The 135,787-nt window shown below is 49.5% G+C and overlaps 6 protein-coding genes across 11 annotated transcripts; 4 read left to right on the top strand and 2 right to left on the bottom strand.

The window, feature by feature from the left end:
- Nucleotides 1-2,548: 2,548 nt before the first annotated feature.
- Nucleotides 2,549-9,274, bottom strand: ARL2 (ARF like GTPase 2). The gene is made up of 5 exons (XM_084761930.1): nucleotides 9,120-9,274; nucleotides 5,862-5,972; nucleotides 5,611-5,773; nucleotides 4,111-4,191; nucleotides 2,549-2,973 (listed from the first exon to the last, which is right to left on the bottom strand). The coding sequence occupies exons 1-5, from the start codon at nucleotides 9,182-9,184 to the stop codon at nucleotides 2,839-2,841; spliced, it is 555 nt and encodes a 184-aa protein (XP_084618056.1). The 5' UTR covers nucleotides 9,185-9,274; the 3' UTR covers nucleotides 2,549-2,838.
- Nucleotides 9,275-32,821: 23,547 nt separating this feature from the next.
- BATF2 (basic leucine zipper ATF-like transcription factor 2) lies at nucleotides 32,822-41,619 on the top strand. Of its 3 annotated transcripts, XM_084761607.1 has the most exons (4): nucleotides 32,829-33,490; nucleotides 36,065-36,169; nucleotides 40,423-40,856; nucleotides 40,911-41,619. In XM_084761607.1, the coding sequence occupies exons 1-4, from the start codon at nucleotides 33,452-33,454 to the stop codon at nucleotides 41,161-41,163; spliced, it is 831 nt and encodes a 276-aa protein (XP_084617733.1). In that variant the 5' UTR covers nucleotides 32,829-33,451; the 3' UTR covers nucleotides 41,164-41,619. The 3 variants fall into 3 exon arrangements, with proteins under 3 accessions (XP_084617732.1, XP_084617733.1, XP_084617731.1); XM_084761606.1 differs by having other exon boundaries at nucleotides 32,822-33,490; nucleotides 40,426-41,619; XM_084761605.1 differs by having other exon boundaries at nucleotides 32,830-33,490; nucleotides 40,423-41,619.
- A 12,144-nt stretch (nucleotides 41,620-53,763) lies between these two features.
- Nucleotides 53,764-91,965, top strand: MAJIN (membrane anchored junction protein). Of its 3 annotated transcripts, none has more exons than XM_084761731.1 (11): nucleotides 53,764-53,927; nucleotides 65,078-65,195; nucleotides 74,653-74,698; nucleotides 78,131-78,206; nucleotides 78,690-78,815; nucleotides 80,053-80,084; nucleotides 80,376-80,467; nucleotides 82,171-82,234; nucleotides 88,085-88,157; nucleotides 89,223-89,331; nucleotides 91,856-91,965. In XM_084761731.1, exons 2-11 carry the CDS (start codon nucleotides 65,095-65,097, stop codon nucleotides 91,884-91,886), a joined length of 750 nt encoding a protein of 249 aa, XP_084617857.1. In that variant the 5' UTR covers nucleotides 53,764-53,927; nucleotides 65,078-65,094; the 3' UTR covers nucleotides 91,887-91,965. The 3 variants fall into 3 exon arrangements, with proteins under 3 accessions (XP_084617857.1, XP_084617856.1, XP_084617855.1); XM_084761730.1 differs by lacking the exon at nucleotides 91,856-91,965 and adding an exon at nucleotides 90,162-91,092 and having other exon boundaries at nucleotides 88,088-88,157; XM_084761729.1 differs by lacking the exon at nucleotides 91,856-91,965 and adding an exon at nucleotides 90,162-91,092.
- A 1,199-nt stretch (nucleotides 91,966-93,164) lies between these two features.
- GPHA2 (glycoprotein hormone subunit alpha 2) lies at nucleotides 93,165-94,404 on the top strand. Its single transcript, XM_084762023.1, has 4 exons — nucleotides 93,165-93,288; nucleotides 93,622-93,721; nucleotides 93,849-94,033; nucleotides 94,120-94,404. Exons 2-4 carry the CDS (start codon nucleotides 93,622-93,624, stop codon nucleotides 94,219-94,221), a joined length of 387 nt encoding a protein of 128 aa, XP_084618149.1. The 5' UTR covers nucleotides 93,165-93,288; the 3' UTR covers nucleotides 94,222-94,404.
- Nucleotides 94,400-102,111, bottom strand: PPP2R5B (protein phosphatase 2 regulatory subunit B'beta). The gene is made up of 14 exons (XM_084761121.1): nucleotides 101,778-102,111; nucleotides 100,876-101,449; nucleotides 100,006-100,202; nucleotides 99,243-99,344; nucleotides 98,979-99,071; nucleotides 98,712-98,842; nucleotides 97,858-97,917; nucleotides 97,649-97,757; nucleotides 97,253-97,306; nucleotides 97,137-97,187; nucleotides 96,906-97,025; nucleotides 95,828-95,955; nucleotides 95,594-95,695; nucleotides 94,400-95,201 (listed from the first exon to the last, which is right to left on the bottom strand). The coding sequence occupies exons 2-14, from the start codon at nucleotides 101,072-101,074 to the stop codon at nucleotides 95,054-95,056; spliced, it is 1,494 nt and encodes a 497-aa protein (XP_084617247.1). The 5' UTR covers nucleotides 101,075-101,449; nucleotides 101,778-102,111; the 3' UTR covers nucleotides 94,400-95,053.
- Nucleotides 102,112-109,140: 7,029 nt separating this feature from the next.
- ATG2A (autophagy related 2A) lies at nucleotides 109,141-130,275 on the top strand. Of its 2 annotated transcripts, none has more exons than XM_084760287.1 (40): nucleotides 109,141-109,417; nucleotides 112,008-112,170; nucleotides 112,269-112,421; nucleotides 112,549-112,648; nucleotides 113,114-113,348; nucleotides 113,678-113,774; nucleotides 113,859-114,020; nucleotides 114,117-114,257; nucleotides 116,010-116,247; nucleotides 116,340-116,487; nucleotides 116,566-116,658; nucleotides 117,153-117,308; nucleotides 117,385-117,628; nucleotides 117,777-117,873; nucleotides 117,961-118,117; nucleotides 118,667-118,809; nucleotides 118,890-119,005; nucleotides 119,354-119,511; nucleotides 119,842-119,992; nucleotides 120,108-120,301; nucleotides 120,414-120,494; nucleotides 120,769-120,875; nucleotides 120,962-121,054; nucleotides 122,075-122,145; nucleotides 122,341-122,417; nucleotides 122,866-123,030; nucleotides 123,174-123,303; nucleotides 123,384-123,598; nucleotides 124,010-124,218; nucleotides 124,449-124,584; nucleotides 125,298-125,501; nucleotides 125,690-125,791; nucleotides 125,880-125,961; nucleotides 126,054-126,186; nucleotides 126,279-126,351; nucleotides 126,472-126,554; nucleotides 126,816-126,937; nucleotides 128,144-128,298; nucleotides 129,386-129,538; nucleotides 129,607-130,275. In XM_084760287.1, the coding sequence occupies exons 1-40, from the start codon at nucleotides 109,247-109,249 to the stop codon at nucleotides 129,841-129,843; spliced, it is 5,745 nt and encodes a 1,914-aa protein (XP_084616413.1). In that variant the 5' UTR covers nucleotides 109,141-109,246; the 3' UTR covers nucleotides 129,844-130,275. The 2 variants fall into 2 exon arrangements, with proteins under 2 accessions (XP_084616413.1, XP_084616412.1); XM_084760286.1 differs by having other exon boundaries at nucleotides 122,866-123,036.
- Nucleotides 130,276-135,787: the final 5,512 nt, after the last annotated feature.

Genomic DNA, 135,787 nt, shown 5'->3' with positions numbered 1-135,787 from the left:
GCTGGAGAGTGACAGAGGCTCTGAAGTCACAACGCTTTACAACTGTTTGAATTCAGCCGGGCAGATGTGGTGGCGCACGCCTTTAATCCCAGCACTCAGGCCGAGGCCAGCCTGGTCTACAAAGCGAGTCCAGGACAGCCAAGACTACACAGAGAAACCCTGTCTCGAAAAACCAAACCAACAAACAAAAACCCCAGCTGTTTGAATTCCCCTTAAAATTTGGGGAGGTGAGACACTGAGATGATCTCATGTAGCCCAGGTTGGCCTCAGACTTACTATCGAGGCTAGCCTTAAATTTTTCTTCTGTTTAAAATTTACTTATTCTGCAATATTTTGTCTGCATGTGTGCCTGCTCACCAGAAGAGGGCACCAGATCTCATTATAGATGGTTGTGAGCCACCGTGTGGTTGGTTGTAGGAATTGAACTCAGGACCTTTGGAAGAACAAACAATGCTCTTAACCTCTATGTAGTCTTTGAACTCCTTGTCCTCTTGCCTCCACTCCCACATGCTGGGATTACAGCTGTGTACCACTATGCCTAGCTTCCTGGTTCGCTTTCCTTCTCTCTGTCCTTGCTAAGCTCTTTGTCTAGAGCAGTGTAGTTCCTGGCGTGGCACAGATCTCCAGGTCTACCAGAAGCCAGCAGAAGCAACAGGGGAAGGGGGCAGCTGCTCTATTGCCCATGTTTTCTGCCCATTGCATGAAGTGAGGGCTGCACCTCAGCACTCGCTCTCTCCTCAGTCCTGTGATGACCATAACCTTGCTGTTTTCCAGTCTTTGTGCTTAATTCACTTCTCCCCGCTTGCTCAAGGCACAGGAGCACTGGCGCTGGGGTGACTCCATTGTACTGACGCCTGAACGCTTAAGCTCCCATTGTTTCAAATCACAATCATAGCTGACACCTGAAGCTCAAGATGCCTCTGACACCAGCTTGTTCCTATCTTAGCAGGGGTTAACATTATTTTTCGCCAGATGGACAGAAGCCCAGGTGGGTCAGGCAGTTCTGTCAGCATTAGCAAGTGTGCAGCAGAGCTATGGGTGTCTCCGGGGCCTGGATTCATGATGGGACTGAGAGCAGATCTCAGGTAGTGAAGGAAAGTGCAGCTGCCTCCGCCACCCGATAGAGCTGCTGACTGGAGATCTTACCTCAGTACACACACACAGTGCAGGGGTTGGGGGCAAAGTGGTTGTTGTTGGTTTATCTTGTTTTGGTTTGGTTTTTGGAGACAGGGTTTCTCTGCGTACCCTTGGCTGTCATGGAACTCACTCTCAGGCTGGCCTAGGACTCGGAGATTCACTGTGTCTGCCTCCCAAGTGGGGGGATTAAAGGCGTACACCACCACCTGGCTAGCAGACGTTTGTTGTTGTTTTAAATAACAAGCTATCTTGGAAGATGAGGGCTTAGTGCCATCTTTTATAAACTTAAGCCTCTTCTAGGATTTTTGACATGAGTTGATGAGGTTTTCAGAAGTTGCTCTGGCTAAAGACAGTATGACACTAACCTAAAACAGCTGATCCAAACAAGGCTGTTGGTTTGTATCTAGTTTTATCTTATTTTGGTTTTTTCTTTTATTTTCTTTTTGGTTTTTCAAGACAGGGTTTCTCTGTGTAGCCTTGGCTGTCCTGGACCATGTAGACCAGGCTGGCCTCGAACTCACATCGATCCACCTGCCTCTGCCTCCTGAGTGCTGGGATTAAAGGTGTGCGCCGCCGCCGCCGCCGCCGCCGCCGCCGCCACCACCACCTGGCTTATTTTGGTTTTTTCAAGAAAGGATTTCTGTGTGTAGCCTTGGCTATCTTGGACTTGCTTTGTAGACCAAGCTGGCCAGCACTCGGGAGGCAGAGGAGGTGGATGTCTGTGAGTTCAAGGCCAGCCTGGTCTACAGTGCGAGTCTAAGACAGCCAAGGCTACAAGAGAGAAATCCTATCTTGGAAAACCAAAATCGAGCTGGGCAGTGATGGCACATGCCTTTAATCCCAGCACTTGGGAAGCAGAAGCAGGCAGATCTTGTGAGCTCACGGCCAGCCTGGTCTACAAAGCAAGTCTAAGACAGCCAAGGTACATAGAGAAACCCTGTCTGGGTGGGGAGGGGGGGAGGAAGAGAAAAAAAAAAGGGAGGCGGGGCTGGGAGAAGTCTGGGGTTTTTGTTAATTCGTACTGATGAAGGAAGGTGTTCCTACAGGAACCGGCAGCCCCTTCTCAGAAACTTTTCTCTCCTTGAGTCTGTGTTTTACTGTCACCTCCTCTGGGTAGCCTGCTTGGTCTCTTGTAGATGGAAGCCACCCGCCCAGTCCTGAGCTTCCATGGGTTCTATACATTTCTTTGACAAAACTGCAGTTACAGGCTGGGGCTGAGGTTGGGGCTCCCTGGTAGAACACTTGCTTAGCATGTACAAGGTCCTGGGTTCAATCCCCAGCACTGAAAACACACACAAAAAAACAACAGACAGACAGAACGGCAGTTAGTCCTCCGCTCTGATCTGTGCCCTCTGGACTCTGCATCCCAGGTGAGCGCTACAGTCAATGACTCACAAGTGGCTCAGCCAGGAACTGGGCAAGGAGTACTTTATTCTTACTGCTGGACAGAGGCGACACCCAGGACCGTGGTAGCAGCACATAGTCCCTCCCAGCCCAGCCTTTCCTTTTGGCATGACAGCTGCAGGCCACTTTGAGAGCCAGGGTGACAGCCCTCGCCTGGGGGGAGCAGCAGTGGGCAACAGCAGCAGCAGCAGGTCAGGGTGGGGTGGGAGTGTTAGTCTGGCCGGCTGGTGCTGGTCCCTCCCGGCTGGTGTCTGATGAGGACGGGCTGGACAGTGAGCTGGAGGACACTGAAGCAGCTCAGTCAGCAGTAAAGATACGACTGGAAATGTCATCGAGGAGCCAGTCGATGCCAGGCAGCAGGTCCTCCCCGGTGACAGCACTGCAGCCCTGGATGCGCCAGTGGTGGCTGCGGATGGAGGCCAGCTCCAGGGCCTGGGGACATAAAGGATTGGTGGAACCAGCAGGTCTCAGCCTGTCCTTCCTGTCACCCAGGGGGTGACTCTAGCTACACACCAGTGCCACTCTCAGGGACATAAAGCCAGCGTGGGCGGCTGAGTGTGTGCTAGGAGCCAGGCATCGTGCAGTGGCTAGAGAAATTATTTTGTGTCTTGGTAAGGCCTCCTGATCCAGGGATGATGTGGTCCATTTAGCCAAGGAGGGAATCCAACTGAGAGGCTCTGCAACCTTCCTATGACACAGCTAGTTCAAAGGCGACAGCAAGACTCTAAAGCCAGGTGTGGTGGAGCACACCTATAATACAGTACAAGGGGGTGGGGGCAGGAGGGTGACATGAAGCCAGCTGGGGTCACAGTTAAGGAACTGCACTGTGCCTCTAGGGCTGGGTCAGCATGGCCACGATCCTGGCTTGTTTACCTACTATGTGACACTGGACAGGTTACTTAACCTGTGTCTACTGCACCCTCTGTAAGGTGACAGTCTCTCCCTCACGAGTCCACACAGAGAACACTGCAATGGAAGCACTCGGTGAGGTCTGGCTGCTAGAATCCTGTGAAATCACCTACTTACGGCCCACACTGGGCCACTCTACCTTATTAATCGTCACATTCCCGGTGCCCTGCCTAGGACTTGCCACACAGCAGGAGCTAATAATTGCTTTTAATACCAATTATTAGCCAGGCATGGAGGTGTATGCTTGAAGTTCCAGGCAGGAGGACTGCTAATGAGTTTGAGGCCAGCCTGGGCTACATAGGGTGTTCTAGGCCAACTTGCTGCAGAAATCCTGTCTCATAAATAAATGAAAAAAAAAAAGACTGGGCCTGGGGATGTAGCTCAGTTAGTAGGTGTTTGCCTAGATGTGCAAGGCTATGGGAACAGCCTCCAGCACTGCAGACACTGGACAGGGCAACACACTCGGGTAATCCCAAGTACCCTGGAGGCAGAGGGAGGAGGACGAGCAGTTCAGGGTCGTCCTCAGCTTCCTAGGTCTGCAGCCTGCTAGGGTTGCTGAAACCCCGTTTCAAAAAGCCAAAAGTAGGTAAGGTTAAAAAATATAAAGTTCTAAAGACCCTTCAGCTTTACTCAGCGAGCCTGCACCAGGGCCTGACTCACCTCCTGAATAGCATTAGAGGACAGTGCTCCAGGCAGGTCCTGCTTGTTGGCAAAGATGAGGAGGGTTGCTCCAGCCAGGCGCTGGGGAAAGAGAAGACGGGTTGGGGGGGGGGGTGTGGCTTAGAGTATAGCTTGACCCCTCCTTTACAAGCCATAGTCAGTGGTCAGCAGGTAGGTCAGGAACACAGCTCCAGGTTGTGGGGAGGTCCGGGTGGGGTGGGCAAAGTGGACAGAGCGGAGGCATCTCTCCCCTCCATGTCTCAGTCTCCTCTTCTGCAACCAGGGAAGGGTGTGGCCCACAAAGATCTCCTGCCTCCTGTAGCTCTGGCCAGGCACAGGAAGCATAAGCCTGCTGGGGCTGCCCTGGGGACGCTGGGACACAACCACCTGCCCCTCCTCCAAGTCCTCAGAGTCTTTAACTTGTACTTCCAGTAGACTGCCCTCCTGACTGTTTTCTCTACTTATCTCCTTGGTGTGCTGTGGAACCTCTCCCTGTGCAAAGAGAAATGTAACTTCTAGGCCTAGGCCCAGCCTCTGGCAACAGTGACCTCTCTAGACCTGTCCAATACTCCAGCAGGGGCTACAGTCATACCAGTGGCATGCGTCTCTGTGAGCCTGACAGTCCTGCACAGCCAGGAGCAATGCCCTCGGACCCTCTCAAACGTGCCCTGACCCTCAAGCAAGTGAAATGTGGCAACAGGATTCAAGTCCTGGGATGGACACAGCACATTAATGGAGAAGTGGCAGTTCCAAATAGAAGCTGTAGCTTCAGATATGTAATTCCTGGCATGGCATAGTGGTGCCCAACTGTAATCTTAGCACTAAGGAGGCTAAGGCAGGGGGATGGACAATTTGGAGCCGGCCTGGACTACATCGGAAAACTTGATCTCAAACACCCACTCCACCTCCCATTGCCAAAAACAAACAAAACAAAACAAAAACAATCCAAACCTGCCAAGATAAACAATAATGAAGGAGTATGGTGGTATTCACATTTGGGAAGTAGAGGCAAGTGCATCAGGAGTTCAAGGCCAGCCTTAGCCAGTCAAGGCCAGCCTTAGCCAGTCAAGGCCAGCCTTAGCCAGTCAAGGCCAGCCTGAAATACAGAGTAAAAGCCCTGTGCCCTGTGTCAGCAAGACAAGAAAAAATAAAAATAAAAATGGGCCTTTAGTCAAAACAACGAATGGCAAAGCCAGCCTAATTATAATGTCAGGACGTGACGCTGAGGCTCAGGGAGGTTGTGTGTCTCCCTGAAGCCGCACAACAAAGTCAGATCCCTGTGCAGGCTTCGCTGCCTCTCTGAGCTCTGCCTTCGTCCTGGCCCTGAGGCAGCAGCTGCAGTGATGGGGCTGAAACTCAGGGTCAATCAGTAAAACCAGAGAGATGTGAGTCCAGATCTCATCCCAGGGCCCAGGGAACCCTCTCCCTCCCCACGTGTCCCGGTAGATGGCACATGCGGCAGCTATCTGTCCTGGCTCCAGGTGGAAGCCCGGGGCACACCTCCTCCACCAGCAGACTCTGCAGCTCGCGCTGGCAGTCCTGCATGCGCTGGCGGTCAGCACTGTCCACCACCCAGATGAGCCCATCCGTGCTCTCAAAGTAGTTCCGCCAATAGGAGCGCAGAGACTTCTGGCCACCCACATCCCAGATGTTCAGTTTGAATCTGAGAAGGAAGAGGCGGTGAAGGTCAGGCTGGTCCTGCCCTCCCTGCCCTCCCCAGCCCCACAGCGGCCCTCAGTGACCCTACTCACCCCCGGTGCTCCAGGGTCTTGATGTTGAAGCCCAGTGTTGGGGAGATGGTGTCCACATCTTCCCCGTTGAACTTCTTGAGGATGGTTGTTTTGCCAGCATTGTCCAAGCCACTGGGGCACACAGGCTAAGGAGAAGTCCCTGTGCTCTGCTGGAGGACATGGCATCACACTACCACTTCTTAGGCACTAGAATTTCCCACTGTATATTGAAGCGAGTTGAGCACTTGCCATAATTGGCTTGAGATAAATGTGGAAGTATGAAAATAGAATTTTATCATGTTGGCCAACTCAAAGTAACTTATGCAACCGATATTGAGTGCCTGTTATGAACCAGGCCCCCTCAGGTGTTGGTGGACAAAGTCTCCACCCTTATGAAACTTAAACACTAGCAAAAGACTAAATCATGGGGCTGGAGAGATGGCTCAGCAGTAAAGAGCACATGCTGTTCTTACAGAGGACCTGGTTCCGTTCCCAGCACCCACATGATGGTTCACAGCCAAGTTCTGACTTCTGTGGGCACCAGGCACTCAACATGGTGCATACACATACATAAATACAGGTAAAGTACTCACATTCATAAACAAGCCTAAAAAAAGATTAAAATAATGCAGAAGAGAAAGCTGAGTACCTGAAACCACTAAGGGACATTCCTGGAGGGGGTGGCTTTCAGGTGAGGGACCAGAGAAGCCTCTGTGGGGTCTTGAGGCCCAGTCTTTTGGGGGGCTGAGTAGAGTGCGGACATCTAGAGGGACAGCCACCTGCACCTGGAATGCTCTACATCCCTTGCTGCAGAGAACAGACCACTGGTGAGCTCAACAGCACAATGGGACAGCCGAAGCCTGAGTTGAGAGGTGACAGGGAAGGGACAGGTTCTGTGTTTAGGACCTCTTACTTCTCACCTGACCCACCTGCGAGAGAGCAGCGAGCAGAATACATCTCAGTGGCTGCAGGCCACCTTTAGCCTTGCAAAGCCAGCCCTGACTACCCCATCCTTCCAGTGCCACCCAGCGCTCCCAGCTCACGGGCAGCAGCAGCCCATCCTATCTCCACCCCCTCCCGACCATCTGCGTCCTGGAACAGCTGTTTAAACTCAGCTGCACAGACCTCCATCTTTTTGCTTTTATTTTTATTTTTTACACAGGACTTTTTTTTATCTGGCCCAGAACTCCATGTAGAGCAGACTGGCCTCAAATTTCTGGAGATTCTCCAGACTCAGCCTCCTGAGTGGTACAACTACAGGCATGTAGCAATGTGTTAGACCTTTCCTGCACTTTTGTATTTAAAGACAAGGTCTACATAGCCCTGGCTGTCCTGGAACTCACTTTGTAGCCCAGGCTGGACTTGAGCCCATAGATTCACCTGCTTCTGTCTCCCAAGTGCAGGGATTAAAGGTGCGGATATCATGCCTGGTTTTCTTTCTTTCTTTTTTCTTTTTTTGTTTTGTTTTGTATCTGCTTTGCATATGTTATGAGTGTTTTGCCTAGATGTATGTGCAACAAATGAGGACAGAGCCCACTGAATCACAAAGAGGACATCAGGACTCCAGGACTGGAGTTACCCAGGGCTGTGAGGCAGCAAATGGATCCTGGGTACTGAACCAGTCTTCTGTAAGAACAAGTGCTCTTAGCCACTGAGCCATCTTTACTTAACCTCTTGTTTTATTGTTTGTTTTGTTTCCTTGAGACAGGATTTCTCTGTGCAGCCTGGGCTGTCCTGGACTCGCTTCATAGACCAGGCTGGCCTTGAACTCACAGTGATCTGCCTGCCTCTGCCTCCTGAGTACTGGGACTAAAGGTGTCTGCCAAACCTGTCTTGAAAAACCAAAATAAATAAATAAATAAGGCGCCACCACAGCCCGGCTTCCTCTTGCTTTCTTAAATCTACTCTTATCAGAGTGGGTCTTGATGCTTCCTGGGTCTACTTTGCCAGGTAGGTCTCTAAAGACCTCCTCACTGCTCTCTTTCCGACAGGTGGCGGCTCATCTATGCTCCACTCCAACACTGCCACTCTTATTTGGTCCTCTCCCAGATTCCTGTGGACAAGTGTCGGTAGACACCTGGGTCTCACCATTCCCCAGCTGGGTCATCCTATAGTCAAGTCTAGGCTGATGGCTGCCACCTACCCCAAACAGTCAGGGTTGGTAGCTTCCCAGGAACTTCTCCCTCTTCTAGAACTGCCTCTCTTATCTCAGCAAATGGGTCCCTGTTCTTCTTACACTCGCCAGACACCAGGAGTTCAGCCTTGGCTTCACCCCGTCCCATCACTGCTGCCATAATATCCTCCCATCGTGGTCCAAGCCACCATCCTGTGTTGTTTCCATAGTACAGTTGCCTAACCGGTCCCAGCCCACGGGGCTTGCCCTCTCCTCGTTACTCCTCGACTTTACTTGGTCATGCGTTTGCACTTGCAGGTCCTCTGCTTCTTAAGTTTTCTCAGATCTCTCTACCTCCCTCAAGTCTGTCCAACAGTTACTATCTCTCTACCCACATTACACATTTTATTTGCTTATAACTTTTTCCTCCTTTCCCATTACAGCATACCCACAATGAAGGCGTTTTCATGCCCCCGTTTTATCACATTCCCTAACACAGGTGCTCAATAAACAGTCATCTAACGCTTGTCTTTCTCAGAATTGTCTAAAACAGACACGAGTGGCCAAGTTCTAAGTACACATTAATTTCCCTCTTCTCCCCCTGCCAGTGTGTGGATCGCAGATATCCAGGCAGCCAGGCACAGCGCAAGGCGGGTGGGTGGGTGATGCAGGTACCAGGTAATGCAATGGAAGGTCGGGTGGGGCGCTGAGTGACAGTTGGACCTGTGGCCAATAGAGTCCACGCGTAGCCGCAGGGGCCTAGGCGGTCCTCACGCCCCCAGGATTCCGACCTTAAGGGAACCGCCAAGGCGGACAACGGGGAAGGATGGGGAGGGAGTCAGCGCCGGTTAGGAGCGGGGCCCACGCTTGCGGCAGCCGGAGGGACCGTGACGTCCGAGTCATCACCACCGCGTCGCGCCTCCCAGTGATATGGAGTCCCCCGGTCCAGGCCTGGCCTTGAGACCACCGGGCTGGCTTCTGAACGCCACCCCCTACCCAGCAGAGTGGTACGGCCCGCCCCGGCCCGGAGCCAAGCAGTGGTAGCGCCGCGTGCGTGACGCCACCACCGGCAGCTGGTACCCACGGCGGCCGCGCCCCCGCGCCCGGCTCCGCCCACCCGGCGGACCCCCGCTACCCTCGCGGCCGCTCGGGCGCTCGGAGGATACAGCATGAGCAGCCGCAGCTCTCGTTCTTTCTGCTTCATCTTCTTCAGAATGGTCAGAAGCCCCATGATCCCGTAGCCCCCTCCCGGCCGCCGTTTCTTCTAGTCCCGGGACCCCGCTCCCGATTCCTATTGGCCAGTCTGGCGCTTGGTCCCGCCCTCGCCATCACGTGACCACCGGGTTTGCAGGGCGTCGCCCCCTAGCGGCGCGGCGGCTAATTTGCGGCCTGCTACGTTAACCCTTCGCCTCCGGAGGGCTCAGGGTTGGTGCACTTGTCTCCCAGGCCTCCCGACTCCCAGGCCTCGGTCTGCGATGCGAAGCTGACGTTCTCGTTTAGCTGAATCTCGTTTAGGTAGAGCGTACCCGCGATGAGATTCTGGGCCAGGAGTCCGAACCTAGTTCCACAAAGGGCTGAGGAATCATTCGGGGACTGTAATATGGCCCGGTTCCCGCGCATCTTGTGACTTGCATTATCCACATTTGCTAGTGACGGAGAACAGGTAGATCCTGGTTCCGGGCTCTGTCGGAAATGGCTCCGTGCTTTCAGTTGAGGGTGATGATGCCCCCTAGGGGCCACTTTAGCAAGTAGGGACGCCTTTGGGTTGTTTCAGTGTCACGATGGTCGTTTAGAGCAAGTTCCCCGCATTGCAGGGGTCAGACCCGCACGAAGGATTGTTTGCCTCAGCTACGACGCTATCAAGTTGGGAAGCTTGATTCCAACTGTCAGAACAAAACTGGCTGGGCGGCGCAGCCTTTAATCCCAGCACTAGGGAAACATAGACAGGTGGATTTCTGAATTCAAGGCCACCCTGGTCTGCATAAATTTCAAGACAGCCAGGGCTAGTAGTAGACAGACAGTAGAGCGACCCTGTCTCAAAGAGAAGAAAAGAAAACCGTGTAAGACCGCCTGGTGCTTAGTCTCATGGAGCTGGCGTATAGTAGGTGTTCAATCAGAGTATGTTCAAGAAATGACTTTTTTTTAAAAAATGATTTTATTTATTTATTTTATGTACATGAATGGTCTATCTGCACGTGCACCTGCACGCCAGAAGAGGGCATGAGAGGGTATAGATGGTTGTGAGCCACTATTTACTCTTAACAGCTGAGCCATCTCTCCAACCCCGAGTTCTTTTTAAAAACATTTTTTTACTTTGTTGGTCGTGCTGGTACACAACTTTAATCCTCCAGGGGATAGAGGTGGGTGGATCTCTGTAAGTTTGAGGCCAGCCTGGCCTATATATTGAGTTCCAGGGCAGCCAGGGCTACATATACTGAGACCCTATCTCAAAAAAAAAAAATTATTATTTTGTGTATGTAGTTAGAATTTTGGAATTTTGGTTTCTTTAGAAAAACACAGCAAGCCGGGTGTGGTGGCGCATGCCTGTAATCCCAGCACTTGGGAGGCAGAGGCAGACAGATCTCTGAGTTGAGTCCAAGACAGCCAGGACTACTACTGTTTTGTTTTGTTTTGTCAGGTTTTTCGAGATAGGGTTTCTCTGTGTAGACTCGCTTGTGGACTAGGCTGGTCTCGAACTCAGTGATCCACCTGCTTCTGCCTCCCGAGTGCTGGGATTAAAGGCTTGCGCCACCACTGCCTGGCTGAGAAACACTGTTTTGTTTTGGGTGGTGTTTTTTTTTAATATTTTATTTTTAATTTTAATTTTTATGTGCCTTAGTATAAGAGTGTCAGATTTTGGAGTTACAGACAGTTGTGAGCTGCCATGTGGGTGCTGGGAATTGAACTCAGGACCTTTGGAAGAGCAGGCAGTGCTCTTAACCACTGAGCCATCTCTCCAGCCCGAGAAACACTGTTTTGAAAAACCAAAATAAGTAAATAAAATAAAATAAATTAAAAAAAGAAAAAGAAAAGCACAGCAAGTCAGGCATGGTAGCGCATGTCTTTATTCCCAGCACTCAGGGAGGCAGAGGCAGGCAGATCTCTTTAAGTTCGATGCCAGCCTGGTCTACAAAAAGAGTTCTAGGACAGCCAGAGCTACACAGAGAAACACTGTCATGGAAAAACCAAACCAACAGCAAAAACCAAAACAAAGCAAAAAAGACCCACAACAATTTTCTTTTTTTTCTGAGACAGGGTTTCTCAGTGTCACCATGGTTGTCCTGGATTCACTTTGTAGACCAGGCTGGCCTTGAACTCACTCAGATCTTCCTGCCTCTACCTCTTTGAGCACTGGGATTACAGGTGTGCACCACCACACTCAGCTCCCCTACAGCAATATTATAAGAATATATTTTTGGGACTGGTGAGATGGCTCAGAGGTTAAGAACACTGTTCTTCCAGAGGTCTTGAGTTCAAGTCCCAGCAACATATGGTAGCTCACAACCATCTATAATGTGATATGATGCCCTCTTCCAGCATGCAGGTGTACATATAAGCAGAATACTGTATACATAATAATAAATAAATCTTTTTTTTAAAAAGACTATATTTTTGTTTTAATCCTAGGGGTGTGGATATGGGGCTGCTTCAGAGCGGCTGTGATTTGCCTCATGCTCTAGCAGAGGTATGTTTTTGCCAATTTCAGATAATTTCTGCTATTGTGTTGTGGCTAGCGTTACCGTCTCGCCAGCAAGAACGACGCTGCACACACAAACAGGATCCTTCTGCAGTAAAGCTTTAATGCCTCTTGAGAGGGAGAGCATAAGCTTACAACACGTAAAATGGAGACAGAGAGAGAGCAAACAGCAGAAACCCCTCCCTTATATAGGAAACTGTCCTCCGCTTAGGATGTGTCAGTCCCTGATTGGCTGTTGCTCATCGGGCGAGATGATGCCACGGGAGAGGCAGAGCACAACGAGTGGAAAATCCCTTCGCACCTGCGCAGATTAGTTGTTTGTCAGCATGGGACACAGGATGTCAGCGCCATCTTGTAATGGCGAATGTGAGCGCGGCTTCCCACATCTCCCCCTTTTCTTATTATTAAGAAGCAATAAGACACCCAACAGGGAGAGTGGAGACAGAGGTCAAATCCCCAAGCAAAATATCAGGCCTGCATACACAACTCTCCCCTAAGCTCTTCACCCGGAGAGGTCATAGCCTGGCCCTGTGCCGTTTTTTCTGGGGGAAGGACACTGGGGCACGCAACCTTCATGCAAGATGACATGCCTCCCTAGAATTAGCTCATATATGCCGCAGAGCCATTCTACTGCAATGCTTCGCTATGCAACTCTCCAGGGCTGCTGAAGCTTACTCACTCTACCTCGTGCAATGAGATGAGACTCTGAGGGTGCAAGAGCTGAGCAGCCAGCGACTTATTGCTTAAACATGGTTAACCATATATCAGGGGAGGTCCCAGACTCTAAAGCAGCAAGTGCTTGGGTGATAACCACCTTGTCTCTTTTTGTTTGAGCCCTGAGTTTACAGACCAACCATAGGGTCAACACTAATCCACAGCAGATTACAGCTCCAAACAATCCAACCCCAACCCATTCTTTAAAGAAGGAGAAGGCTGAGGATATCCACGACGAGAATCCCTCAGTAAGTGACAGATCCAGCCATGTGGAATTGACTTGAATGATCGTTATGACGAGATGAATCCACGTCCTCATTGTCCGTTCCTTTAGTTGTTTCCACAATTCTCCTAGTAAGTCTTTCAGGTACCCAAAATGGATTGTCTTCATCCTGTGGAAAAACACAAACAGCTCCCCTGGATCTTATAAAAATAGGATCCGGTCCTTTCCATGTGTTACTCAGAACATCTTTCCATTTAACCATTTCTTTTGGTCTATTAGGTTCTGAATAATGTCTTTCTGCCGCAGTATGGCCTTTGTCATCCAGATTTAAAAAAATTAGGGTAAAGAGTGCCATAGAAACGGCCACTCTTGGTACTGAGGGGAGGACACTCTCTACTCCCCCTTTTTGTTTTATTAAATAAGATTTAAGTGTGCGGTGTGCACGTTCTACAATCCCTTGTCCTTGAGGGTTGTAGGGAAGGCCAGTCAGATGAGTCACACTCATCTGACGACAGAACTGTTGAAATTTTTGTGAAGTATATGCAGGTCCGTTATCTGTCTTGAGAGTCTTAGGTATTCCCCAAGCACTCCATGCTTCAAGGCAATGCTGTATCACATGAGAGGCCTTTTCACCTGTTAGCGGTGTGGCAAATATAACGCCTGAACAGGTATCAATAGAAACATGTAGGTATTGAAGTCTACCAAAGGAGGAAACATGTGTAACATCCATTTGCCAGATCTGTAAAGGTCTTATGCCCCATGGGTTTATCCCTACATGGGGTACGGGCAGAAACTCACAACAATTTTTACATTGAGTCACAATTTCTCTGGCTTCCTTTCTAGTTATCAAAAAGCGGTGGCGGAGAGTTTCAGCCGTCACATGGAAGTGCCGATGAAATTCTCTTGCTGCATCTGCCTGTGAGGACAGTGCAATAGCTACAAATCGAGTAGCTTTATCTGCCAAATCATTGCCCCGGGACATTGGACCTGGCAGGCCCGAATGTGCCCTGACATGAGTAATATATATGGGTGTATTTCTATTTTGTAAGATCAATTGTATTTGTTGAAAAATAGAGGCAACTTTACTAGAGGGTTTAATGACTCCCGCGGCCTCCAATAAATTAACTGCATTAACCACATAATAGGAATCTGATACAATATTTAAAGGCTCGGAAAAAGTTTTTAGAACTTCTAAAACTACCAAACATTCCACCACTTGAGGTGAGGTCTCTTTATAATCTTTAGACACTATCTTATTATCAATCACATAAGCACCAACTCCGGTTTTTGAACCATCTGTATATACTATTATTCCATCCTTAAGTGGAGACTTAACTGTCATTCGTGGAAATACCACGGCCTGATTTAATGCAAATTGTAAAATAGGATGTTTCTGATAATGATTATCAATTTGTCCTGCAAAGGAGGTAATCAGAACAGCCCAATCATTGGAAGTAGCCGCCAGGGTTTGAACCTGTGTGGCAGTATATGGAATGATTAGGGACTTGGGCTCATATCCAAAATGGATGAGTGCTGCTTTTAATCCTTTGAGGGCTAGTTGTGCAACTGCATCGGGGTACCAGTCTATAATCTTAGCAGGAGAGGCATTTGGATGGATCCATAACAGCGGTCCATCTTGCCATAACACAGCAGTTGGCAGTTGAGATGTCTTAAAAACACACAAAATAAAAGACTGCGCATTATCAATGCGTTGCAATTGTGCATTTTGTAAAGCTATTTCCACCTTTTGTAGGGCTTGGTTAGCTGCAGGAGTAAGACTCCTGGGAGAGGAGATATGAGAGTCTCCCTCCAGAATATCAAACAAAGGCTTCAATTCAGCAGTAGGAATCTTTAAAAAGGGTCGAAGCCAATTAACATGTCCTAGTAATTTTTGAAAATCATTTAAGGTGTGGAGATGATCTCTTCTTATTTCTACCTTTTGAGGGACAATCTTCGTGGGGGATACTATAGACCCTAGAAATTGTCCCGTGTCTGTAATTTGTACCTTTTCAATAGCCACATGCAAACCCCATTGTTCCAAACATTTTAATAAAGAAGAGTAGGCCTCTTGGAGTTTTGCTGTATCTTTATGGCACAAAAGAATATCGTCCATATAGTGAAGCATAATTAAGGAAGGATAGTACTGCCTTAAGGGCAATAATGCCTCTTGGACATAAAGCTGACACATAGTGGGACTGTTAGTCATCCCCTGGGGCAAAACTTTCCATTGATAGCGTTTATCAGGCTCTGCATGATTAGTAGAGGGGATGGTGAAAGCAAATCTGGGCCTGTCTCCAGAAAATAAAGGTATAGAGAAAAAGCAATCTTTTATGTCCACAATAATTAGGTTCCAGCCCTTGGGCAGGGCCGAAAGCAAAGGAAGGCCTCTCTGTACGGGGCCAAACATATTCATTTGTTCATTAATGGCTCTCAGATCATGTAACAGTCTCCATTTACCCGATTTTTTCTTAATCACAAAAATTGGGGTATTCCATGGAGATGTAGATGGTTCAATGTGACCCAAATCCAATTGTTCTTTTACCAGCTGAGTCACTGCTTCTAACTTTTTAGAGGATAGTGGCCATTGAGGAACCCACACAGGGTCCTCTGTTTTCCAAGGTATGGGTCGTGCTACCTCAATGGCCCCTAGGAAAAACCCAACCCTTGTCTGGTCTGGTTTCCTGTGGGTGAAATGGGTTCAACCCTTCCTTGGTCTTGTTTGCCCAATCCTTTTCCTATTTTGTATCCCATTTTTGACATAATGCCTTTTGCTTAATGAATATCTTTCAGAAGAGGCATATTCATTAGATAGGGTCAAGCCCATATGTTGCATAATGTCTCTTCCCCAAAGATTAACTGGGAGAGGGAGCACATATGGTATAAATTTTCCTTGTTGACCTTCTGAAGTTTCCCATTTTAGAGTAGTGGAACTAATTGAGGGGCAAGATTGATACCCCAAGCCTTGCAGAGAATGGGATGATTGGGTGATGGGCCAGGCCTTAGGCCACCAATAAGAGGAAATTATGCTCTTATCTGCCCCTGTGTCTAATATGCCTTCAAATGTTTTACCATTAATTTTTAAATGAAGCTTGCGTCTCTCATATAGAGGGACCATCAAATAAGCCGAATCATTGCCTGAAGAGCCCATTCCGGCAATATTTGGTCCAGGGGATCCTCCTCCTATATCAGGGAGGAGTAACAATTGAGCAATTCTGTCCCCTTTTGAAATTGAAAAAACTCCTTTTGGACTAGAACATAAAATTTGAATTTCTGTAGAATGTTGATTGTCTACAATTCCAGGATATACTATTAAACCTTGTAAAGTAAGCGCGCCCCGACCCAGTATGAGGCCAACAGTCCCCAGAGGCAAAGGTGTTATGGCCTCCGCAGGAATTGGTTGAACACTCATCTGTGGCATCAGTAAGAAGTCGGAGGCGGCACGCAGGTCCACTCTTGTAGGGTGTCCTGAGTTGTGTCTTTGTTGTCCTCTTGGGCTCTGATAAACGGGTTTCCATATTTTTGAGGGCCCTGGGACCGAGGGCCCGACGGCCCATTTTTTGGCGCGTCAGCAGCCGGGTCATTATTGGCGGTTTGATTGTTAATAGGTGGGAGGAGCCTCCCTTGCACATCCCTCACCGAGCGGCATAGACTAGCATTATGATATCCTTTGCCACAACGGTTGCAGAGGGTTGGCGTTTTCTTTTGTTTATTGGAATTTTTACAATCTTTTTTAAAATGTCCGGGCTTGCCACAGTTATAGCAAGTTCTCGGATTGGTTTTACCGACAGGGCGTTTCTGAGACTGGAGGATAGCAGCTGCTAGGCCCGCATTAGTAAGCGGTCCTCCGAGATCTCTGCAGACTCTGAGCCAATCTTGTAACCCTTTATCTTTTCTGGAGGCTATGGCGGCTCTACACTCTTGAGTTGCCTGCTCAAATATTAGTTGTTCAATAAAAGGCTCGACCTGTTCAATGTCTCTAAAAATGCGCCCTGCCGCTTCTGTCATTCTGGCCACAAAATCGGAGAACGACTCCTCAGGGCCCTGAATAATCTTTGTGAGGCGCCTATTACCTTCCCCTTTTTTAGAGAGTGCTTTCCAGGCCTTAATTGCAGTCTGTGAAATCTGAGCATAAGCTCCCCAATGGTAATTTACCTGATTTGCAGTAAATTGACCTTGACCTGTTAGCAAATCAAAGGTCCAATCCCTCTGTTCAGGGGTAAGTGCAAGGGCATTGGCCCGAGCCTGTGTTTGAGCGGCCTCAAACCACAGGGCTCTCCATTCCATATATTGGTCCATATCTGGAAGTGCGGCCTTGGCCACCATCTGCCAATCAGAAGGAGTTAGGGCACTAGTGCCAATTCTTTCTAACATTACCAGGGTGAAATTTGCATTAGCCCCATATTTGCGAACAGATTCAGCCAAGTCCTTTATTAGATTGAACTCCACTGGAGCATGGACTCGACCCCCGTTCTCTGTTTCAAACACAGGAAAAAAATTATGTAATTTTTTATGAATCTTTTCCGGCCAGAAGGAAAATCCAGACTGCAGTTCATAGGGTGGAGGAGCAGTGGGTACCACCCTGCGAGATAAATTGAGGGAGGGTTTTTTATTACCCTCTCGTTCGTCTAGGTGGTATCTCTCTTCCTCATACCTGACTGCCTCTTCCTCTAATTCGGCTTCTTCCTCCGAATCAAGAGTCTCATTGTCAGAGGTAGAGCTATCAATATTCAATGCCTCAAGATCCTTTAAAGGATAAAACCTTTGCGATATTTTTCCTGGCGGTGAACTAGGTCCTGAGGGGGGTTGCACTCCTTTTACAGGAGGGTCCTGAGCTTTTTTCTTTTTATGGGCATCCTTTTTCCTGCCCGCACCCAACCTCTCACTATGTTCGGTTTCTGACATGCTATCCTGAACTTCTAGGGCGACCTGTCCTTCATCTACTGCCCTCTTGAAACAAATGAACAAGGGAAGGGCAATTACGGCAGTAAATATTACAGTTAGAATCAGCCCAAGAATTTCAAAAATATGCATACCTCTCCGAACTTATCAACCCTGCAGTTCTGAATCCTCCCTGTAGTCAGGGGCTCTCCGAAGGTGCTGACGATGGTGTGGTCTTCCCGGGTTTCGGCACCAGATGTGGCCAGCGTTACCGTCTCGCCAGCAAGAACGACGCTGCACACACAAACAGGATCCTTCTGCAGTAAAGCTTTAATGCCTCTTGAGAGGGAGAGCATAAGCTTACAACACGAAAAATGGAGACAGAGAGAGAGCAAACAGTAGAAACCCCTCCCTTATATAGGAAACTGTCCTCCGCTTAGGATGTGTCAGTCCCTGATTGGCTGTTGCTCATCGGGCGAGATGATGCCACGGGAGAGGCAGAGCACAACGAGTGGAAAATCCCTTCGCACCTGCGCAGATTAGTTGTTTGTCAGCATGGGACACAGGATGTCAGCGCCATCTTGTAATGGCGAATGTGAGCGCGGCTTCCCACATTGTGTGATGTTTGGAATTCTGGGGGACTTTTCAGAGAGTATATACATGCTAGAGCCCCAGTTTGGAGGGGGGTTGTCAGTTGTTGTTGGTTGCGGTTTGTTAAGTAGTCATGGGAAAAGAAGAAATAAGAAGAAACTAGATATCCCAACAGCAAAGCACACGCTTGCCCCAAGAAGCTTGACGTCCCTAGTCAGCAGGAAGTAGTCCAATGATGCGGTCACTTCTGCTCCTCTCTATCCTTTTTTCTCTTCTATCTAGTGTTAGGGGGCTGACAGGGAAGAAAAAGAGGGGTGTAAGAAAGGCCGCTCCATGTGTGGACTGTGAGCGTGCGCCTGCACACACCACTGGAGGTCAGAGGGCAACTTTGGAGCTGATTCTCTCCTCACACCTTTATGTGGGTTCTGGGCAGTGAGCGCAGGGCGTCAGACTTGCTCAGCCACTGCATTTACCAGCAGAGACTTCTCACCGGCCCAAAGAGTTAGTTTCTCTTCTCAGTGCTCCCCTGCCCCCTTATCGTTTTGATTTGTTGAAACAGAGACTCAGGCAGCCAAGGCTGGCCGCGCTGTGTAGCTGACGGTAACTTTGAACTCTTGGTCTCCCTCTCACTTCCCAAGTGAGTCCGAGGCTAGCTTAATCTACAGAGTGAGTTCCAGGACAGCCAAGGCTCTAAATCCTATAGCCAAGTGGAGTGTGCCAATGCATGCCTCCAGTCCCAGCACTCTGGAGGTGGGCGCACAGTCAGGAGACTTGGAGGTGGGCGCACAGTCAGGAGAACTCCAGGGTCCACGCTCAGCTGCTTAGAGAATGAAGAGCTACCCTAGGCTATTTGAGACCGTCTCAAAACAGAAAACAAAACAGTCTAACTAAACCCCCACAGCTGTGAGAGCTGCTGAGATCAGAGGGCAGTGAGCTAAGGGTCCTGTGAGGGCTCAGTTTGCCCAAAGAAGGAAGCAGCTTAGCTCGACTTCTGCTGTTTGCTGGGAGAGTGTCTTGAACTGGCAGTTCAAGGGCTTGCTGAGGCTGAGGTGGCTTGAACAGGGTTTCAGGACTATCTGGACGACTAGAGTGAGACTTCCCAAAACTTTAAGTCAGTAAAGCAGGGGTCACATTTCAAAGAGCTGCTCTACTCCCCTGTCATCTTTGAAGTCAGAAGTGAACATAACCAACCTTTTATTCTGGAACAAAAATGAGAACTACGGGGGCTGCAGAGATGCCTCAGAGATTAAGAGCACTGTCTGCTCTTCCAAAGGTCCTGAGTTCAAGTCCCAGCAGCCACATGGTGGTTCACAGCCATCTATACTGAGATCTGGTGCCCTCTTCTGGCCTGCACCCGTACATGCAGGCCAAACATTGTATACATAATAAATAAATCTTTTTTTAAAAAATGAAAACTACGAGGATACAAGACCCCTGTTTAAATGAAAATTGCTAATTACTAAGTGTTAGAAATATATTGAAATATTTTTCTCTTTTTTTTTTTTTTTGGTTTTTTTTTGAGACAGGGTTTCTCTATGTATCCTAGGCTGTCCTGGACTCACTTTTGTAGACCAGGCTGGCCTCAAACTCACAGCGATCAGCCTGCCTCTGCCTCCCGGGTGCTGGGATTAAAGGCATGCGCCACCACGCCCAGCTTATTTTTCTCATTTTTTTAAATATCTAAATATTAGGTCCAGGCGTGGTGGCACATGCCTTTAATCCCAGCACTTGAGAGGCAGAGGTGGGTGGATCATTGTGAGTTCAAGGCCATCCTGGTCTACAAATCAAGTCCAGGACAGCCAAGGCTACACAGACAGACCCTGTCTCGAAAAACCCCAAAGAACCCCCAAAAAACTAAACATTTATTTTTAAGGTGACCTTAGCCAAGTTTTCTATTTCATTCTTCTTAGAACTGTAATGCTGTCTATAGCCACACCACATTGAATGCCTGATCTCATCTGAATTTGGAAGCTAAGCATGGTCAGGCCTGGTTAGTTCTTGGGTGGGAGAACTGTGATGCACATATTAGCATATTTAAACCTTCGGGGGCTGGGGGCAGGCTTGCACAGTGGCGGAGTTCCTAGATTAAGGCCTCTGTTCAGCCACCAGCTGAAATAATAAGTAAGGGAGTGAAAAGAAGAAAAACCTGGTTTTCACTCTGGTAAGACATGTGAGCATGTCTTATTTTTCATGTCACACGCCCATAGTAGCGGCACCAACCAGCACCTGGTGGCAGCATACTCAAATACAGATTTTTTGTTCTGTTAAATAACAAGGAACAGGAAAGTGGAATGTGCAACCTGAATATTGAACCAGTGAGCTGTGTACAGAGCAGTCCTGGCCTGGCCTGCTTGACGACTCCCACCCTTCATCTCCCAAGGAGCCTCCAGTGTCCGAGAGCAAACCCTGCCCCCAGTGTTGGTTCCTGACTTCAGTGGGTGTGCGCACCACGCAGGGCTCTGTCAAACACCTCCGAAGACAGGTCAGAGCACTCGGACATCTTCATCATAGGCCTCAGTCCAGCTGCCTCAGGTGGGCGGCAGGAGCAGCATCCTGTCCAGCTTGCAGGTGAGGAAAGGAGCGATTACTCACCCTCAGCAGAACCCTGGCAAGCATATGCCAGCCTCAGGCCTCACCGAAGCCTCAGGAGTTGGGAAGTACTCAAAACTTAGCCTTGCCAGCAGACACTTCCGCGCCCCCTTCATCTGTTGCCTGTGCATATATGTAATCCCAGCACTCAGGAGGCTGAGGCAGGAGGATTGACACCAGTTGGAGGCCAGCTTGAGCTACATAGTGAGTTCCAACCCAGTCTGGGCTATAGAGTGAGACCCTGCTTCAAAACAAACAAAGCGAAGCACGTGGGCATGGTAGCACTTTTAGGTCCAGCACTTGGGAGGCAGAGGCAGGTGGATCTCTGTGAGTTCGAGGTTAGTCTGGTCTACATAGGGAGTTCCAGGACAGCCAGGACTACATAACCCCCACCCCCCACTTGTCTTAAAAAAGAAGCAAGGTAAATCCAAACCCCAACAACAGAGAAAGCTATTGAAGAAATGAACAACCAGAGCACCTCCCCCAAGCCAAAGCTATCAACCACAGAGTCACTGTCAGCTGTTGCTCACGATGCCTAAGGGCCAGATGATGCCTGCCAGTGGGAATGGCTCCGTGTTTCCAGGTGTCCCCCCTTGCTGGGCCTCACTTGGCAGCCTGAGAGGAAAGCAGCTCTTGTCTCTACCCACACAGCCACCAGTCACCTGGAAAGCTGGGGCTGCTCTGCTCCTGTTTCTTTGAGACAGGATCTTGCCTGTAGTCCAGGCTGTCCTCAGACTTACAGCTGTCCATCTTCTTGCCTTGGTCTCCTGGGAGCCAGGATTACAGGAGTGCCCACCGTGCCTGGCTCCACAGGGTCCTTTTAACCTTGTCGGTTTGTGTCTCCAGACCTTAAGCCTGTCTTCTAGAGCTTGGATGTTTGGCCTCTTAGATCAGTCCTTGCCGCCTACCCCCCCCCCCCCGCCTTAATTCCACCTGGGCCTTGACTGCACTACACTGCCCTCCTCCACCCGCCACCCGATGCCTCCCCCTTCTTTCTTTGCTCAAATGTCCAATGTCTTAAGATACACGTTCTTGTGCAGACATTGGCTGGGACTTTAGCTCCATGGTCTAGCTAGTGCTTACCTGGCATGCATAAAACCCAGGGTTAAGTCTCCAGCATCCCAGTCAGTCAGTCAGTCAGTCAGTCAGTCAGTCAGTCTCTTCATTAAAATAGTCGGGAATGTTAGTATAAACTTGTCCTCATAGAGAAACTCTGTCTCGAAAAACCAACCAACCAACCAACCAACCAAACAAACAAATAAATAAACTTGTAGTCCACCAGGTGGTGGTGATGCCCACCTTTAATCCCAGCACTCGGGAGGCAGAGGCAGGCAGATTTCTGTGAGTTCGAGGCCCAGGCTAGTCTACAACGTGAGTTCCAAGACAGTCAGAGCCACATAGCGAGACCCTGTCTCAAAAAACCAAAGTAAATAATCATTTAAATGTATTTTTATTTTATTTTACGCGTATGGATATTTTGCCAGTATGTATGTCTGTGTGCCATGTGTGTGCCTGATGCTGTGGAAGCCGAAGGAGGGCACTGAGCTTCTGAAACAGGAGTCACAGGCAGGTGTGCGCTGCCCCACGTGGGTGCTCGGAGCTAAACTCAAGTCCTCTGGAAGGCAGCAGTGCTCTAAACTGCTGAGGCATCGCTCCAGCCCCTACTGGGTTTTGTTTTGTTTTTCTGAGACAGGGTTTCTCTGTGTAGTGTTGGCAGTCTTGGACTCACTTTGTAGACCAGGCTGACCTACTTGAACTCACAGCAATCTGCCTGCCTCTGCCTCTGTGAGTGCTGAGATTACAGGCGTGTGCCCAGCTCCTGGTTTTTTGTTTGTTTTGTTTTGTTTTGTTTTTGTTTTTAAACAAAAGAGAATTTATTAGGCAAATATACTTGCAGAGAGATTCCAATAGCTGTAATGAGTTACCAGCGAGAACCATATTTTTCTGCGGGACAGAAGATGCAATCACAAACTCTAGTTCTGGGCTCTGCACCATCACGAGGGGGGCCCTGCCTGTGTCTTCGTGAGGGGCTAGAGTGCGGGTTCGTTGCTGCTTGCCTTTTGGTCTTTATAGTCCTTTATGCTGGCCTCAAACTTGACAGGCACACGCTGGCAGATATTCAACAGCTCATGTGGGCCTTTCTGAAACAGCCGGAAGTGCACCCCAAATGCTCTCGGAAGGATAGGTCATAGTGTAACCACAAAATTCCACTTCCTGGTTCTTCATGATTATGTACTGCAGAGCATTTCCTAGGGTGTGGTCCTCCTCATGCAAGGTCAGGAGGCTCCGAGGCTAGGAGTGTTGACTGCACCCACACAGCACCTGAGTTCGGTTCCCAATACCCACGCTGGGTGCCTCACAACCACCTGTACTTCCAACTCTGGGACATCTGACCCCTCCCTCTTCTGGTCATATTAAACATATGCACATACATGGCACATAGGTACACAGTGGGGGAAGGGAGGAATAAAATAAGCTGACCAAGGTAAAGAGGACTAAGGAAGACATTGAGAATTGAGAATGACCTGTGACCTCCACATTCATGCATATACAGGAGCATTTACAAACACACACACACACACACACACACACACACACACACACACACACCTCGCTGAGAGTGGCTTTCCTACTTTGGTCTGCTGGTCTCCCTGTTAGGATTCTGCTTCCGTCTGCCTACCTGTGATGTCACTGCTTACCTGCCACAGGGGCATATAAAAAACAGACCCTCCACATGGTCTCTCTCTCTCTCTCTCTCTCCCTTTTCTCTTCCTCTACTCCCCCTCTTTACTTTCTCTGTCTCTCTTCTCTCTCTCTCTCTGGGGTACCCTTTACCCCCTTTCCCCTTTCACCCCATGCTCTTCTAATAAACTCTGTATAACATAATATCTGCCTGGTACCTTGTATTCTATCATCCGCCTTTAAGTTTTTGTTTTGTTTTGTTTTTGGTTTTTTGAGACAGGGTTTCTCTGTGTAGCCTTGACTGTCCTGGACTCACTTTGTAGACCAGGCTGGTCTCGAACTCATAGCGATCCGCCTGCCTCTGCCTCCCAAGTGCAGGGATTAAAGGCGTGCAGCACCACCGTCTGGCCCTCCTTTTAAGTTTTATATATAACACCCCCTCCTCTCACTGAGCCTCAATTCCTCCAGTTATAAAGCCGGGGAGACTGAATAGACAATTTTTCGATCCTCTGGTTGTGACCACCTGGCTGCCTGCCTAGCCCAGGTGCTCCCCATCCATCCCTGCCCTCTTAGCACTGGCTGAGGTGCTGGGTTGGCCAAAGGCAGCCTCTTGTGTTGGGGCCTGTGAGGTGCTGGCCTTCCTGGAATGGGCAGGCTGCGTTCTGCTCCAACCCAGCAAGGTCTCTGGGTGCGTGCTCCTTGACCCTTGCTGGCTTCTCGCAAAGGCCAAGAACAGGGGCCTCGCTCTTCCTGAGCTCCCTGGTGACCTTCAGTCATGACGATAGCGCTGGCAAGGAGAGGGATTTTCACTTCCTTTATTTATTTATTCATTCCTCTGTTTGTATTTATATTTTGGTTTTTTGAGACAGTCTTTCTCTGTGGAGCCCTGGCTCTGCTGGAACTCACTCTGTAGATCAGGCTGGCCTCCAACTCACAGAGATCTGGCTGCCTCTGCTTCCCTGAGTGCTGGGATTAAAGATGTGCACTGCCACCACCACCCAGTGGGGTTTTCATTTAAAAAAAAAATTAATTATTTTGCCTCACATGGTGGCGCACGCCTTTAATCCCAGCACTCGGGAGGCAGAGGCAGGTGGATCGCTGTGAGTTCGAGGCCAGCCTGGTCTACAAAGTGAGTCCAAGACAGCCAAGACTACACAGAGAGACCCTGTCTCGAAAAAAAACAAAACAAAACAACAACAAAAAAGAAAGAAAATTTAATTATTTTATTTTATTTATTGGTGTTCTGCCTCCATGTCTGTCTGTGTGAGGGTGTCAGATCCCCTGGATCTAGAATTACAGAGAGTTTGCAAACTGCCATGTGGGTGCGGGGATTTGAACCTGAGTCCTTTAGAAGAGCAGCCAGTGCTCTAAACTGCTGAGCCATCTCTCCAGCCTGGGATTTTCCTTTTCTAGACAAGAGAACTGCAGCCCAGAGAAACCAGGCTTTGACTCAGGTCACAAAGGTAACAGAGACTCTAGGAGCTGGGGTCCCAGCTGCCGCCTGTGCAGCTCCACTCTTTACTACTTATACTTCCTCCAGAAGTTCCAGTGAGCTTCCTGGAAACACGCGTGATTTAAGGAATGCGCAGCAAAGCACAGGCAATGCTTCCCCAGGCAGCAGAGGGCTCTGCAGAGAGCTGAGAGCTTGGGGCTTGGGACGTGTGTCATCTCCCACTTCCTCTCCTCTGGCACCGCCCACCACCAGGGAAGGACTGATGACAGGGGTGACTTCATAGAGCTGCAGGTGCAGTTATCCACCCCTTGGGAGGCCCTTGCATTAGCCATCCTTGACTGCTGTGCTGAAACCGAAACTGGTCCTTCCTGGGTTATGTCCCCAAGAGTGGCTTCCCCAGGCCCTTGGCCAGCAGTCCCCTGCCTGGGATGGTCCCCTTCGGCAAGCCTTTGCCTACTTGTGCATAGACTACTCGCCCCCCCCCCCCCCAGACAGGGTTTCTCTGTGTAGCCTTCACTGTCCTGGACTCACTTTGTTGTTCAGGCTGGCCTCGAACTCACAGCGATTCACCTGCCTCTGCCTCCTGAGTGCTGGGATTAAAGGCGTGCTCCACCACCGCCTGGTTTGCATGACTACTCTTAAGAACCTTTTTCCTAACTCTAGCTGTGGGCAAGGAATGGGAAGAAATGGGTAAGGATAAAAGTCTCTGCAGGGACAGGCGACACATGCACTTGGGAGGAAGATCAAGAATTCAAGGGCTGGGGGCTGGAGAGGTGGCTCAGTGCTGGAGAGCACCAGCTGCTCCTCCAGAGGACCTGGGTTCAAGTCCCAGTACCCATATGGTGGCTTGCAACCATCTCTAACTCGAGTTTCAGAGAGTCTTCTTCTGGCTTTCTTGGGCAGCAGATGTGCAAGGGGTACACACGAATGCACACGGGCAAAACAGGAATGCACACAAAATAACAAAAATGGTAAAAAAAAGAATTCAGGGTCATCCTTAGCTGCATAGATAATGTGAGGTCACTCTAGGGGTATATGAGTTTCAGCCAACAGAGAGAGTGTGTCCTGCCCTGGCAAGGTGGCTGGGGAAAAGAGACTGTCCTGTGAGTGAACCTACCTAGACTCTCATGTCTGACTGTTCTGAGCCCAGCAGCTTTCCAGCGGACCCACTCATCCCCTTCCCCTTCTGTCAGCAGCATCCTGACGGCCTTGGGAGTTGCCAGGACCTGCGGCTTAGCTAAGGCTGACCCTAGCCCCTGCCAGAGAGTGAGCCTGAAACCCTGGCTTTGCCCAGCTCATGGACATCAGAAATGCACGTGAGGCTTAAGCCGACCAAGGAGAGAAAAGCCTGGGGGCGTTTGTCCTACCTATTGGGAAAGTGTGGGCGGACTGTCCCTTCCCAGGGCAGCTAAGCTGCTGCTTCCTGTGGACAGCGTGTTACAGGGGCCTGCTTGAGAGTGTAGCCAGGCCGCCATGTGTGCTGGAGGGCTTTTTCTGCTCCTCCCAACCTTCTCTTCTGAGATAGGGTTTCTTTGTGTAGCTCTGCCTGTCCTGGATGGAACTCACTCTGTAGACCAGGCTGGCACTGAATTCAGATGCCTCTGCCTCCTGAGTGCTGGGACTAAAGGCATGCGCTGCCGCCACCACGGGGGGGGGGGGCATTTTCATTAAACATGTATATTCCCTCTGTTCTTGCACCCTGGAAAAACTGGGGGAGAGGGTAGGATCTTGCTGTGTAGCCCAGGCTAGCTTTAAACTTGAGACTATCTTCTAAAGGCAGGCTAGAAAGAGATCATTATGGGGACATGAAAAAGAACAGCACACTTTACCCTGGCTTCTGGCTGAAGCGTCGTGCCTGCTGAGACGCAGGCAGAACACAAGCATTAGCTGTGGGCCTGGAGAAATGGGTCAGCAGTTCAGAGCGCTTACTGCTCTTGCAGAGGGTGAGTCGGTTCCCAGCGCCCACGTCAGGTGACTCACAACTGCCTGGGATTGCAGTTCATCGAGCTTTGGAGGGCACCTGGGCACCTGTGGCGCACATAAACTCATGCAGGCACACCTCTCAATAAAATCCTGTTACATATATGGATTGTTGTGTGTATGGATGTCTGTGGCTAGGATGCATATGCCTGGCACATTATGCATGAGTGGAGGTCCAAGAACAGCTTTGTGGAATTGGTTCTCTCCTACCATGTGGGTCTGGGAGCTTAACTTTAGGCCATAGGCTTGGCAGCGAGTGCCTTTGCCCGCGGAGCCATCTCGCTGGCCGTAAGCTACCGTTAATAAACTCCAACTCTGCTTTATACTGCCTTGTCCTGAACCGGTTTTCTGTTTTGAAACCTGTAATCTGGTTTTACCCGCATGGAGGTCGCTAAAAGATGAAAGGAACCTATCAGGCTGCAGAGGCAGTGGTTGGGAGCTGTGCCTGTGTCCTTGTTACCGATGATCCTTCTGCCTCAGCACCCTGAAGTGTCACCCATGCTTGGCTATTGATGGTGGCGTTGGCAAAGAGGACCAATCTAAGCCTGGGATGATGTGAACAAAAAGACAGCTATCCACTGAGCCCTTTATTAAAAGTGCAATAGGCTCCTTTAGTGGCAGGGTGAGGTGACCTGCAAAAGTGGCTCACTGTTCTTTTCACCAGAAGACCCACAAAACCGTGCAAATCAAGAGGGGCAGCCATCCTTCTCCAGGGTCTAGCCCAGTAAGTGTGGTCCACATCCATCACCAAGAGGACGCTTTGCACCAGATGGAGGACACACCAACTGGTTCCTCAATTCCTAGGGGTCAACAACATTATACAGAATCATCAGGCTTTATATATATATATATATATATATATATATATATATATATATGTGCATAACAACAATTTTTTAAAATGAGGTCATAAATTTGAAAGAGAGCAAGGGGGATATATATGTAGGGGGTGTTTGAAGGAAAGAGGGAAATGATATAATTATATATATGTATATATATGTGCATATTTATATATATATTTTTTGGCTTTTTGAGTCAAGGTTTCTCTGTGTAGCCTTGGCTGTCCTGGACTCACTTTGTAGACCAGGCTGGCCTGTAACTCACAGTGATCCACCTGCCTCTGCCTCTCAAGTGCTGAGATTAAAGGTGTGCACCATGCCCAGCTCCATATATATATCTCCCAGCACTTGAGAGGCAGAGGCAGGCGGATCTCTGTGAGTTCAAGGCCAGCCTGGTCTACAGAGTGAGTTCCATGCTACATAGTGAGGGCCTGTCTCAAAACTTAAGGAATAGCTGAAAAGATAGAAGCAGGAAGATCACCCACAAATTCTAACCAGTGGGTTCCAGGCTGGTGAGGGTCAGGCACACATGGTAGTCGGGGAGAGAATGAAAATTCTTTTTATTTTTATTTTGGTTTTTCAGAACAGGGTTTTTCTTGTGTAGCCTTGACTGTCCTGAACTTACTTTGTAGACCAGGCTGGCCTCGAACTCACAGAGATCCCCCTATGTCTGCCTCCCGAGTGCTGGGGTTAAAGGTGTGCGCCACCACTGCCCGGCTGAAAATTATTTTTAAAATTAAAAACAAAGGCTGGGTGTGGTGGTACACACCTTTAATCCCAGCACTCGGGAAGCAGAGGCAAGTGGATCTTTGTGAGTTCGAGGCCAGCCTGGTCTACAAAGAGAGTCCAGGACAACCAAGGCTACACAAGAGAAACTTTGTCTCAAAAAACCAGAGAGAGACAGAGACAGAGACAAAGAGAGGAGAAACCCTGTTTCTTCCCCAAATGTTTGACTAAATGTCTGCTCTGCAGCATTCTAGCCCTTTACGTTTCCTGCTTCATCAAATCCTTTTTTTTTTTTTTTTTTTTTGGTTTAGTGTCAGGGTGACTCTCTATGTAGCCTTGGTTGTCCTAGAGTCACTTTGTAGACCAGGCTGGCCTCGAACTCACAGCAATCTGCCTGCATCAAATCCTTATTAACCTATTTTCTGAGGAGACATGGAAGTTAGTCCAGTGGGTCCCAGACAGAATCCAGGCCTGGCACAGAGGCTGCTGATTCTCTTAATATCCTCTCAAAGAGCTGTGTCCCTGGAAAGCTTTCCAGGAAGTGGCCTCCCGGACAGGAAGTGACCCACATACCTTTGAGTTACAGACTGTGAGCAGCTAAGGCTTAATTATCAGCAGGCCCTTCGTTCTACCTGCGAAGTTGGGCCCAGCCTCAGCCCCATTTTCTTCTGTGCACTCCAAGGGCAGAGAAGGCCAGCCCTAAAACAAGGGATGCACTTCAGGGGACGATTTAAAGGAGATATCCTTGTCCCTGCGCAGCTGGAGGCCTGAGCATCTGTTCCAACCGAGCAGGTGTGGCAGGGCCTCGGGACCAAGCACCAACATATCCTGGATCACCGAATGATCCTTCCCCGTGCCTCAGGTTCCTCAGTGGCAAACTGACGAGTTTGCCTAGAAGAGGCTTCTAGATATGTAGGCCCTATAAAAGTTAGTCTTCTAGAAGTTTCTTCTTCTCCTTCTTCTTTTTATTTTTATTTTGTTTTTGTTTTTTGAGACATGGTTTCTCTCTGTAGCCTTAACTGTCCTGGACTTGCTTTGAAGACCAGGCTGGCCTCGAACCCACAGCAATCCACCTGCCTCTGCCTCCCAAGTGTTGGGATTAAAGGTGTGTGCCCCCCTCAGAAGTTTCTTTTCTCAGGGAAATGTTGGGGATCCTGGATGTGCAGAGGCCCCACATTAAAGCTGGCTGCTTCTTTTGGTTATTGTTGTTTTTTATTTTTTGTTTTGAGACAGGGTTTCTCTGTGTCTCCTTGGCTGTCCTGGACTCACTTTGTAGGCCAGGCTGGCCTTGAACTCACAGAGATCCTCTTGCCTCTGCCTCCCAGAGTGTTAGGATTACAGGCTCCCAGCTTAAATTCATTCATTTGCTGATTGAGCATCTGTTGGGTAAAGTGTTTGAGACATAGCATCACTTCAGAGAGCGAGACTTGCTTTGGAGCACTTGCTTTGGACCTCAGGTACTGGGGAGCCTCCAGTTGCCACCCACCAGGAGCTTGGAGGAGAGATTCTGTTTCCCTTCCTGCTCTGCCTCCCTGGGGTGAGTGACCTTAACTCTCTGGGCATTACAGCCCTCTCCTTCAGGAACGTTCTGAATGCCTAATTCACGTTTCAAACACCAAGCCCTCAGTTAGGCATGGCGTCACACACCTGTAGTTGCACCCCCCTCAGGAGGCCTGCCTGGGCTGCATAGTTAAGACCCTGTCTCCAAAAAAGAAAGGAGGAGGAGGTGGAGGAGCCGCCAGGCACTGTAGCAGAGGCAGAGGCAGAGGCAGTAGGGTTTAAGGCCAGCCTGGTCTACACAGAGTTCTAAGCCAGCCAGAGTTACCTAATGAGATCCTGTCCTAGAAAACAAAAACAAAAGGACTGTCACAGACCACCGAACTTGGTGCCACAGCCTGTAGTCCCATTGCTCTAGAGGCTAAGACCAAAGCATCTCTAAATGTAAGGCTAGCCTGAGCTAAAAATGAGGCCCTCCCTGATAGACCTTGGCAGGAGCTGAATCTGTTGTCATTTTTGTTTTGGGGCTTTTCTGCCCTCAAAGCTTTGGAAAATAAATGTCGTTTCAGCTCTCCAGGCTCCAGTGTTGTGCTGGTGTGCGGTGAAAAGGGCACCGTGTGGCTGAGGGGTCAGGGTGTGTGGTCCCGTCTCCCTCTCAGGGAAGCCTTGCAGAATCATTTAAGTTAAATATTACCCCAAACCGACCCTGCCTGCCTCTCCCTCCTCCTTCTGAAGATCAAGCCATAAACACCGCCCCCCCTTTCCCTTCCTCTGGGCCTGTGCTCTTCCAAAAGGAGGCGCTCCTGAGGACTGTCCACCTTTTGCTGGAAGCCACTGCTCTAGAAGCTCCAGGAAGAGCTACCAGCTGAAGAAGGGGCACCAGGCCCTAGCCTCCCCCATAGGCATTTTTTTGGGTGACATCATGCCCACGCCTCCTCCCCTGTGGAGTTTACAGGCTGGCTTAGTGAACCCCTCAAGTTCCTGTCTCAAGCCAGCGGCCCTACCTCATGACTGGGAAACAAAAATAATTCCAGGATAGGTATTACAGAGGCGTGCGCCACCACCACCTGTCTCTTACAAAAGTTTGAAGTAAGCCAGGCATGGTGGCGCATGCCTTTAATCCCAGCACTCGGGAGGCAGAGGCAGGAGGATCCCTGTGAGTTCGAGGCCAGCCTGGTCTATAAAGGAAGTCCAGAACAGCTAAGGCTACACAGAGAAATCTTGCCTCGAAAAACAAAAGCAAAACAAAACAAAAAATAATAACATATAATTATTAATTATTTATATTTATGAACAAATAATACGTAATTATTGTTTATTTATTAATATTATTTATTACTTTATTAATAGTATAATAATAATTATTATTATCCCAGGAAATGGGCAGCCTCATTGTACTAGCTCATCCCATTTCAGCCTCTGCCCCCAGGGCTGTCAGAAGCAAGGTGACAGGGTCCAGCTGTCATGTCCAATTTTACCTGCCCAGACAGTTTTTACAGTTTTACAGATGGTTGTGAGCCACCATGTGGGCGCTGGGAATTGAACTCAGGACCTTTAGAAGAGCAGCCAGTGCCCTTAACCTCTGAGCCATCTCGCCAGCCCCCAGCAGTTTTTAGCTATGAACATACACCAGTGGTCCTAGATCCAGATTCACTACAAGTCTCAGAAGAGGGGCTGCACCTTGCCTGGCAGCACTTTCTAATAGGGGAAGGGCTTTCTCCTCATCCCACTCTTTTCCTTCAAGCAGCGCTGTAAACCAGGACTGATCTTATTATCCGCAGCAAAAGGATGAGCGCACTGGAGCTATAGGCCATTAACCTAGTGGGCAGAGTACCAGTGCTCAGTCAGATCTTCCAACTCCTGACCCAGCTGGCTTCAGGATCAGTTCTAGAGATGGCAAAGGATGGCTGTGCTCCATAATTCTGGTCATTACAGGCATCAATAATCAATCAACAAAACATAGCATAGCAGACACTACTAATCAATTGCAATTTCTTTTATTTTTGTTCATTTTACTTATTTATTAAGGGACACTGTCTTAGCCGGGCCTAGTGGGACATGCCTTTAATCTCAGCACTCTGGTGGCAGAGGCAGGCAGATCGCTGTGAATTCAAGGCCAGCCTGGTCTACAAAGCAAGTCCAGGACAGCCAAGGTTACACAAGGAAGCCCCCCCAAAAAAGAGGCATTGTTTTTTATAGCCCAGGATAGACCCCGACTCTCTGGGTCTCTTAATAAATAGCTTTGAAATTCAGATCCTCTTGCCTCCATTTTCCAAGTGGTGGGGTTATAGGCATTTGCCCCTGTGCCCAGATTTAGCACTTTAAAAAAATATGTAAACTTGGACTTAAGGACTCTTTAAAATGTTTTATTTTGGGAGTTGAGAGATGGCTCCGTGGTTATTCTTCCAGAAGACCCAGACTCAATTCCCAACACCCACATGGCTGCTTATAAATATCTGAAACTCCACTTCACTTACAGGGAATCTAACTCCCTGTTTTGGCTTCTGAGGACACTGGGCATGTAAGTAGTGTGCAGACATACATGCAGGCAAAACACTCATGTGTATAAAATTAAATTTTAAAAAGTTTAAATTCTTCTTCTTCTTCTTCTTCATCATCATCATCATCATCATCATCATTGAGACAGGGTTTCATCGTTTAGCACTGGCTGCCCTGTAACTCTTCTGTAGACCAGGCTGGCCTTGAACTCACAGATACATGCCTGGCTCTGCTGGAATTTCAAAGCGTGTGCCCCAGGCCAGCTCTGATTGCTTATGTTAGCACTCATGCCTCCCATGTTGCTCTCAGAGCGGTTGTATCCCTTTGTCTGGCCTGGGGACATTTTTATTTTTTATTATTTTGGGTTTTTCGAGACAGGGTTTCTCTGTGTAATAGCCCTGATTGTCCTGAAATTCTCTTTGTAGACCAGGCTGGCCTTGAACTCACAGGTATCCGCCTGCCTCCTCCTCCCGAGTGCTGGGATTAAAGGCGTGTGCCACCACGCCCAGTTTATCGTGAGGATTTTTAGTTCTTACTATGTAGCCCAGGTTGGCCTTAAACTCATGCAGGACTCGCCTACATCGGCTTCTCCTGGGCAAGCACTGTGCCAGGCACACCGAGTCCCAGGCCTGGGCGTTCACTCCATCCTACCCACATCCTTCATAGAGAAGGGAACCAAAGTTCAGAGAAGACGAGGATTCCGTGTGGACTGTGAACCTGGCCTCCCCAAGAGATTACAGGGGCTCCTTCCTGCCCCCTCTACCCTGCTTCTCCTCCATGTTATGTCCCTGGCAGCCTGCCAGCTCTCCCCAGGATACCTTTTTCTTTTCTTTCTGTTCCTCCTGTCTACCCTCCACCATCCTTCTTCCAGAGAAAGGGCCCAACCGGAAGGCAGGAAGGCAGCTCATGTTAGGAAGTTCCAGCCACGTGAGCAAGCAAGAGCCAGGGATTCTGGGCAGCCCAAGGCTTTAGGAGAAACCGAAACTGGGTGTTCCGGGGGCGGAGTGGTCACTGGGGATTTAAAGAGCCACCACTTCCTTGGGCCTCCAGAGGTCACTGGGAGGGGACAGCTGCTGAGGGGACAGACACCCAGGCCTGGATTGAACCTCTCTGTTCCCCCTGCCTAAACCATGCAACTCTGTGGGAGTGGTGCGCTGCTGCCTGGGACAGTGAGTACAGGGGACTAAGAGGCGTCATGGAGAGAAAGCAGCTGAGGGCCCCAGGGCCCAGGCAAGGGAGCATGCAGGGAGGAGCTCTGGTCCCAGCGCCACACCACGGTCTGTGTGACCTGGGACTGGGTCCCACGGGCTCATCTGGGTTCAGTTCCTCCTGGGCTTTGGGCTGAAGCCTTCCCAGCTGTCACACGGCAGAGCAGCCTCCGGCTTTGTACTTGGACTCTGCACACCTGCTGACTCTGGATCCATTTGTTCTCACCTTGCTGCCTTTTCCAGACCCTTCTCTTCTCTCCTCAATCCCTCCAATGACAGCTTCCGTCTTTCCTCACCGACTCTTTCCCCAGCCTCTATGCTGGTCCTCTGGGGTCTGAAGTTTGCCCTGGGGAGAATGTAGCCACCTGGTAGCCACAGACCAAGGACCATGCGGAGTCCTCAGCAGAGTCTCTGGGGGCTTGCCTGAGGTAGAGTGACAGAGGCAGGATCCAGCTCTGGGCATTTGGCTTCAAGGTTCCATTTAAGTTTTGCAGTCCCCAGGGTTAGAAGGCTCACAGTCCCTTCTCTGTCAGATGGACTCCACTAATCCTAGGCAGCTACCCCACTTCTCTGTGCGCATGGAGCTTTACTCACCTTGTCTAAGCCAGGCAAATACTCTTCCCCTAAGCTACATTCCTCCTTTGTTTGTGAAAAGATCTTGTGTGTCCCATGCTGGCCACAAGCTCACTATGTAGCCAAGCCTGGCCTTGAACTAATTCTTTCATTGGGATTACAGGCAAGCACCACCACATCTGGCCACTTTGCCTGTTTTCTTCTTCTCTTTCTTTCTTTTTATTTTTTATTTTTTGGCTTTTCAAGACAGGGTTTCTCTGTGTAGCCTTGGTTGTCCTGGACCCACTTTGTAGACCAGGCTGGCCTCGAACTCACAGCGATCCACCTGCCTCTGCCTCCCGAGTGCTGGGATTATAGGCGTGCGCCACCATGCCCGGCTCTTCTTCTCTTTCTTTCTCCTCCTCTTCCTCCTCCTCCTCTTCTTCCTCCTCCTCCTCCTCCTCTTTCTCCTCCTCCTCCTTCCCACTTCTGTGCCCTCCTTGCTTAGGGCCTGGTATATAGTAGGTGCATGGTAGATGTCTGTTAAGGGATGAGGAGATATCATAGTCAATGCAGTATTTGCTCTGTAAGCATGAAGACCGGCGTTTGGTCCCTAGCATCCCTTTAAAAAGCTTGGTGGGTGTCAAGCACATGTAATCCTAGGACAAACAAACAGGTCTCTGCTTGCTGACCAGGTAACCTAGCTTTATTGGTGAGCCCCAGACCGATGAGCAACTATGTCTCAAAATATAAGGTGGGGGCTGGAGAGACAGTCCCTTGGTTAGGAGCATTTACTGTTCTTGGAGAGAACCTGGGTTTGCTTCTCAGCACCTTCACGGGGCAGCTCACAACCAAACATGGGATTAACACCCTCTTCTGGTCTCCAAGGGTGCTTACACTCATATGCACATCCATGTCACCACACACCACACACATGATTTAAAACATTTAAAATGCCAGGCATGGCATTTATCCCAGCACTCAGGGAGGCAGAGGCAGGCAGATCGCTGTGAGTTCAAGGACAGCCTGGTTTACAAAGTGAGTCCAGCATAGTCAAGGCTACATACACAAAGAAACCCTGTCTCAAAAAACAAAAACAAACAAACAAAATTTAAAATAAGGTGGATGACTTCTGAGCATGAATGATGCCTAAGGCTGCCCTCTTTGCCTCTATACATGTGTCTGTCTACACACATACACAACACACACACTAAAAATTAAATGTCTCTGAGTAAGTGAATACCAGCGCTTTGAGACTGAGTTGGGCATGAGTACACAGAACCACAGCAGGCCTCACCTTGTTTCTGTGGAGTTCTAGGCTAGGAAGATCATCAGCGTCTCACTGTGGGGTGTATACTCTCAGCTTCTCACTGTGGGGTGTATACTCTCAGCTTCTCACTGTGGGGTGTATACTCTCAGCGTCTCACTGTGGGTGTATACTCTCAGCATCTCACTGTGGGGTGTATACTCTCAGCGTCTCACTGTCGGGGGTATACTCTCAGCGTCTCACTGTGGGGTGTATACTCAGCGTCTCACTGTGGGGGGTATACTCTCAGCGTCTCACTGTGGGGTGTATACTCTCAGCGTCTCACTGTGGGGTGTATACTCTCAGCTTCTCTCCCCCGCCGCTGCGGATGGCTAGGAAAGTGCCATGTGCCTTCTCTTCTACCATTGAGATTCCTGTAGTCAGAAAAAAGTCAGCGCTGGCTTTTGAGAACGTGTGTTTGAGGTTGCTACTGGTCTGGGTTCGAATCCCAGCCTCCCTACTTATGTAAGCTGGGAGCTGGGCACTGGGGCAGGCCTGGCTTTACAGTGAGGAGTGCGGTGTCTTCAGGAGGATTGTGAATGCCATGGGAGGAGACAGACTTTGGGAGGACAGGAGTTCTCAGGTCTAGACTTGAGAAAGAGCTTTCCAAATAGCTGATCAGGGCAGAGGGGCAAGCCACTGCCAGGACCCCAGAACCCTCTGCCTCGTGCCCACAGGACCCTGAAGAGTCTCAGAAGCAGCTGAAGAAGCAGCAGAAGAACCGGCTGGCTGCCCAGCGCAGCCGCCAGAAGCACACCGACAAGGCAGATGCTCTGCACCAGGTAGGGATGCTCTTGCTTTTTTGTTCCAAAGACTGAGTAACTTATAGAGAAAAAGAGTTCTTCTCTTTCTTTTTAAAGTTTATTTTACGTTTATGGGTATTGGTATGTGGCCTGCATAAATGTCTGTACACAGCATGTGTGCCATGCTCACAGAGGCCAGAAGAGGGCAGTAGATCCCCCTGGGACTTGAGTTCCAGATGTTTGTGAGCCCCTATGTGGGTGCTGAGAATAGAGCCTGGCTCCTCTGGAAGAGCAACCAGTGCTCTTAAGCAAAGAGCCATCTCTCTAGACCTGGAAAAGTTTCATTTAGCTCATGGTTTCCTGGGCTGGGAAGTCCAGAGCATGACCCAGCATCTGCCCAGCCCCTAGTGGGGGCCTCCTGGGGAGGCATGCCGTGGTGAGAAAGGAATGTGCCAGAAACAAAACCCACCAATCCATGAGTGGATCAGCCTACCCTTCACAGTGGCCTTCTCTTGCACTGCCCACATTGCCTCTCTCCTGAGATGCCAGGTGCCATGAGGGCAGGGGACTGTCCCATTCCGTTCTGTTTGCAGTCCCCTACAACAGGGCCTGGCAGAAAAGAGGAGGCCCCTCATGACAGCATCAGGGTAAAGAGCTCTGGAAGCACATGTCCTTGACACAAAGGGGGAGAGTGGGGGGGGGGACACTCACCCACTGAGGCTGCCATGCCGAGCACCACGATGGCTTCAGCTATGCGTGTCTCAGCATCTGTCTGGTGTCAGGATGCTACAAATCACAGCTCCAGATCAACGTCATGGTGCTGGACAGATGCTCTCTATCACTGCGCTCCATCTCCAGCCCCTGTTTTTATTTGATTGTTTGTTTGTTTATTAGATTTTAATTGGTTGTTAATGTAGGGGGCGGCTATGTACCATATTACGCACGTGGAGACCAGAGGACACCTTTGTAGAGTCAGCTTTCTCCTTTCATGTTAGCTGGGTGCAGGGATCAGGGTTGAGTCACCAGGCTTGTGTGGTAAAGTGCCTGCTAAGCCACCTCATTAGACTGGTGTGTTCTCTCTTTCTCTCTGTCTCTCTGTCTGTCTGTCTCTGTCTCTGTCTCTCTCTCTTTGTCTCTGTCTCTTTGTCTCTCTGTCTCTGTCTCTGTCTCTCTGTCTCTCTGTCTCTCTCTGTCTCTGTCTCTCTGTCTCTCTAAGACAGGCTTTCTCTGTGTAGCTCTGGCTGTCCTAGAATTCACTATGTAGACCGGGCTGGCCTGGAACTCTGAGATATGTCTGCCTCTGCCTACTGAGTGCTGGGATTAAAGACTTGCCTTACCATGCCTGGCTTTTTTGCACTGTTGTTGTTGTTATGTATATGTGTGTGTCTACGTGCAGTGCCCACAGGGGCCAGAGATGTCAGATCCCCTGGAACCGGAGTTACAGGTGGTTGTGAGCTGCCTGACATGGATGCTGGGAGATGAACTTGGATCCTCTGGAAGGACCAGTTCACTATCCTAACCACTGAGGCCTCTGCCTCTGCCTCTTTGATGCTAGAGTTACAGGTGTTTGCTGCTTCCATGCGCAGCTTCTGTGCTGCTAGGAGTTGATCTGAGGACTCCATTTATGCTAGGGGAGTCCTCTAGCCACTGAGCTGTGTCCCCAGCCACAGTGCTGTAGAAAGGGCCCTTCTGGGGCTGCAGAGAGGGCTCAGCATGTAAGAGCACTTGCTGCCAAGCCCGAGGACCTGAGTCAAACCTCTAAGATTCACACAGTGGAAGAAGAGAACAGAGTTCCAAAATTGTCCTCCGACCCCCAGCCTTACACTATGGTATGGATATGCCCACATGCATACACACACACTAAATATTCACATAAATAAAATATACTTTAAACTTTTTTTTCTGGTTTTTCGAGACAGGGTTTCTCTGTGTAGCCTTGGCTGCCCTGGACTCACTTTGTAGAACAGTTGCTGGCCTCGAACTCACAGAAATCCTCCTGCCTCTGCCTCCCGAGTGCTGGGATTAAAGGCGTTGGCCACCATGCCCGGCTGACTTCAAACTTTTGTAAGAGACAGGTGGTGGTGGCGCACGCCTTTAATCCCAGCACTTGGGAGGCAGAGGCAAGCAGATTTCTGTGAGTTCGAGGTCAGCCTGGTCTATAAATCAAGTCCAAGACAGTTAAGGCTACATAGAAAAACTCTGTCTTGAAAAACAAAACAAAACAAAAATCTGTAAAGAAAAAAGAAACGGCCTTTCCATCTGCAGAAACTGTTGTGCAAATGGGGACCGCTAATGGCTCTGAGGCCTTCAGAAGCAAGCCCAGGGCCTATACCACATTTATGCAAAATGCCCTTGAAATGTCTCCTCTTAAAGTGCTCCCACCAAGGGGACTGAAGGAAGTTGTTTGAGCTATTCAGACTTACAAGATATGGAAATAAAATCCTCTCTGCATCTTTTCCATTACTGTCACCATAGATGGTATTCAGAAGTGCAAGTGTGGAACGGAGGGAGGCAAGGTGTCCCAGAGGACAAAAAGCCCAGAGTTCACATGGTGGGGGGAAAGCACTTACTGCCACTAGTTACCCTCTGATCTTCACACATGACACTTACTCAAAAGTGTTTTGAAAAAAAAAATATACACACACACACACACACATACACATACACAACCCTTGCTTGGTGGCACATGCTCAGATAGGCTCTACTCCAAGAGGATCAACAGCCTTACCAAGAGAAGAGAGGTGGATGAGCAGGTTGGCATGTGTCCAAGGTCTGGGAGTTAGAGTCTGGAGGGTCAAGAGTTCAAAGCCAAGCTGGGTGTAGTGGTGCAAGTCTTTAATCCCAGCACTCAGGAGGCAGAGGCAGGTGGATCACTGTGAGTTTGAGGCCAGCCAGCTTGGGCTATATGCTGTTCTCCCCAAAACAAAGCAAAGTTGCATGTTGATGATTGTTCAGTGCTCAGCAGAACAGAGCTTAGAAAGTGCTGACTCAGGGGTACCTGCCAGCTTATACAGCAGCATCCTGAGTCCCTTCTAGTGTCTTATTGGTGCCTTCCGGGGACCCAGGGGCTGAGCACCATGGTAGGCATGGCGGTGCGTGCCTACCACCCCAGAATTTGGGAGGCTGGGGCAAGGAGGGAGGGCTGCAGCAAGTTTGAGGTTAGCCTGGGATATGGAGGAAAACCTGGATACTAGAGAGATGCTTTAGCAGGTGAGAGCATTTGCTGTGCAAGCATGAGGACCAGATTTCAAATCTCTAATACAAGCCAGGCATGGTGGCGCACAACTTTAATCCCAGAACTTGGGAGGCAGAGGCAGGTAGATTGCTGTGAGTTCGAGGCCAGCCTGGTCTACAAAGCCAGTCCAGGACAGCCAAGGCTACACAGAGAAACCCTGTCTCAAAAAACCAGAAGTAAATAATAAATAAATAAATAAAATAAATAAGGGGGCTGGAGAGATGGCTCAGTGGTTAAGAGCACTGCCTATTCTTCCAAAGGACCTGGGTTCAATTCCCAGCCACCACATGGCAGCTCACAACTGTCTGTAACTCCAAGATCTGACACTCCTACACCAATGCACATAAATTAAAATTAAAACTAAAACTAAAATTAAATAAATAAAAGGGGCTGGAGAGATGGCTCAGAGGTTAAGAGCACTGTCTGCTCTTCCAGAGGTCCTGAGTTCAGTTCCTGGCAACCACAGGGTGGCTCACGGCCATCTGTAATGAGATCCAGTGCCTTCCTGTGGCGGGAAGGTGCACATGCAGGCAGAATACTGTATAAATTAAAAAAATATATATATAAATAAATAAATAAATAAAAGGTGGAGCGTGGCCACCTGTGCCCTCTAACTGCCGCGCTACTGACACATCCCAAGAGCTTGCTGGCCAAAATGTGAGAGATCCAGGCTCAAGGGCCTGTAAGTCAGAGAGCGAGAGAGGAAGATAGCACTTGCCTTCCTATTTCCTCCTCATTTGTGTACAGTGGCCCCCTCAGTCCAAATCCGTCAAAGTCCAGTCACTGAAGGGACCAGTGAAGTGACGGGTGGGGTGGGGGACAAGGCAGTCAGAAGCTAGAGGGAGATCCTGGGTGCTAAGTGGTGCTTCTCAGAGGAGCCGTAGGGAGCAGAGAGCCAAGTGCCAGCTCTGTGGAGGGCAGGGTAGGGGACCGTGACAAGTCTGCCAGAGAGTAGGCAAGAGGTACTATCTGGACATGCATCTCCTACAGCAGTGAGGTACCCTGGACAGGGTCTTGATGCTGAAGTCCCTCTCTGTCACCCGCTTTCCCCACCCAGCAGCACGAGTCCCTGGAGAAACACAACCACGCCCTGCGGAAGGAGATCCAGGCTTTGAAGGCCGAGCTGGCACAGTGGGGTCAGACACTGCATCTGCACGAACGCCTGTGCGGAGTGGACTGTGCATCCTGTCCTGCTCTGCTGCCCTCTGGATGCCCAGGCCAGGCCAAGCAACTCTCAGGACAGCCTGCCCCCCATGGATACCATGGCTGCCAACAACAGCTGGGCCTGTTCCAGACTCTTGGCACCTCTCCCCAAGCCCAGCAACTCTCTCCAGGACCACACTATCACGAGTCTCCTGGCCTCCTCCCTTCCACCGTGCCCTCACTGTCCCTTGACCCTCTCATGGTGAGGACACCTGTAGCCCAGCTGTCACCCAGCCCTGTCCTGTCTGCATCGACCTCTGGCTCCAGCGTGTTAGAGTCTTTCTCTAGGCTGGATTCCCTACCGCCCAGCCCTGTCTTGTCTGCATTGACCTCTGGCTCCAGGCTCGATTCCCTACCTCCCAGCCCCGCAGACCAGCTGGTCCCTCCGCAGCCCCTTAGGCTGGAGCAGCCCACCAGCGCGAGGCTCGAACCCTCCAACTCTCCAGCTGCTCTGGGATCAGAGTGTCAACACAACAGCGAGCGCTTGCCTGCGCTGTCTGACTCCTCAGCACACTGGCAGAAGCTGCCTGCGGCCTCTAGCCGGCATGCTCTCACGGCCTTTCCACTGCTGTCTTCTGCAAAGGTCCGCTTCTAGCCTGTGTTGGGGGGGGGGGAGGCTGCCTCCCCTGGGTTCCCGAGGGAGCCTGAGCACCCAGGCTTCTCCACTTCTGCTCTTCTAGAGTCACTGAGTGCTGGCCGCTGTGTAAAGGCGTGCGACACCACCGCCCAGCTGTCTGTGTCCTTCTTGGTAGCACGCCCAGCAGCCCTGCACAGTACCTGCACACTATTTTCACACTCCCCCAAAAGTGGCTTCTTCATGGCTCTTGGTACTGGGGCCATGACAGCTAAGAGAGAAGGTGGGAGCTCTGCAGCGTTATCAGCTCTGAACGGGTGTCATTTGCACTGAGTACCCCCAAGTGCCTTGAGTTCTTGGCCAGGTTTTCACACATGGAACTGAGTGAGATGGTGTGTCAGTGTGGACTCACTCCTGGATCAGAACACACATATCTTGCCACATATGATAGTAAATAAAGTGTTTCCTGGGCCTCTTTGCTTTGTCGTGTTGATGAAAAACTGTTTTACAGCCTGGTCCAGGACAGCCTGGGCTACATAGTGAGTTCCAGCACAGCCTGGTCTATATAGGGACAACCTGGTCTACATAGTGAGTTCCAAGACAGCCAGGGTGGGGTGGAGAGACTCTCTCAAAAAACAGAAACAAAAACCCCAACATTATGTGTATGAGTGCATTTGCCTACATGTATGTATGAGCACCACGTGCACACTGGACATAGGTCTTCTGCAGGAACAACAGTTGGTGTTTGCTGCTGAGAGAACTCGCCAACGATACACTCTGTTGGAACCATAGGGTCTTTCGGAAAAGAAAGAGCAGGCCTGGCGATGGCTCAGTGGATAAACTGCCTTCCATGCAAGCCTGCAATCTACGTTCGAGCCCTGGACCCCGTACAGTGGGAGGGAGAGCTGACTCCACAAAGTTATCCTTCCAGCAGCCAAGACACATGTGTCTTCCCCCAACGCCTCCCCCAATAATTAATTTTTAAAAGAAAAAAGAGATGTAGAATTTTCAGAGAGGCATTCCTCATGGACTGCCTCGCCCAGCCTACTTCCAGCAGCAGCAGCGGCGGTGAGGGAGTAGCCTGGAGCCGGGCTGGGGCTGGGGAGATGCTTTGTGGGTAAAGCACCTGTACAGCTTAGGGACTGAGCTCAGGTCTCCAGAGCCTGAGTAAAGCCAAGCACAGGAGCAAGCGCCTGTCGTCCTCTGCAGGATGTCAAGTGGAGACAGGAGACTCCATGGACACTCCTTACAGTGCCAGCTAGCCTGTGCAGGAGAGAGCAAGAGACCCTGCCTTGAACAAGGCAGAAGGTGAGGACCAACACCCAAGGTTGTCTTCTGACTTCCACACATGAACACACACACACACATACCACACACATACACACACACACACAGAGACACACATCACACATACACACATACACCATACAGAAACACACACATACACACTCACACATATACTCTCACACATACCACACACCCACACTCACACCACACAGACACACTCACACCACACACATAACACACACACACACACACACTCACACCACACACACATACACACACCACACAGACACACACACATAACACACAGACACACACACACCACACACATACATACACACCTTATTCAGACACACACCCCACACACAGACACAAAGTTTAAAAGCAAAAACAGAACAGCAAAGTAGAGCGAGATGGAGATGGATTTGCTCAGGCGCATTAGCCATCAGGGTTCTCGCTGTGTGGCCCAGACTTGCCCATGAACTCACTATGTAGCCCAGGCTAGCCTTAAACTTGGCATTAGTCCTCCAGCCTCAGCATCCCAAATGCTAGGCTGCAGACACGAACCACATTGCACTCTGATTGCACACCCGTGTTACTAGACAGGGACTGGACCAAGAGGACAACCCGCAATCTCCCGCTCAACCATGAAGGGCTCTGCTTAGATCACTGCTCATTTGACAACCACTGAGGAGCTTCCAAGAATAAAGAATATTTTGGAGGGCCAGCCAGATGGCAAAAGCACGCTCTTGCCATTTAAGGCAGATGATCTAAGTGCCACATGAACGTAGAAAAGTTGTCCTCAGGTCTCTACAGGTGTGCCGTGGTGCACCCCCACCCCCACACATTGTACCTGCACACAATAAAAAACCAGAGTGCTTTGGGGATTGCTAAATGAGAGGAGATGACATTGGCAACGTCTTAAGCAGAAAAATTAGAATCTAGCGCTAGAATTGTCACTGTACTTTGATCCTTTGTTTTCTTAAAAAACGTAAACAGCATGAAAGCAGTGGGAGGAATGCTGGGATCTGAGTGGGCATGTGAGAGCAGCAGGCACTCTATCTGTGCATCTCCAAATGTGTAAACACAGCTCGCTGGCTAGCACAAGCCTTCCAAGAGGCTCAACACATCCTGAAGTCTGCACGGGGCATGCTAGTGATCTGTTGTTATGTGACAAACGGCTCCCAAACTTAGTAGCTTAAGCACCACACAGTTCTTTTCTTTGTTTTTAAAGACACAGTCTCGGACTGTAGTCATGCAGGCCTCGAGTCCAAGGCAGTCTTTCTGTTTCTGCCTCCCAGGTGCTTGGGGTTCACACAAGCTAAGCAGGGACTCTACCACTGAGCTCTATCACCAGCTCACTTCATATTGTGTGTGTGCGTGCGTGTTTATGTGTGTGGATGTGGAGTGTGCACAAAGGTGCACGCATTTGTGTGCTCATGCTTGTGGGAGTCAGAGGACAATCTTCTGTAGTGGATGTAAACATGCTTTTGTTTGATCCCAAGTATGGGATGGGGAACAGACTTGTGAGACAAATAGGTGGGCGAAATAAAAACGTGATGAACCTGAGTTCAGTCTCCAGATTCGGAGGTGGACCAAGTACTGACCCATTAAAAGCTGTCCTCTGAGCCGGGCGTGGTGGCGCACTCCTTTAATCCCAGCACTCGGGAGGCAGAGGCAGGGTGGTTCGAGGCCAGCCTGGTCTACAAAGCAAGTCCAGGACAGCCAGGGCTGTTACCCAGAGAAACTCTGTCTCGGAAAAAACAAAAAAACAAAACAAAACAAAACAAAAAACCCAAAGAAAAAAAGAAAGAAAGAAAGAAAGAAAGAAAGAAAGAAAGCTGTCCTCTGACCTCCACATGTGATTGGTGCCACATGGCCACCAGCCCGCTCACACGTTCTCTTTGTCTTAGTGTGCACATGTCACACATGTATATGCTCTCTCGCTCTTTCTCTCTCTCTCCGAAACAGTTCCATGTTGATGCTGCTCTATGCCAAGCCCCAAAAAACTAGAAGTAAGAGAATAAAACACCTCCCCCCCCACCCACCTGGGTCTTGCATGTTAGTGGGGCGAGGGCAGAGGTGAGGGGAAGGAGAGGAGGGTCAGGAGTGTCAGCGTAGGGGGTTTGTAATTTAAAATAAGGTGATTGATCCAGCCCTAGTGGACTGGAGAGATGGCTCAGAGGTTAAGAGCACTGGCTGCTCTTCCAAAGGTCCTGAGTTCAATTCCCAGCAGCCACATGGTGGCTCATAACCATCTATAATGAGATCTGGTGCCCTCTTCTGTTCTGCAGGCTGAATACTATATAAATAAGTAAATAAATCATTAAAAAAAATCCAGCCCTGGTGGCTCACGGCTGTAATCCCAAACCCAGGAAGACTAGGATTTCTTAGTCCAGTCACCAGCATCTATGGCTTTCCTTCCTTCATGTCACCTCGTTTTCCCATCTTCTTGTCTCCAGCTATGATAGCAACAAGTTTGGTATCCCACAAACACTCGTGTGTGTGTGTGTGTGTGTGTGTGTGTGTGTGTGTGTGTGTGTGTGTGTTGACCAGGGCCTTGCATATGCTAGCTACATCTCAGGCCCCAAGGCTACACCATAATCACTGGAGAGCTCAGGTTCCCAAGATAAATAGGAGTTGGGTCTTGGCTTGACTGTTTCCTGGTTTATTGTGTGAATTTGTATCACTCTCCACCTTTCTCTTGAGAGGGTCTCTCACTGAACTAGTTCCCATGCTCCGCCCCCTGATGCTGGGGTTGTAGGCATAAAGCACTGCTCTAAGCTTCTAACATGGGTTCTGAGGCTCCAAACTTAGCTCCCAATGCTTCTGGTTCAACTCAATCAATAGTCAGGTGTTTTGGTTTTGTTTGCTTGTTTGTTTCTTTGTTTTTTGAAACAGGGTTTCTCTGTGTAGCCCTGGCTGTCCTGGACCCACTTTGTAGATCAGGCTGGCCTCAAATTCACAGAGATCCACCTACCTCTGCCTCCCTGAGTGCTGGGATTAAAGACATGCACCACCATACCTGGCTTGTTTTTTTTTTTTTTTTTAATCTGTAAAAATATAAGCGAAAGGAAAAAGTATCCACCTACAACCATTTTGTTTATTTGTATATAACATACATATATATTTGTATTTGTAAAATAGATATGTATAAGGTGGAAACATACGTTCACCACCACCCCCCCAAAAAAGTGGAGGTAGATGTGGTGGTGCCTGCCTGTCCTCCCTGCAGTCCTAGGTACATCCTAGCACTCAGAAGCTGGAATAGGGGGATCAGGAGTTCAAAGCGTGATTTATTTCCACAGAAATAAAAATAACCAAACCATCAAAAGTTCTTATATCAGCAATATTCATAATGGGAGAACTCTGAAACAACCCAACACCTGTCAACTAAAAATAGGCCAGCTGGGATGTTTTACGTGGGCAGTGCTACACAGCAGCGGGAATGAACAGACACACAGCTGCCTGGGACGGTGTGGGTGAAATCACACATGTCAACATGAGCAGGGGCAGTCAGGCCGCTCCAGGTTTTCACCTACCAGCCCGAGGAGTCCCCTTATTTTTTTTTGGAGACCGCAACACAGGGAAAACTGGAGCCTTGGCTCCTCTGTGGAAAAGAACTTCAGGACTAGCCAGAGTGAAGCGTGGCTGAGGTTTATCAAAGATATTTTAATAAAGACTTTACGGGTGAGGGCTAAGGGGAAGGGAGGCACTCAGAAAGACAGACACGCCCCAGAGCATGGGTACAAGCTTCTGAAAGGAGTGACTCATTTTACTGTCTGCATAAAACCCATACACACTGCTTTGGTTGTGTTTGCAGCTATTATCTTCAAAGAGTTGTTTAGGAACCTAAACGAAATCCCAGGTGGTTCCCAGGGTTTCTGACAGGACTACCATGGGTACCGTTTACAAAGACAACGAAATGCCTGGAGAGATGGTTCCAGAGGACTCAGGTTCTAATCCCAGCACCCCCATGGTGGTTCACATCCATCTGTCACTTCAGTCCCAGAAGACCTGACACCCTCTTCTGACCTCCAGGGCTGTTAGGCATGCACAGACGGACACACAGGCAAACATCCGTACAAATAACAAAAATTGAAGGGGCCAAAATAGAAGGTAATCATGACTGTAAACCAAGCTTTCCCTCGCACGCACTTTGGCTTTACAATTAAGCCAAAGGGAAAAGTCTTTGTTGTGGAAACATCTCTTTGTTTTCATGAAAATCAGTCAGTTTTGATATAAGTTATGTTCATGTGTTTTTGCCAAGTCATCAAAATGAAATAAAGTCATTTCTATATATGCCCCATAAAAACAAAGCAAGCGATCTGCCTGCCTCTGCCTCCTGAGTGCTGGGATCAAGGGTGTGCGCCACCACCACCCAGCTCACTCAGTTTTTACTAGGGTAGTTCCCCTGAACTTCAAGAAACGGAGCATGCAAGTTTTTTGCCTCTTTGTGTCCTGCCTCTGTAGTCCAACATGATGTTTCTTGAAACAGGACAGCAAGCTGAGGAAAACTGGGGGCAGGAAAGGAGCCCTCATTCCCAGAGTCTGGGCGAAGCTTCTCAGCAGCTGACGCGCAAAGACTGCAGAGCAATCAGCATTACTGTAAGAGCTGCAGGCACAAAGATACTATCCCCTTGCATATAGATGCTGTATATTAAGAAAGCAAAGAGCCAGGCTTATGTAGGAGTAACCCCTGATTGAACTGGTGTCTAGGAGGCTTACTGCTAACATCCTCCATTTTCCTGATTTCTTTCTGATGACAAATACAGGAGAATTCCAAGGGCTGTTGGACTCTTCCGTGTGTTGAGCCTCCAGTTGTTCTTGGACTAAGTTTCCTAGTACCTGTAATTTGTCTTCAGTCATAGGCCACTGTTCAATCCAAATCGGATGGTCAGTCAACCATTTGAGGGGCAAGGCGGTAGGTGTTTTATTTACAGTGGTTTCCTGATATAATTTAGAAGAGTCAGCCTCTTTTGTATCTTGTTTTTGGACAACCTGTAACTGTCTTTGATAACCCCTTTTTATAGTTTTAATTTTTTTTTATCAGGAATATCACCTGTTTTATTGCTTGCTACTGAAACTGGAGGGATGTTAACTTGGGTTTTTTTCATTGTTCTCTTCCCCATAAATTTATGGCTATATCAGCCACATATGGCCTTAGTTTTCCCATTTAACCTTCTGGCCCTGTACATTGCAGCCATCTGACACTTTGTCTTGTTTGAGATAATGTTCCAATTCCTATGAACTGGGTAGATACCTTTTGAAGGGGCCAAATTGGATGCCAGGAATCTTGGGAAATTATACTGACATCTGTATCAGTATCTAGTAACCCCTCAATCTCTGTGCCATTTAATTGTAATTTTAACCTTGGTCTCTTATCATTAATTGTAGTTTGCAAAAATATTTGTTTTTTAGTATCTTCACTACCTTTTATCTTATCTCTAGGGGCATTATTATCTCCATTAATTGGGTTTTCTAAGTCTTCAGTAGCCCTATCTGTTTTTATCAGACCTTGAATTTTCTTGTTGTCTTTTAGAATAATCCCTTTTTGGTGAATAGGAAATGTATGGCTCCTGCTCTTTTTTGTGGGGCCTTGAGCTCAGCCCCTTAGTCAGTTTTCCGAAATCAGGGAAATGCCTTGGGTATCCGTGGATGACCTACGTTCCTGAGCCACATGACCATTCCTTCCACATCCTCTACATTTTACAGGAAACCTTCTCCCTGAATTATTATCATTATGGAATAATTTATCTTTAGGAATATTTTGTTCAGTATGATTTGAATTTTAACAGTCACAGCAGTGAGCATTTTGTGTTTTGATGGCTCCTGTGGTTTTTTGGCCTATCATAGCTGAATCATGGGTATTTACTTCTATGTCTGAAGTAATTTTAATCCATTCATGAGGAGGTGCAGATCGTGCCCTCAAGGGCCTAATAGCTTTTTTACATTCAGAATGTGCATTTTCAAAAGCTAGAGATGGAAGTAGGGTTTCTCTAGCATGTGGATCTGCTATGGTTCTAATTCAGAGCTTTAGTTATTCTCTGTAAAAAAAAAATCAGTGAATGTTTCATTTGAACCCTGGGTTATTTTTGTAAATGATGCCGTTTGTCCCTGTTGTTCAACCTTGCCCCAAGCATTCATGGCTATTGCTCAGCACTGATCTAAGACATTATCATCAAAGGCAACCTGTACTACTAGTTCAGAATATGGGCCTTCACCTAACAACTGATCCCTGACAATATCAATGCCTCCAGTCCTATTGCGCTGCTCCATAAGTGCGGCCTCATCGTTTCACCATGGCAGTCATTAAATCTCTCCAATCTTTTGGAATTACGCAATTCTGTGTGGACCAATTATTAAGTATCTGTCTAACATAGGGTGAGTGTAAACCATAACTGCTTATTGCCTCTTTAAACCCTTTTAATTCTTGTGACTCTATAGGTTGCCAATCAAAACCCTGATAATCTTGTGGATTTTCCACATCTCCTGGGCGTTCTCTTATGAAGGCTTGGAAATTCAGGTTTGGTTTTTTAACAAACAACGAATGCCTTGTAGTCTTGTTACAATTTTGTGTTGTATGTTCTGACCTTGTTTCTTCAGTTTCTATCTCTGTATTACTATTCTTAGTTATAAGCCTTTCTAACTAACATCTCTTCTAAAGTTTGTTTCCAAATTTCGTATTTTTCATTTTGCTTTGTCTCCCATACTCTAGTATTTTCCTCAGTCCAATCCATAAATTTTTTCTCTAATGCCTTTTCCTTTGAAGAATTATAGAAAGCTAGGATGAGTAAAATAAAAATAGTATTCATAATCAGTAGCACAATTTCTTTCTCTCTTATTTGTATCACAACATTATTTTTTAAAAAACATTTAACAAGGCCCAAATATTTTGTGTTAGTGTGTCTTGCATCTTTAAACTACCAAATTATAACAAAGTATAACTTTTCTTTTTGAACTATTTCTCCCACCAAACTATAATAAGGTACCCTTTTTCAAGGACGTGGATACACTGAACACTCTGGGCTCCAATTTGTATCGTATTTTGTATCCGTTCGGCCTACAAAGCAAATAACTGACACAGGGAGACTGAAACCTATTTTAAAGCTGCCAGCATTTCACCGGGCAGAGTCTGAACTGATTCTAATCTACTGATAAACTAAACAAACTACTCTAAACCTTATAACATACATATATTCCAAGCACTCGCCACTATGACCCCTGGCCCGGTACGCATCACTCCACCAACCAACATCTCAATGTAGGCAACTGAGACATTCCTTTTTTGTTTGTTTGTAGACTAGCCTGGCCTCGAACTCACAGCAATCCACCTGCCTCTGCCACCATGCCTTTACATATATTCTTCCTCCTCTTCAGGTACCTGTCCTTCTTTCTCCTTTCCTTTTTCTTTTTTTAAAAACTTGTTTACATTTGTTCACTGGGGGCACACACAGTTTCCCCAGTGCTTGTGCTTGGGTCATCAGGCTTACAGCATGTGTTTTCACTCTCCGAGCCTTCTCATGGCCCACGTTCTTCTTCCTCTGTTGTAGTTACATGAGAGCATCCGCTGTATGAGAATTTAGTGATATATACCTATGGCATGTGCTGTTTTTGTCTATGTTGGACAAACTTCAGTAAAGATGAGTTTCACAAAGATATTAATCAGCTCCAGACACATAACAATCGCTTAATTAATGTTAGAGCTTCTTCCCCACACTGCACATGTGTGTGTGCACGCATGCATGTGTGTGCATGTGTGTGTGTGTGTGTGTGTGTGTGTGTGTGTGTCTGAGAGAGAGAGAGAGAGAGAGAGAGAGGGTCTCCTTATGTAACCTAGGTTGGTCTTGAACTTCTGGAATCTGCACTTGTCCTATCTCCCTCCTCAGTTTCCCAAAAATAGGAGTTACACACATTAATCGCCATGCCAAGCTTAAATTTGCATTCTTTCTAAACAGTTGTGTGTATATTCGTGCGTGCAGTGCCTGTGGATGGCAAAAGAGGGTATTGGACCCCTTGGACCTAGAGCTACAGGAGGCTGTGAGTCACCGTGTGGGTTCTGTTCTTCCATAGGAGGAGCTTAAGCCATCTCTCCAGTCCCTCCGTACATGCTAATCCTTAAGAAAGAACGAAACCAGGCTTTGTAGCTCACGCCTTTAATGCTGGCGCTTGAGAGGCAGAGGCACGAGGACTGCTGGAAGTTCTAGGCCAGCCTGGTGTATATAGTGACACCCTATTTATCTCCGACTCCTCCAAAATCTGAAAGTGGTGGTATTGTGCCTATAATTCTGGCATATGGGAGGTGAGGCGTGTTGGTTAGGAGAGTGTGACCAGTCTAGGCTATTTCAGATTCTGTTTCCAAAAAACTAAATAAGTCAACCAATCAAACACACACATACACAGACAGACACAGACATAGACACACACACACACACACACACACACACACACACACACACATGCACAGCAATGATGGCACATGCATTTACTCCCAGCACTCAGGAAGCAGAGGCAGGCAGATCTCTGTGAGTTCAAGGCCAGCCTGGTCTACAGGGTGAGTTCCCATACAGCCAGAGAGAGCTACACAGAAAAACCCTGTCTCAAGAAACAAACAAAACAAAACAAGCCAGCAGTAGTATTTGGAAGGTGCAGGCAAGCAGCCAAAACAAGGGCTAGAATACTTGCCTAGCATGTGCGCCGTGAATGAAAGGCTGGCAGGAGACAGGAAGGGGAAGAAAAAGAGAAGGAAAGAGGTGTTTGCAGGAGAGACCCATCAGGGCCTTGCGGCCACGCGGGAGGCATTAGCAGTCAGAACCATGGACAGATCCGAGCCTGCCTTTCAGGCTTCTGATGGAGAAACAAGGTTTGAGGACTCACTGCAAGGCCCAGACCTTCCTTCGGGTGAGGGCTTGTCAGTGCCTTTAGGGTCATTCCTGCAGCAGCCAGGACAGAACGTCGTGGGGACTGTGTCTGTGTGGTCTGAGTGTAGATTTCCATTCCCTTACACAAGGCTCTACAGCCCCTTGTCTTTCTAAGGCAATGAACACTGAAGTCTTCCAGGGCGACTTGCCCTGGATCTCACAGATCCAATGGCTGTCCCCACCCTTGAAGACTTTGCTTCCTGTCTGTCACAGGCTTGTGTTTACCTGGCATGGAAGAACAAGGCAAAGACCCGCAAACTCAATCATGGCCAGACCCCCCCCCCCGAATCTCACCCCTAAGTCCTATGTGCCACGGGCACCTCTGAGCCCTTGCAAGGAGCACCCTTCTAAAGGGCTTTCTCCAGGTGTGTGTGTGTGTGTGTGTGTGTGTGTGTGTGTGTGTGTGTGTGTGTGTGTGTGGTTTCCTGGCCAGCTGTTCATCTTTTTAGGGATTTTACATTCCTCCTGGGATTTTTTTTTCCTTCTGTCCTATGTAGCCACCACCAGCATGGACCAGCTCCACTCCTCAACGAAACACAACTGGCAGCCAGGACCTGGAGAGGAGCCTCAGCGCTGTAGGAAGCCACTTTGCAATCCTCTGCTACTCCATCCCTTCTCTAAGCCACAGTCTCACACCTGGCTGGCCAGCAGGCTTTAGCCACTTACAGGGACCCGGATAATCCGACACAGAGAAGGAGCGATACATGGGCTGACTAAACAGCAGTCTCTACTCTCGGATACACCCTGCTCCATAACCTGGGCTGCTTTCCTGAGCCAGCCAGCTTTGCTCCCACTGGCCCTGCCAGGCTCTAGCCTGGCCTGCAGGCTTTCCTGAGCCTCTGAGGGCTGTTGCCTGGCAAGTAATTGGCCCCGGGAAGCCCAGAGGGAGATGGGAAGGGATTGGGGAGGAGCTCTAAGTGAAGTGAAGTAGGAAGTGAGGCTATTAATTGGCTCCTCCCTCAGCTCTAGGGACCCAGGAGCTACTTAGGCAGCAGGGGTTCTTAAAGGAGACACACACTATTCTGACCCTTCCTCTCTCTAGAGGATTCTAAGTCTTCTGGGTATTGATCCAACAGCCCTACAAGGCTAGGGGATCTACCCCTCCTCCCTACAAGTCCACTCCTTTCTGAGGACAGGATTTGTACTGGGAGTCCCTGAGAGCAAAGGATCAGGCTTGGGTTAGGTTTAGGCTTAAAGGAGGTGGGTGTGGTGGCGCACGCCTTTAATCCCAGCAGAGGCCATGTGGATCTCTGTGAGTTCCAGGCCAGCCTGGTCTACAAAGTGAGTCCAGGACCGCCAAGGCCACACAGAGAAACCCTGTCTCCAAAAACCAAAAACCAAAACAACAACAACAAAGAAGATGAGGCTTGTGGAAGAAAGAACTGCAGGTTAAGCAGAGAAATGTAGGGCTTGGACAACATAAGGCCACTGTCATCTCCCACAGACGCAGGCCCATCGTCGCCAATGCAGCACACCCCTCTGGATCCAAATGACCCAATGATTCACAGCACAGAACCTGACCAACAGGAAGTGGAATGGCCCACAGACCCAGGACTCTGTCTCCCTAAGTCCTTCCACTTCCTGGTGGTTTTAAAATCAGAATATGGAAGATCTGTCTTAGAGTATGCCAGTGAGGATAAAAGGAGAGCAGATGCGACAGGGCTCTGCGTAATGCCTGGCACACAGGAGAGACCTCAAAGTGATGTATACTGAACTGGACTGTGCCTACCTTGGCACAGGTGGGAAAAAGAACAATTCATGGATAAATCTCAGTGTAAAACACACTTGAGCATCTGGCCCATGATGGCCTTAAGTGTGGTCCTGTAAGAATTAAGAGAGACAGCCTGGGACCAGGCTCAGTGAAGGTGCTTGCAGCATTAAGCATGATTGCCTGAGTTCAATTTCCAAAACCTACACGGTAGAAGGAAATGAAATGCCACTTGTAAACTGTCTACACACACACACACACACACACACACACACACACACACACACACACACACAAAAGGGAAAGGGTTTTTGTTTTTGTTTTTTTCAAGACAGGGTTTCTTTGTATAGCCTTAGCTATCCTGACACTCACTCTGTAGACTAGGCTGGCCTGGAACTCACAGAGATCCACCTGCCTCTGTCTCCCAAGAGCAGGGATTAAAGGCTTGCGCCACCACCGTCAGGGAATGGAAAAGATTTTTAAAGTAACAACAACACAAAAAAGAGAAGCCAAAAGCACACAGCAGCCAACTCAGAGAATACACACTGCGGGATAGGTCACAAGGCTGTGTGAGAAGCCCGAGGGTATGCAGATCTTGCGTAAGCTTTAGCTTTTGTGAAGTCCCGCCCTGCCTCAAGTTTGCGCATGCGCAAAAGATTTGGCGGGAAGTTCTGAAGCTGCGCTTGCGCAGAGCTGTCTAGAGGCTGGTTTCAGTGGCGAGACGCGATCTGTACTCCTTGGCCTGCAGTCTTTCGGCCTCAGTGTTCTCCCTGAGAAAGGGTTCCTGAGCGGGAACTCAAGCGTGGCCACTTCTCTGAGGTGTTAGAGGACCCCTAATCAGTGAGGCCGAGCCTGGGCGCTTCGAGGCTGAGGTAACCACCCGCGCGCTGCCTGGCGTTCCTGTGAGGCTGGCTTCGAGTGTGTTTTGCCCTCGAGGGGAGTTTCTGGGTCTGGCCCCTGCCCTCAGCCTTTGTAGTGATCCCTTCTCAGGCGTGGCTTGGGGATTGCCCAGCACATCTGTTGGGTGGCCTTGAGGTATAGGCTGGGCGCTTGGAGGCTTGAAGAGTGTGGAGAGCTGAGGTGGCAGTGAGGGAGGAATGGCTGCCGTGAGCACTGGCCAACTACCAAGTCTCAGCCAGTTTGCAGGACCCTCTGACTCCAGATGGTGACCAGCTCAGAAATGACGAGAACCTTTGTCTTCTGGACTACTGAGGAATGTTCTTGAACCCCATTACACCTAGGGTGGTGCCGCGTTGCCTATGACACGGACTCAGCTTTTACAGCTTCCACAACCCAGTCCTTATGTGTAGAAATTTCCAGATAGTCCCTAAGCCAGGCTTATTGTTAAACACACACACACACACACACACACACACACACACACACACACACACACTACCTTCCAGCTTGGTCTATAGAACGAGTTTCCTGTCAAAACCTCTCTCTCTCTCTCTCTCTCTCTCTCTCTCTCTCTCTCTCTCTCTCTCTCCTTCCCTGGTTTCTCTGTGTAACAGCCCTGGCTATCCTGGACTCACTTTGTAGACCAGGCTGGCCTCAAACTCAAGAGATCTGCCTGCCTCTGCCTCCTGAGTGCTGGGATTAAAGGTATGCTCTTTCTTTTTAAATGTGTGAGTGCTCTATCTGCATGCACACCTGCAGCTCAGAAGAGGGCATCAGATCCCTATACAGATGGTTGTGAGCCAACATGTGGTTCCTGAGAATTGAACTCAGGACGTCTGGAAGAGCAAACAGGGCTCTTAACCGCCGAGCCATCTCTCCAGTGGTTTTGTTCTTTGTTTATTTTATTTGTTTTGGGTTTTGAAGTCTCAAGGAATCAGGGTCATACGTAGCCCAGTCTGCCCTGAAACAGCTTATAGTTTAGGATGATCTTCCTGCCTCCACTTCCTGAGCGGTAGGATCAGAGGTATGGACTATTGACTTATTTTCTGGGGCTGAAGATATTGCTCAGAGATTAGGAGCACAGGCTGCTCTTCTAGAGGAACCAGGTTTGATTCCCAGCACCCATATGGCGGGTGGGTGGGGGGGGCAGGGGGGTTCATAGCTATCAGTAACAATAGTTCCAGGGGATCTGATGGCCTCTTTTGGCCTCTGTGGGCACCAGGCTTGATGTGGTGCACAGACATTCATAGAGGCAAAGCACCCATATACACAAAATAATAATAATAATAATAATAATAGTAGTAGTAGTAATGATAATATTTTTTTAAACAAAGAACTTACTTTACAAGACTCCCCGTTTCCCCAGGAAGGGCATGTGTATGTCTTCAGTTAGGTGTTCAAGTAACCAGGGATCTCTCTTTGTTTGCTCTTTTTGTTGTTGTTGTTTAGGGTTTTGTTTGTTTCTTTTGTTTTTTGTTTTGTTTTTTGTTTTTGAGGCAGGGTTTCTCTGTGTAATCCTGGCTATCCTAGACTCCATCTGTAGAACAGGGTGGCCTCACAAAGATCCACCTGCCTCTGCCTCCCGAGTGCTGTGATTAAAGGCATGTGCTGCCAAACCTGGCTCTTTGCTCTTTTTTTTTTTTAATATTTATTTTTATCCTGTTTTTACGTGCATGTGGTGTGTGCCGTGCATGTGTATTCACATGTGCGTAAGGCCTGAGGTTGATGTCGGAATTAGGCTCCGTTGTTCTTCCTCATTAACTAAGGTCAGGTCTCTCAGTCCAACCCAGAGCTTGTCAGTACAACTAGTCTTGCTAGCCACCTTGCTCTACCTTCTGAGGCTGGGATGACAGGCCACCAGGCCTTTCCGTGGGTTCTAGTCTTCATGCCTGGCAAACACGTTAGCCCCTGAGCCATCTCCCCGGCTATCTTTCCTTGTCTGAGTCAGGGCCTGACTCCTGAGCCCAAGCAGTCCTCAGACTGAGAGCAGTTCTCCTCCTCCTTCCTCTGCCTGAGTGTTAGGGTTGCAGGTGTGAGCTGAGATGCATGGCTATGGCGTCATCGTGGACTGTTGCTTTTCTTCACCTTGTCAGGCCACCAGAGCATGAGTGGGCGTCTTTGAAGTCACTCTGCATTTCAGCTCTGCTTTTATCACTAAAGACCATGCTCCTGGTAGCTGCTGTCTGGAACCGCAGTCTCCTTAATCTGATCTTTTCCATCTTCTCCTGCTCGCATTGTCTTAGTTACTGTTCTGTTGCTGTAGAGACACCGTGACCAAGGCAGCTCTTAGAAAGGAAAGCTTTTAACTGGGGGGGCTCGCTTATAGTTTCTGAGACTTAGTCTATAATCATGGTGGGGAATGTGGTGACCAGCGGGCATGAGGCTGGAGAAGTAGCTGAGAGCTACATCCTCATCCACAGGCTGTAGGCCAAGAGACATTGGGCCTGGTGTGGGCTTTTCATACCTCAAAGCCCACCCCTGACAACACACTTACTCCAAGGCCACACCTACTCCAGTGAGTTCACGTTTCCTAATCCTTATTCTTCTCAGTTTGCCAATTGGGACCAAACAGTCAAACATATATTCCTAAGGAGCCCGTCCTCACTCACACCACCACACAAGTTGTCTCCTGCATTACAACCAGCAAATGCGCAGCTGTAATCCCAGAACTTGAAAGGTAGAGGCAAGAGAATCAGGAATTCAAGATCATTCTTAGGTACAGTTAGAGACCAGCCTGGCCTATTGAGAACCTGTGTTAAAAAAAAAAATGCTGGGTGTGGTGGCATACACCTTTAATCCTAGTACTTGAGAGACAGATGCAGGCAGATCTCTGTGAGTTCAAAGCCAGCCTGGTCTACAAAGTGAGTGTAGGACAGCCAAGGCTAAACAGAGAAACCCTGTCTTGAAAAAAAAAAAAGAAGAAGAAAAAAAAATCCACAATAACCATCTAGTGTGTGTGTTTGTGTTATACGTATGTTACTATAAGGATGGACACAGATGAGCACAGATATGTGTGCACTTATTTGCATAAAGGCCAGAGATTTTTTTGGGGGGAGAGGTTTGAGACAGGGTCTCTCTGTATTAGTCTTAGCTGTCCTGGACTCGCTTTGTAGACCAGGCTGGCCTCGAACTCACAGCAATCTGTCTGCCTCTGTCTCCTGAGTGCTGGGATTAAAGGCGTGCGCTGCCACTCCCTGCTAGGCCAGAGATTTTTTTTTTATGACGTCCTTCAGTGCTTTCTGATCTCAGGTAGGCTCTATGATCCACAACCAGCCTCATAGGAAGGCCTTTGTCCCTTCTCTGCACTTCCTAGATGATCTCATCCCTCCTAACAGCTTCAAGTGCCACTGAAACAGCGATGACTCAATTTTGTATTTCCATCCCTTGCACAGTAGGACACTGCCTCCTCAGCATAACCATTTAAAGGGTAAGTCCTGTCAGACTTCACAGAAACAGAGCTATGAGTTCTAGCTTCCAGAACTCTTTCTCCAGCACCCCAAATAAGAGTAAGCACTGTTGCTCACCTGATTTCCAAAAGCCATCCTTGATTCCCATGTCTATCCCTTCCATTAAGATAAAATGTGTCTCAAGTCCAGTTAGCACTACAAAAGCTCCAGGCCCAAGTTAGCAGCAGCTTTCTAACTGTCTCTCAGCTTCTGTTCTTGTCTCTTACAGTTTTTCTTCTTAGAAGCCAGATACTAAAGTTCTTGGTTTTTTGTTTCTTAAAGTTTTCAAGACAGAGTTTCTCTATGTGTAGCTCCCTGGACTCACTCTCTAGACCAGGCTGGCCTCGAACTCACAGAGATCCGCCTGCTTCTGCCTCCCAGAGTGCTGGGATTAAAGGCTTGTGCCACCATTGCCAGGCAATATATTAAAGTTCCTAAGTCAGGGCCAGTGATGTGATTCCATGGGTAAAGGTGCCCGCTGCCAAGCCTGAGAGCTGAGTTCCATCTAGCGGTCCCACTTGGCAGACCAGTCCTGTGACTTCCCCATGTTTGCTATGGCACATGAGTACCCCCAAAGGTTAAAGGTGTGTTCCACTATATGTGGCTTCTTGCCTAGTCTTAACCTTGCTGTCTAACTTTGCCCAAATTAATAGCCTCACAGCAGATCTGTCATTTGTGTGTGTGTAGTAGTAGGGATAGAGCTTGGGGCTTCATGCTTGCTAAGCAGGTACTCTATAACTGAGCCTTTGTTTTCACTGACAATTTGAGATTGTACCTCACTAAATTGACTAGATTGGCCTTTAACTGTCTATATCCCAGTCGGTGGCCTTGCAGTCCTGTGTCAACCTCCAGAGCAGATGAAATTATAGACCTGTATCTCCAGGACTTTTCAAGTCTATCTTCATATACTTAGTGAGTACAATTATTATAACCTCAATATCTCATCAGAAGTTACAATAAATCTAGTAAAATATTTCAAATTTTCAGAGTGAAAATTTTTTCCATATATATATTTAATTTTCGGTTTTTCAAGACAGTGTTTCTCTGTATAACCTTGGCTGTCCTGGAACCCACTCTGTGGACCAGGCTCTATGAATTCACAGAGATCCACTTGCCTCTGCCTCCTGAGTGCTGGGATTTAAGGCACCACCACTGCCTGGCCTCATTTTCTTTTTTAAGATAGGGTTTTGCTATATAGCTCAGACTGGCCTTGAATTTGCAGCAATCCTCCTACCTCAGCTTTCTCAGTGCTAGAATAACAGGTGTGAGCCACCACACCCAGCTTCATTTTTCCTATTAACTTAATTTCCTCAGAGTCATGCCAAGAACAAAGCTGTATGTTTTGAGAGTTTTCTTTTACATTTCCATGTACCTTTCTTCTGCCTCTAAGGCCTTAGAGTTATGTATCTCAGAGAGCCAGGGCTTATAACTCAACACTATAAAATATGCTTTCTTTCTCTTCCCAAGCATGTTTTTTGACATTTGCCCTTCTGAAAGCATTAACTTTGCCTCTCTTTTGTTTTTTGTTTTGCTTGTTTTTTTGAGACAAGGTTTCTCTGTGTATAGCTTTGGCTGTCCTGGAACTTACTCTGTAGACCTCTGTGGCTTCGAACTCAGAGATCTGCCTGTCTCTGACTGCTACGATTAAAGGCATGTGACACCACTGTTCAGTATAGACTTACAGATGTGGTGGCGCACAGCACTGGGAGGCAGAAGCAGGCAGATTGCTGTGAGTTTGAGACCAGCCTGGTCTAGAAAGTGGGTCCAGGACAGCCAAAGCTACACAGAGAAACCCTGTCTCGAAAAACAAACAAACAAACAAGTCCTTAATGTTTGATGCCATTCTGTATACTTCCTTTCACTGGTCAGCTTAATTAGCTGACTAAGTTTCCTTTGAAAATGAATTTTTGTTTTGTTGAGTCAAGGTCTCTCTCTATAGCCCTGGCTATCCTGGAACTCAGCATGTAGAACTCATAGAGATCATCTTGCCTCTGTTTAAGGTAAAAATATATACCAGTCACCATGCCCAGCTCTGAAAAGTTCATACCCAAATTATAATTTAATAGCCACTAATCAGAAAGGTTTATATTTTGGTTTGATGTATTTGAACCCTGGATGAGTTTCCCTGGAGTTACATGAGTCAAGAGAATGCCCAGAGATACAGTTTAATAAAATGGCTGGGCAGTGGTGGCACATACCTGTAATCCCAGCACTGAGGAGGCTAGTATCTCTCTGAGTTCAAGGCCAGCCTGGTCTACAAAGCAAGTCCAAGCCTCTGCAGAAAAACCCTGTCTCAAAAATAATTTTTAATAAAATGACTAAATGATGATAGGATATAGTGAAAAGTTCATGAGCCAACGGAATCATGCTCTTGTTTGCTTTCTCTTGCTTTGCGTTTTCCTTTTTCAAGACAGGTTTCTCTGTGTAGCCTTGGCTGTCCTGGACTTGCTTTGTAGACCAGGCTGGCCTCGAACTCAAGAGATCCACCTGCCTCCGCCTCCCTAGTGCTAGGACTAACGGTGTACACCACCCTGCCCCGGCTAGGAAGAAACTTTTAGTAATCCGGCCTAAATCTGTTTCCACACAGGACTATGTGACCTTGAAGGGCACTTCCTCCTTTGGTGAAGTTGCTTCCCTTCAGCGACCTCAGAAATTAAATACTTTGAACTGTAAGTGCCCTGTCTTCAAATCTCTAGTTGAGAATATAGGTTTTCAGAGACTCTGAATCCACTTCAGCCATAATGGGAAGATCTCTTGAGGCTACCAAGGACTCTGGAGAGAGAGGAAGAAAGTGGTCATACCTCAACCCTGAACCTGGGTGATGGGTTGGTAGCATCAGGAGGGTTCTCCTACACTGTTGCCACACTCATCAGTGGTCTCAGTAGCCTGCCAGGTTAGATTAGCTGTGTAAATGTATTTCACAATGCAGGCAATCTTTATTCAGCAGTGTTGTGGAGAATTTTTCCCCCAGATATGTTTATGACTTAGTGACTGCACTTCCCTACTGTCACCTTCCATGGCAACCCATTATCCTCATTAGCATTCAGTGCCCCAGCAGGACTGTGTACTGACCTAGGTGGTTCTTTATGTGAAACAAGTTACTCAAACCTTTAAAAAAAATCTTTCTTAGATGTCTCTTTTGGGGGCGGGGTTTCTCTGTGTAGCCCTGACTTTCCTGGACTCACTTTGTAGACCAGGCTGGCCTCAAACTCACAGCAATCCGCCAGCCTCTACCTCCGAGTGCTGGGATTAAAGGCGTGCACTACCACGCCCAACTTCTTAGGTGTCTTTAAAATCTAATACTTGCTCAAGGGTGGCTCATGTCAGATTGTGTGTCTGTGTTAAAGCTAAGCAATTTTGCTCTCTTAAATTCACTTTCTTGCAAAGCCTTCAGAGAAAACCTCTTCAACAGTAAGGGTTGGCGGGGTGGCTCTGTGGGTAAGAGTGCTTGATCTGCAATCATGAGGATACAAATTCTGATCCTCAACACCGTATAAAAAGCCAGGCATGGGGACTGGAGAGATGGCTCAGAGGTTAAGAGCATTGTCTGTTCCTACAAAGGTCCTGAGTTCAATTCCCAGCAACCACATGGTGGCTCACAACCATCTACGATGAGGTCTAGTGCCCTCTTCTGCCTTGCAGGCAAACATGCAGGTAGAACACTATACATAATAAATCTAAAAGAAAAGAAAAAAAAAGCCAGGCATGACTAATGACTGCATTGCTTATAACCCCAGCATTGAGGGTGTGGGAGCTCAGTGGTTAGGCAGCCTAGCCAAATCAGGAGACTTCTGGTTCAGTGAGAGACCTGCTCTGGAGGCAGAAAGGTAGAAACTGATATAGGAAAACTCCCAATGTCTTGCTCTGTTTTTTTTGTTTTTTGTTTTTATTTTGTTTTGTTTTGTTTTGAGACAGGGTTTCTGTGTGTAGCCTTGACTGTCCTGGACTCCCTTTGTAGACCAGGCTGGCCTCGAGCTCACAAAGATCTGCCTGCCTCTGCCTCCTGAGTGCTGGGATTAAAGGCGTACGCCACCATGCCTACCTAGCAGGAGGATTTTTAATTCCAGGCCATCCTGGGCTACATAGTGAGATCCTAATCTCATCTTTCGTGTCTTTGGCACAATCCATACTTTCTGTAACTTTTCTTCCTTTGTTTTCTTCCATTGTGATTTGTAGTCACCTACAAATGGGTTGAGAGTCTGACCTTTATTCTATAATAATAATACTCAATATTCTTAATATACTATAATAGTAAAGCTTAATAGTTACTGACACCTAGTGTCACCATGACTACAGTAGTCAAAGTTGGAAAATAACCCTGTGAACTACTTGAGCCACTATTGCCCTGTGGTTGTTTTGGACTATGCTGTCTAATGAGCTATTAGTGTGTGGTGTTTGTATCTGAAGCAGGCAGCCAGCAATGAACAGAAATAGCCCTAGGTTAGAAGAGAGGGTTTTTTGTTGTTTGTTTGTTTGTTTTCCTTTTCTCAGCCAGCCAGCTGTGGTGCAGCACATGAAGCTTCCACTTTGGACTGTTGTTTTTAGTGCATGTCCTTCATTTCATTTGCTAAGATGTCCTCAAGCCTTATGCTGCGGGGAGGTTACTGCATCTAGAGTTTCTGTGGCATCAACCTGAGCCTCACGGGGTGGGCTCCCTGCCTAATTAGAAAAATGATCTGCAACCAAAGCTGGTCAGCTTTACCTTGGATTCCTGCCATGCCTTGGGCAAGGGACATTTACCATCCCGCCGCCCCCCCCCCCCCCCCCCCCCGCCACAGGGTATGCGCAGCATTTCCTCTCTGGTAACTTTGCAATTGGCAAAACTTACTTTTTCGTTTTTGACTGACGTTCTAGTCTAAACAGTCCCTGGCTCCAACCACCTCCCAAACGGCCCAGATCAAACACCGGGGTATCTCCTTACTGCCAGCCCAGACTTGAACCTTGGAAATTTCAGGAAATTCAGTTTCTTTGGCACATGGCTTTTGTGATGCTGCCATACAAGGTCTCCCTCTGCTGACTAGAAATGGGGTACAATAATACAGAAGAAAAAAATAACGAAAATAGTACAGAATGTGGTAATATATGCCTGTGATCCCAGCACTCTGGGAGACTGAGCAGGAAGATTGTTGAATGAGAGGCGAGTCTGAGCCACATTAGTGAGCTGAAGGCTTTGCTAGGAGGCATGTGGAAACTGGTGAGGCACACCTTCAATCCCAGCAGGCAGGGACAGATGCATCTCTGAGCTTAAGTGCAGCCTGGTCTACAGAGTGAGTTCCAGGCTAGCCTGGTCTACAGAGTGAGTTCCAGAACAGACAGGGATGCACAGAGAGAAACTCTGTCACAAAAAACCTGGAGCGTGGGGTAGACACAAAACCAGAAAAAAACTTTTATATGCATGCCTATATGATATTTTTCTATTTACAAAATGGTTTTATGCTTGTTATCTTGGCTTCTTTCTCTTTATAACTTGAAGTTAGGCTACCAGAGTGGTGGAAGGACATACACCCCTTCAGTAGTGCTGCTGTTTCCTAGACCGTCAAGTTTACACTACTGGTTGCATACGCTTGTGACAAGTGAGATAAAACACACTCAGCATGTAGAATAGAGTGTAAAAAAATAGTTAGCTGGTCACTATGACACAGCCTGCAGCCTAGCTATGCAGAAGGCTGAGACAGGAAGATCACTTGCTCAGTAGTTCTTCGCTAGACTGAGTAACATATTAAGACCCCATCTTCAAACCAAAACAAAATACAACAAAAGAAAACCCTGCTATCCCAGCCCTTGGGACTCTGCTGAGGATCTGTCCAAGGTCATCCTCAATTACATTGGGGTGTTCAAGGCCAGCCTGAACTCTGTGTCGATACTGTGTAAGAAAACTAAGTCCAGGTGTGGTGGCGCACACCTTTAACTCCAGCACTCGGGAGGCAGAGGCAGGCGGATCTCTGTGAGTTCGAGGACACCTTGGTCTACAAAGCCAGTCCAGGACAGCCAGGACTATGAGAAACCCTGTCTCGAAAAAACAAAACAAAAAAACCTAAGGCTCAAGCTTGAGGCTGGAGGATTGCTATGAGTTTGAAGGCAGCCTAGGATACATTGTTCCTGGCCAGCCTGGATTACAAAGTAAGAACTTGTCTGAAGTTTTTCTTTTTAAAGAGAGAAGGAAAAGATGGAGAGAAGAGAAGAGAGACTGATGTTCAGAAATCAAGTACGGACATTAGGGCTGGGATTCAAACCAAGGTTCTCTTTGGTGCCCATTCTGTTTACTGCATCTCAGTCACTTCTAAAATCAATGTCCAGAGTTGTCTATAGAAAACTTTGATCCTTGGAAACTGGACCTTTTTATTATTTAAAGTTCTGCATGTAAATGCCAAGGAACTGGAGTGTTTATTTTCTCTATTTTTAAAAATTATTTGTATTTTATGTACATTGGTGTTTTGCCTGCGTGTATCTATGTGTGAGGGTGTTGGATCCCCTGGAACAGGAGTTACAGACAGTTGGGAGCTGCCATGTCGGTGCTGGGAATTAAACCCAGGTCCTTTGGAAGAACTGCCAGTGCTCTTAACTGCCAAGCCATCTCTCCAACCCCTATTTCCTCTATTTTAAAACGGAGGCATGGAAAAGTACTAATAAATTAGAATATCAGTGTCCTTAATTTTTTTTAAATCTCTGAGCTGATGCCAAATGTGACCAGTCTTGGTTTGCTTTCTATTGGTGCAGTAAATCTCCATGACAAAAAGGAACTTGGAGAGGGCTTATTTGTCTGTGAGGCTCCAGTCCATCATTAGGGAAAGCCAAGGCAAGACCCGAAGCAGAGACCATGGAGTAATGCCTTTACTGAGCTACTCCCTGTGGCTTGCTCAACCTACTTTCCCATACAAGCCAAGGCCTGCCCAGCGGTGATACTACTTCCCACAGTGGGCTGGATCCTCCCACATCAGTCAATAATCAGAGCCCCGCAGACTTGCCTACAGGCCAATCTGATAGAAACATTTTCTCAATTGAGGTTTTTTTTTCCCAGATGATTCTAGCTAGTGTTAAGTTGACAAAAAACAAAACCCCCACAACTAACCAGCACAGTCATAAAATGAAAAATTAAAGCTTGAATGTTGCTGGGTGGTGGTGGCACATGCCTTTAATCCCAGCACTCAGGAGGCAAAGACAGGTAGGTCTCTGATCCAGGTCAGCCTGTTCTACAAAGTGAGTTCCAGGACAGCCAGGGATATACAAAGAAACCCTGTCTTGAAAAACTAAAACCCACCAACCAACCAAAAAAGAAACCTTGAACACTGTATTTTTGTCTTTATATAGATGTGGTTCCAATACACCATGTATCTTCACTATATAGGCAGAGGAATGGTCCAGGTAATCAATAGCAAATCTCAGCCTGGTTTATGGCCACTGGAATTGTGCTACAGATTGGACAGGCTTCCTTTCCTATATTTAAAGACATATCTTTGGCTATTCATTTATTTATTTATTTATTTATTTATTTATTTATTTTTGGTTTTTTTGAGACAGAGTTTCTCTGTGTAGCTCTGGCTGTCTTGGAATTCACTCTGTAGACCAGGCTAGCCTCAAACTCACAGAGGTCAAATGCTGGGATTAAAGGCATGTGCCACTACTGCCTGGCTCCATCTTTTGATTTTTACTGATTTATATTTCTACTTTTTTTTTAGGCTACCATCAAGAAACAATGAGTTTAAAACCATTCACCTACCCATTTCCAGAGACAAGGTTTCTTCATGCAGGACCCAATGTGTATAAATTCAAAATCAGATATGGCGACAGTATCAGGTAATTTGAAAGGTAGGAAGATAGCTCATGCAAGTGCACTCCCCAGGTCATCCTCTCTACCTTACTCAGTCCAGGGAAGTGACTGCAATAACACCTGTCAGGCTCTTCCCTATGTACTGCATTAGCTGTTTATATAATTTCCTAAGTGAGCAATAGTATGCCTTTGAGGAGATACTTCTCAGAATTTTTTCAGTTTGGTCTTGTCTTAAAATGTACGTAAGTAGCCGGGCATGGTGGCACACACCTTTAATCACAGCACTCCGGAGGCAGGGGGCTAGCCTGGTCTACAAAGAGAGTTCCAGGACAGCCAGGGCTATTACACAGAGAAACCCTGTCTTGAAAAACAAAGCAAAATAAAACAAAAAATGTAAGTAAATAAATAAAATGTGAGTAGGGCTGGAGAAATTACTTGTCAGTCAAAAGCACTGACTTTTCTTCCAAATTCCATTTCTGTTTCCTGAACCTATGTGGTGTTTTCTCCTATAACCTTAGTTCCAGTGGATCTGATGGCTTCCATGGACACCACATGCATGTGATGTGTACATACAGACAAAACAACTATATATATAAAACCAGGGGCTGGAGAGATGGTTCAGCACTTAAGAGTGTGCATTACTCTCCCAAAGGACCCTAAGAAGATTCCCAGAACTCAAGTCAGATGGCATAAAATTGCCTGTGACTATAGCTCCAGGGGATATGACACCCTGTGTCTCAGAGGGCACCCACACTCATCCCTACACCCACACAGATACACATATATACATGTGATTAAAAATAAATATTTCAGAGCTGGGCATGATGGCATATGCCTTTAATCCCAGCACTCAGGAGGCAGAGGCAGGCAGATCACTGTAAGTTTGAGGCCAGCCTGGTCTACAATGTGAGTGCAGGACAGCCAAGGCTACACAGAGAAACCCTGTCTAAGAAAACCAAAATAAATAAATAAATATTTTAGAGGTATTGCAAAGAACTTATCAGTATGGCCTAGTGCACAAATAACCAACACAGTGAGATTATAGTGTATTTTAAAGCTGCAACCACTGTACTGGGCAGAATCTAAATTACTCTAATCCTATAGCCTCAAAACCTACATATATACCAATAATTTGCCAATTGATGACTCCTGAGGCATCTCCTTTCTCAACTGTCAACTGTCAGCTACTAGCTCTTCCATCCCCTTCTTGGAAGCTCCATCTTCCACGTCCTGTCCTTCTGCCCAGCTGATTGGCCAAACAGCACTTTATTGACAACTGCTACACCCACTCAAGGCATCCCTCCACAATTCCCCCTTTTAGTCTAATAAAAAGCCCCCCTTTACTCTTTATCAATGTAAAAACATCTAAACTCCTAAACAACTAAGCTTAATTGTGAACTAAATTATCTGTCTTTAATCTCATCAGAAACTTGAGAAGGAATAAAATTAATTACCTGAGTAAACAGGAAGTGCAGGTTAGCAGCTTCCAAAATGGGAAAAATGTCAGAGACATTTTGCTGCCTGAACAGTCACTCAAAACTCTCTAACACTTTGGAGCATCATCTTAAGCCTTCTGGCCCAGTATAGATGACAGACATATTTATGAAGTAGAAACTATTAAGGACTTGCCTACCCTGTCTTGGCAGAGTTTGGCCATCAACTTCACCTGCATCTAAGCTTGCACATTTCTGTCTGTGGCAGAAAAGGAGGCGATTTTTGCCCAGTGGCCTGTTTGCCACATCTGAAGCTGTCTCCATAAGGAGGTTCCTCGATACTCATTACCTTCTTTGAGACAGGCTGGGTGTTTCTAGGAGTCAACCTGTCTTGTTTTCTTTTTTCTTTTTCTTTTTTTCTTGGTTTTTCGGGACAGTGTTTCTCTGTGTAATATCCCTGGCTGTCCTAGACTCACTTTGTAGACTAAAATGGCTTTGAACTCACAATGGATCCGCCTCCCTCTGCCTCCCAAGTGCTGGGATTGAAGGCCTGCGCCACCACTGCCTGGCCTGTCTTTTTTTCAAAGAATCCTTAAAACAATAAAAACATCAGCCAGGCGTGGTGGCACACGCCTTTAATCCCAGCACTTGGGAAGCAGAGGGAGGTGGATCACTGTGAGTTCAAGGCCAGCCTGGGCTACCAAGCAAGTCCAGGACAGCCCAAGCTGCACAGAGAAACCCTGTTTCAAAACAAAACAAAAACAAACAAACAAAAAACCAAAAGCAAAACAAAAAATCTTTAAATGCCATATTCTATAGGTCTCTGAGACTTTTGAAAATCTTATCTAAATATGTTACCTTATCTATCTATAGAATCGTATCTGTCTGTTAAACGTAGGATGTATATTCTTGTGATAAAATAGAGTAGTATTTGACATGACCATGAGTTGATCAACTAACAATTAACTTGTGTTGCTAATTATCCTAAAGTATTGGAAATAAACCTGTATCATAAGTGAGTTGCACAGGTACAATGCCTCATATTAGGGTAGAAATAATGTGTGTGAATAACAATCCTAATTTGAATTCTGTACCAATGTATCAAAATTAAACTTATTTTGCATCAATATATGAAATTCTATACAAATGAATTAAAAATAACTCTATTTGTGAGTAACAATTAAGGCCTTAAGTTGATTCAATGATCTACTTTTTGTCCTAACATCCCTATATGTTTCTATATTCTCTTTTCTTTTTTCTTTTTTTCAAGACAGAGTTTCTCTGTGTAGACTCGCTTTGTAGACCAGGCTGGCCTCGAACTCACAGCAATCCGCCTGTCTCTGCCTCCCGAGTGCTGGGATTAAAGGCATGCACCACCACGCCTGGCTCCCCCTTCTTTCTTTTAAGCCCCTACCTCCATACTTAAGAAAGATAAAGGAAAAGAGAAAAAAAATCCCTGAATCCAATATTATTGTCTCTCTGAATAAGACCAATAATAACATAACCAATTCCCAATGAAAATAAACATCTGTAGCCCAAGAAAACAACCAAAACCTTACCCAACACCCCCTTAAGGGAAATGGAATGTCAGTCTCTTTTTAAGGCTTCTTCCAGCACATTTGGGACCATAATACCTTTGTAATGGCCCAAATAAAATTGGAAAAATAGTTTAAAAAGCTAGAGATAGCATTTGTGGTCCAGTCTCTAAATATTGAAAAATTCCAGGCTTAATAGAAGTCCTTTGTGGGATAGTGTGAAATGCTGGATCAATTGGAATTAGAAGCTTTCCCTGAAGCTGTCCTGGGAGCTGTTCTGTTCTGATGCGGCTGGAACATGAAGGATGCAGGATGTCAGTGTCTTAGCATGCTGGAGGATAGATCCTGTCGGATCTGATCCAGCATCCATGTCCAGTTCTTTCATTCTGAAAACATATCATTTCTCACAAGTATTATACAGTCCTAAAACTGTAAATGCATGAGGTGTGCAGGATGCACATAACAGTCAAGGTTGGGTCTCTGCCTTTTATATGAGCAGGAGAAAGACCTCTGTAAATCTCCATTCATGCAGTACAAAGAATGGTGTGTAATAATATGTTGTGGGCATTCTGTAACCAACAAGAAGCATTGGCTATTCGTGTCTCAGCCAGTCTCAGTTATTCCCATGTAGTGGGGTTAGCAATACATGCTACCCGCTTGCTCTGTAGTTTGAATTCATGTACGTATAGACTGACTTAGGTTAGCAATCTCCCTTTCAACCAGGTCTGTTTCATTTTGACCTCTTTCAAAGAGGAAGTATAAGATTACCATTACCACAGAAGATACAGTCATTATCTAACTGAAATCAAAACAAGATTGTATAGTTCTAAATGTCCTTCTCTAGGCTCTGTGGTGCCTGATGTATAGGCCAGGCGGCTACCTGTTTCCGTAGAGAAAGCATCCTGTCTAGAGACAAGCTGGTTGCCTTGAGCAAAAGAAAAGGCATTAAGCTTTAAATAAACTTAAGCATACCCTAGGCACCTTGTACCTGGGTTTTTACATTTGTTGCAGGTGGTTTTGTCTCACCCCTTCTCTCCATACGGTACGAATGCTTCCACCTTTTAAGCATATGAATTGTAGCTTTTTGAGTTTCTGGGACCTAACTAGCCTGGTGTGTACTTTGTCACCTGTAAGTCCTCTATGTCTCTTTGAATCAGATGTGACTGCCACCTGTCCCCAGTGAAAGTTGCTCACATTTAGAGGGATAAGCTGGCTGCTAGAGCAGTAACACCTCAACTCAATCAGCATACAAAAGCTTTTTGTCATGGAAGGCATGCTGCTTGCATGTCTGTCTCCTGTAGTTTTTTTTGCCCAACTATAACTGAATCATGAGAATTTATTTTTGGGTCTTCAGTGGTTTTAAACCATTCATGAAAAAGTGCAGATCTTGCCCTCAAGGATCTAATAGCCTTTTTGTATTCAGCTTTAGCATTCTCAAAAACTAAAGATGAAAGCAGAATTTCTCTAGCATTTGGATCTGCTATGGTTCTAGTCAGAGCTTTAGTTAGTCTCTGTAAAAAGTCAGCAAAAGGTTCATTTGAACCTTGGGTTATTTTTATAAATGATTCCGTTTGTCCCTGTTGTTCAACCTTGCCCCAAGCATTCATGGCTATTGTTCAGCATTGTTCTAAGACAGCATCATCAACGGCAATCTACTCTAGTTTAGAATATGGGCCTTCACCTAACAACTGATCCCTGACAATATCAATGCCTCCAGTCCTATTGCGCTGCTCCATAAGTGCGGCCTCATCTTTCCACCATGCCAGCCATTGTAATTGGGGACCCGGCTCTAAGATGGCAGTCATCAAATCTCTCCAATCTTTTGGAATTATATAATTCCATGTGGCTCAGTTATTAAGTATCTCTTTGACATATGGTGAATGTAAACCATAACTGCTTATTGCCGCCTTAAACCCTTTTAAATCTTGTGTATCTATAGGTTGCCAATCAAAACCCTGATAACCTTGTGGATTTTCCTCATCTCCTGGTAATTCCCTTATCAAGGCTGGGAAAATCATTTTAGGTTTTTAAACAGATAATGACTGCTCTGTAGTCTTGTTACAAAGTTATGTTGTATGTTCTGGCCTTTTTTCTTCTGGTTCTATCTCAGTATTATTATTCCTAGTTATAAGCTTTTCTTATTTATTTATTTATTTATTTATTTATTTATTTATTATGTATACAGTACTCTGACTGTATATACATCTGCAGGCCAGATGAGGGCATCAAATCACATTATAGATGGTTGTGAGCCACCATGTGGTTGCTGGGAATTGAACTCAGGACCTCTGGAAGAACAGCCAGTGCTCTTAACCACTGAGCCATCTCTCCAGCCCCAGTTATAAGCCTTCCTAACTTCTAAAGTTTGTTTCTAAGTTTCATATTTTTCATTTTGCTTTGTCTCTAATACCCTAGCATTTTTCTCAGTCCAATCTGTAAATTTTTATAATTTTTTTCTCTAAAGCTTTTTCCTTTGAAAAATTATAGAAAGCAAGAATGATTAAAATAAAAATAGTAGTCACACCGGGCGTGGTGGCACATACCTTTAATTCCAGCACTTGGGAGGCAGAGGCAGGTGGATCTCTGAGTTTGAAGCCAGCCTTGTCTGCAAAGTGAGTCCAGGACAGCCAAGGCTACATAGAAAAACCCTGTCTCAAAAAAAAAAATAGTAGTCACAATCAGTAACATGATCTCTCTGTCTCTCTCTGTCTCTGTCTCTGTCTCTCTCTCCTATTTGTATCTCAGCATCATTTAAAAGAGCATTTAACAAACTTCAAAACTTTTGCATTATTGTGTCTTTCATTTTTGTATGCCTTTTTTTGTTGTTGTTATCTCTTTGGGAGTTTATTCCCCCACCAAGCTATGACAAAGTATGATATTTCAAGGGTGTGGATACATTAAATTAGTTGGGCATCAATTTGTTACAAGTAACTTATCTGTATGGCCTAGGAAGCCAATAACTGATACAGTGAGACTGTAGTATATTTTAAAGCTGCAAGCACTATGCTGGGAAGAAACTAAACTACTACTAATCTACTAGTAAACTGAACTAAACTACTCTAATCCTATGGCCTCAAAACCTACATATATCCCAGTCACTTGGCAGTCTGATCCTTTTTGGGTGACTTCTCTCCCCAACTGTCAGCAGTCCAGCAACCAGCACTTCCAACCTCCCTTGGAAGCCGGCCTTTCACTGCCTGTCCTTCTGCCCAGCTGACTGGCTTGAAGAGTGCTTTATTGACAACTATTACATCCACTCAAAGCATTCCTCCACAGGAAAGTCCATATGAGTCATGTCACCATAAAAGTCACTTCGCCTGTGCTGCACATTACAGGTTAGGCCATTCTGGACATTGCTTTGAATATGCTGCCACCTGGCCCCTGCTGCTTTGAGGCCCAACAAAACCCACTGTGTTTAATTCAACCAACTGAACAAAAGCATCTCCAACACTAAGGTCTGGCACAGAGGAAAGGGGCAACAATAAAACTCTTCAAATGTGCTGGTGTCCCTCTCACCATTTTCCATCTTTGAGAGTTAGTGAAGGACATATCTTCCTGGCCTTCTCACAGTGGACTATTAGGTTTTACACAGTATACCCACTTTAGCATTGCAGTTTCCCTGAGCCATGAAAGCCCTTCATCAAGCCGAGTGTGGTGGTACACGCCTTTAATTCCAGCACTCAGGAGGCAGAGGCAGGAGGATCACTGTGAGTTCAAGGCCAGCCTGGTCTACAAAGTTAGTCCAGGATGGCTAAGATAACATAGAGAAACTCTGTTTTGAAAAAAAAAAAATATATATATATATATATACACACACACACACACAGCTCTTCGTTGATATTAAACTAAAGGATATCAGGTATCTCCAACTCCTTTTCAGTAGGCCATCTTTTGACAAATATTTCAGCCAACCATTCAAACAAATTTTTGACATCTGTACAAGCTTCCAAATTAAAACTAGGCTCAAGCTGAGCAGTGGTGGCGCATGCCTTTAATCCCAGCACTTGGGAGGCAGAGGCAGGCAAAATGATGTGAGTTCGAGGCCAGCCTGGTCTACAAAGGGAGTCCAGGACAGCTAGGGCTACACAGAGAAACCCTGTCTCGAAAAAAAAGAAAGACAACAACAACAACAAAAACCTAGGCTCGGGGCTGGAGAGATGGCTCAGCGGTTAAGAACACTCACTGACTGCTCTTCCAAAGGACCTAAGTTAATTCCCAGCACTCGCATGGCAGCTCACAACTGTCTGTAACTCCAAGATCTGACACCCTGACACAGACATACATGCAGGCACAACACCAATGCACATAAAATAAAAAAAATAAAAATTTTTTTAAAACCTAGGCTCTACAGTAAATTAAGTCTGGTTCATTTTTGTTTCTTCCACCATTATCTCATACCCTTGAAATCCATTCCCACTCATATTCCCCAGACTTCTGTGTAGATGAATTAGCTCTTTAGCAGTGTAGTGCACCTGCTCATGGACTAGATTTCTTTCTCTTTTTTTTTTTTTTTTTTTTTTTTTTTTTTTGCTTTTCGAGACAGGGTTTCTTTGTATGGCTTTGGCTGTCTTCGAACGTACTTTGTAGATCAGGCTGGCAGAAATCCACCTGCCTCTGCCTCCTGAGGGCTGGCACAGGCTTGTAATCCCAGCACTCAGGAGGCAGAGTCAGGTGGGTTGATGTGAGTTCAAGGCCAGCCTGGTCTACAAAGTTAGTCCAAGATAGCCAAGGCTACACAGAGAAACCCTATCTCGGAAAAAAGAAAGAAAGAAAAGCAAAACAAATAAATAAAATAAAAGGTATTTATGGCTATACACTTTCTATAGGTCTAGAGGCAGCTATTGGTGGACCCTGAGGGATATCAATATTGTCTCGTCTGGCATCTCCTTCAGAGAAAGCCATGCTGGTATAGCAGACAATGAAGGATTAGTTTTGTTGTTGTTGTTGTTGTTTTTCAGTCAAAGGTGGAAAAGGCAATATTTCAGGGGATTGGGCTGAGAATACATTTGCTGAGGGTAGAGAGACTATTTCATCAGATGAAATAAACTCCTGAGAATCTGAGGGTTCAAAGTTCTCAGCTTCAATAGGGTCCTCCCACACATCTGCATCCTAAATTATAGGATCCCATTCCTTAACTAATAAGTGCCCTTAGCATAACTGTTGATAGCTTCCAAGCTAGGACTTGAACTTTTGCTGTCATTCAGCCAACCTTCTAATAAAGGCTTTGGTTGGATTTTTTGAAATTTGAGTTCTGTGGCTGCTGGGAAGATTTGCTCATGCCTTTCATCCCAGCACTTGAGAGGATCTCTTGTGAGTTCAAGGCCAGCCAGGCTTACACAGAGAAACCCTGTCTTGAAAAACAACAAAACTTATTTTAAAAATTAGAGTAATCCTGTCTTGAAAAACCAGTATGTGTGTGTACATATATATAATTTATTAAACTATACACAAGTCTAATAAATTACTAACAATTACAGCAGAAATAGGGCTGGAGAAATGGCTCAGAGGTTAAGAGCACTGGCTGTTCTTTCAAAGGTCCTGAGTTCGATTCCCAGCAACCACATGGTAGTTCATAACCACTTGTAATGAAATCTGGTGCCCTCTGAATACTGTATAAGTAATGAATAAATAAATATTATATATATGTATATATATATATATATATATATATATATATATATATATAATGTCTTAGAAGTCTAACAGAGAAGACTTTTTTTTTTTGAGACAGAGTTTCTCTGTGTAGCCTTGGCTATCCTGGACTCAGTAGACCAGGCTGGCCTCGAACTCACAGCGATTCGCCTGACTCTGCCTCCCAAGTGCTGGCATTAAAGGCCTGTGCCAGGGCTAGAGAGATGGCTCAGCAGTTAAAAGCACTGCTTGCTCTTCCAGAGGACCCAGGTTCAATTCCCAGCACCCACATGGCAGCTCACAACTGTCTGTAACTCCAAGATCTGACACTTTCACACCAATGCACATAGATTAAAAAACTAAATAAAATATTTTTTTAAAAAAGGCGTGTGCCACCACACTCAGCTTAACAGAGAAGACAGAGAGCAATCTTGTACCAATGCTCAGACCACACCGTGTAATGTGAGCACTGGGTCAGCCACAGACTGTAATATATCTTGTTTTTGTTTTTTTTCGAGACAAGGTCTCTCTGTGTAGCCTTGGCTGTCCTAGACTCACTTTGTAGACCAGGCTGGCCTCGAACTCACAGCGATCCACCTGCCTCTGCCTCCCAAGTGCTGGGATTAAAGGCGTGTGCCACCACCGCCTGGCAACTGTAATATATCTTGTTTCAGACACTGGACAGAGCTTTCTTCCTGCCCCCCCCCCCAGACAGGCTTTCTCTGTGTAGCCTTGACTGTCCTAGACTAGTTTTGTAGCCAAGGCTGGCCTTGAATTCACAGCGATCCATCTGTCTCTGCCTCCTGAGTGCTGGGACTAAAGGCGTGCACCACCAGGCCTAGCTCAGGGCTTGCTTTCTTATGGTACTTGTGTTTGCCTTCTAGAGGAGAAGAAATCGAGGCTAAGGAAGTCATCATCCAGGAACTAGAGGTAGGAAAAAAATCAAACAATTTCTGAAGAAATTACTCCTTAAGTAAGGATGAATCTACACCCAAACTTGTTGTTTTGTTTTATTTATTTATTTAATTTGGTTTTTTGAGACAGGGTTTCTCTGTGTAGCCTTGTCTGTCCTGGACTCGCATTGTAGACCAGGCTGGCCTCGAACTTAAAGAGATCTGCCTATCTCTGCTTCTGGGGTGCTGGGATTAAAAGTGTGTGCCAGCACACCCAGCTGGTTTTGTTTTATTGATAAATTGGTATCTCCGTGCAAAGAAGCCACTGTTTTTCAGGAAGTTTTAAAGCCCACATCCTTTCTCAATCCTCACTAAAGTAGGAGCAGAATGCCTTTCAGTCTGGTGGTTGTTGTTTCTGCTGAGGTTCCCAGACAGGGCAGCTCTGTTGTGGCAGTTGGCACAAAGTAGCTTCCGGAGAATTGCTGCCTTCCAGGACTCTGGAAATGCCATGCTCCCAACCACCACCTGGTGTTTGCCAGTCAGGAGACTGGGCAGTAAATACGCTTGATGAGTGGCTGCGTCTTCATTTAATTGGAAACATTTGCCATCGCTTTACTCCAAGTTCCTGCTCATTCCTTTTCTGCACAGCTCGCCTTGTTAGAGATTTCCATTAAAAAAAAAGACTGAGCAGGGATACAGCTTTGTAAACTGGTCAAAGTATTTGGCCAACAATTAGAATTCTGGGGCCTGGCCTGTATTCTGGTCCGTTCCTTCACCTGGCAAATAAGGTTAATCTGTTTCCAAGATGATGGTGTGGATTTCAAATAGATGTGTCCAGTGCTGGACACACATATAGGCAAGAAAGCATTTGCATACATTTATGTGCATATTAAAGTTTGCATTCTACTTTTTTGTTTGGTTGGTTTGATTTTGGTTTATTTTTGGATACAGGGTCTCACTATATATTCCTGCCTTGTTGTGTAGATGAAGCTGGCTTTGAACTTTTAGTGACCCTTCTGCCTCTGTCTCCTAAGTCCTGGGATTGCAGGTATCAGCCTCTGCTGTTGGTCTTTTCTTTCTTTTTTTTGTTTTTTGTTTTTTCGAGACAGGGTTTCTCTGTGTAGCCTTGGCTGTCCTGGACCCTATTTGTAGACCAGGCTGGCCTCGAACTCAGAGCCGCCTGCCTGGAATTATAGCTGTACACGACCATACCTGGTCTATACGATGCTGGGATTGAGCTTAGGACCTCATGCACACTCAGTAATAACTCTACCATCTAAGTTGCGTTTCTAACTCTTTTTAAATTTTTGTGTTTATGTGTATGGTACTTTGCATATATGTCTGTGCATTACATGTGCATCAGGTGTCTGAAAAGGCCAAAAGAGAGTCTTGGAGCCCTTAGGACTAGAATTACATATGTTTGTGAGCCACTACGTGGGTGTTGGGAATTGAACCCTGATTTTTTTTTTTTGAGAGAAGATCTCACTATGACCTTCGGTTGGCCTTGAGTTCATAATCCTCCCCCTGTCTTAGCCTCCCACATGCTGTGATTATGAGCATGTGCTGCCACATCCAGCAGCAAATGCTTTTTATATTCTTTTGTTTTTACAAATTTTATTTATGTTTGTGGATGTTTTGCCTGCCTGCATATTTGTGTACCACCCATATGCCTAATGCTTGCTGAGGCCAGAAGAGGGTGTTGGATCCCCTGGAACTGGGTTTATAGGTTATAAGCAGCCATGTGAGTGCATCAAACCAGGGCCCTGTAGAACAGCCCATGCTCTTTGCCACTGAGCCATGTCTCCAGCCCTGCATGCTCTCCTTCAGTCCTTACTAGCTTCCGGGACAGTATTATCATTCTCTTCATTCCTTTAGAAAATGCTGAGACGTGCCATGCAGCCTTACTATGCAAAACATCAGCTCAGGGGGCTGTAATGTACCTACAAAAGCAGGAGGACTTGAGTTCAGATCCCCGGCAGCCATAAAAGCTGAGCTGAGCACTGTGACCCCAGGGCCAGGAAGGCGGAGACACTGGATCCCTGGAGCTCATAGGCTGGCTAGCCTCACCAGATCAATGAGCTCCAGCTCCAGTGAGCAACCCTGTCTCCAAAGCTAAGGTGCCGAGATGGAGGAAGACTCTGGGCCCCTATATATGTGTTCATAGGTGCATCAGTTGAACTCAGGACCTCTGGAAGAGCAGTCAGTGCTCTTAACCGCTGAGCTATCTCGCCAGTCCTGGTAATATCCATTATGATGATGCCCTCTTCTGACCTGCAGGTATACATGCAGGCAGAGCATTGTATATATAATAATAAATAAAAAATAATTTAAAAAATAATAGATATTACCTACTATTATAGGCAATACACCATGCTAGATAGAACAACAAATGACAGTTTCTGTTTCCTGGGGCCCAAACTTGAGGAAAACAAGCCTTACTAAAGTAAATTACAAAAGTTGAAACTGACCAGACGGTGGTGGTGCATGCCTGTAATCCCAGCACTCTGGGAGGCAGAGCCAGGGAGACCACTGTGAGTTCAAGGCCAGCCTGGCCTACAAAAGTGAGTCCAGGACAGCCAAGGCTACCCAGAGAAATCTTGTCTTGGGGAAGAAAAAAAAATTTGAAACTGAAATTCAAAATTTATTCTAAAGAAATGAGTGGTCTTGGGCTAGGGACATGATTCAAAGGGGGAATACATGATACCCACAGCAGTAGGTTCAGTTACAGTATCCACTCTTCCCCCTAAAAATAGGTCATAGAAAATTATTTTAAAAACAAAACAAAACAAAAAACTAGCCAGGTGTGGTGGCACATGCCTTTAATCCCAGCACTTGAGAGTTGAGGCCAGTCTTGTCTATAAAACAAGCCCAGGACAGCCAGAGTGACATGGAGAAACCCTATCATGGGGGAGGGGGCACAACAAAAACCAAACAAAAACTATTTAGTGAGACAGGCATGATGGTGAACACCTTTAACTCCAGCACTCAGGAGGTAGAGGCAGGTGGATCTTTGTGAGTTCAAGGCCAAGCTGGTCTACAAAACAAAGCCAGGACAGCCAGGGCTACACAGAGAAACCCTGTCTTGAAAAACAAGCCAAAAAAGCCAAAAACAACAAAAATACTGAAAAAAATAAAATAACTGTTGGGTCATAGGCTGACTCAGTAAAGTAAAGCTCCTGCACAAGGATTGGGAACCTGAGTTTAATCCCTGATATCCATATGGTAGGAGAAAACCAATTCCCCCGGGCATGTTGGCGCACACCTTTAATCCCAGCACTGGGGATGCAGAGGCAGGAGAATCGCTGTGAGTTTAAGGCCAGTCTGGTCTACAAAGTGAGTCCAGGACAGCCAAGGCTACCCAGAGAAACCCTGTCTCAAAAGAAAAAGAAAAAAAAAAGAATGAAAGATGTAAATGGAAAGATAAGCTGAACTTCAACAGTATTAAAGTGATTTTTAAAATCTTTTTCAGGATTCTGTCCGTGTAGTCTTGGCAAACATGGATAACCTGCAGCCCTTTGTTACAGAGCACTTCATTGTGTTCCCATGTATCCTTTCTTTCCTGGTCTCCCTCCAGCCCCTCAAGAGTGGAGTTTGATGTTTAAGATAGGCCCTATCTCATGTGTCCCAGGCTGGGTCTACTTCCACTTCCCAGGTGCTAGGTTACAAGTGTAACCCTATGCAAAACACCATGCCTGACGTGGGCTTTTGAGGTAGCTAGCTGTGGCTGGTCTCACTAGGTAGCCATGGCTGCCCTGCTATTCACTATGTTGTCAAAGGTAGCACAGAATTCACAGTAATCTTCCTGCCTCGGGCTCCTCCTCAGTGCTGTGACTGTAGGCATGCAACACCACACCTGGCTTTTCCTAGCTGTCACTGAGCTACAGATGACAGTTATAGATTCAAATGGAAGCAGTGAGACCAAAGGCAGTTTGGAAGGTAAATCAGAGAAAGGAGAGCTAGAGCCTCAGCCTCACATAGTTAGAGGTGCATACTGGTCTCCTTCCTCACTTCCTTAGCACCATCCTCAGATAAAAGTAAGTGGGAGAGAGTTTCCCACCTGAGATTTAAACATGGAGAGGTCATCCTGACCCCCTATCCATTTGTTTTTACTCTCTATGTAGAGATGAAATGGTTTGCGGAAAACTTGCCTTCAGGTAAGTAGGATGATGAGAATGAGGGTGATAAAAAGAAGGAAATGGGCAGAACTATGGGCTGAGCACCATGTAGCTGTCTGCACAACTGGGTGTTACCCACACAGGACAGAGCTCTGGAACATTCTTTCTAATTTGATTCAGTACCTTGTGGCTTAGGCACCATGATAGGTTATTTAATCTGCCTGGGTCTCCTTTGTAAAATGGTGAAGAGACACATTAATTATAGAAAGTGTATACATATGTATTGGTGGGTGGGAATACATAGTGTATGTGTAGAGTAATTGCTCAGTGACAGATACCATGTAAATAATTTTGGTTTTGTTGGTGAAATGGGGTTTCTCTATGTAGCCCTGGCTGTCCTAGAACTCACTATGTAGACCAGGCTGCCCTCAGATTCAGTAACCCACTTCCTTCTGCCTTATGAATACTGGCCTTCTCAGTAATGTCTATCTTTTTTTTTTTTTTTTTTTTTTTTTTAGTGTATGAATGTTCTATCTGCATGTATACCTGCACGCCAGAAGAGGGCACACAATCTCATTATAGCTGGTTGTGAGCTACCAGGTGGTTGCTGGGAATTGAGCTGAGGACCTTTGGAAGGGCAGCTCTTAACCTTTGAGCCATCTCTCCAACTCCCTCAGAAATGTCTTAACATCATCTCCCAGTTACTAATCCCTGGAGGATATGTTTATTTTACTATGAGGCAAATAAATGCATTCCATATTGAAATAGTAGAAAAGAAAACAGGAGAGATGGTTCAGTAGATAATAATGCTTGTTATACAAACACAAGGGCCTGAGTTTAAATCCCCATTGCCCATGGCCACATTGGGGTGGGGGTGGGGTGGGGGGGTGTCACTGTGTGTAGCAGAGACTGGGTAGGTGCTAAAAGGTCACTGGCTGGCCAGTCTACCTGAAATGTTGAGGTTCTGGCTCAGTGAGAAGTACAGCCTCAAGAGAATTAGATGGAGAACAACAGGAGATACTCAGTTATTCATGTAGTAAAATCCGTCCTTTTTTGAGGGGCATGAATCATCTCCATTCCAGCTTAGAGGTAGCAGTTGTTCTGCAGCAGGGTGGGGCGGAAGCTCAAAGATCCTGTGTAGGGAAAGTTGGACTAGGCAAAAAAGGAAAGGGCCCAAGCAGAAGTTTTGTCTCAAGCCAATTAGCATAAATAAATGAAGTCTAGAAACCCTGGTAACAATCTTAATCTATTATGACGGTCAAATTTCCCATTGTAGGGAAACCAACAGACGATATTCCTCTTGAGTTGGTAAGTTTTTCTTTTTCTATAGTAAATGAAAATTGTCTTTCTTGCCTCAAAAGTGTTGTTCTTGTGTCTTCTGCCTTTGCCCCTCAGTTGCTGCTCAGGTCCTATCACAGCTGTGAACATGAGACCATATGTCTCTCTTCCTATAGATTGCAGAGGCCATGTCTCTGGCAGAATGTCTTGCTGAGATGTTGTGCGTTGCCTTGGGCCAGCAGTCCTCGGTGCTAGGCCCTCCTAAACTGTGCGCCACTCTAGAAGAGGGAGGCTCCCAGGAGTCTGGTTTCCTCTCTACAGGTCCTAGCTGAGAAGGATGCAGAAGAAGCTGCAATGAAGAAACAAAAACTCATGAAAGAACCCAGCTCCCCAGGCAGGCCACAGCCACACAGGTCAGTGGCGTCGAAAGGCTTTGCCACCTATTGCTGCTTGTTGATTCTGTCCTTGCAAGCTGCTTGAGTTGGAGGTTTCATCAGTGCCTTGCCCACTCCAGGGCTAAACTAAGGAAAAGAAATAAGTTGATATGTTCTATTTCATTTGAAGTCTGTCAGAAAAGTAAGATTGTTCTGTTCATCAAGATGTAGCTTGATAGAGTGCTCACCTAATAAATGTAAGGCCGTGACATCAAAAAAGAAAAATACAGACAAAGACTAAGAAGAAACACAGTCAAATCTATAGAACTGAACTCAGCATAGTCAGTGAGTACATATGGTATTATGCGTAGAAAACACACAACCTAGGGAGTCTCAGAATGTTACACAGAAACAAACGGAGGCTGAAGAGATGTCTTGGTTGGTAAAGTCCTTGCCATATAACCATGAGGACCTGAATGTGATCCCGGAACCCATGAGGGTGCCAGGCCTGGTGGCACAGGCTCATAGTTGCAGTGTGGAGAGAGGCAGGCATGTAGACCTATGGGGGTCACTAGCTAGCCAGCCTAGCCTACTTGGCAAGCTGCAGGCCAGTAAGAGACCTGTCTCAAATTTAAAAAGTGGACAGTACTGGCGGAACAGCACTGGTGGTTGTACTTAGCCCTCCACACAGGTGTATACATGTGTACATTCACATCCCGTACCTATACATACATGAATATATACATACAAAGAACTTTGAAAGAATGAGAACAAATAAACTGGAATTTGTTTTATCCCATGAGCAATTGGCTAAAATGTAAACATGTGCAAGATATTGTGCGTGGCGGTATACACTCAAGCTCAGCATTCAGGAGGCGAAGACAGTAGAATCACTCACTGCAAGAGGCCGGCCAGGAATACTAAAAAGATCTTTAAAAAAAAAAAAGTAGTGTCAGGCGGGGTGTGGTGGCACATGTCCTTAATCCCAGCACGCAGGAAGACAGAGGCAGTTGGTGCTGTCTGAATTCCAGGATATCCTGGTCTACAAAGTGAGTCTGGGACAGCCAAGGCTACACAGAGAAACCCTGTCTTGGGGCAGGGGTAAGCAGTATGCATGAGTTGTTAGAGGGAATGCTGAACATATCCCAACGTGCTGAAGTTGCTGTTGTAGAGGTGTCCTTTTGTTTTTCTGTCAATGGAAGAATTAGTCATCCTTGGCATCCCAGAGAAGCCACCTGGAATAATCCAAGGTGTGGTTTGGTCCTCAGCCCCAGGTGCTTTATGCCAGGCCCGCTTAGGACTTGAGGCCCCTAGACCAAAACAACAGTGAGGGAAGTTACCACAGGCTGACTGTGCATTTTGGGTGGGTGTGTCAGTGACAAGTAGGGAGTTTGCTCCAAACCATGTGGAATGTGAGCATATTTGAGGCATAAAACTGCTTTTATTTTATTTTATTTAGCTGGTTTGACCACAGAGATGAGGCCCCAAATATCTCCTGGGTTTTGATGCACAACTCAACATTTCATAGTCTGCTTCTCGAACCTTCCCTTAAATGTTGGCAATTGAAGTTCTATTGTGAATTAAAGCAACCAAAGAAAATTTTGCCATGCAATTTTTACTGCCAGCCAGGAGTAGTATAAAAATAGCCAACTTCTGAAATATTCATCTGGGCTACCTTTGCTTGAATGTGGTAAAGTTGCCACAGCCAATGACATTTTCTGGGCTTTCCTCCCTCATTTCAGAGCCAAGACAGAGCCTTGTAGTGAAGATCCCAAACGTAAGAAGGCACTGAAGGCAACCAAGAGGGTAAGCATCGGTGGAGGTGCTGAGGCTCCCGACGGTTCCTTCTCTGTTACAGGCCGGGCTCCTGTGACACGCTCAGCTTGGTCCTTCTAGAGACTGAACTGACTGAACTCATTCTTGGGTTTCACTCTCTGTAAAACGACATTCTCCTATTCTGCAGTTGTCACAGTCTGTCCCCAAAGTTGTTGTATAATGAACACACCCATGGATCTTTTTGTGTTAAGAGTCTTTTCAACTTAGAACTGCTTATGTTCAATAATTTAAAATAGGTCTGTATTGAATGAGCTGAAATCCAATGTAGAATCCTCACTGTAGAAAACGTCTTGCCTAAATCTACACTGGAGTCTGAACCTGAGCATGTCTTGTTTTAGCAGGTGAGGTGAGCATGTATCAGCACTAGGAATTGGTAAGGAGTGGAAGTGCACACTTATAATTCCAGCGCCCTGGCCAAGGCAGCGAGATGGCTAAAGTTTGAGGCCAGCCTAGCTAAGCTATACGTTTCAAGTCAGCCAGGGCTGTGGAGTGAGACATTCTCTGAAAAAACAACAAGGAAGAAATGATGTAGGAGCTGGAGGGTGAGGAGGAGTGAGTGATGTCTTCAGGACATGTTCACTCAGTGCATTCATAGACCCACAGCAGCAGCAGTTAGCTGGATTAAACCTGTACAGGGTCAGTCAGTTATCACCCCTTCATGGAAGGGGAAGGCCACATGAAGCTCACCCTGAGCCAAGGTGCCAGCAGTTCATGAAGTGCTCTGGAAGGGAGTCTTACGTAGGAGTGTAAGCACGGGTAAGCTGCCCATGGTCCAGGGCATCACCGTCCTCCCGCACACATGCAGGGAACCCTAATTGAGTTGTGAGTCCTAAGGAAAAAAGACATGAAAGCAGGAGAATGATGTGTTAGGGCTGCAGAGTGAGGAGGATAAAAATGCAGTGGGGAGTAAAGATAATCAAAACATTTATTTTACATGTGTGGAGTTGTAAAACTATAAGTTTTAAATTATTTTGTGAAAAATGGAGGAAGCTGGTCCTGGTGGACCGTGCCTTTAATCTCAGCACTTAGGAGTCGGAGGCACGATCTGAATTCTCTTTAGTCCACAGGCAGCCTGATCTACACAAAGGGTTCCAGGCCAGACAGGGCTGCATGGTAAGACCCTGTCTCTAAAATAAACAAAGGGGTTGAGAGCTGGCTCAGCAGTTAGGGGTGTTCACTGCTGTTGCAGAAGGACTGAAGTGCACTTCCCAGCCTCCATGTTGGGCGCCTCACAACTGCCTGTAACTCCATCTCCAGAGGATCCACCACCTTCTGGCCTCTCTAGGCACCTTCACACATGTACTCATACACACACATGTGTAAATAAATTTTTTTATTAAAAACCAAAAAGCCAAGCTGGGAGTGGTAGCACATGCAGAGGCCAAGACAGGCAGATCACTGTAAGTTTGAGGCCAGCCTGGTCCACAAAGCCAGTCCAGGACAGCCAAGGCTACACAGAGAAACCCTGTCTCAAACATCTAAAAATAAACCAAAACAACCCAAATAGCCAGTGAGATGGCTCATTTGGCTGCCATGCCTGATTGACTTCCATCCCCAGGACTCACAGGGCAGAAGGAAGGAAGTGACTCCCAAGAGGCATCCAGATTTCTGTGTGCATGCTGTGACACAAGCACACCCTCATGCACCTCACACCTACAAATGTGTAAATGAACCAGGGTGAGATTGCTCATGCCTTTAATCCTAGCACTTGGGAGGCAGAGGGAGGCAGATCATAGTGAGTTCAAGGCCAGCCAGGCCTATACAGGCTCTGCCCCTGTCACCTGAAAAAGGTAATTAAAAAGGCTGAAGACATAGGTCAATGGTTCTGGAGGTTTTAAGTTTGATTCCCAGCATTTAGGCCAGGCACTTATAACTGCTTGTATCTCCAGCTCCAGAGGGGGTCTTTTCTGCTCACAGGGGCCTCTGTCTTCTGTGGGTACTGCCTCACAAGCACATATCCACACACATATAGGTAGTTTAAAATACAGTAAGTCTTTTAAATATAAAAACAACAACAAGAAAAAATGAACAAAATGGAGGGGGGCAGGTGTGGTGGCACACGCCTTTAATCCCAGCACTCAGGAGGCAGAGGCAGGTGGGTCTCTGAATTGAGGCCAGCCTTGTCTCCAGAGGAAGATCAAGCATAGCCAGGGCTACACAGAAAAATCCTGTCTTGGAACCTACCGATCCGCCCCCCCCCAAGTGGCATATTTTTTATTTCCTCCTTTATTTAAAAAAATATTTTTTTCAAGATTTATTTATTATGTATACAGCGCTTGCCTGCATGACAGAAAAGGGCATTAGATCACATTATAGATGGTTGTGAGCCACCATGTGGTTGCTGGGAATTGAACTCAGGACCTCTGGATGAGCAGTCAGTGCTCTTAACCTCTCAGCCATCTCTGCAGCCCCTTATTTCCTCCTTTTAAATAACTCTTAACTTTTTGTTTGTTTGTTTGTTTTTGGTTTTTGGTTTTTGGAGACAGAGTTTCTCTATGTTATCTTGGCCATCCTGGACTCACTTTATAGACCAGGCTGGCCTCAAACTCACAGAGATCCACCTGCCTCTGCCTCCCAAGTGCTGGGATTAAAGGTGTGCGCCGCCATGCCCAGCTTAACTATTTATTATATGTGCCTTTTTTTTTTTTAATTCTTTGTTTCCAAAGCAGCTCTGACACTAAGTTGCAGACACTAACAGTCATCTCCTTCACCTTCTAAGATCTACAAATGATTAGTTAAGGAGCAAAGAACTACCATATGCATTCATTCAAGACACTGTCCTCTGTCTACTGTGTGCCATATAGTTGGGCTCATAGGAATGTCAGGCCAGTCAGATAGCTATGTGCGTATGGGAAGCACAGGGTACCTAGTAAACACAAAGAGGTCATGAGGGAAGAGTTCCCTGGGGAAGCCCAGGCCACATGGGAAGAGTGTGACACTTTTTATGCAGCAGGCCAGTGCTCCCGGGGCTCAGGGTGCAGCACTGGGAACTGTTAGTGGACAGATCAGCATGGACTAGACACTGATAGGCCTTATGTCCACCAAGACCACAGGAGTAAAGTAACAAAACAATTTCACTTCCAGTCGGCTGGTTTGTCATTTGTTTAAGGCATGTTAAGTGCCAGGACACCCAACACACATAATAAAGCCTGGCTGCTTGCTTCCAGGAGTTCATCAGGTCCTTGACTGGGACCTGGGATCTAGACTTCTGCCTCTAGAGACAGGGTTAGACTTGGGGTCCCAGTTTTGTGTCACAGCCCCACAGCACACTGAGTGGTTTTAGGTAGAAAGCTGTCTCCTTCTGCACTCCCAGCCTTTGGAGAGTCAAGAAGAGAAATGAGAAAGTACAAGGGGGTACGTGAAGCTTTGGAGAACAAAGCGCTCCACACAAGCAAGATAATTGCTGTAAAGGAGCATTTCCCTCGCACTACCCTCCGTACCTTCCTATTCTTAGTTTGACACATCATCTCCTGCAAGAACAGTACCCACAGCTTCTTACTCAACATAATTACCTTTTCAACCTGACTCTGGGCTTAGAGAAAAGCTGAGCAAAAGGAGCATGTTTATTGATTTTGACTCAATGCCCAAAGACAGCACCATCACAGACCCTGTTCCCAGGGAGAGGATTTCTCCTAAATTAAGGTAATCACAGTGACTCTCAGTGCAAGCCACTTGAGCTGGAAGAATTGAATTTTCTCCTATGGTTCAGTGGTTGGCATCCCCCACCCATTTGTGGGAAGTTTGAGTTATAGGATCACATACGGCCAGGAGGATTGTGCGTGTCTGAACACACTGAAAAGCTTTAGCAGGGAATGCTTTTTTTAAAAAAAAATACATTACTTGTCTCATGAGACATGTTTGGGGGAAGAATAAGGAAGAGAAGACCCTTTCATCTTGTTTCTTCAGATCCCAGACCTAGAGACCCAGACTACGAAAAGATTAAAAGACAGGAAAGAGCAGATAAATGGCCCCAGTGCGGACCAGCCTGGCCCTGGCCTTTCAAGGTGTGACACCCTGCTGGCCCTCTCCAACCATACCACAGTCTTCCTCAGCTGTGTCTTTCCCCTCAGTTTGTGCCTGTACACTGCCTTCAAGGGAAGCTACCCTTCTTGTGAGAGGAGTCTCCGTGCTTCTGGGAAGACCTTTGTCCTCTATACATCATACTCAACCCTCAGAAATGCTGGTCTCTTTGGTCATTTCTGCCACAAGATTTAAGTCCAAAATCATAGTTTCATTAAATTTGTAAGAATTATCCTTTCAAGAAACTAGAGCTAGGCCCTCTAAATCCTGCCTTATTGTCTAGGAGAGTAAGAGTAGCTAGCTCTGTCTGTGTCTCTGTCTGTCTGTCTGTCTGTCTGTCTGTCTCTCTCTCTCTCTCTCTCTCCTCTCAGAAAGATCTGCCATTCTAACTTGAAACTTATGCTTAGAGTAGGGGCCAGTACTGACTTCCTAGGGACCGACTACAACTATGCCTCCCCAGCACCCTGTACAAATTCTTCACCAGAAGCACAGCCTGAATAGCATCCATGCCACTGTGCAACCAGGCTACGCTGGGTGAGGACAGGCCAGCTGGCAGAGATTCCAAAGGAAATGTATGCTTGTGTTTTTGACCATCAGAGTGTGCACTGGAAATCTGGACCTGGAACCAGATTGTAGCATGTCCTCTTCAACATACAAAGGAACTTCTACAAAGCAGTGGCACATATAAGATTGCATTGTATTATCCTGGCTGTTCAGCTGTCATGCTCCCTCCATCCCTGGCTCTAGCCATTCTGATTGTAGTTACTCAGTGATGGCATTGTGCCCTTTTCATTTGTCTCTTCCCCAGAAAGCCCTGCTCTCCCTGACCGGCTCCTCACCCCAATTATGACAAACTCCCATTCATCCATCAAGGCTCCATCCAGATGTCACTTCCTCTGTGAAGCCTTCCTTGACAACTGCTGCCCACTTTGCAGCCATAGCACTACAGACCTGTGGGGCAGCCTCCCTACAGGGGCTTGCTGTACAGTCCTGCCCCATGGATACAGGGGCTTGCTGTACAGTCCTGCCCCATGGATACAGGGGCTTGCTGCACAGTCCTGCCCCATGGATACAGGGGCTTGCTGCACAGTCCTGCCCCATGGATTCAGGGGCCTGCTGCACAGTCCTGCCCCATGGATTCAGGGGCTTGCTGCACAGTCCTGCCCCATGGATTCAGGGGCTTGCTGCACAGTCCTGCCCCATGGATTCAGGGGCTTGCTGCACAGTCCTGCCCCATGGATTCAGGGGCTTGCTGCACAGTCCTGCCCCATGGATACAGGGGCTTGCTGCACAGTCCTGCCCCATGGATACAGGGGCTTGCTGCACAGTCCTGCCCCATGGATACAGGGGCTTGCTGCACAGTCCTGCCCCACGGACTGGACCAAAAGACGTTTGGTTCTTCTGGTTTCGGCACCAGCAGGCACTCAGCAGTAGGGATGGAGGCAAATCCAGGTAGGCTTGTCCTGAGCTGCGGCAGCCTGGCGTTAGAGGGACTATTAGGAAACTGGAGCGAACAAGAACAGAAGGAAATGTAGGACCTGGCTGGGCCGTCGGAGGTCAGTAGCACCCAGATCATAGGCCCTATAGGACGAAGTCTTAAGTTTTCAAGCCAGCACTCAGGAGGCAGAGGCAGGTGCACCACTGTGAGTTCAAGGCCAGCCTGGTCTACAGAGGGAGTTGTGGGACAGCCAAGGCTACATATACAGTTAAACACTGTCTCTAACAAAAAGAAAGAAAAAGGGGGAAAAAAGAGTTTATCCTTGGTCTTTTGTTGTTGTTTTGTTTTGTTTTGTTTTTTAGCAGAGCAGGGAAGGAGAAGCACAGGAATATCAGGACGCCCCAGCTTCTGTTGCCACTGATGTCCAGGAACAAGGTAGGTTTGGGAAGATTCTTGTTTGTTTGATGGGAAGTTTTGTTCTTTGAGACAGGTTCTTGTGGTAGAGCCCAGGCTGGCCCTACCTCTTGAGCCTCCTGCATGCTGAGATTACAAGCATGAGCCACCATGCCCAGCCCCCCATGCTTCTGACAGTGGACTCAGCAGCCCTGCAATTCCAAAACAGTTCCTAATAGAGTGGAAGATTTCGAAGGAAAGCTTGAAGGGATGTGGTTCCCTCTTCTGTGGAGCTGAAGAACTATTTCTGGGAAGCGCTTTCTCCTCCTTGCCTGAGGCATCGGCATTAAAATTGAAGGTGCAAGCCAGGCATGGTGGCACACACCTTTAATCCCAGGAGGTAGAGGCAGGTGGATCTCTGTGAGTTCTAGGCCAGCCTGGTCTACGAAGTGAGTCCAGGACAGCCAGGGCTACACAGAGAAACCCTGTGTTGAAAAAAAAAACAAAAAAGATTGAGGGTGCAGAGGCTGGCACTGGAGCTCAGTTGGGAAAGTGCTCAGTTCACTTGTTGAGTCCTAGGGACAATCCCAGCCCCTTGGAAAGCCAGGCAGTGTGCACATCTGCAATCCTAGAGCTCTAGTGGGTCACTGAAAAGCAAGTTAGAGGCTGGCCTGTGCTGCATAAAATTTTTGTCTCAAAAAGCAAAAAAATAAATTGAAGGTATAGACAGGTGCTCTGTCAGGCGGAGGAGTGCCCTTCCAGCTCTCGGATCTTTCACCCAGTCTGAGGACTTGGAGTGGGGTGCAGTTATCCAGGACCAGGCTGTGAGCATGTGAATTACTGGGCAAGTTGCGGTTCCTTGTGGAAACATGTCGGCTCTGGTGGATGGCTGAGATTTGAGCTGTATAAATATCTTAAGCTAGACTTTGAGAGTACGCCAAGGTCAGAATAGAATCTTGCTGAGCTGAGATGAAGTTGGAAAGGTCAGAGCAAACGTTTCACCTGGCTCTAAATAATTCTTGGTGTATGCGGCTGTCGGTGATCTCCTCTCAGATCACGGAGCCTGTGGGCTAGCCTCTTTTCCCTGCCTGAGTGTTTTCCTTACAGATGCTAAGTTGGAGCATAGCCTGCCGGGGGTGGCTGTCCCTCCGCTGCAACATTGCAATCCACCACCACTGAAAGAGGCAGGAGCCAGTGGCTTCTTTGGGTTTCTAAGGTAAGATAGAATGTTTGCCATCAAAGCTGAAAAGCAGTCTCTAGGACTGTTTGCTTCGTTGAGTCTTGGAGGGGGAGAGACTGGAGAAGTAGATTCTTTATTGAGATTTCTCAGTTGTATTACAGTTAGATAGTAGAAATGGAATTGAGAACAAGGACCCTAATTCAAAAGACTGTGTACTATATTATATATATATATATATATATATTTTTTTTTTTTTTTTTTTTTTTGAGACAAAGTATCACTGTGTAGCCTGGCTGTCCTGCAACTCACCATGTAGACCAAGCAGAGCTCCCCCTGCCTGTGCCTCCAGAGTACTGGAATTAAAGGTGTGCTACCACACCAGGCTCCTCGCTTTTAAGACAGGGCCTCACTTTGTAGTCCAGACCGATTTTGAGCTTGGACTGCTCTGCTCTCTGCACATTTGTGTACACTTCTTTCCACAGTGAGGGGCCCACATAAGGCCTATTTCACAAACGTTGCTAGAGCAGAAACGTTTCTCTTTCTTGGGTCATTCAGATAAATGGAGTCAGAATGCTTTCAGTGTTCCCTCTGAATCTAGGTGGGTCTTCAGAATCCTTCTTGCAGAGAGCACTGAGCAAATCTTTTTCTGTCTAGAGCTTAGCTACCCTACTGCAATTCTTTTTCCTTTATTTCCCCCTTCCGCGTATAATCTAATTTAGGTAGCTTTTCAAATGCTGTTTTGGACTTGAATTTCCATTCAGTGGTTCCCCAGAGCAAAATGGCTGGGCTAATGAAGCACTAATGGGAACCAGGGAGAAGGGACGCGACCTTCTCTGTCTCAGCCGCCTCTGCTCTCATCCCTGCAGCACTCTCTTCCCGTTTCGGTATTTCTTCAGGAAGAGCAGTCAGTGAGCCTTCCAGGCACCGCAGCATGGGTCGTGGGTCCCGGTCCCGTCGGAAAGAGGATTTTCTCCTGCAATGACTCCTCCTGAACTATACCATCCCTCTTTTGCTTCCATTTTCTTTTTTTTTTTTTTTTTCTGTTTATTTTGAGACAAGCATTATTGTGGTATAGCTCAGGCTGGCTTCAAGTCTTTCTGTCTTGGCCTCCCAGCATGTACCATCACACACCATCCTTTTCTTCCTTTTTTGTTGTTGTTGTTGTTTGTCTGTTTGTTTGAGACAGGGTTTCTCTGTGTAGCCTTGGCTGTCCTGGACTCACTTTGTAGGCCAGACTGCCTTTGAGCTATTATTGATCCACCTGCCTCTGCCTCCCGAGTGCTGGGATTAAAGACATGCGCCACCACGTCCGGCATCATCCTTTTCTTATGACTCCTGGGTCATAGGGATAAGAGCAACAGACTGAATCCTCATGTGAGTTTATCCTGTTGTTTTTTCCTATTTGAGACACTAAGGATGGAACTGGAGAGATGGTAGTTAAGAGTACATACTGCTATTGCAGAGGACCTGAGTTTAGTTCTTGGCACCTGAGTCAAGCAATCCACAGTAACCTGTAACTCCAACTCCATCAGGACCTGACACATTCTTCTGGCTTCTGCAGAAACTTGCATGCACCACCCTCTCTTCATAATTAGAAAAACAAAGCAAAACAACGCTGAGAAGAGCCAACAAGGTGGCTTGGTGGATAAAGCGCCTGCAGCCAAACCTAATAACCTGAGTTCAGCCTCCATACATGCGCCATGGCTTGCATATTCACACAAAATAAAATGTAATTTAGCCGGGCGTGGTGGTGCACACCTTTAATCCTAGCACTTGGGAGGCAGAGGCAGGTAGATCTTTGTGAGTTCGAGGCCAGCCTGGTCTTCAAGTGAGTCCAGGACAGCCAAGGCTACACAGAGAAACCCTGTCTTGAAAAACCAAAAAATTTTTTAAAATTAAAAAAAAATGTAATTTTATTAAAAACAAAAACAAAAACACTAAAGAAAGAATTTTACTGCCCCAAAGCCTATGTCTTTTGTCTCTAGTACTTAGGTTTCTAATGCCAGTAGTTGCTCATGATGGATTATTGATTAAACTTGGTGAATTAGAGCATAAGAGAGAACAGAGAAGCAGCCACGGTCTCCCCATCCCCCTAAGTCACATGTTATGAACCGCAAGAGATGTGCACCTGCCCTCAGCTCTTAGGGCTCTTTACCGGGGTCAGGGAGTGGGGTCACACAAAGTTCACTGGCCTGAGCCCCACTGCCCTCAAGGAAACTGTCTCTTCCTTATTTGGTTTGGCCCAAAAGGATAGTGCCTGGAATGTGAAATGCTCCCCGTACCCCTGGAAAAGACCAAGGTACCCAAGCCCTTTCTTCACCTAAACGGCCATCTAGAGATGCATCTTGGGCTTATGTGGCCTCAAGAATAATGGATGAAAATTTAGAAAAACTCCGTTTAGCTTCTTAACTTTTAGTGAAGTTCAATATTAGAATGGACTGCCTCAAGTCTTTAAATAGCCATTTGCCTGTCTTATGCCAGAGGGGTCCTAAGGGGAAGTCTGTCTGGAGTGCTGAGGTCCCTCTGAGTCCCTTTGCGTGGCTGCCTCTACCTTTGATAGGGAAAAGGAAGAGAGGTATGGTGCTCTCTGAGAGGCCAGGCAACCAAGGACCTGGGACCTGAGCAAGGAGCCAGCACCAAAAGGCAAGCAAGGGTATAAGGATGAGCATGTGAGCAACATGGCACTGCTGGTTTCTTCCAAATCCTGTTTGTTATTTTGTCCTACAATCCGAAGCATAACTTAACTGACAGCTGCTGCTGCTGGGCACAGCTCCAACGCCTGGAGATCTCAGTGCTCATACCGACTTGGATGGACTATCTAACCAGAGGACCTCTGTGGCCCTTTATTCTCATCTGGAAAACAAGAGGTAGGATTTGAAGAGCTCTGAGGAAGCCTTGAGCTCTGGCAGCTGTGGACTATCCACTCTTCTGAGTGTGCTCATGGTCTGAGGGGCTGCCTCTTGTCACCATAGACCTTCTGGGACAACTTTCAGCTAATGTTGACTAAGGTTTTTGTCATTGTTTAGTTTTGGGGGGATTTTTTTTTGTGTTGTTTTGGTTTGTTGGTTTTTCAAGACAGGGTTTTTTCTGTATAGCTTTGGCTGTCCTGGTCTCTTTGTAGACCAGGCTTTCCTTGAACTCACAGAACTCCTCCTGCCTCTACCTCCCAAGTGCTTGGATCATAGGCATGCACTACCTCAGTGAGATTTTTTTTTAAACGGTGCTAAAGAGGGAAGAACCCAAAACCTTGAGCTGCTAGGCAAGTGCTCTGCCGCTGAACCACATCCACAGCCCTCAACACGTCGCATTCTTGTCCTGGGTCATTCAGCACCATGGGTAGGTAGTAGGCTATCTGAATGTGACTTTTAGTGGGTAACCTTTCCTGTGTAGCCAGAGCTGGACTCAGATCTACTGAGGCTGGAGTCCAGCTCTGCTTCTATGGAGACAGGTCCCTGTTATTCCAAGAATCAGACTTTCACTCTGCAGCTGCCACACAATGAGAAAGCATTCACAGGACCTGGGGGGCTGAAATAGACCTACCCTAGTCTGCCACCAAGCACAGCTAGTGGAGTGCCCCTTGAACACAAGAATCATGTTCTTGGGCTGGGGCGTAACCCCGCTGGTGGAGTGCCTCCCTAGCATGGACAAGGCCCTGGGCTTCACCCTAGAAGAGCATAATCAGGGCAGAGTCCTGCCAAAGCTTACAGAGTGTGTCACTGGGGCATTCCTGGGCTCGCCTCACTCCCTCCAGTACTCTATGCTAGACAGCCTTCTGGAGAAAGGAAATGTCAGCAGAGACTGCCCTCTGAAGAAACCTCAGATCCTGATCTCCAGGTGGGACTGTGCAAAGGCTTCAGGCTAGGAGGAGCCTGAAAGCTGATACCTAGGAAGGTGTGGCTCTAAAGCACCCGCAAATAAAAGCCTGGCAAGCCCAGTACCAGTTTGGAGACCAGCAGGAGGCACTGGGAGTCTACAGCCGTTTCTGCTGGACTGGTAAGCTGCTGAAGCAGAACAGGTGGAGCTGGGGAGGGAGGGAAGGCGGTGGTGTGCCAAAGTGGCATCCGGCTAGGGGAAAAGGTTTGTACCCCAGATGGTGAGGGGTATTCCGGGGTAAGTCTGCTCAGGAGGACGCCGCACAAGTCCCACCCAGAAGTGGCTGCTCATGCTCTTCCAGAGCGGCCCAAGCAGGGAGGCAAATACCCCACACGTTCCTGCCCAAGGCAGAGAGGACAGACAGCACCACCCAGGCAGAAGACCCAGCAGCCTGGCTTGCTGGTGGAGGGGCACACCTTCAAAGGCCTCCGCCTCCCACCCCCTCCATTTCAGATGCCCATGGCACCACGCGTCCTGCTTCTCTGCTTGCTGGGCCTGGCAGTCACTGAAAGCCATGGTCGGGAGGCAGCCATCCCAGGCTGCCACTTGCACCGTGAGTAGCTCTGCTGGGAGAGTGGATTGGGAACAAGAGCAGAGGTATCCCACTGAACTGCAGACTGGAAGTGCAGGTAACCCCAGCCAGCACAGCCCTCACAGGCTGCATGCTTATCTCTTTCCAGCCTTCAATGTGACAGTGCGAAGTGACCGCCAGGGCACTTGCCAGGGCTCCCATGTGGCACAGGCATGTGTAGGACACTGTGAATCTAGTGCCTTCCCTTCTCGGTACTCTGTGCTGGTGGCTAGTGGCTATCGGCACAACATCACCTCTGTCTCTCAGTGCTGTACCATCAGCAGTCTTAAAAAGGTGAGGGGCTGAGCCTGATGGGGACATGAGGGTGGGGACCCAGGGTGGGAAGGAGTGGGAACAAACTTGGGTCCCTTCTCCAACAGGTGAGGGTGTGGCTGCACTGCGTGGGGAACCAGCGAGGGGAGCTTGAGATCTTCACTGCCAGGGCCTGCCAGTGTGACATGTGCCGTCTTTCCCGCTATTAGTCCTGAAGGGCTCAGGCCCCAGTCCTGCCACTGATATGCTACAGGATGAGGGCGCTCATTCGGCTCTGACCCTCTTTAGAGTCTGTGAAGATGGAGTTTTGCTGCCTTTTACCTGGCCGCCTACACAGTCTCATTGCTATGCTTTCCTGCACTCTTGTCCTCAATAAAGCAAGCAATGTTTGAGTTTCTCTCTTTATTAAGTCTGCCCCCTAGCCAGGTGAAGGGGGCAGACCATGATTACTGTGACCCCCCCCCTGCCCCAGGACAATGTGAATCTCTTCTTGCCTGTGCCCTCACCCCTCCCTCTGCCCAATAAATAAAAAGGGGACAAGGAAGTGAAGTACAGGGCAGAGGAGAGGAGAGAAGGATGTCCCTGGACAGTGTCTTATTGAGGGTGAGCTGGGCAGATGAGTAGACCATGCCCCCATGGTGGGGATGAAGAAGGCCCTGGCCAGCTGAGACAGGCCAAGCCAGGTGCTGAGTGCCCATGCCCCAGGCCAGGAGCAGGGGGAAGAGTCCAGCTGCAGCCTGGAGCCCAGCTGTGTGGGGCAGGGGAGGATCCCTGATGGCAGCTTCCCAGTAGTACACTTGCCCTGGTCTACCCTTGCCAGAATCTTGCCACAAAGGCCTGAGAGTTCTGCTGCCAAGACTACCATCTTGCCTTCTTGTCCTGCGCCCCCACCCCCATGAAAGCTGTTCCCATGGGGCTGGCAGGGAGTCCTAGAGCCATTCTGGCAAGGCCACGGGGAGGCATGGGCTTCACGGGGCCCCTGGGCAGAAGGGATGGAGGGGCTGATAGCTCTGGGTTTAGCTTCTCCCTTTCTAGATTTGTCTAGCTCTGACCCCCACTGGTCGCCACCTGGGGTGTAGGCCGAGGGACAGGGGCTTCCTTGGCCCCTTGGGTCCCCTGTAGCCGGCGTAGCCGCAGCTCCTCCAAGCCTCGCCATAGCTCCTGACGCTCCTGGGCTTTCTGCTGCTCCCTGGGGAGAGAGGGTGAGGCAGCTCTTCCTCTTCTGGCGGCCAGCAGTCTGATCTGCCTCACCGCCACCCTACTGTAAGGGACTGGGACTCCGTGAGAACCCTCCGCTTAGAGGCGAGGTGAGGAGACAGAGAGGAAGAGCTGGGCTGTGAGCTGCCCTGACTGAGGCATTGGTACAGGGGAGTCAGAGCAGTCAGTGGGCGTGGGTACTGAAAAGAAGGGCTGGGGGTGCTGTGGGCAGCCGCACCTGCACAGGACAGCTCCAGCTCGCTGCTGGAAACAGTGAGGCAGAGCACACCAGGACGGGTCCTCTTCATACTCCCTGCAGCCTGAGGGTCTGACTCCTTCCTTTTCTGTCCCTCCCCAGTGGCTCACCTCCTGCCCAGTACTCACTGTTGTTTCTCCAGCTTGTAGGAGGCTGTAAGCTCATCGAACAGCTTTCCATTCATCTCCATGAAAGTCTTGAGCACATTGTAGATCAGGGAAACGATGGTTCTGACACAGTCAAGGAGAGGTGTGAGATGAGTGCCTTCTGCTTGTCCCTGAACACTGCCCGTTTCCCTGCTCTTTTAACTCCCTGGGCTGGACTGGCTGTGATGTCTTGTGGGACAAAACTTGAACACTCACTGATTCCAGTGCTCCTTGGACACTTGGTATAGGGTCCCAAATACCGCAGGCAGCACAGTGTGGCAGTTGTCCTCAATGAGGCTCAGGATGTACTCATTGTTCCAGAAATACAGAGCCCGCTCTGCAACCTGGGCAGGTGAAAGAGTAGAGAGGGCCCAGTAGTGGCTTTTGGGTGTGCAAGGTCTGTTTTTCATCCTTACCCCAGACCCCCTGATCTCCACACCCCATCTTGAAGGTTTATCTGATGCACTGGAGAAAAAAACAGAGGAAAGACATGGGCAGTGTGACTCCTCCAGAGCCCGCCGCCCGCAGCACGTGTGCGGCCTTGGTGAGGCATTCAATGTCTCAGCCTCAGCTGCCTGCTGTGTGAATGGGGCTAAGAATACCCATCTCCACCATCTGTTGTCAGAACAAAATAAGTCCTGAACCTCAAGGTGTCTTAAAAGTGGAATACTGCAGGGCATGGTGACGCACGCCTATAATCCCAGCACTTGGGAGGCAGAGGCAGGTGGATTTTCATGAATTTGAAGCCAGCCTGGTCTACAAAGAAGGTCCAGGACAGCCAGGACTCTTGTCTAAAAAAAAAAGGGGGGGGGAATACCAGAGCCATCATGAGGAAGAACTAACTTCCACCAGGTTATGGCTCCTAAGAGTGTGAGTGAGTATAGGCTAGTGTGGGGAACTGAGCCTTCTAGCCAGAAAGTGGGACCAATGAAGTCTAATGTTACCAAGAAAAGAAGAAAGGGGCTAACAATTCTGCAGCCCACTCTGGGTCAGTTTCCCTAATGTATGTACAACTCTGAGCTCTTGTTCCTGCCACTACTCTATAAAGAGACTATTGCTGACCCATTTTATAGTCAAGGAAACCTACTTAGATAGTGATTTTCCCAAGGCCCCTCAGCCAGTAGACCATAGATCTGAGGTCTGACCTAGGTCTCATGACCTTAAGGCCAGCATCTTCCTATTATCAGGCCTAGGGCTAAAAGAGAATCTGAGGGGTTAGGGGGCTGGTTTAGGCCAACTGAGAAACCATGCTAGGCAGGTCCCTGCCCTGACCCCACCTGCCTTTGTCACATACCTGGAAATGGGGACTGGAGACACAGCGAGCCACCTGCTTGAAGAGGGGCTCCTGAATCTTCACAAACTGGGAGGGCTCTATGACATCAAGAATCTCTTCCATCTCCCCCAGGAACATCACCTGGGGAGGGGACAGGGCAGCATCTCACATTCCCCCAAAACACATGCTTGTCCTGCTTCCAGAAGCTGAGCCCTCCCCCCCAACTGTCGAGGTTGGGAAAACCCATCATACCTCCTTCTGGGTGCAGGTTTTAGGCCAGTATTTGAGGAGCCCCCGAATAACCTATAGGGTGGAAGAGGGGTCAGACCGGCAGAGTGAGGGGCCCACCTTCCCTCCAAGGTACTCACATGCTCTGTCAAGGTGGCATCCTTCTCCAGGAACTGCACCACACAGTATGCCAGCTGCAGGACCAGGGTGGAAAGAAGGAGCCAAGGTCAGGAAGGGCCGGGAGCCAAGAACTAGCTGCCCAGGACAGCGTGCCAGGCACCCGCTCATTACTGCCTTCACACTCTTGTTTACTGAGCACTTACTGCTGCTTTGGACTTAGAAGGCACCAGGCTCTGAGTGCTGGAGAGGCACAGAGCTGGTGTCTGAGGTCAGCTCTCAGGTAGAGGAGACTGAATTAGTACAGGCTCGGGAATAAGATACAATTCAGTGAGCATCAATCTGACTTCCTGGCCCCACAGGCAGCCCTGAGTGTCAGCAGCAGCAGCTACTGCTGCAGGGCTGGGCCTGGGGCTCACCTGGGCATGAAAAACAGACAGTGACTTGACAGAGTGCAAGGGGATCAGGACTCGAACCAGGAACTGCTTGTGCTCAGTCTTCAGGGGCAGCGCAAAGCCATTGATGATGCTTTGGAGTGGACAGAAAAGAGAAGCAGGGCTCAGCCAATCAGGCCCTCAGGCCCTCCTATCAGAAACCCCAGCTCCAGCCAAAGCCCAAGAAGAATTACCTCCCTAAGATCTCCAGCAGCTCAGCCACACCATTGAAGTGCTCCAGCTCATAGATGAACCTGCAGGAGGACAGAGGAATCTGGAGGGTGGGAGCGTTGGGCCAAGGCCAGCTCACCATCAACCTTCCCGCCAGCCACCCCGACTCACCCCACACCGCTGTCGAACTTTGCCCAACCCACAGGAGTGCTCCCTTAGAGTTCCTAAGTGGGGAGGCTAATGCACGCCGAGCTCCTGGACAACATGACCACAGCATCTCTATTTTATCACTAGAAACAACAGCTAATGTTTCAGGGGCCCCACCTCAGGCCAGGGGCTTTGGAGGCCCATCTGGCTTCATCTGGAGAGTGGCCCCACATTAGCACAGGCAGTATGCCAACTTCAAGGGATGAAGCAAACAGAGAGCCTCAAGGACTTGCCCAAGTTCACCCAAATACTGGAACCAAACTCAAATGTACTGTTTCAACTACCAGGTCACAGTGGTGCCCAATGTCCAATGGGTAAGGTGCTCAGTACTTATTTGTAGAAGGAGCTACACTGCTTTTGTTTCTCTGTGTAGCCTTGGCTGTCCTGGACCATGTAGACCAGGCTGGCCTCGAACTCACAGAGATCTGCCTGCTTCTGCCTCCTGAGGGCTGGGATTAAAGGCGTGCGCCACCACACCTGGCTCCCTCTACACTACTTAACTGGCCTCTATTTCCTCATCTGTAAAATGGAAACGAATACTCATTCTCTGCTGACTTCACAGGCTTTGTATAATCGATACCACATTAAACATATAGCCCGGGAATCCCAGCGGCTCCCTCCTTCCCTGCCTCCCTCCCAGGTCTCTGCTAGGTCGGCAGCAGGCACGCACCGGAGGAAGATGTGGTTGCACTGTTTGCGGATATAGGCTCGGAGACCCAGGAACTTGCCGTACACCCGATGCAAGATGGTCTTGAGGTACTCACGTTCCCGAGGGTCCTCGCTGTCAAATAGCTCCAGGAGCTGCAGGACCCAGGGGTCAGGAGAAGATAAGACCAGATGTCAACCTGTTTTTTTTCTCCTCCAGCCTATCCCCCATGTCCCTCAGAGAGCCTGTCCCTGCTGTACGGTACCACCCAGCCTGGGCTCCCCAAGTCACCATCAGGACAAACTTTTGATCCACGTATCTCTTGGCCACAGAGGGCTGGAAGTCTGGACTCTCCAAGAAACGCAGGAAAAACTCATATACCAGCTGGAGGTGGAAGACAGACCAGGAGGTGAGTTTAGTTACAGCCTTGCCACTTCCCTTACCCTGCAGCTCATAACCAACAGTCGGGGCCTATACAGCCTCTCCCCCCACCCGCCTCCCCCCACCCTCCAATCTACTCTGAAATGCAGACCCTGGTCCCCCAGCCCTTCCCACCTGTAGATGTGGCCACGAAGGCTCAAGGTTGGGCTCATCCTCTTCAGGGTCAAATTCAGGGTTCTCACTGGGTGGCAGGGTCCGGAAGATATTTACTGATATCTAGAGGGGAGGATGGGGGGCGGGGTTTCTTTAAAGATGAGACCATAGAGGCAGAAGTCTTGGGAACCAACTCTCAAAGTTCTATCCCAGACAGGCAGTGACCTTGTGGCCCTCCTGCCTCAGCCTCTTAAATAACTAGGATTACAGGCATGTAACACCAGGTCAAGCACTTTCTAGGTACCCTGAGTGGGGGGTGGGGGGGTGGGAGGGGGCTTGAACCTGAGGCCTGGCACTGAGTTTTACCACCAGCCCTTTCCTCATGCAGTTCTCCTGGACTGACCTACTACTCCCCAGCAAGTAGCTCACTTCTCTGGGAATCTCCACCTGAACACTCAATACAGAGGTCTGACACTTCCCTAGGTGGATATGATTCAGAGGTGATGGGAGGAGTGAGTGAAAGCAGAAGTCCCCAGGCATTCAGGGCCAGAGAGTTTCCGGAAGGACTTTGAGAGAGGGTTTCATGGAATCGCCCCATGGAGGACAAGTGGGAGGAGGACAGATGCCCTAGGCCCAGCTCCCACCGGTGCAGCAGTGGGGCTCAGTGAAGATGGAAGGCTGGACGCCAAGCCCAAGAGTAAACATTAAACCTTCCCACGGGGTCCTAGAAGGGGCCAGAGAAGATTCTTGACATCCCCCGCCCCAGGCTGGGCACTGCGCTTACCATGCGGATGATGTCTGGGTAGACAGGCTCGATGAGGACACCCCGGGTGCTCCCCACACATTCCACCAGCTCATTGAGGGCTGCACGCTTCACCTCCTTCCCTTTGAGGTCGGCCACACAGTCCAAGAAGTCAAACATCACCCCACATTGGGCCAGTTTCCGGCTCAGCAAGTCATGCAACTCAGAGGCTGGCACATCTGGGGGGTAGGGAGAGGGAGACAGCTTGGATCACAGCTGCCAGGACTCTGGACAGGGGTGGATCTCCTCACCCCTCAGGCTGACTTTCCAGGAAGCTTCAGCTGCCTCTCATACAAGGTACTCTGGTACACCTAGCAAGCAATTCTAGTCCCATCCTTCCCTCCTGAGAGTTTGGGAGTAGGAAGGTGGTCCTATCCAATACCAGAGCCCTCATGGCTTTAAAGCAAGATCACAGATCCTGGATACACAGGCATCCCTCACTCCAGGACAGCCACTATCTCCCTCTGCACATGGATGGATCTATGGGCCAGAAGTTAGAAAGCAGGGCAGGAGGGAGGCTGGGGGTATGTGGCGAGCACAGGAATCGTGCCAAGCGCCTGCCCCAGGGGCTAGGCAGCTGCTTCGGCTGATAGTAGCCTCCTGAAACCTAGGCTATGTGCCCCACCCTTGGCCCTTGCCTGCCCCTGGCACCACTTCCAGATGCCCCACCTCCAAAGATGACAGGCCAGTCAGGCCATGCGTCAGCACAGGACTGGAGACTGGGGGTTCAGTTCCAATGGAGTTCCTAGCCTAAGAGGGGTATCCAAACTTCCTGGCAGCTGTTTCTCCCTTGGTCCTCCCCACTTGGCTTCCCTCTGGCCTCAAGTACCCTAGGAGCCAGCAACAGCTCACCTTTGAGCAGGGGGAGTGGAGTGAGCTCTTGTTGGTTGCTCTGATAGCGGAACTGAGAAGAGCTGTGTGAGCGTCGGGGCCGAGCCCTGCGGAGGGACCGGCGCGAGAAGCCATCTACCTTGTCTGGCGGTGGCACTGGAGACAGCCCTGGGGAGGAGGGGCTTGTGGGGGTACTCGCAGGGGGCAGCTTTGTCTCCATGGCCAGTGGGCAGCTCGTCAACCTTTCAGAGCCAGGGGGGCTCCTTGTGGGTCTGAAGTAAGCTGAATGAAGCCACACACATTAACTGGGACCCATCCTGACCAGCGTGTGGGGGTAGGGAGGGGGCACAACCACAATCCTGACCCCCCCCAGGGCCTCTGGCAACTGCCCAGTCCTGGGGGGGCAGGCAAGGTAAAAAGGCAATGGCGCAGGTCTTTCCTAGGGGTCCAGAAGAATCCGGTCAGGGTTCCCACGCTGGCTCTTCTGAGAAGTCAGGTTAGAAAGGTCAGCAGGAGAAACAGAGCAGGTCGGTTCTTTCCAGAGACAGCCCAGGTGCTGCAGTCACTCTTTCACTTCTTCTTCCTCATCCTCTGTCTAGACCCCGAAACAAGGGGGAAATGATGTCCCTCCCTTCTTCCAGACCTGAGCTCTAAAGTAGCCCCTCCCCAAATACGGCCTATGGCTTCTACTCAGGATGGGACTCTGTTTAGCATCCCTAGCTCCGCACAGCTGTGGGGGACTTTCCTGCTCCACCAATGCCTCCCATCCTGGTGCACTCACACAAAAATGAAGGTCCTGTCCTCGTGCACCCTCTTTCAGACCCTAGCATCCCTCCCCGCATCCCGTCTTCCTGGTCTCCAAGCCTTATGGTGGTATTGGGGTACACACTCACTTCTCAGAAACCCGGACTTTGGTTACCGACCCCTAGAGGTTGCCTCGGAGGAGGGGGCGGCGGTTCAAGGGTCCTTAGCGGCGATTCTGCCGCTCGGGGCGCTGGGGCTGGGCGGCGGCGCTCCTGGGTTCGCTCCCGGGCTCTGGGGGTGCTGGAGCATGCCCTCTGCTCAGCCCCAGAAGGGGCCGGGCGCTGGGCTGACTCTGGGCTGGGCCCCGGCAGCACGCGACCCTAAGTAGCTATCTCGGGACTCAGATCCGCGCGGTGCAGCGCAGCGGGAGCCCCGGCTCGCTGCGCACCGGCACCCGCCGCCCAGCTGCTCAGGATGACATCAAGTCACCTCCCCCCTCCTGGCCCGCACCTCCTCTCCACTAGGGGGCTGCGTCAGGAAGGCCTTGGGGCCGCTGGGAAATGTAGTCCCTATCCTGCTTAAAGGGAGCGACCGGACCTTATGGGTAACCTCGGAGGGAGACTCCGCAGTCCTTAGACAAACTGAAGCTTTTAAAAACTGCAAGCAGCGTGGGACGAACCCCAGTTCAGAGATGGACTCCGGGATTCTGAAAGGGGCACTGTGTAGGGAAAGAAGAGGATGCTGGAGTGGGAACCTGCTAATGCCAGGACTGGCAGGACAAAGGCATAGCATCATGAGCCTGGCCCATAATTTGGTCAGGGCCATCTGTGCTTCAGGCCATCTCCACAGGAGCATCATACTCAACACAAAACGAGGCCGGACCGGACACTTCCAAAACCCCTTGAATCAGGCGTTGGAGTGGTTAATAGTCTGCTTTGCGTTAGCGCCTGCTGGGAGGGGTGTGGTTCACTAGAGGTTCCTGGGAAATGTAGTCCATCCTCCGGGCCTGCAGTGCCCCTCCCGTCACTTACTGTCTATGGTGACATCATGGTCTGTACTTTAAAGGGCCAGCCCTGGGACAGCAATGCTAGGAGAGCAGAGGATTGCTGCCCTGGAGCTGCCCCCACCCTAAGGCAACCAGACCTCCTACCTCCTCTGGCCCCAAGATGTGCCCTGGAGAGTGGGAAGTTCTTGATCAAAACCTTGCTGCTGGGTATCCAAGGCTCAGCAATATTCCAGGAGTTTGGTATTCTGGCCAAAAGTTCCCAGGCTGCAGTGCTGGGCTCCCCCTCATAGTACCTGGACTCCAACACACTATTCCCTACAATGACTGTGAAATCGTTGCCCCGAAGTTTTGCCTGGTCCATGCTGAACAGCAGGAGAGACCAATGAGCCTGGACAGTGAGGCAGTGCTGGCGGGGGGACCAGACTGGGGTACTTTTCAGCCCCACTCAGCTTTGGGCCCTGGTGTCATAAGTGCCTGTATACCCAAGAAGTGCCCACCTGTAGAGCAATGAACGGCAGAGGTCTGTACCGAGGACCGCTGTTCAGCTGGCCTAGACCCCAGCTCCGCATCAGTGGGTGTCCAGCAACAGTACCCTTTTTACTCAGAAATAGCAAGTCTCGATCTCCCGTTTCTGCTCTTGCTTTTCATCTACCAGACAGAACAGGAGCCTCAGACTTCTACCTACAGGAGCCTCTCTAATCTACTACCTGACCCACCTCCGAGGCTCTGACAGGCCTCTCCTCCCCTGACTCCCTGATAATAAGCAGGGGAAGCCAGACCAACACAGCTTCCTACCTCCAGTCCAGGACTCAGAGGCCACAACAGTCTGTCACCTAAAGCAGGACCAGGCACCACCTTTATATAGTGCCCCCCACAGACCCTATATGCTATGGTCTTCAAGCCAGGCTGACCAAGGCCGACCGACAGTGCAAGGCAAGGGCCTACCCAAAGCAGGGGTAAGACTTTGTGTAGTGGCTTGGGGGATTTTTTTGTTTTTGGTACTGGGGGTAGGATATGGGGCCTTACACATGCTAGGCAAAAGCTCTACTACTGAGCTACATGCCTTGCCTCAGAAGTAGAATGTAAATTGAATTTCTAACAGGCATTGAGAGAGAGAGAGAGAAAGAGAGAAAGGTGTAGGATATGAATACAAAAAAGATAAATCGGGGACTGGAGAGATGGCTTAGAGGTTAAGAGCACTGGCTGCTCTTCCAAAGGTCCTGAGTTTGCCAGGCATAGTGGTGCACACTGGTAATCCCAGCAATTGGTAGGCAGAGGCAGATTGCTGTGAGTTCGAGGCCACCCTGGCCTACAAAGCAAGTCCAGGACAGCCAAAGCTATACAGAGAAACTCTGTCTCAAAAAACCAAACAACAAAGGTCCTGAGTTCAATTCCCAGCAACCACATGATGGCTCACAACCATCTATAATATAATTTGATGCCTTCTTCTGGCCTGCAGGTCTATATGCAGACAGAGCACTGTATACATAATTTTTTTTTTTTTGGTTTTTCGAGACAGGGTCTCTCTGTGTAGCCTTGGCCATCCTGGACTCACTTTGTAGACCAGGCTGGCCTCGAACTCACAGCGATCCACCTACCTCTGCCTCCCGAGTGCTGGGATTAAAGGTGTATACCACCACGCCCGGCTGTATACATAATTTTTAAATAAATAAATCTTTTTAAAAAAAAAGAAAAATCAGGGACTACAGCTCAGTGGGAGTATTTGTTTAGTATGTACAAGGACAAACAAACAAAAAACAAACAGCAACAAATAATAAATAAGTAAAATAAAACAGAATCTCATGGTAGTCCTGGTAGAGCATGCCTGAAATTCCAGCACAGGTGAAGGCATTGAAGAAATCCCTTGAGGTGGCAGGCTTGGTGGCTCAGTCCCAGCACTCGGGATGCAGAGGCAGGTGGATTTTTGTGAGTTCAAGGTCAGCCTGGTCTACAAAGAGAGTCCGGGACAGCCAGGGCTACACAGAGAGACTCTGTCTCAAAAAACAAAAAACAAAGAAGAAGAAGAACCTTGAAGGACTAGAGGAAGGGGAGAAGGAAATGAGTAAAACTGCCCAGCCCAGAGGATAAATGACAGCAGAGGATGAGGAGTTCATGCCAGCCTTGACTTTATATGGGGACCAGCCCAAGCTGTGAGACCTGGGCCTGAAGCTCAGAGATTAATGATTTGCCAAGCTTACCAAGAGCTGAGAGGAAGCCAGGCCTCTGCTTTTAACTTATGCTTGCTTCTAGGCAGTGTGTTTGTTTTTGAGAAAGGGTCTCCCTGAGCTGGGTGTGAGGCAGAGGCAGGCAGACCTCTGAATTAAAGGCCAGCCTGGTCTACAAAGAGAGTTCCAGGACAGCAAAGGCTATGCAGAAAAACTCTGTCTCAAAAAACAAAAACAAAAACAAAAACAAAAAACAAAGAGAGCTGGGGTGTGGTGGTGCCCACTTTTTTTTCTTTTGTTTTTTCTTTTTGGTTTTTCGAGACAGGGTCTTTCTGTATAGAATTAGCTGTCCTGGACTCACTTTGTAGACCAGGCTGGCCTCAAACTCAATAGCGATCCACCTGCCTCTGCCTCCTGGGCACTGGGACTAAAGGCATACACCACCACGCCAGGCAATGGTGGTACCTAATTTGAATCCCAGCACAGAGGTGGGTCTCTGTGAGTTCAAGGCCACTCTGGTCAATAATTTGAGTCTATGACAATTTGGACTACAAGAGAAACCCTGACTCAAAAGAAAAGAAGAAGAAGAAGAAGAAGAAGAAGAAGAAGAAGAAGAAGAAGAAGAAGAAGAAAAGAAAAGCCAGGTGGTGGCGACCGCCTTTAATCCCAGCACCTGGAAGGCAGAGGCAAGCAGATCACTGTGAGTTTGAGTCCAGCCTAGTCTATAAAGTGAGTCTAGGACAGCCAAGGCTACACAGAGAAACGTCGTCTCACAAAAACAGAAAACAAAAAATAAAAATAAAAATAAAAAAAAAGAAAAAAGAAAAGAAAGAAAGAAAAAGCAAAACCAGAAGAGCCTAGCTGTAGTGGCGCCCACCTTTAATCCCTGTACTGGGGAGGCAGAAACAAAGCGATCTTTATGAGTCTGACTCAGGTCAGCCTGGTCTAGAAAGTAAGTTCCAGGACACCAGGACGGCCAGTACTACACACAGAGAAACCCTGTCTCAAAGGAAAAAACAAAACCAAAAACCAACCCACAGATAAAAGTTAGAAAGAAAAGAAAAATCTCCCCTGGCCCAGAGCAGCTTGGAGGAGTGCCTTGAGATCTCTTGCCTCCGTCCTCCAACTCTGGGATTTTAGGGGTGCATTACCACACTTAGTTTATGCAGTGGTGGGGAGTGGACCCAGGAAGGGCTTCATGCCTGCTAGGCAAGCACTGTACCAACTGGGCTACCTCCGCAGCTCACCCCTCATCTCCCACAGGCCTCTTTTGAGACAGGGTTTACCGCTTTAGATTCTGGCTGGCTTTGGCATACTGAGTCAAGCTCTGTCAAAGGTGAAATATAATCAGTTACTCACGGTGTCCTTTATGTGTCTCATTATGGACAACGCCGGGTGGACAGCTCTAGAGAATGGTAGCGGGCAAACTTGTTCTGTAAATGGTTGGAAAATAAATATTTTAGGCTTTGAAGGCCTCGGTTTCAATCTCAGTTCCTGAGCTCTGCCACTGTATCAGGAGTGCAACCTTAGACTGCACTTAACAAGTGAACTTGTCTGTACTCCACTTATAATGTATGGGCTCTGAAGTGTTTTATATATGAGAATAAGACAATGATAGATACAAGGTACCAGATGTTAAGTTATATGAGGTTTATTAAATGAGCATGGCGAGGGGGCTGGAGAGATGGCTCAGAGGTTAAGAGCACTGTCTGCTCTTCCAGAGGTCCTGAGTTCAATTCCCAGCAGCCACATGGTGGCTCACAACCATCTATAGTGTGATCTGATGGCCTCTTCTGGCCTGCAGGTGTACACATATACATAGTAATAAATAAATAAATAAATGTTTTTTAAAAAACAAAAAAAGAGCATGGGGAGAGAAGGAAAAGGGGGAGGGGTACCCCAGAGAGAGACAGACAGAGAGCAAGAGTAAGAAGAGAGAGTAGAGAAGCAGAGTAAGAGGGAGTAGAGAGAGGGTAAGAAGAAGAGAAAGAGAGGGAGTAGAGAGGGTAGAGAGAGAGAGGGGTCACGCAGACAGTGGTTTGTCCTTTTATATGGCCCTGGGCAGAGCCACACCCCCCATGGCAGGTAAGCAATGACATCATAGGTAGGCGGACTAAAGCAGAATCCTAACAAAGTAAATTTTGAGGGATGTTTTTTCATGTCATTAACTGCTATTTGTTATTCTTGCTTTCATTTCTCCCCATCCATTTAAGAATAGAAAAGTCTGAAGGATACGTAAAAATATACTCATGAAGGAGAAGAAGGAGGAGGAGGAGGAGGAGGAGGAAGAGGAGAAGGAGAAGAAGAAGAAGAAGAAGAAGAAGAAGAAGAAGAAGAAGAAGAAGAAGAAGAAGAAGAAGAGGAAAGCCCAGGAGGCAGGAGGATGCCCTCAGCCATCTGTCTAGTGAGTTTCACATCAGCCAAGGCTCCAGGCGACCTAGTCTCAAAACAACAGTTTACATTCCAGGCGGTAGGAAACAGTAGATTCTCCAGTTATGAGAAGTTGAAAGATTGATTTTAGGATTAGAGATGTGAAAGCCATTACCTTAGAGAGAGGGCCCCTCCGGCCGACTAATGAAGAGGAGTGCCCTTTAATCTCCTGCTGTACATTCCTTAGTGAGGAGTGGGAGAGAGAAAAAAAAACCTTCCTGGTAATGAGCTAAGCAACCTTCATAATCCTGTTTTCTAGCCCTTAAATTGGGAACAGTGGCAAAGTGAGTGAAAATGAGGACGTGGCCACTCCAGAGTGTAGACATGAGGGGAGTACAGCCAGCGGCTGCTGGAAGAGTCCAGAACAGGGAGAGAAAGAAGTAGCCTGAACTTGGTCCCCAGAGTGAACTGGGCCATTAGAGGAGAGAGAGGAAGAGAAGCCGAAAGGCAAAGAAGACCTAGGTAGCCAGTGGCTGAACTGCAGGGTTCCGTACTAATCGGCAGGGGCGGGCTGAGTAGGGTAGGTCTGGGGCGGAGGATACCAGTTAGGATGACTGTACCGTGTACTTGTGAGTTGAGGTTGAGGAAGGCCAGGGGCTAGGGTAGACCTTGATAGATATGCTAACAGATACCACAGGCATATGTTGATGAAAGAGCCATATGTCTCTTTTTTACCAGAGATAAGAAGAAGAATGGCTCCTCCTAGAAGGAGGAACTATCGCTGGGCTTGGCGGCGCACGCCTTTAATCCCAGCACTCGAGAGGCAGAGGCAGGCAGATCGCTGTGAGTTTGAGGCCAGCCTGGTCTACAAAGTAAGTCTAGGACAGCCAAAGCTACTCTGAGAAACCCTGTCTTGAAAAACCAAAAAATAAAAAATAAAAATAAAAAGAAGCAGGAACTATCTTTTCCCCCTCAACCAGCCCTCGCAGACACACTTTCTCTGAGTAGCTTTGGCTGTCCTGGAACTTGCTCTGAGGATCAGGCAGGCCTCAAACTTAAGAGATTCCCCTGGGCTGTGCCACCACTGCCTAGCAGGGACTATGTCCTTGAGGAAACTCTAGCATTTGTCTAAATGCCAGACTTTGGGAAAAGGATTTTCTTGGGACCAGTAACAAATTTTAATGGAGCAAAATCGGGCCTAGTGGAAGCTTTCCGGAAGCAGAGGCAGATGTGTCTCTTGAGTTCAAGGCTAACCTGATCTACAGAGAGTTACAGGACAGCCAAGGCTATACAGAAACCCTGTATGGAAACCAAAACAAAACAAATAGCAGAAACAATAGTGTCTCTTTAGGGAACTGTTAATAAGACTGAATAAAAGTTTAGAAAAAGTTTTATAGCCAGGTGTGTTGGCACAGGCCTTTAATCCCAGCACTCAGGGGGTCAGAGGCAGGTGGATCTGTTTGAGTTCGAGGCCAGCCTCTACAAAGTGAGTCCAGGACAGCCAGGGTTACACAGAGAAAATCTTGTCTCGAAACCTCCCTCCCCACCAAAAAAAAGAAAAAGAAAAAGAAGAAGAAAAAGTTTTATAAATGAAAATGTATGTTAGGGGCCAAAGTGCAGGCTGCAGAATTAGCCCTGACTTCAACTCCTCTAATAAGCACACTGCAAAGTTAAGTGGAACACTGCCTCTTTAAATTCTTCCCAATCACCTAAAGAAAGTGGGCAAGCCCGCACATGCGCACTCTGCCCGGCCCGGACTGTGGCCCTACGGTTACAGGCTTTCCGTAGCTTATAGCAAGGAGGTTAAAGGTCCTCCCACACAGGATTTACGCGCAAGCGTAAACTACGATTGGGCGCATTTCGTCTTGCTGGGAGCCTAGTCCCTTTTTCGCTCCTCGAGGCTCCGCCTCCCGCGCCCAATCAGCAGGCCTCGCCCTTTGCAATGACCAATGGCAGTGAGCGTGGGGGCGTGGCTGGGCGTCAGGGGGCGCGGCCTGGAGCTGAGAGAAGCGGCGGGGTGAACCGGGGGCTCTAGTGAGCAGCGCAGCCGGACGGAGCTCGCCGGCTGGCGGCCAGAGGAAGCGGCCCGGGCCCGGCAGTCCCCGAGATGTCACGATGGCTGTGGCCATGGTCGAACTGTGTGAAAGAGCGTGTCTGCCGCTACTTGCTACAGCATTACTTGGGTCACTTCTTTCAGGAGAACCTCAGCCTGGACCAGCTCAGCCTGGATCTGTACAAGGGCAGCGTTGCTCTGCGGGACATTCACCTGGAAACCTGGGTGAGGAGGCACAGCAGAGCCAGGACTGTGCGGAGGAGGGAGCACGGCGGCCGGAGGGTCCCCGCAGAAGGTTTGGGCTGGAGGACAGGCACTGTGTTTGGAGAAGCCAGTGGGTCCCGACCTCCTCCGCCAGGGGCTGGCCCTTCACTTCTCAACAGAAGCTAGGAGAGGAGGCGTCCCCGTCTACTCCCCCTCGAGGGGAGAAACAGATTGGGGCGGGCGGGGGGGGGGGTTGACACTTCCCAAGATAATGACACCATTACTACATAGAGTTGGAGAGCTGGTTGAGGAAGGGGATGCCCGGGAGTTAAGGAGGGGAGCCTGCCAGGGCAGTGACAAGAGTTGGAAGTGGGGTAGTTGTCAGGGGAGGCTTTGGGGAGGTGTGAAGAGCCCTGCCAGGGGCACCTGTAGAAAGATGTGTCCTGACCTCCTCACCCCTATGATCCTGGGCATAAAGGGTGGAGATCGCCCCCGGATGTGGATGTCAACAACAGCGTCACTGCCTGCTGTGTTGATCCACACCTCGTGTGACTGCTGCTGCTGCTCTCTACTTCCTGCTTTTGGAAGAGTGGGAGGGGCCTTGCCTGGTTTTAGGGAGGGACTTGATCCGTGGCATCTCTACCTGGTGGGCAGCCCTCCAGGAAAGGTGTAAGGTCTAGCCTCGGGGCAGGGTGGGGGTGGGGTCGGGGGATGAGATTGGGAGAGGATGCTTGGGATGTCTGAGGCCTGGGGTATGAAGTTGGGCAGAAGGCTGGGGGTGGCAGGTGAGGGGCACTGACTCACAGCTCAGATGACTAGGGAGTAGCCAAGGAGCTACCAATTAGAGGCACCAGTTTAGGGCTGGTGTGGGGCCATCCTTCTTGCAGTAGAATGGGCATGTGGCAGGGCTCCATTCTAGCTGGCTTCTGGGTCTGCAGCTCCCTGAGAAAGAGCTAGAGGTAGGCCGTGCCTTGAGAATAAATATGGTTGTAGAGTTGGTGGCATCTCCTAGTTCTTGGCCTAGAGGCGTCTGACCTCAGCCTCTTAGGCTGCTCTGCAAGAGATCCAACATCTGGGCTCCCCCAATTTGCTTTCAGCTCCAGAACACCTCCCCTGTCCACTCTTTTGCTCTTTTGGGGATGGGGGGAGTCCATGGCAGTGGCCTCTCCCCTGACAGCACAGGCACCTTACTTAAGCCAACACTCCCCCTCAGCTACTCACCCTGCAACCCCTACCTTGAAGGCTTTCTTTTTTTGTTTTGTTTTGTTTTTTGTTTTTCAAGACAGGGTCTCTGTGTTATCTTTGGCTGTCCTAGACTCGCTTTGTAGACAAGGTTAGCCTCGAACTCAGCGATCCACCTGCCTCTGCCTCCCGAGTGCTGGAATTAAAGGCATGCACCACCACGCCCGGCTTTACCTTGAAGGCTTTCAAGGGACCAAGTTGAGATGGGAAGTGAGGCCTGAGTAACAGTCTCAGTTTCATAGTACCTGCAGTGACTTAACACAAGTGCCTAGGCCTCAGTTTCCCCAATCGATGGATAAGAACTTTAGAGTCACTCTCTAGTTGTCTCCTGGCTCTGTCTGTGTTTACTCGTGGGCCCGGCAGGTGTTCCTTGAGGCCCTCTCTGGTACCACCCAGAGCACCTGGGCACATAGGAGAAGACCCGTGACTCATGGCCTTGGGAGCTGCTGGGCAGGCAGAGCTGCAACCCCAGCACAGACATTTCTATCCTATGTCTCAGAGACATGTGCAGCTCCACCGTGGGTCTGGGACTCGGAGCCCATTTGGCCTTGGGTCAGTCCTTCTCCTGGACACTCCACCCTTGACCTCTTTGCTGGCCTACGATGAGCATGGGTTGCTTGCTGCCCCCTTGATTAGGTTCCCCCACACACACACACACACATTCTCGTGCCTAGAATAGGCCACCATCCTATTCCCTCTGCATCCTCGTCACTCTTCAGGTGTCTCAGCCTCCGTGTGCCCTGCTCACCCCTTCCTGGTGCTGCCTGAGTCTGAGACTGCCTACACCTTAGCCAGGCTGGGAGGTGAAGCCATTGATGACCTACTCCTTGCAGCCTCTGATTGCCACATAGAAGAAGGTGCTCAAGAGTCTCATGTGTCATGTAGCCCAGGCTGGCCCCTAGCTCAAAAGAGATAGCTTTGAACTCATTATCTTCTGGCCTCTGCTGCCCTAGTGCCAGGATTACACGTGAGTCTCATCACATCCAATTTCACTCCGCTGGAGATTGAACCCCGTGCTTACTGCCTGTTAGGCAATCACTCCACCAGCTGTAGACCAGGCTGGCCTAGATCTTGAGACTGTCCACCTACCTATGGCTCCTGAGTGCTGGGACTAAAGGCATGTAGGCCACCACACCTAGCAGTAAATGGAGTTTTGAACCAAAGAGAGAAGGAAACTTTTTAGCTGGTCCAAAGGGTTGAGCACAGTTGGTGAGTTGAAGACAGGCCAGGGCAAAAAGGAAGGCCCTGTAAATAGCATAACGAAGGATGATCACCGGAAGGTGCTCTCCAAGACACTGGCCACGCAAGATGGTGGCAGGTGGCCATATTTGGAGTTTCTGTGAGCTGACTTACCTTGCCTCTTGCCCAGTCTGTGAACGAGGTTTTGAGGTCGATGGAGTCGCCGCTGGAACTGGTAGAAGGCTTCGTGAGCTCCATCGAGGTGGCTGTCCCCTGGGCTGCACTTCTCACTGACCACTGCACTGTGTGTGTGTCAGGCCTCCAGCTTACCCTGCAGCCCCGCCAGGGTCCAGGTGAGGGCAGGGAACGACTAAGGTGGGGAAGTCACTGGGAATGGGCCCAGGAACTTGTCTGGGTCTTTTTTACCCGGGGTCTCTGTTCCTTTCCACAGGGCCAGGGGCTGCGGACTCTCAGAGCTGGGCCTCATGTATGACTACGAGCCTGCAGCTGGCCCAGGAGTGCCTGCGAGAAGGGTTGCCTGAACCGGCAGAGCCGCCACAGCCCCTGGAGGGGCTGGAAATGTTCGCCCAGACCATTGAGACTGGTGAGTAGGCCCTTGGCTGCCTGTCTGTTCTTGGGCCCTCCGAATGGCAGTCATCTCTTCTACGCAGCCTGGCAGCGGCTTGGTCTGCTTCCCACCATCCCACCTAACCCTCGACACTCCTCCTTAGTGCTTCGGAGGATCAAGGTGACCTTCCTGGACACTGTTGTGAGAGTGGAACATTCAGTGGGTGGTGAACATAGCATGGCTGTGGAGGCCCGGGTGCAGAGGTAAGGAGGACAGGGGGATGAGAGAAGACAAATGCCTCTGCCCCTACTCCAACCAGGCATTGGGGAGACGGGAGAGGTGGGCTGTCGTGGGAGCCTGCACTGGTACCTAGGGCCAAGGGCACAGGCTAGAATGACTGGGGTTATAAGAATTCTAAGGGGCCGGGTGTGGTGGCGCACGCCTTTAATCCCAATACTTGGGAGGCAGAGGCAGGCGGATTGCTATGAGTTCGAGGCCAGCCTGGTCTACAAAGTGAGTCCAGGACAGTCAAGGCTACACAGAGAAACCCTGTCTGGAAAGACAAAAAACAAACAAACAAAAAGAACTCTTAAGACTCAGAGAAGTGAAGGTTGGTTGAGGCTGCACAATGGAATCTGGGGTTCTCAGCCCTCTGGCCCTAGAACAGCTTTAAAGAGGGGCTTCTGGCCTGGGGATGTCTGGACAAGTCCAGGCCCTTCCCTCTCCAGACTGGAGTACTGCGATGAAGCCGTGCGGGACCCCAGCCAGGCACCCCCCGTGGACGTGCACCAGCCACCCGCCTTCCTGCACAAGCTCCTGCAGCTGACTGGGGTCTGCCTGTACTTTGAGGAGCTGCCCTCCCAGGTGGACCCGCCAAAGGCGCCTTTGCAGATCGGCAGCTGCACAGGCTACATGGAGTTAACAGTGAAGCTAAAGCAGACTGAGGCCTTGCCGGGCCCCAAGGTGAGCCCCAGGGCCTGACGGTCAGACCACAGGAAGGAAGAGCCAGCTTGTGGGGGTTCAGAGCTGTAACCCCAGCATCTGGGAGCCTGACAGAAGGTTGTCTTCACTTTGAGTCCAGCCTAGGCTATAGAGTAGCTCAGGTTCTTGTAGTGGGGATGGGGCAACTGGAAAAGCAAAGACTCTGAAGGATCAAGTGGGCCAAGTCCGGACGGCTGCTTGGTAGCAAGTTAAGCCTTGCAGCTGGTGTCTTAGGTCCCCGGGGTATGGGCAGGTGGGCTGTTGTAGTGCTTAGGCTGTAAGGGCTCCATGGCTGTCTGCTCCATCCCCAGTTGGAGGTATCAGGACAGCTGGGCTCTCTGCACCTGCTCTTGACCCCACGCCAGCTTCAGCAGCTTCAGAAACTGCTCAGTGCCATCAATCTTGCAGGTAAGGCTATGGGCACTGGGTGGCAGGCAGGTGGGGCGAGCTCCATGTGACCACACAGGCTGTACTGAACTATCTCCCCTGCAGATCCAGGAGGCCTGGCTGACAAGCTGAACAAGAGCCGCCCCCTAGGTGCTGAAGACCTGTGGCTCATTGAGCAGGATCTGAACCAGCAGCTGCAGGCTGGTGCTGTGGCTGAACCCCTCAGCCTGCACCCCGTCACCAACACCCTCAATTTGGACAGCCCTGGTGGGTACTAAGCCCTTTCAGGGGCAGTTTGTGTCAGTGCGAGAGCTGGGGTGGGGCAGCCTATCTGTTTCTGACTGCCCCTCACCTCACCTCCAGATCTCTTCTTCTCCATGGCTGGCCTCACAAGCAGTGTGACCTCGGCTGTCTCTGAGCTCTCCATGTACAGTGTAGACCTGGGTTCCTCTGTTCACAGTAACATGGCCTTCCAACGGCCCTCTACCCCAACCCACTCCGGTGGTAAGTCTTCAGGTGGACTGTCTTTTTTAGGGGCTTATTTCAGGGGCAAGATGGAGTGGAAGGGACCTCAGGACAGTAGGGTAGATGTGTGCAGCAGGCCCCAGTGCTGCCTGTAGACCCAGTGTCAGTGGGCTTCCTCCACATCCTTGCTCTGTGGAAACTGGTACGGTCATGTAATATGCACAGTCTGATTTTTTTTTTTTCGGAGACAAGGTTTCTCTGTGTAGCCTGGCTGTCCTGGACTCACTTTGTAGACCAGGCTGGCCTTGAACTCACAGAGATCCACCTGCTTCTGCCTCCCGGGTGCTGGGATTAAAGGCGTGCGCCACCACGCCCGGCTCAGTCTGAATTTCTTAGTCAGTGGTTTCCCGTTATACAGACAGGGCATAGTATGACCAAGCCGTATGTTTTAGTTAGGTAACTGTGTAGGTCAAAGACACATCAACTGATCCCTCTAGCACCTTTAGAGGGTCACACTGAGCGTGGTCAGAGGGTCTGGTGTCACCCTGAGGAAATCCCTTTCGGGACCCGTGGGATATAGATTGCCACCCCACAGTCTGGCTTAGACAGTTTCTTCATTATTTCCTCTTCTCTTTTTAGTTTTTTGAGGCAAGGTTTCTCTGTGTAGCTTTGGCTGTCCTGAAACTGTATACCAGATTGGCCTTGAACTCAGCGATCCACCTGCCTCTGCCTCCCTAGTGCGGGGATTAAAAAGGCCTGCGTCACCACCGCCTTTAATCCCAGCCTAGAACCTTGACCATGCCTGGGGTTCTCCTATTTTTTTCTTTTTTCTTTCTTTTTTTTTAAAAAGCATTTATTTACTTATATTGTATACAGTACTCTGCTTGTATGTACACCTGCATGCCAGAAGAAGGCATTACATCACATTATAGAAGGTTGTGAGCCACCATGTGCTTGCTGGGAATTGAACTCAGGACTTCTGGAAGAACAGCCAGTGCACTTAACCTCTGAGCCATCACTCCAGCCCTCTCCAATCCTATTTTTCCTTTTTTTTTTTTTAAAGATTTATTTACGGCTGGTCTGTGGTGGCGCACGCCTTAATCCCAGCACTCAGGAGGCAGAGGCAGGTGATTGCGTGAGTTTGAGGCCAGCCTAGTCTACAAAGCGAGTCCAAGACAGAGAAACCCTGTCTCAAAAAACCTAAAAAAAAAATTTTTTTTTTATTATTTATACATTATTCTTCCTGCATGTGCACCTGCCCACCACAAGAAGGCACCAGATCTCCTTATAGATGGTTGTGAGCCACCATTTGGTTGCTGGGAATTGAACTTGGGACCTTTGGAAGAGTAGACAGTGCTCTTAACGTCTGAGCCATCTTTCCAGCCCTCCTTTTTTTTTCTTGATAGAGTCTCACTTATATAGCCCTGGCTGGCCTGCAATTCCCTGTGTATACCAAGATGAACTCAGAGAATTGCCTTACTGTGCCTCCTGAGTATGAGGATCAAAGGCATGTGCCACCATGCTGTGCCTAGTCAGGGTTTTTCCAGCCCCCTGCTTAGTAGTCAACGGTGGCTCCACTTAAGATACCCAGGAGCAGCCGGGCGTGGTAGTACACGCCTTTAATCCCAGCACTCGGGAGGCAGAGGCCAGTGGATCGCTGTGAGTTCGAGGCCAGCCTGGTCTACAAAGAGAGTTCCAGGACAGCCAGGGCTATTACACAGAGAAACCTTGTCTCGGAAACAAACAAACAACGATACGGAGGGACCCCTTTTAAAGCCTCTACTCCTTCAGGCAAGAAGGCCCCAACTCCTCTTCTGGACACCTTGCGCCCTGACTCGCTGCTGAAGGTGACCTTGGGAGGTGTGACCCTGACCTTGCTTCAGACAGCTGCCCCGTCTTCAGGACCACCTGACCTCACCACTCACTTTTTTGCTGAGTTCGATGCTGCCAAAGATGGGCCTTTCGGCTCCCGAGACTTCCACCACCTCCGGCCACGCTTCCAGAGGGCCTGCCCCTGTAGCCATGTCCGGTACGCACCACAGCCCAAGTCAGGGACCTACACTGAGTACCCAGAGAGGCCACAGCCCGCCCCCTGACTAAAGCGTGTGTTCCTGCCCACAGACTAACAGGCACAGCTGTGCAGCTGGCCTGGGAGCTCCGGACTGGTAGCCACAGTCGAAGGACAAGCAGCACAGAAGTGCACTTTGGGCAGCTAGAGGTGTTGGAGTGCCTGTGGCCCAGGGCCACCTCAGAGCCAGAGTACACAGAGGTGAGGGCAGAGGAGGGCTTGGGGCTCGATGGGCGTCAGGGCCACCTGACCTCCTTTACCACATGTGTCTGCTTGTAGATCCTCTGCTTCCCCAGTCGCTCGGGCTCCCAAGCCTCAGCCCGACCTTGTGCCCACCTGCGCCACACGCAGACCCTGCGCCGGGTCCTCAAGGTACACACCCCCTGCTCTAGCCAAACTGCGGCTCCCACCAGGGGCCCTTGCGTGCCTGTCCCCATCCTGACCTTGCTATTATCGTGGCCTGGTGGCCTCTTCCCTGCCTCTGCTGAACCTATAAGGTTGGCAGAGCCAAGTGTTGGTGGCTTTTGTTGGATAAGCCAGCGTGATCTGGGGTGGTGGCACAGACCTCCAGGCCCAGCATTTGGGAGCCTGAGGCAGGAAGATGAGCTCAAGGCCTGAGCTGCAGAGTGAGTGAAAGGCCAGTCTGGTCAGCTGAGTCAGCTCCTGTATCAGAAGGAGGGGGGGGCAGGGGGTGATCCTGTGGTCATTGTCACTGCAGGGTCTTCAAAGCCTCTTTCCCTGCTGTGGCTCCTGCCACAGTTCCTCTCCCATCCCTGGGAAGCCCAGAAGCTTTATGAAAGCCACTTCCTACCCTGTCCTCACTCACCCCTCAGCCTTGCTGACCCAATCACCTTCTCCCTGACTAGAGCCGGTCTCGGCGCTCCACCGCCTACCATTGCCACTCTGAACTGTCCCTGGACCTGGCTGACTTCCAGGCCGATGTGGAGTTGGGGTCCCTGGACCGCCTTGCCACCTTGCTCCGTCAGATCACCACCCCCTCTGAGCCCCCTGCTGGCCTGCTAGTGAGATGCCCTTCTGGTTCTGTGCTGGGTGGGAAGCAGGCACCTAAGACCCGTCTAACCCCCAGCCCTTCCACAGACAGAGCCCCCACAGGCTACTGAGCAGCAGACACTGTTTCGGCTCTCAGCGCCCCGGGCCACCCTGAGGCTTCGCTTCCCCATCCCAGACCTTCGGCCTGAGCGGGACCCCTGGGCTGGCCAGGCTGTGCGGCCTGAGCAGCTGCGACTGGAGCTGAGTGAGCCCCAGTTCTACTCAGAGCTCAACAGTGGGCCTGGTCCCCCAGCTCCCACCCGCCTGGAACTTACCTGCTCAGACCTGCAAGGTAAGGGTGTCCAGGGAACAGCTGGGACAGGCTGCAATCCAGGCAGAGAGCAGAGAGGTCCTTTTATCCAAGGGACACTGACCTGACCCAGCAATGACTAGGGAAAGGAAAGGCATCAGTGAGACTCTGTCTTCTCTGTCCCCTCCAGGAATCTATGACGATGGCGAGAAGCCACCTGTCCCCTGCCTACGCGTCTCCAAAGCTCTGGATCCCAGGAGCTCTCAGGACAAGTACTTCCTACCTCAGTAAGTGGAGGGCTGGAAGGGGAAGCTCTGAGGGCGGGGGACAACTTGTGGTGGTGGCAGGCCACCAACAGTCCTGTGTCTTGGCAGGGTAGTGGTGACCCTGAACCCCCAGTCCAGTGGCACACAGTGGGAGACAGCTGAGAAAGGCCGGGATCTGGAGCTGTCCACCGAGAGCCTGTGCGAGCTGCGGCAGCCCTCCCCCTCCCCCTTCTCCTCCAAGCGGACCATGTACGAGACCGAGGAGGTGGGCCCCCCCCCCCCGCCCCCCACTCCTCTACCCTGAGTGCCGAGTTCCGCTGCTAAGAGGAGCCTCTTCTGTTCTGAGTAACAAGGGACTCAGAAGCATCTGTTCCTGCCTGGGGGGGAGGGGGGGGAGTACACAGAGGAGGCCATTAGGCGCTTCAGCCATATAACACAGCTACACCTGGGCCTCCGGATGCTCCGCTGCAGTCGATGGGGACGAGTGCTAAGTGCTAGGCAGTGAGTGGCCTGAAGTAAGGCCACCTGGGGTCCCGGACAGGCTCTGCTCCCTGGTGGAATTGCTCTCGAAGGCTAGTGTGAGGATTACAGGGATTCACATCCATGAAGCCTTTAGAGAGTGTGTGGGCGGGGGAGCTCATGCACTGTGCCCAGAGGAGCACCACCCACCCCGGGGAGCGATAGATAGATAGATGGACAGACTGTCCAGTGAGCACGGGTGGATGCTGGATAGATGGATGGACGGCAGCATCTCCACTTCTGAAGCCAGAGGCAGGCCGGGCAGGCCTCCTGGTGACTTTCCTCACCTGTCCAGATGGTGATCCCTGGAGACCCTGAGGAGATGAAGACATTCCAGAGCCGGACGCTGGCACAGTCACGCTGTACCCTGGATGTGATGATGCCCAGTGCCCACATCTTCCTGCCCAGCAAGGAGATCTACGAAAGCATCTACAACAGGTGGAGACACAGGGCAGGCTGGGCTGGGCCAGGCCCTCAGCCCTGTCCTCTGACCTGTGCTGTCGCCGCTCCCATGTCAGGATCAACAACGACCTGCTCATGTGGGAGCCTGCAGACCTGTTTCCCACGTCCACCACTGCTGCTTGGCCGCCCGGCTCAGTGGGGTTCAAGATGTGCAAGTCAGCCTTCAAGTTGGGTATGAGAGTGCTCCTGGCTGCGTGGGAGGGAGGAGTCAGCCTTCAAGCTGGGTATGAGAGTGCTCCTGGCTGCATGGGAGGGAGGAGTCAGCCTTCAAGCTGGGTATGAGAGTGCTCCTGGCTGCGTGGGAGGGAGGAGTCAGCCTTCAAGCTGGGTATGAGAGTGCTCCTGGCTGCGTGGGAGGGAGGAGTCAGCCTTCAAGCTGGGTATGAGAGTGCTCCTGGCTGCATGGGAGGGAGGAGTCAGCCTTCAAGCTGGGTATGAGAGTGCTCCTGGCTGCGTGGGAGGGAGGAGTAGGCATGGCGGGGCTGGGCCTGCTCCCCACCCAGCCACCCTGTTCCCTCAGACTCGGACTCGGATGAAGAAGACACCCAGTTCTTCTCGATGGCATCAGGTGCCCCCCAGGCTCCTGCCCCTGAGCCTTCCCATCGTCAGTCCCAGAGCACCTTCTCCACACTGGTGACCGTGCTGAAGGGTCGGGTCACCGCCTTCTGTGAGGCAAAGGTGAGGCAGCCCAGAGCAGCGGGTAAGCCCCCCACTCCAGAGAATTCCTCTTGTAGAGCCACACACACAAGCCTGCCAGCTTCAAGTTAGGAACTGAAAGAGCAGAAGGGCTAGTAGCACCCACTGCCACAGACTGCCGCCTCCCCACACCCCCGTCAACCCTCACAGTGCAGCCGCCTCCTAGCCAGGTGGCACTTGTCCTTCCCCTTCGGCAAGAAGCACATGGTACTGACCTCCAGTAACATCTGGAAGGAACTGGGGCTGCCTCAGGCATCGCTGTGTCAGGCATGCTGGGCGCAGCACTGAAGCTAAGCTTGTGCACACCTGCAGGATGAGACGGGGAAGCGGCTGGATGTCACTCATGGCGAACTGGTACTAGACGTGGAGCAGGGCACCATTTTCACCGTCGCCCAGTACTGCGGCCAGCCAGGGCTTGGCTACTTCTGCCTGGAAGCTGAGAAGGCGACGCTCTACCATCGAGGTGTGGGGGCCACTGCACTGGATATCATGCCGGGGCGGGGAGGTTTCCGGAGGGCTATGGGCTGTCAGTGGGGGGGGTCAGCAGCCTCAGCCAGGCTCACAAGATTCCTTCTCAGCGGTCATTGAGGACTACCTGCTGCCCACTCACTTGGAACTGCCCAGCTTTGCTCCTCCATCTCAGCTGGCTCCAACCATCTACCCATCAGAGGAAGGGGTGACTGAGCGGGGAACCTCGGGCCGCAAGGGCCAGGGCCCCCCCATGCTGTCTGCAGCTGTCCGCATTCACCTGAACCCCCATAAGAATGTCAAGGTACAGACTCCCCCGCTGCTCGCCCACCCACTGGACTTGGGAAACTTCCTCCTCAGTGTGCACAGAGCCCATGGGCCCCCACCATCCTGGCTTACTGTACCTCCCTCCACAGGAGTTTTTAGTGACAATACGGCTGCACAAAGCCACTCTACGCCACTACATGGCCCCACCTGAGCAGAGCTGGCACTCCCAGGTGAGCAAAGGTGCCTGGGAGGTCATGTGGTCCTGTGACTCTGGACTTCTGATTTGGGCAACCAGGTCAAACATGGGCTGACAAGAACAGGGTGAGAATATGGACTCGATCGGAGCTGGCCCTGGTCAACGCTCCTAACAAGGGGTGTGGTGGACAGCTAACGGGCAACAGGTGGGGTGCCATAGGCTCAGGACAGGAAGGTGTTGGAGCAGGAGGAGGAGGAGGTCACTGTGTCCTCGCTATCCACCCCCCACCCCCACCCCAACCTGTGTAGCTGTTGGATTTCTTGGACGTCTTGGACGACCCTGTGCTGGGCTACCTGCCGCCCACAGTCATCACTGTCCTACACACACACCTGCTCTCCTGTGCTGTGGACTACAGGTACCCAGGCTGGGGGCTAGAGGGGGCAGGGGCAGGGGCCATCCCTCCATGCCAGAAACCTGCTCCAGCCCCAGTCTGCCCCACAGGCCCCTCTACCTCCCCGTGCGTGTCCTCATCACTGCTGAGACCTTCACCCTCTCCAGCAACATCGTCATGGACACCTCTACCTTCCTGCTCAGGTATGCGGGCTGCCCCAGGCCTGGTCCATCTACTCCAGCTGGCCTGCAGCTGACTTCCTGCTGCCTGCTTACCCAGGGCCTCTTGGAGCCTGTCTGTTATTTGGGGTGATGGTGCCCCATATCCTCACACATCCTCAGGAATGTCAGTTGTCTCCACTTCTGAGCCTCAGCATCCTGGATTTGTAACTCCATCCTGGGAGTTCTGTAAAGATACAAAAGGACAGAAAGAACTCTAGAATATAGCGCAGAGCTAGATGCAGCCCAACAGGGCCCGTTCCACACAGGCACCGGAAAGGAAGGAGAGAGCTATGGTGCGATGCCTACTGGGAAAATTTACATAAAACAAATTATTTTGAAAACTTTTACTTATTAGTAATGGCAGTTTAACCCAGAGTCTTCATGTGTTACTGTACCAACTAAGCTACATGTTTACAAGAATATGCTGGGTAGGCATGGTGCCACAGCCTGTGACCCCAACAGGAGTTCAAACACAAAACCTCATCTCAGAAGAAGTTAAAACTTAAAAGCTGGTGCTGGTGGGGTGGTTGTGTGACCCCAGCTCCCTATGAAGCTGAAGCTGGAGCCCTACCCGGGCAGCTTAGTGAGACATCTCAGCAAGCAGAGAGATGTTAGCTCAGGCTAGACTGTGTACCTGATGTGGGCAGGGCCTCTCTGTTTGTCTGCTACCACTAGACGGACAGATGTATAAACAGAGACAGCACTGTAGGGAGATGGGAAAGGGCCCTACCACACACTGGGAAGTCCAAGCCCAAGAGCAAAATGGAAAATGTTTTGAGTCTTTATGAGAGTGAGGCCCGCTGGATTTTCCACACTGGAGCCCAGGCCCCCGGAGTCCATCATGAGGCAGCTGAGGCTGTCAGGCCCCCTCACTGCAGCTTCTCAGGCACTTGGGCCTCTCTGCCTGTTATCTCCAGGACCCTTTCTACCCCCTTGCCCAGCTGCCACTGAGCTGCCCCCTGCAGTGGCTCCCGGGCCCTTCTCAGCCCTGTTCCCCGCCAGGTTTATCCTTGATGACTCCGCTTTGTACCTGTCCGACAAGTGTGAGGTGGAGACCCTGGATCTACGGCGAGGTGGGCAGGGCCTGGGTCGGGCTCCCCTGCCATGGAGGGGACAAGTCCCCGCCACACTCAGAGCAGCCAGGTGTCACTCAGGCTGCCCATGCGTGCATGTGTACCAGACACAGTAAAATCTTGCCCTGGTGATAGGGAGGGCAGGGTCAGTGTGCATGGAGACCATGAGAGCCTTACTTCTGCCCTCTGCCTCAGACTATGTCTGTGTCCTGGACATTGACCTCCTGGAGCTTGTGATCAAAACCTGGAAGGGCAGCACCGAGGGCAAACTGGTAAGTGTGAGGGGTCAAGGGTTAACCAGGAGGGTCACAGTGCATGCCCTTGCCTTGCTGGGCTAGTATTCCTCCAGGGAAAGACCAAGTCTCTTGAGTATCTTTCCAACTCACTGAGGGTGACAGATGGCACCTGCAGGCAGGACAGAGGGAAGGCCCAGGGAGACGGCCACCGTGGGGCCCAATTTTCTCATCTTTGTGGTGAGATAACAGTTCCTGCTTCACTAGGCTGAAGTCAGGGCGGGTATCGGGGTGAGTGGCAGCCCCATCAACTGTCTGGGATGGCTACACATTTGGACAGTGAAGTACTGCTTTAGCTGGCCAGACAAGGGCAGGTCCCCCTTGCTCTCCTTCCCTCTGTGTGGGAGACAGAACTGAGATGCCCTGTGGGAGGGGGAGCCTGGCTGGTGGTGGCTCCTGTGCCAATGCCATGGGCCATCACCCACAGAGCCAGCCACTGTTCGAGCTGCGCTGCTCCAACAATGTGGTGCATGTGCACAGCTGTGCCGACTCCTGTGCCCTGCTGGTCAACCTGCTCCAGTATGTAACCAGCTCTGGTGACCTGCACCCCCCACCCCGGCCCCCCAGCCCCACGGAGATCGCCGGCCAGAAGGTACAGGTGAGGCCTGGCCACAGAGGCTACCAGAGCTTGGCCAGGCCCCTCTCTTGACACAGACACAAGGCGGGGAGTGCAGGAGCCCTGGAGCTGCCCCTCCCTCTGGTGCTCACTCCTGCCCCCTCCCTTTTCTGGCCCAGCTGTCGGAGAGCCCTGCCTCCCTGCCCTCGTGCCCCCCAGTGGAGGCAGCCCTCATCAACCAGGGAGACCTGACTGATGCTCTTCTGGATACTGAGCGGCGTAGCCTGCGGGAGCTGGCCCAGTCATCGGGTCAGTGAGGGCGCTCTGGGGACAGCAGACTCCAGCAGGTACCCTTGGCCTCATCTCACACTGACCTCTTTCTTCCGTAGGTGGCCCTCTTCCTCAGGCCTCTCCTGTCTCCGTCTATCTGTTCCCAGGTGAACAGAGTGGGGCCCAGGCCCCTTTGCCTCCTCCCGGGGCCCCTTCTCATACCTTGGGGTCCTGTTCTAAGGCAAAGGAACATGAAAAAGAAGAGGAAGGGGATGGAGACACCCTGGACAGTGATGAGTTCTGCATCCTTGACGCCCCTGGCCTAGGCATCGCGGTGTGTTGGGATGGGAGTTCTGGATGCTCAGGTGGTTGCTCAGCCCTTCTAGAACTCTTGGGTAGGAGAAGCAGCCTGGGCTCTGGGCTCAAAAGAACAGGTGGGACAGTCAGAAGAGGAGACACAATGTCTTATACAGAGACGAGGACAGAGGAGAAGGGCCAGTTAGCAGAAGGGCGGAGGTCGGGGGAACGCATGTAATTACACAGGTCGATGCAATGTCCTAGCTCACTGAGGTCCCAGGACCAATAGGAACAAGGGACCCCTGGACAGAGCCAGACAGGCACTGGGCTGGTAATCTGGAAGGCCCACTGTTTTTTTACTCTTAGAGGAGAAGAAGGAGACATCAAGGCAGGTGCTGGGGCCGACCACCTCTTGGTCACACATCTTCGTTCTGCTCTTTCCTGGCAGCCCCGAGATGGGGAGCCCATTGTGACACAGCTGCATCCGGGCCCCATCGTCGTGCAGGATGGACACTTCTCCCAGCCCCTGGGAAGCACTGACCTGCTCCGGGCACCTGCACACTTCCCGGTGCCCAGCAGCCGTGTAGTACTACGAGAGGTCTCCTTTGTCTGGCACCTCTACGGGGGTAGAGACTTTGGCCTTCACCCCACTTACAGGTTAGAGGCACATGGGTGGCAGCTGGTAGGCCTAGGATCTGGGCATAGCCTAGCTGGCCTCCAGCAGCTGGCAGCCTCATGCATTACACTGCCCTGACCTTGCCTTTTTCCTCGCCCTGGCCTGAGACTAAGGGTCTCCTGCCCCAGGCTAGAAGGAAGGCCTGTGCTGAGGCTGTAAAGAGCCAATGTTTTCCTCAGAGTTAGCTTGTCACCGTGTGTCTTTTTCTCAGAGCAAGAGTGGGCCTCACAGGCCCCAGGGTCTCTCCTTCCCGCTCCTCTGGTCCCAGCCGGCCCCAGAACTCCTGGCGTACGCAGGGTGGTGTCGGCCGCCAGCACCAGGTCCTTATGGAGATCCAGCTCAGCAAAGTGAGTGCTGATTGGGGGCGCGGGGTGGACACAAAAGTGATGCTCTGGGGAGAGGAACCATGTCAGCTAAAGCAGAGCAGCAGGGTGTGATGAGGACGGATTCCAGGAGCCACAGGCTCCACGCTGTCACCGGCGAACAGCGGGGTGCTTAAGCGGGTGTGAACCCGAGAGGGTGTTCAAGGAGTTCCAACTGTCTTAGAGCTACGTGAAGACAGGTGGAAGAACATGCAAGGCTGTTGGTGGAGGGAGGGCTCAAGAGGCAGCATCCTAACAGAAGCTAGAAGGCCAGGTAGGAGCCAGAAGCATCCAGAAAGAGAAGCTTGACTATGAGACAGGCCTGGGCCTGCAGCGTGGAAGCCAGTCAGCCACACAGTGCAAGAGCAAGGCCAGGTCTGGAGGGGACTCCCGGCCCCTCCAGGACAGGGCAGAGAGGATGGGGCCAGCCTGGGCAGAGGGACGACATCAGAAGGGACAGTGTCTGACAAGCTAGGCCCCTGCACCTTCAGTTCAGCAGAGGCTGTGGGGGGCTTGCTTGAATTTGGACAGGCAAGTTTAGTGTGGCTAGGTTGGTTGGTGCCAGTAGAATCAGCTGTGTTAGCACCCCTTGAGGTAGGACTGGGACGGGAAGGGTCTCCGGGAGGGAAGGGGCCTCAGCCAGACCTCCCCAACACCCCTTGGGCCCAGGGCCTAACTCAGGTCTCATCCACCCTCAGGTGAGCTTCCAGCACGAAGTGTACCCAGAAGAGTCAGCCATAGCAGGAGGCCCTGGCCAGGAGCCGGAAGAGCGGCCACTGTCCCGCCAAGTGCTGGTAGTTCAGGAGCTGGAGATCCGAGACCGGCTGGCCAGCTCTAAGATCAACAAGTTTCTTCATTTGCACACAAGCGAGCGACTGCCAAGGCGCGCGCATTCCAACATGGTGCGAGTGCACCTGGGTGTGGGCAGCCTCTTCCCCAGAGGCCCTCCTGAGGGTGTTGTCTGTCTGGAGGACAGAGCCCAGCTAGGGCTCGGTGGAGGGGACAGCACAGAGGCAGGGTTGATGGCAGCTGGGAGTAGGGCTCCCAAGGCCCAGCAGATCCCATGTTATTCTCTGCTTTCTTTGTTTAGCTTACCATCAAGGCGCTGCACGTGGCTCCCACTAGCAGCCCGGGAGGGCCGGAGTGCTGTCTTCGAGTCTCCATGATGCCTCTAAGGCTCAATGTGGACCAGGTGAATAGATGAGCAGACAAGGGCAGAGCCCAATGTGACCCTCTCATTAGTGCCAGGCCCTGGATCTGACCCAAAACTCTCCCTGCAGGATGCCCTCTTCTTCCTCAAGGACTTTTTCACCAGCCTAGCAGCCAGCATCAACCCCATGGTCCCAGGAGACAGTTCTGAGGGTGAGAGACCAGGCCAGAGAGGGGAAGTCTAGATCCTGGGTGCCCCAGCATCCTCCCTCCATGCTGGATCTGTGTGACCTCTCTTCCTCCAGCTCACCAAGAGACGCCTGGCCAGCCCAGCAGCCACCAGGAAGGGCAGCCTGCAGGCACAGGAGCAGCAAGCAGCCCACAGGAGGCTCCAGGCAGTGGCCACAGTTCCTCTGACCAACAGCCCATCTACTTCAGGTAGGGAAGAGGGGCTCTGGGCCAGGCTGTGTGCAAAGCTGGCCGGTGACCAGGTCAGTGAGCAAAGATGCTCTCTCTTCTTCCCCATTCAGGGAGTTCCGCTTCACGTCTGAGGTGCCCGTGTGCCTGGATTACCACGGCAAGCATGTCACCGTGGACCAGGTGGTGAGTGCTTCCGGCAGGCAGGCCCTGTGAGCTGCTCTCTGTGGGTCCAGTGTCTGGGACCAAGATTCACAGTGTGTATCCCCAAACACAGGCACACTCACTCTGTCCCCCTCCCAACAGGGCACTTTCACAGGACTCCTGATCGGCCTGGCACAGCTCAACTGCTCCGAGCTGAAGCTCAAGCGACTTTGCTGCAGGCATGGGTGAGCCCCCGGCCCCTGTGAGCAGTGGTCTCCAGCCCTCCCTGCTGTTTCTTGTGGGTTGGATGGCTTTGCCCAAATCCTCACTGTTCTCAGGCCTCAGCCTCTTCTATAGCGGGCTGTGTTGCTCCACCCCACCGGGTAAGGCCCTGGGGTAGTCAGCAGTGCTCACGGTTCTCGGCTTAGATGTATCCAGCCACACCTCCCCCTGGGCTCTCAGTGTGTGGCTGTCCTCCTCTCACCCTTGCTGCCTCCCCCTTGCAGCCTCCTGGGTGTGGACAAGGTGCTAGGCTATGCCCTCAATGAATGGCTGCAGGACATCCGCAAGAACCAGCTTCCTGGCCTGCTGGGAGGTGTGGGCCCCATGCACTCAGTTGTGCAGCTCTGTGAGTGTTTAGCACTGACAACTCTGTTTGTTTTGTGTGTGGTGGTGGGGTGCATGCCACAGAGTACATGTGGACGTCAGGACAGCGCACACAGATCAGTTCTCTCCTTCCACTCTGTGAGTCCTGGATACTGAGCCAGGTCAGCAGAGCCGGCGGCAGGCACCTCTACCTGCTGAGCCCTCTTGCTGGCCCTCCTGTTTATTGTATTTGACTTTTAAGACAGAGACTCACTGTGTAGCTCTAAGTGTCCTCATACACACAATTTTTAAAGAAAGATTTATTTATTATGTATACAGTGTTCTGCCCACAGGCCAGAAGAAGGCATCAGATTGCATTATAGATGGTTGTGAGCCACCATGTGGTTGCTGGGAATTGAACTCAGGACCTTTGGAAGAGCAGGCAGTGCTCTTAACCTCTGAGCCATCTCTCCAGCCCCCATACACACTATTCTTGAACTCACAGAGATCCACCTGCCTCTGCCTTCCAAGTGCTGGGGTTAAAGGGCACTGGAGCCCAATGTTATTTACTCTTGAGTCTTATAGAGGATGTGATGACATCATAGATATGTGACAGCACACCTGGCCTGTGCTGTCAAGCCTAAGAACTCTTGGGATTGCCCTTGGATGCCTGGAACTGTCATGTTGTGCCTGTAATCCAAGCTCTAGAGAGGCAGAGGCAGGAGGGTTGTTGTTAGTTCAAGAACAACCTGAAGAGGGGCAGGCCAGGGAAAGCTACTTAGAAAGATTTGTCTTGCTGGTGGCGCACGCCTTTAATCCCAGCACTTGGGAGGCTGAGGCAGGTGGATCTCTGAGTTAGAGGCTAGCCTGGTCTACAAAGCAAGTCCAGGACAGCCAAGGCTACATAGAGAATCCCTGTCTTGAAAAACAAAAAGAAAAAAAGAAAAGTTTATTTAAAAAAAAAAAGTTAAGGGGCTGGAGAGATGGCTCAGCAGTTAAGAGCACTGACTGCACTTCCAGAGGTCTTGTGTTCAAATCCCAGCAATCACATGGTAGTTCACAGCCATCTATAATGTGATCGGATGCCCTCTTCTGGCATGTGGACAGAGCAGAGTATACATCATAATAATAATCAAATCTTTTGTAAAAATTAAGGAAAAAGAAACTAGATTTGGAAAGGGGTAAGGGTCCGTGGGCAGAGGAGGAAGGCCGGGGCAAGCTTGGCATCCCTGATAACCCTGTCCTCCAGTCCAAGGTTTCCGGGACCTGCTGTGGCTGCCCATTGAGCAGTACAGGAAAGACGGGCGCCTCATTCGGGGGCTGCAGCGTGGGGCTGCCTCCTTTGGGTCGTCCACGGCCTCTGCTGCTCTGGAGCTGAGCAATCGGCTGGTCCAGGCCATCCAGGTGAGTGCAGACTGGGACAGGAAGGGGCGGAGGGTGTGTTCTGGGCTATTCCCATGCTCACAGCTATCTGTAAGTGGTGAGCCTACAGTGAGCAGGTGCAGAACTGGCTCTGGCCACCTCCACCCCCGGCACAGCCTGGTCTCCAGGGGACGGGTTAAGTTCTGGGGTCCGGCTGGGTGAGCCTGCAGGCATATAGGAACACTAGGTTTGGGGGGCCCCTTGAGCTCAGTCCATAAGGGGAAGGCCAGGGCTCCAGGGGGTCTGGAGTGGGAGAGAACATTGGCTGCAGGGTGGGTGGCCAGAAGGTGGGCTTACTTTGCTAACTCTCGGGTCTTCTGTGCAGGGGTGTCCTCGCTGGGGAACTAGACCACTCAGGCAGGTCTCAGGTGTGGGCAGCCTCGGTGTGAGCCCCACAGCAAAGCTTTCTCCAGTGGCCAGTGCCCATACCCACTGAGCCATCTCACCAAGCCCAAAAGGTTTTCTCCCTTCCTCCCTTCCTTCCTTCCTTCCTTCCTTCCTTCCTTCTTTCCTTCCTTCCTTCCTTCCTTTCTTCCTTCCTCCCTTCCTCCCTTCCTTCCTTCTTTCCTTCCTTCCTTCCTTCTTTTCTTCCTTCTTTCCTTCTTTTTTTTATTTACTTATTTTTTCTTTGTTTCTACAATGACTAATATTTTAGGTCAGACAGTTTTGGGGAATCAACTCTCTCAACCATGTTGGTCCCCAGGTTTGGGGATTGAATTCAGGTCACATTGAAGCAAGTGCCTTAACCTTTGTAACCATCTTGCCAGCCCCAGAAGGGTTTGTAAATGTCTACAGTTAAGGAGGCCTATCACGTATGGGTGGCTGTAACCCCAGCACCAAAGTGTCTAGTGCCCTCTTCTGGTCACCAGGGGCACTGCATGCACACGCCATCACTTAAACAAAAACAAATGAGTGATAGTATGAAATTTTAAGGAGTTCCCTGAGGTAGGTGATGGGGACTAAAGGAGGTAAAGGCTGACTAGGACAAGGAGCAGTTATGCTGAAGGAGGCCTGGCCCCCAGGCTGGCCTGCAGGCCACCTGTCATTGTCCAGTTCTGCTCTCCTTCAGGCTACAGCTGAAACAGTGTATGACATCCTGTCCCCTGCATCTCCCATCTCCCGCTCCCTACAAGATAAGCGGTCTTCACGGAAACTGCGTAAAGGCCAACAACCTGCTGACCTCCGCGAGGGCATGGCTAAGGCTTACGATGCTGTTCGAGAGGTAAGAACCGTCCTCGACCCACTCCCGGGAGCCCCACCCCCACTCTTACTGACCTCTGACCTCCACAGGGTATCCTGGATACAGCTCAGACCATCTGTGACGTGGCATCGAGGGGCCATGAGCAGAAGGGACTGACGGGTGCCGTGGGGGGCGTGATCCGACAGCTGCCCCCGACAGTGGTAAAACCAATAATCCTAGCAACTGAGGCAACATCCAACGTGCTAGGGGGCATGCGCAACCAGATCCTGCCAGATGCACACAAGGACCATGCTCTCAAGTGGCGATTGGAGGAGACCCAGGACTGACTGCAGGCACCCAGGATCCACCCACTGCCCCACAGTGGTGCCGCCAGCTCCCCGTTTTCCTGATTGCTGTGACCCACAGCTAGGCCACCAGGCCCTTCAAGGGATAGCCTCTGTGAAGGATGCCTACCCAGCCTGCCTGTTGCCAATTGGCCGAGAGAGCAGGGCCTCCCGGCTTTGGGGCCTCTGCCCTGTCTGTGCACTTTCGTCTGAAGAGGAAGGACATTGCTCCTCCCTGTTACCTGGGCCCACACTGACGCCTTGTTCCAGCGTGAGGACGGAGGCTTGTGGACCCGTGGACCCCACTCAGCCAAGTGTCTCTCCGTGTCTCATGGGGAGGTGGGGGATAGCTGCCATGTGGGTCAGTGTATTTTTAAGATCCCTGAGCGTGTGGGTCAGTGTCTGCATGAAGTGGAATAAACTTGCCCACCGCCAGCCCCTCTTCCAGGTCCTCTACCTGTGAGGCCCCAGTCCGCCCTTCTCTGCCTATGCCTTCATCTGCCGGATCCCACCTCTGCACGCAGTACCCACACGTTGCCACCAGGGGGCACCGCACTCCATCCTCCTGCGGCCGCAAGCCAGCCTCCCTCTTCCACTTTGAGCTCAACCTTTCCTTGGTCCTGTTAGCTTGACTTCTGAGTGGTGGTTGCTGAGTGAAGCTGGGAGGAGTTAGTTACCTGGCGGTCCCAGAGAAGGAAGAGCCCTAGGAGGCCACACCAAACCCCATTTTTTCCCCCTTTTTGGTCTATCCCTATCAGACCCCAGGGTCCAGACTTATTCTTGGGGCTGGAGCAAAGCAGAGTTTCTGGCCCCTCCTGGGACGCTCTGGATTCTGGCCTAAGGCTGTATCTGTTAGTCTGACAGTGTCCAGGTCTGTCCCACTCTGGAAGGCTGAGTCCTGGGCCCTCTGGAGGCTGGTCCTACCATTTTCAGAGAATGGCTTTTGGCATGTCCGTGCCTTATGCTGGGACAAAATGCCCCCATCCTACATGCCTTGTTGACAAGGAAGCCACCCCAGTCCTCACCCTCATAGCACTGCTATGAAGTGGGCGGGCCTGTGGGAAGATTGAAAATCAAGTTGGGAACCAGAGAGCCCTCACCTTGCTGGGCATCCCTGGTGACCGCTGCGTTTGCTGTAGTCTTCTCCCCTTTTTTGGTTTCAAACATCATAGAACTGAGCATTGAACAGAGAAGACTCATCCCTGTCCCCCATCCCTAAATTCGGCTGCCTGTGGTTAGCTAGGGCAAACAGAATAGGCAAGAGGTCAAGCCAATGTAGCCCAAGGAGGAGACAAGCCCATGGCGGCCAGGGTCTGATGCCACCAGGGAGCTGGCACTTCCTGGACCCGCCCCACCAGCTGGGGCACAGTCCAGATCTACTGCCCTTCGGACCCCGCTTGTGATCAGTATTGATGGCAGTGGGCTAATGATTAACGCTACTAGGGTTGGGCCAACGGCTCAAAAAGCTCAGCCCAGGGTGGCCCCACTTCCTCGTGCCCTGAAGGCCGGCTAGGTCTGAGGTAAGAGCTCCCAGACTGTCTCCCGAAAGGCTGAGCACCTCCACTTCCAAGCCTTCCTGAGGAGCCATCAGCCCTTCTGAGAAAAGAAAAGGGTGGACCTGGGGACTTTAGGGAAGCCCATTGCTGTTCTGTGCCTCGGTTTCCACCTTTGGGTGAGGTGGCTGCAAGCATCTATGCCTGGAGCTTTCCTAAACAGCTACGTCTGTCTTCCAGAAGTGTGGCTGCCTCATGCAGCAGGAGGCTGGCTTGTTGGGGCTCCTGGGGTCTGGGGAGATGGTTGGTCATCCAGTCCGCCATCTTTCACGGCCTGTCCTTCCAGGGGGAAGGCAGGACCCACCCCCACTGCCCTACAGTAGGAGCTTGGGCAGCGTCCTTTGCTGCCAAGATGGGGCAAGACCCAAACCCACTCTAGAAGCTTCCTTTCCCTGGATGCTGGGTCCTGGGGTGGGGGTGGGGGGGACAGACTCTGGCCCTGTCGCTGAAGCGTCTTGGGCTAGAATCTGGAAAGGATGAGAATACAGATGTGTTCCTTGGCCCCCGGGTCAGCTCAGGGCTCACAGCTCCTTGTCACAGCGGGGAGCTTCCCACTAGTACAGGCCAGGGTGCAAGATGGCCTCCAGAGGCCTGCTTTCCATAGGTGGAGAGCATGGTGCTTCAGAGAAGTTAAGCTGCTCGTTTGAGGGCCCACAGCTTCCTGGCCCTTGCTGGCTTAGACTGTTGAGGTTCTGAATTCTAGTTACCCGTAGTCCTGCCTTTGGTGCTCACAGGACCCACTCTACCTCCTCCCCACCCCACCCCCCTTTTTTTCCTCCCTTAAAGTGAGGGTTTCTCTGTAGCGCTGGCTGTCCTGGACTCGCTTTGTAGACCAGGCTGGTCTCAAACTTACAGAGACCCACCTGCCTCCTGACTGCTGGGATTAAGGGCGTGCCCCACCACACCAGGCTTTTTTCCCTGTGCTGCTGATTAAACCTAGGGCCTCCAGCAAAACTTTGTGCCACTGAGTGTCACCCTGGGGTCCCTGTCCCTCCCTCCTTTTCCCTTTGGCCTCTTTTGTTCCCTATCTGTTCTCTGTTTCTTTTCAGCTCCTCAGCCTCAGTTTCCCTCTTTCTCTCATTCCTCCTGTTCCTTCATTTTCTCTTGTCTCTAGCTTCCTGGTTAGCACCACCCTAAGGAGAGTGGTCTTAGGAATCCTTGGAGATTGCAGCCCATTGTCCTTTCTTGTCCCTCTGCCCCATGGCTGCAGCCAGGAGGGTGAGCAGAAGCTGTAACTAGGCCCAGCTCTTTTTCAGAGAGAAAGGAGGGGCGGAGGGTGTGGATGTCAATGGACTGCTGGGGAGCTGTAAATCAGAGCCACACCCGGGCTGATGAGGAGGGGGTTGAGCCTGGACTTCGCCCAGGAAGAAGGTTGGTGTCCTATGGGTGCCAGGTGTTGGTCTTGGATAAATGATAAGCCTCAATAAAGAGTGGACCTGGAGCCAAGAGGGCCTAGGGGCACGGGTGGGCACTGTGGGGCTCTTCCCAGGATCCTGCCAGAGAGGAAGTGCCTGCGACTGTGCCCTGACCCCAGTGGCCCCCACCCCCTGTAACAGCAACTCCATGTGGAAGTGCCTGCTGGTTCCAGTGGGGCTGCTGTTATCTCGGGTGGAGGCTGGTGCCTACGGAGGAAGAGGAGCCACAGCAGCCCAGCACACCAATAGGGCCTTTCATGGCAGTCCTCAGGCCTGGGGAGAGTAAAGGGTGGTGATGGGCCGTAAGCAGGCTGCCAAGATGGAGTGCACAGGGCTCTGACCTATGAATTGACAGCCAGTGCTCTGGTCTCTCCTCTGGCTGCCAATTCCATAGGTCACAGGTATGTTCGCCTCAATACCAGCCGTAAGGACACAAAGGGGGGTGAGGGGTGTTGAAGTCAAGGCCCAGACTCCCCCCAGACCACTCCCACTTTTCTATTTCCACGTTCAATATCCTGCCTGACTGCCCTGTTGTATGCCTAGAGTTCTGCATGCTGTCTCCTTCCCAGCTTCTTGGCTGAATTTTTTGTTTTGTTTTTTGAGACAGGGTCTCTCTCTGTGTAGCCTTGGATGTCCTGGACTCACTTTGTAGACCAGGCTGGCCTCAAACTCACAGCGATCCACCTGCCTCTGCCTCCCAAGTGCTGGGATTAAAGGCGTGCGCCACCACGCCAGGGGCTGGATTTTTGTTGTTGTTGTTGGTGGTGGTGGTGGGGAACTTGCTGTGTAGACCAGGCTGTCCTTGAACCTGTCTCTGCCTGCAAAGTGCCAGAATTACAGGTATGCAGGCATGTGCCATTGTGCCTAATGCCAGGCACACTCCTACTGCGAGTCAGGAAGAAGCTTTTCTGTTTGTTCAGAGACAGGGTCTCATGTAGCCCAGGCTGGCTCAAAGTTTCTGTGTAATGTAGGGTGACTAGGAACTTTTGTTCTTCCTGCCTATGCCTCCTAAATGATTGCCTATGCATGCTGCTGAGGCTTGAGCACTTACATGCCCCCCGACAGGTGCTCTGCCAGCTGAGCTACATTCCCAGCCTCTGATTCTTCTTAAAGTGATTGATTCCAAGGGCCACCTGGCCTCCCAAGGCGTCCCCTAAGCACTGGATTGCCAGTGTGTGTTTCTGTGCCCACCCTATACCACCCATGAACTCAGCCCCAAGCCCAGATATACACCAATTAAGTTTTGCCAAACATCCCGAGACTCCATTTTTGCACTGCCAGAGGCAGGGGACTCTAGGGTCTGGGCCGGGCTCATTCCACTTGTCCCTTTCTCTGGCAAGTTTCACTTCCGTGAAGCACAGCCTGGCACATTGGGCCCAGCAGAAGCCAATGAAGGAGAAGCCTCAGAGAGGACAGGCCACTCCCAGTCCCGGTCCCAACCTGCACCAGCCCACTCTTGCCCTATCCTTTCCTTTTTATTTTTCCTCCTGAGGACCTCACTGTACCTGTAACCTTTTTTTTTGGGGGGGGGGGTTTGAGACAGGGTCTCTCTGTGTAGTCTTGGCTGTCCTGGACTCGCTTTATAGACCAGGCTGGCCTTGAACTCACAGAGATCCTCCTGCCTCTGCCTCCCGAGTGCTGGGATTAAAGGCGTGCGCCACCATACCTGGTGTAAAACCCTTTTCTTAAACAATGGGGCTTGAGGAAATATCTATTTGAAAAACTGGTTCCAGTTACGAAAAAACTTTATTTTTTTGTTTTTAAATATTTTTTTTATTTTTATTTTATGTGCATTGGTGATTTGCCTGCGTGTGTGTCTGTGTGAAGGTGTCAGATCTTGGAGTTACAGACAGTTGTGAGCTGCCATGTGGGTGCTGGGAATTGAACCAGGTCCTTTGGAAGAGCAGTCAGTGCTCTTAACTGCTGAGCCATCTCGCCAGTCCCCTTTTAATATTTTCTTAATGGTCTTATGTAGCCTCAAATTTGTTATTCATTTTGTCTTTGTCTTTTCCCAAGACAGGGTTTCTCTGTGTAGCTCAATCTATAGACCAGGCTGGCCTTGAACTCACAGAGATCCCCCTTCCTCTACCTCACAAGTGCTGGCATTAAAGGTGTGCACCCCCCACCCCCCCCACCCCCCGCTTATCTTGTCTTCTTAAAAGATTTGTGGGGCCAGCAAGATTATTCGGCAATAAAAAGCACTTGCTGCCAAGCCTAAAGACCCAAGGCATGTGACTGTAATCCCACACTTGGAAGGCAAGTGGATCTCTCTTGAGTTCAAGGCCGGCCTGGTCTACAAAGCAAATCCAGGTCAGCCAAAGCTACACAGAGAAACCCTGACTCGAAAAACCAAAAAAGAAGACGAAAAAATTAAAAATAAAAATAAAAAGCTGGGCATGGTGGCGCATGCACACCTTTAATCCTAGTGCTTAGGAAGCACAGGCAGGCAGATCACTGTGAGTTTGAGGCCAGCCTGGTCTACAAAGCAAGTCCAGGACAGCCAGCCAGGACTACAAGAGAAACCCTGCCTCAAAAAAGACCTGTGTTTGGAGAGGCCAGGTGTGGTGGCTCGTGCCTTTAATCCCAGTGCTCAGGCAGGAGAATCACTGAGTTTGGTCTGCAAAGTCCAGGGCAGCCAGGGCTACACAGAGAAACCCTGTCTCCAAAAAAAAAGAAAGAAAGAAAAGAAAGAAAGAAAGAAAAGAAAAAAAAGCTACAAATTAGAAACCCAGGAATAAAACCAAATTGCTTAATGACACAAACCAGTCAGCGAGTGATCCCTCACTGTGTGCCAGGTACTCACACAAATTACCAATGGTCCAGCTAGCTGGTGAGGACACCTGTGAGTCTGTCTCAGAAATGACGATGCAGCAGAGGCAGGCGGATCTCTGTGAGTTGGAGGCCAGCCTGGTCTACAAAGCAAGTTCAGGACAGCCAAGGCTACACAGAGAAACCCTGTCTACAAAAAAAAAAAAAAAA

The sequence above is a fragment of the Acomys minous genome (assembly GCF_964271855.1).
Source record: "Acomys minous genome assembly, chromosome: 2".
NCBI lineage: Eukaryota > Metazoa > Chordata > Mammalia > Rodentia > Muridae > Acomys > Acomys minous.
Note: the sequence above shows the minus strand (reverse complement) of the source record. Positions and strands in the feature narration are given on the sequence as shown.

Coding starts and splice junctions, on each gene's coding strand:
- ARL2 (XM_084761930.1), bottom strand. CDS start 9,184: ATGGGGCTTCTGACCATTCTGAAGAAGATGAAGCAGAAAGAACGAGAG. Junction 4,192..5,610: donor AGAGTCTGCTGGTGGAGGAG/GTGTGCCCCGGG, acceptor CTCTTTCCCCAG/CGCCTGGCTGGAGCAACCCT. Junction 2,974..4,110: donor CCTCTAATGCTATTCAGGAG/GTGAGTCAGGCC, acceptor TTATGTCCCCAG/GCCCTGGAGCTGGCCTCCAT.
- BATF2 (XM_084761605.1), top strand. CDS start 33,452: ATGCAACTCTGTGGGAGTGGTGCGCTGCTGCCTGGGACA. Junction 33,491..36,064: donor GTGCGCTGCTGCCTGGGACA/GTGAGTACAGGG, acceptor TCGTGCCCACAG/GACCCTGAAGAGTCTCAGAA. Junction 36,170..40,422: donor AGGCAGATGCTCTGCACCAG/GTAGGGATGCTC, acceptor TTCCCCACCCAG/CAGCACGAGTCCCTGGAGAA.
- MAJIN (XM_084761729.1), top strand. CDS start 65,095: ATGAGTTTAAAACCATTCACCTACCCATTTCCAGAGACAAGGTTTCTT. Junction 80,085..80,375: donor ACGATATTCCTCTTGAGTTG/GTAAGTTTTTCT, acceptor TCCTCTCTACAG/GTCCTAGCTGAGAAGGATGC. Junction 82,235..88,084: donor CACTGAAGGCAACCAAGAGG/GTAAGCATCGGT, acceptor TTTGTTTTTTAG/CAGAGCAGGGAAGGAGAAGC.
- GPHA2 (XM_084762023.1), top strand. CDS start 93,622: ATGCCCATGGCACCACGCGTCCTGCTTCTCTGCTTGCTGGGCCTGGCA. Junction 93,722..93,848: donor CCCAGGCTGCCACTTGCACC/GTGAGTAGCTCT, acceptor ATCTCTTTCCAG/CCTTCAATGTGACAGTGCGA. Junction 94,034..94,119: donor CCATCAGCAGTCTTAAAAAG/GTGAGGGGCTGA, acceptor CTTCTCCAACAG/GTGAGGGTGTGGCTGCACTG.
- PPP2R5B (XM_084761121.1), bottom strand. CDS start 101,074: ATGGAGACAAAGCTGCCCCCTGCGAGTACCCCCACAAGCCCCTCCTCC. Junction 99,345..100,005: donor ACCCAGACATCATCCGCATG/GTAAGCGCAGTG, acceptor CCTCCCCTCTAG/ATATCAGTAAATATCTTCCG. Junction 97,758..97,857: donor CTGCTGGAGATCTTAGGGAG/GTAATTCTTCTT, acceptor TCCACTCCAAAG/CATCATCAATGGCTTTGCGC.
- ATG2A (XM_084760286.1), top strand. CDS start 109,247: ATGTCACGATGGCTGTGGCCATGGTCGAACTGTGTGAAAGAGCGTGTC. Junction 122,418..122,865: donor GCAGCACCGAGGGCAAACTG/GTAAGTGTGAGG, acceptor CATCACCCACAG/AGCCAGCCACTGTTCGAGCT. Junction 125,962..126,053: donor CCCAGGAGACAGTTCTGAGG/GTGAGAGACCAG, acceptor CTCTTCCTCCAG/CTCACCAAGAGACGCCTGGC.